The 143242-nt window shown below is 47.4% G+C and overlaps 1 long non-coding RNA gene across 3 annotated transcripts; it reads left to right on the forward strand.

Annotated features, from left to right (window-relative positions):
• Window positions 1-4526: 4526 nt before the first annotated feature.
• Window positions 4527-84608, forward strand: LOC136097890 (uncharacterized). Of its 3 annotated transcripts, none has more exons than XR_011737567.1 (3): window positions 4562-5400; window positions 67783-68001; window positions 79491-84608. It is a non-coding gene; the product is annotated as an uncharacterized lncRNA (long non-coding RNA). The 3 variants fall into 3 exon arrangements; XR_011737568.1 differs by lacking the exon at window positions 4562-5400 and adding an exon at window positions 66374-66469; XR_011737569.1 differs by lacking the exons at window positions 67783-68001; window positions 79491-84608 and adding an exon at window positions 16882-21999 and having other exon boundaries at window positions 4527-5400.
• The last annotated feature ends 58634 nt before the right edge of the window (window positions 84609-143242 follow it).

The raw sequence follows: 143242 nt of genomic DNA on the forward strand, positions 1-143242 counted from the left end.
CCCCTCTCTCCCCCCCTCCCTCCCTCTCTCCCCCCCCTCCCTCCCTCTCTCCCCCCCCCTCCCTCTCTCCCCCCCTCCCTCTCTCCCCCCCCTCCCTCTCACTCTCTCTCCCCCCCCCTCACTCTCTCCCCCCCTCCCTCCCTCTCACTCTCTCCCCCCCCCCCACTCTCTCCCCCCCCTCACTCTCTCTCACTCTCTCCCCCCCTCCCCCCCCCTCTCTCCCCCACCCTCCCTCTCACTCTCTCCCCCCCCCCTCCCTCTCACTCTCTCCCCCCCCCTCCCTCTCACTCTCTCCCCCCCCCTCACTCTCCCTCCCTCCCCCCCCCCTCACTCTCCCTCCCTCCCTCCCTCTCACTCTCTTCCTCCCCCCCTCCCTCTCACTCTCTCCCCCCCCCCTCACTCTCACTCTCTCCCCCCCCCTCACTCTCCCTCCCTCCCCCCCCCCCACTCTCCCTCCCTCCCTCTCACTCTCTCCCCCCCTCCCTCTCACTCTCTCCCCCCCCCCTCCCTCTCACTCTCTCCCCCCCCCTCACTCTCCCTCCCTCCCCCCCCCCTCACTCTCCCTCCCTCCCTCTCACTCTCTCCCTCCCTCCCTCTCACTCTCTCCCCCCCCCACTCTCTCTCCCCCCTCCCTCCCTCTCCTCCCTCCTTCCCTCTCTCTCCCCCCTCCCTCCCTCTCCCCCCTCCCACCCCTCCCTCCTTCCCCCCCACCTTCCCTCCCTCTCGCTCTCTCCCCCCCCCCCTCCCTCTCGCTCTCTCCCCCCCTCCCTCCCTCTCGCTCTCTCCCCCCCTCCCTCCCTCTCGCTCTCTCCCCCCCCTCCCTCCCTCTCGCTCTCTCCCCCCCCTCCCTCCCTCTCGCTCTCTCCCCCCCTCCCTCCCTCTCGCTCTCTCCCCCCCCCCCCCTCCCTCCCACTCCCCCCCCTCCCTCCCTCCCACTCCCCCCCCCCCCCCTCTCACTCCCCCCCCCCCCCTCTCACTCCCCCCCCCCTCCCTCTCACTCCCCCCCCCTCCCTCCCTCTCACTCCCCCCCCCCTCCCTCCCTCTCACTCCCCCCCCCCTCCCTCCCTCTCACTCCCCCCTCCCTCCCTCCCTCTCACTCCCCCCCCCCCTCCCTCCCTCTCACTCCCCCCCCCCTCCCTCCCTCTCACTCCCCCCTCCCTCCCTCCCTCTCACTCCCCCCTCCCTCCCTCCCTCTCACTCCCCCCTCCCTCCCTCCCTCTCACTCCCCCCTCCCTCCCTCCCTCTCACTCCCCCCTCCCTCCCTCCCTCCCTCTCACTCCCCCCTCCCTCCCTCCCTCCCTCTCACTCCCCCCTCCCTCCCTCCCTCCCTCCCTCCCACTCCCCCCTCCCTCCCTCCCTCCCTCTCCCCCCTCCCTCCCTCCCTCTCACTCCCCCCTCCCTCCCTCCCTCTCACTCCCCCCTCCCTCCCTCCCTCTCACTCCCCCCTCCCTCCTCTTTTCCCTAAAAAACACTTTCAAGGACACAAAACACAATGGATACAAAGTGTTTCTTTTTATTTTAATGTTAGGTTCTTGAAGGTCGGTTAGTTGCTTGCTGTTGTAGGTTGCTTTAGGTGAGTTGTTCTATGCTGGTTTGGGTGTGCTGTTCTAGCTAAGTTTAGGGCCAGCTCGTGGAGCAGCAGGCACCCAGCCCAAATGGCCCAAAGAAGCCGTGGCAAGGGGCCGTGCTCAGCGCTGCAGAGGAAGCCAAAAAACCCCCGGAGACGCTTGCTGTCCCACCTGGGGGAAAAAAAAAGCCTTCCTCCCCCCAGCTGCAGGGCACGAGAGGCCATCTTCCTGGTGCTTGAGCAGCAGGCAGGATCCGAGCCAAAAGGGCCCAGAGGAGCTCTGCAAAGTGGTCATGCTCAATGCTGCAGAGGAAGGCAAAAAACCCCCGGGGACCAGTGCCAATCTGCCCCGGGGGAAAAAATTCCTTCCTGACCCCAGTGCTGGCGATCGGCTGTTCCCTGAGCATGTGAGCCAGACCTGGCTCCTTGTCCCACAGGCTGCTCACGCCTCCCAGGACCTGCCCAAGCCCTAGCCTATCCTATCCTAGCCTAGCCTGTCCTACCTTGCGCTGGAGCCATCTCCTGGACTTGGGAGAGTGCCCAAAGGCCTCTCACCTGACGGACCTTGGGGGCAAGGACACTTTGGAAAATCCTGCTTCCAACTGTCCTGTCAAGAATTCCTGAGCAAACCTGGGCAGAGAAAACAAAATGCCAGAGATGAAACTTACTACACGTAACAAGAGGACACAACAGAGATGACGGAGGAAAACAGCAAGAGGGGAAGGAGAGGAGGAGCAGAGAACACAGAAGTAAACGAGACCCTTGAATCTCAGCCAATCAGAGGAGTAAGAGAAGGGTTCCAAAAGACCAGGCTCTGAATACAAAGCATACCTCGTAAGGTTTTGTCTCCAAACTTTTCCTCTTTTGAAGGCAAGGTGCAGATCCCACGCTGTCCTTTGGTCTCCGACGATGTCCTCCAGCGGCGTCCTTCGGTCCCCGACGGTCTCTGGCGGTCTCCAGTGGGCTTCTGTGCACACACACACGCACATGCACGCACGCACATATCTGGTTTTTATTTTCTATATCTACACATTTCTATTAACTCTAGAGTCTGTATACACGTCTACAGGGAGAAGGAGAAAAAGTCTGACTTATTTGTGCAATGTGCAAACCTTTTCCCTTGAAGGCAAGCTCCAGCTCCAGCGCTGCCCTTGGGTGTCCTGGCCGTCTGTGGTGGCTCCTGAGGACTCCTCCCGGTGCTCTGGGGCTGCCGACCGGAAGATGGCAGCGACTCTCCTCGCCTCTTCCCCAGGCCCCAGGGCAGAGGAGATGCCCCGGCATGAGGGCCGGGGATGCGGTCTGGGAAGCCGGGCTCACCTGCGGCTCCAGAGCGGCTGCTGCTCCGGCCCGGCCCATCCCATCCCGTCCCATGCCCCGGAGGCGGCTAGTGGCGGCTGCGGGGGCGGCGCCGCTTGTGCCCAGGCGCCTGCTTGGGGGCTCTGGGAGAGCCCCCGGCCGTCCTGCGGCGCTTCGGGCACCACGGCGCCGGGGGCTGCCCGCCCATGCTGCTCTTGTGCCCCAGCAGCCCTGCCTGAGGCGGGTCCACGTCCATCGGCTCCGCCTCCTCCCGAGGCGGGTCGATGTCCATGGGCTGCTCCTCCTCCTCCCGGGGTGGGTCAACCTCCATCGGCTCCTCCTCTCGCCTGTGGGCGGTGCTGGTGCTCGCGACAGGCTGCCGCCGTTTCTTGGGCGGCGGAGCCATGGGCCGGGGGGTCCGTGAGCCTCCTCTTCTCTCTTCTGCTCGCTGCGGCCTCTTCTCTCCGAGCGCTGGCGCGGCTGGCACGGCTGTGCTCCAACTGCCACAACAGAGGCTCGCGGCGTCCCCAGCGAACGCTGCGGTGGCCGGCATGGCGGCCCGCAGGGCCACGAGGGCCCCGTCGCGGGGCCATTTTGCTCTGCAGTGCTGTCAGTGCTTGCATTTGGTTTGCCTCGCCTCGCCTCGGATGGAACCAGCTCGTTTGCCTTTTGTCTTGAGGAAAGACCGACAGCCGCACATCTTTTGACAATATCTTTTACCAGCACGACAAACCTGGCACTTGTATTGCACAATTATCCTGTGCTAAGGGATTCTGCTATTTCTTTAGTGCTGGAGGATGAAGAATGCAAAAGGTGTTTGAAGAGACAGTGCTCGTTCCCGCGTTTACCGGCACACGGGGCGGGGCCGAGGAGCGACGGCTCTGCCATCCGCTCGTCGGGGCTGCTGGCTCGGTCTTTGCGGGAGGCGGTAGCGATTGCTCGGGTCTGTGTCCAGCATGGCGGCCAAGGCGAGCAGCAGCCCCTCTCAGCTGCTGCTGCCGCTCGGTAAGCGGCGCCGCGACGCTTCCGCGCTCTCCCGGTGCCCGGGCGGGGCTGCGCTGGGGCCCGGCCTGTGCCCGGCGGGCGGGCGGGCGGGGAGGACGAGGCCGCTTGCGGGCACGCGTGGGTGGCGCGCTCGGCGCCGCCGCTTGGCGGGCAGCTGGAGCGGGGGGAGCGGCTGTGCCCGCCGGGTCCGGCGGTGTCGGCCGGTGCGGGAAAATCCCGTCGAAGAGGTTACAGGCTTGTGAGTATTATTTCTGCTTGTTGTTGCTCTTTCATTTTGTGTTTCCTGAGGGAAAACTTGCTGTAAGGTGTGTAAGCAAAACGTGCTTGTTTTTTTGGAATGTTTGCCGGCTGAGTAGTTTCTGCCTTGGACTGAATCCTTGGGGGTGATCTGTTCGGGGCAGCCCTGTCATAGGGTAGCAGTTGCGTGACTGATCCTTGTCATCGGGTTCCTACCTGGTAGCCTTGATTTGGCGTGGGTTGTTGTGTTGAACTTCTCCGTAGTGAGTTTGGTTTTCCATTTCCTGAAGGTCTAGGCAAAGATTAAACAAATGAGTGGACTTAAAGAGAAGTATTTATTATTTGGTCATGCCATGTTGCTCTTTGAAACCTGTTTTGATTCTTGGTGATATTCAAGAAATTGCCGCGACTCAGAGGGCAAATCTTGATGTGCTGAGCAGAAGAGTGCAATGGATCTTTTTGCTTGCCAGGTAGCTTTCCTGACCCATGTGGCCAGTTGATCAAGATTCCACTGCACGCCTGAGAGAGTGAGAAAGATCCCCTCCCTCCTTAAATAATGACCGTGATGCTAATGGGATGAAATACTCTTCTTGATCAGCCTGGATGTCAGTCAAGCTCTGTCCCATCTCTGCCCCCCTTCCTCGGCAGGTCCCATCTGTGGGCAGAGCAGTCAGAATGTCCTTGGCTCTCAGACCAGAGCAATTACAAGCATTAGTTCTGTGCTGGGGTGTTAGCTCTTGTTCTCAAACTAATTCCAAATAATGAGCGTGCGAGCTGTGAAAAAGAAAGGTTTCTAACTGCATGAAGAAAATCAGTTCGCTTTCGGTGAAAACAGCACAATTTCTTTCAGGTATGGAGCGCTCAGGGCTCTGTCAGGGCTTTCTTTTCTCCTCCGCCTTCTTTTCCCTTCCCTTCCCCCTTCCCTCTCCCTTCCTTCACTCTTCCCTAAAAACCACTTCCCAGGACACAAAACGCAATGGATACAAGTGTTTCTATTTTATTTTGTTTTATTTTATTTTTTAATGTACTTCCTTTGATGTTATTTCATGTCATTTCTGTTTCTCACTCTGTTTCAGAGCCAGTGCTCACAATCCTTAACGCAAGCCCACGTGTAGCCAGGAGCAGGCTGCTGCGTTCTTCACTTTAGCTTGAACAAACAGCCCTTGCAGGCTGGCAAAGGCAAGTCCCAGAGCTGCAGAGAGCAGCAGCAGGAATAGAGGCCAAGCTTTCCCTGGTTCCTGAAGAGGGAGAACCTTGAGAATGAGGCGCGGGACTGACCGTGCACAAAAGAAGAGGTATGTGGTACTGTGGGATCTTTTCCAAAGCATCACATGTAGCGATGACAAGCAGGTGTTTTGCCTTCCACAGCTTGTTTTGCTGCTGTGCTTCTTGGGCAGGGATGCACGAGAAGCGCTCTGGTCCCGGCCAGGCGCTGGTGTTGCCCGCAGGGAGAGCTGCCGAGTGGCAGCTGCGAATCCTTCCTGTTCCTGACAGGACACCAGTGGCTGCTCCAAAGCACTGGGTCCCCATGCAACATCTCTGCATCCTGTTCCCTACATCTGCCTTCTTTGTCTGTAACTTGTTTGGGTTTTGCCTGTTTCTTTCTACCTTGTTTGTTTTTTTTGTTTTGGTGGTGGTGGTGTTGTTTCTCTTGTTGCTGTTGTTCTGGTTTTGTTGGGGTTTTTTAAGTTTGTTTCGTTTGGTTGGTGTAGGTCAGCTTCTATGAGTTGGTTTTGGTAGGCTTTTTGAGACTGGTTGTTCGAAGGTGGTTGTTTGACGCTGTATGACGTTGTTGGTAGGTTGTGTGTTCGTAGGTCACTGAAGGCTGGTTGTTTTAGGTTAAGGTTTGTTAAGTTTGGTTTAGGTTGGCGGTCTTAGCTGCTTGTTTCCGGTTTGATGGTTTAGCTTGGTTTGGGTTGGTTAGTTTAGGTGGGTGGGTTCAGGTTGTTTGATGTGATTTTCTTAGCGCTGCTCTGTGTGGTTTAGCTGAGGAGGTTTCTTTTTCTCGGTTTTGCTGGGTTCTTTGGTTGGTGCTGTTTTCTGAGGATTCTTTAGCACTGGTTGTGTTAGTTTGGTTTAGGTTTCTGGTTTTAGTAGCTTGGTTCAGTTTGTTGCGGTCGTTTGAGGTTGGTTTGAGGCAGGTTCTTTGAGGGTGGTTGTGAGAGGCTGGTTGTTGAAGGCTGGTGGGTTCAGGTTGCTTGATGCAGGTGATTTTTGGTTGAAGTTGTCTTCCGTCGGTTGTTGTAGGTGGCGTATCTGAAGCTGTTTTCATTGAGGCTGTTTTCTGTAGTTTGGTTGAGGTTTGTTTAGATGATTTTAAGTTGGGGGTGGGTGGGTTGGTTGGTTGGTTGGTTATTTGAGGTTGTTTCTTTTCAGTAAGCAGTTTAGGTGGGTTGGTGGGTGTCTGTGTTTTTAGGTATGTTGGTTTAGGCAGGTTTGGTTTACATTGTTTAGGTCGCTTGAAGGGTTTCTGTTAAGGTTGGTTCAGGTTGTTTGGTTTAGGTTGGTTTAGTTATTTCCTGGTAGGTTGTTTAGGGCAGTGTTATGCACGGTGCATGTTTTGCAGATGGGTTCCTTCAGACTGGGGTGGCTTAGATTGGTTGTTGAGGGTGCTTTAGGTGGTTTGGTTAGATGTACATTGTGTTTAGTTGGTTTTTGGTTGTGTCTGGATGCTTTGGATGTGAGTGCAATCTCGCTGGGACATGTGTCCCCCCACTAATCACCAGGCTCGATTGGGCTGTTTCTGCTGTCTCGGCAGACGTCCCCTTCCTCCTTCCCTGCTCCACGTGTTTCCCCGCCTTGCTCAAAGAGGACGACGTTCCCCGCTAGAGGCGAACCGTTGCTAGGTCAAGGGTATACGGTAGCTGCGCCGTGCTTGAGGACCTCCAAACAAGCTCAGGGTCCGTTAGGAGGAGAACCTGGGGTAGTCAGGCTTCCAAGACTGCAGGCACATCCAAGTGAGACACTGCCTGGGGCAGGGTGGCTGGTGGTTGGGTTTTTGTTGTTGAGGTTTTTTAGGGTGTTTTAGCTTTGTTGTTGAAGTTGAGTTGATCTAGATTGGTTTTTAGCTTGGTCGTCGTAGGCTGGTTTCAGTGGTTCTATTTAGCTTTGGGTTGTTTGCTTTAGGTCATTTTGGTGTGGTTATGTCATTTGGTTTCCTATTTTTGAGGTTGGTTTAGATCGGTCGCTTTAGGTGGTTTTATCCTTTATTAGATTGGTTTTAAGTTGTTTGAGATTGTTTAATGGTTATTTTAGGTTAAGATTGGTTGGTTTCAGTTTGTTTAGCTTGTTTGGTTCTAGGTTGCTTAAGGTTGGTTGAGAAATGCCGGTTTATGTAGTTTTAGATTGTTTTAGGTAGTATTTTTTTAGATCATTTGGTTTAGATAGGTTTGTTTTAGGGTGTTTAGGTTGGTTTATTTTGTTTGGTTTAGGTAATTTGTTGTAGATTGTTTAAGGTTCCGTTTAGGTTGTTGGTGGCTGATTGAAGTTTTTTAAGGCAGATTGGTTTAGCTTCTTTAAGGTTGGTTTAGGTGAGCTGTTCTATGCTGGTTTGGGCAGGCTGTTCTAGCTAAGTTTAGGGCCAGCTCGTGGAGCAGCAGGCACCCAGCCCAAATGGCCCAAAGAAGCCGTGGCAAGGGGCCGTGCTCAGCGCTGCAGAGGAAGGCAAAAAACCCCCGGAGACGCTTGCCGTCCCACCTGGGGGAAAAAAAAAGCCTTCCTCCCCCCAGCTGCAGGGCACGAGAGGCCATCTTCCTGGTGCTTGAGCAGCAGGCAGGATCCGAGCCAAAAGGGCCCAGAGGAGCTCTGCAAAGTGGTCATGCTCAATGCTGCAGAGGAAGGCAAAAAACCCCCGGGGACCAGTGCCAATCTGCCCCGGGGGAAAAAATTCCTTCCTGACCCCAGTGCTGGCGATCGGCTGTTCCCTGAGCATGTGAGCCAGACCTGGCTCCTTGTCCCACAGGCTGCTCACGCCTCCCAGGACCTGCCCCAGCCCTATCCTATCCTATCCTATCCTATCCTATCCTATCCTATCCTATCCTATCCTATCCTATCCTATCCTATCCTATCCTATCCTATCCTATCCTCCCTTGAGCTGGAGTCATCTCCTGGACTCCCGAGAGTGCTCAAATGCCCCTGACCTGATGGACCTTGGCGGGGACTAGAATGCAATATATCTGTGATCACCGTTTATTTTTTATGTATTTCATAACTATAGAATTTACATATTTGTGAACTGTTCAGAAAAAATCATTTTAGTAACAAGAGAGTAGTAAATAGGCCATAGGCAAATTTCTTTAAAAAAATGAAGAAAATTCTGTTTCTTCTTAGAAATATTATGTGGAATCACTATCTAGAAGCATATTTTGCTCAGTTTCTTTTGAGAAGGGTATTATTTTCTAAAATGCCCAAGAGATTTAACAACACACACACACACGCAATTTTAGTAAGTAACTCAATCCAACAGTTTAAGCACTCTTCTGTTTCTTCCTCTTGAATGTTTTACAAAAATCTTCCCATAGGACTCAGATCTCTTCTGACTTTAGATATGTAAAAGCTGACATTTTTTTTCAACTTCTTTAGGAAGATGCAGACACTCCTTGGACGCAATTTATCTCACTTGTTCTCATACTGATCTCAGGACATCCTGTAGCTGGGCAAAAATTCACATTTCTAAACCTGCTTATGTACACAGCAAATGTGAAATTTAACTGGACACACATATTACCTTCCTCATTTCGGGGAGGTCAAAAGGAGGTTCTTAGGGACACGGTTTAGTGCTAGAGTTAGGTTATGGTTGGACTCGATGATCCTGAGGTTTTCTTACAACTGAAATGATTCTATGATTCCATTTTAACAACCCTTCAAATAAAGATTAATTACATATAAGGTACAGCTCTTCTCCATTGCATTCAGTACATCACTTCTGCTGCTGTTTTCAGTCTTTTCCACAAGATGCTGGGGAGGACAACCAGATGTATTCATTTCCTCTGTAATCACTGTTGCTTTGACATTCACCCAAGACCTCTTGCACCAGGATACCACCCTCTGATTACAGGACACATTACTGTTATATCCCCACCTGGACCATAAATACTCTCCAAAAACACTGCATGTCACTCCATGCTGTTTAGTTCCTGTGCCAGGGTTTGCGATGCAAAACACCAACAACCATAACCAATATAAACATTTTGGCTTTGAAAGACTTTCAGTTTAAGAAAAACTCCACCCCACAACAGAGAGTGCCCTACAACCAAAGCTCCAATACAACCTGCCCCCTTAAGCCACTCTCTCATTCTTCTGCTGGTATATATTGAATTTTATTCCACAAGCTGATTCCTGTATAGCCCCTCCAACTAATCTGGGCAGGCAACTTCATTAATCTTTACACAGCAGCCTGCTCAGTAACTGTCAAGTTGGAATACTGTTGGTCTTTGGAAAAGTCAGCTACTACTCAAAGGTCCCTAACAACCTGGATCACCTCTCTGAAAAGGAAGAGGGAATTTCTGCAGCATCTCGATGTATTGCTGTTGAATGTTAATTTACTTTGTGGCCTGAAAGGCATCTGGAAGCAGAATATGATTACTGAGAGGAGAGACCCTAATGCATTATATCCATCACTATTTGTTGCTGTGGTTACAGTTATTAAAGACCATAATAAGACACATTATACCAGATTAGAGGAAAAAAGAAACTAATGATCGCCCTATCATTTTCCTATCTTCTTCCACAAAAGAGTTCAGACTGGTTTGAAAATTAGTGTTATTAGACCTGACGTCAAAGGCAAGAAGCATTTTATCACTCAGCATTGTTATCAGTGATAGAGCATAGAAATAGTACAGCAAAGCTCAATGGGGAATAAAAAATAATTTCTTAAGAAAAAGAGTAGGGGCACTTTCATTCAATTCAAAACTTAGTTATTCCTATGCATAGAGTACCAGGTACGCACTGGCCAAAACCAACCTCAAATCTCTTATAGCTGCTATTTGATGGGGAAGCAACATCAGGGACTCAGAAGTCCTATTGTCAAGCAACAAGAAGAAGAAAGTGGTTGACTGAAGAAAAACCTCTAGCATTTTGTATTCCCTAAAACATAATCCGTTTTTCCAGGTCATGACTGAGATGTGGCCTCTCCTCCCACACTCAGGCCCTCTGAAAACATGTCTCATGCAGCAAGGATCTTCTACAATTTCTCTTTATTTCTATGTGCCAGGATAGGACAGAATGAATTACAGGCTCATTCACTGTCAAGTTTGCATGTCTTCTTTCGCAACTAACATTTACTTCAATCTTCTATATACATAGCTGTTTGACATAATTGTTCAGAGGTTTATTTTTCAGCCTGCCTAATACTCTTTCTGATGTCTCAGTGATATACAGAATAGAATTCCGTATTTAAGATTTGAAGCACTCATAAAACTGTGTTACTGATTAAAGTCTGCCAAGAAAGGCAGTTAAGGTAACATTTTGAACAAGATTCATCTTAGACTTTTATAGAAGACAGTAGCAACAACAGAAAAGCATGCAAGATTGGAGTGAAAAAGTGAGCCTTGAATAAAGGATACTGCTAAGATTTAGCAATAACCTTAAAGATTCAGTACAGCAGGAGAAAATAACCAGAGCATATAATGACCTGCCACACCCTCACCACCTGCCAGACACTATAGGAAGGAAAAGCAATCTCAGAAGACCCTGCTAATGGCTCTCCAGCCCTTCATACAGTCAATGCAACACAAAAATACAGAAAACAGGAGGTCCCCTGTACAAATATTTGTTCATAGGCATCCTCCTTTTTTGTGCTTTGCTGTTAGCCTCCGTATCTGTGGCAGGATGCAACCCTTCCCCCCCACTCTCTCCCCCCCCCTCCTTCAATATGGAAGGAGTAGGCACATTTCCCTCTCTATTACTTGAGGGTAACAGCTTCTTTTGTTGGCGCCTAGCTATTGATTATCGAAAATTGAATAATAACACCGCACCACTAACAGCTGCCGTCCCAAACATAGCCTCGTGGTGACTGTAATACAAGCAGCAGCCCACCCATGGATGGCTGCTTTAGATGTTAAAGATATGTTCTTCATGATTCCCCTAAGGGAAGAAGACAAGGCACAATTTGCTTTTACCTGGGAAGGGAAGCAATACACTTTTAATCAGCTTACTCAGGGGTACAAACACTCTCCTACTATTGCCCACAATGCCCTTGCTGCAGTCATTGACACTGTACAGGTACCGTCAGGCATTTGCATATATCAATATTTAGACAACATCTTAGTGGGCGGAGACAATAAGGAACAGGTGGGGCAAGTAGCAGAAACTCTTTGGAATTTATTAACACAGAACGGATTAGATATTCCACCGTCCAAGTGCCAGGGTCCCAGCCACGAAGTTAAATTCCTAGGGGCTTGGTGGATAGGGGGAGCCATAGCAGTGCCTGATGATGTTCTGGCTACCATAGACAAGGGGCACACCCCAAACAGCAAAGCAGACTTGCAATGCCTGTTGGGTACATTAGGGTACTGGAGAAAACATATCCCAGGATTCTCAGTGATTGCCCGTCCCCTATATGACCTACTCCGAAAAAACAAGAAATGGAATTGGACTCTACAACATACAGAGGCCCTTAATGTTCTAAAAGATGAACTTAAAGCCTATCAGAAATTTGGCCCGCTACATCCACAAGACCCATTAAGAGTGGAATGGGGGTTTGCAGAACATGCCTCCTATTGTGCTATATTCCAGAGGGGGCCAATAGGGCCAGCTAGACCTTTGTTGTTCTCTTCCACCGCATTTAAGGGAGCTGAACAACGATATTCGGAGTGGGAAAAGGGGCTTCTCTCACTTACCTGAGCAGTTAAGGAGGCAGAGAAACTGTGTACATCACAGAAAGTTATTGTACAAGGCCCTTTCCCTCTGTTGAATTCAATCCTTAAAGGGTTACCCCCCCGAGGGGGTGGCACAGAACGCAACGGTACGAAAATGGTACGCCTATTTAGAGGGAGTTAGCCAATTGTTACTACTAAAGGAGGGTTCTGTAAAAGTTTCAAAACTTCAACAACCTGTGAACGCTGATCAGGTCCTGTTGAGCCTGCCTTCTAAACCCTCTCCAATAAAAGAAGCACCTAAGCTAACTCAGGACTCAGACACACAAGGAGTCTGGTTCACTGATGCATCAGCCCATCGGGTAGGGACAAACTGGCAGTACAAGGCAGCAACATTGGAGATTGCTACTGGAAAAAGAATAACAGAGGAGGGGGAAGGTAGTGCTCAAGTAGGAGAACTGCGTGCTCTCTTATTAGCAGCAGAAGGAGGAGCCTTCATGATTTACACTGATTCCTATGCAACCTATAAGGGTGCCACTGAATGGATATGCCAATGGGAATCCAACCAGTGGGAAGTAAATTGCACCAGAGTGTGGAGAGCTGAAGATTGGCAAAGACTATTAGAGATAGGCAGGTCACGACCTTTGAGTGTGGGCTGGGTAAAAGGACATGCAAAGGATGGAACCCCCGCTGCCAAATGGAATCAACAAGCTGACTTTCTAGCCCAGATCAGGCTAGCTGAAAGCATACCAGAGGAGTGGGCACGGTTAGCTGAATGGTTACACCTTAAGCAAGGCCATTCTGGAAAAGCAGATCTTTATTACGAATGCCGATCCCGGGGTTGGCCGGTGTCCGTGGGAACATGTGAAGCAATTCTCACAGCCTGTCCACAATGTCGGATCAGACTTAAAGCTGATCACACAAATCAGGCCCCGGTCCTACATATCAGGCAGGGCAAGACTCTCTGGAGCATGTGGCAAGTTGACTATGTCGGGCCATTGAGACCCTCTAATGGAAAGAAATACATCCTGGTGGGGGTAGAGCACAGTTGCCACTCAATGGAAATAAGAGATAGAAAAGGCCACAGCTTGGGTGCAAGGACAGGGAAAGTGGGGAGAGGTGCTTCTTCAGGAGCTCCTTCAGGAACTTCAAAGAATAAAGGAAGTATTTTTTTTTTGATTATGCCTTGTTTCTACTGGCAGATATTATTTATCTACAGGGCTCTAGGGAAGTGACATTAATAAATCCACCCCCTACTGAGAAGTTATCGCCATACAGAGAAAATGAAGGACTTTGGTGGGGGGGAGGGAAATAAATCTTACACTTTCTTTGTTTCTTTTTCCTATGACACCTCTGTAACAGAGGCTGGCAGCATACTGTGTGCTGTACCCATCCAGCAGCACTAACCTGTCCTTTCCTGGCAACCTCTGTACATATCCCAGCGGCTAACAGTCCCGAGGGCAACAAAAAGAGCAATGCAATTAAGCATCATTTGCTGCTTGGGCGTTCTTTTGAAGAGAGTGAGTGTTTTCTTTGAGTCATTGACACTAAACATTTGGTACATTTTATTTTTGAACATAGCTCAGTGAAACAAAAGAAACTGCTGAAGCAGAAAAAATAAAATCACATGCACATTACTTCCACAGTGCTACTAATTGTTTCCAAATGACAAGTCAAAACATCTCTGATTTTGTTGTTAGGAGATTAATTTGGACAGCTGAAAAAGTTACTCCAACCCTTTAGATACTACCCCTGCAATCTGAGTGCAAGATCATTTTATCCACAAAAATCTTATTTGCATACACAAACAATGTTAATGTTGCTTCAGTCAGTATTTGTTCTTCTTCAGATCACCACAAGATGGGGGTTTCTGTTTGTTGGTAATGCAGCACTCGTCACACTTGAGGAGAGATGTGTCAGGCTAAACACTTTAGACCCTTGTCCAAATCAGAACCCACGTAGCAAGGTGGGCAGGTTGGCGGACATTGCAGGAGTACAACATAATCCTGCTGGTAGTCCTGCCAGAATGATTGATTACTAATACTTTCAAAAAACCCACAAACAGGTGTTGTATTTCAAGTCCTTAAAGACTGTAACTCAGTGCTTCTGTTGTTTCTGTGGTAACAAAATAGTATTAATAATATAATTTAATGGCTAAACAACAGCAGCACTCCAGCTAGTGTGCTAGCCATGTGCTCATTAGCTAGAAATCATGATGTACCAAAAGCTCATTTGAATTGGGGCAATCATTTAAAAAATATTATTCTAGCTTCAAGTCACAACATATGATTAATGATCCAGTTGCAGGACTACATCTGATGGTGAAGATTTTCTTATTCCTCATTAGAAAAAAGGTGATCAATCCCATCGGTTTTATAACACTGTATCAGATCTGGCTGGGACAGAGTGAATTTTCTTCATAGCACTTTGTATGGTGCTGTGTTTTAGATTAGTGACCAAAACAAGGTTGATAACACATTTTAGCTGTGGCTGAAAGCGCTTGCACAGCATTGGGGGCCTCTGTTTCTCACTCTGCCCCCGCTCAGCGAATAGTTTGGGGGCGTTGCAAGAGGTTAGGAGGGGACATGACCAGACAGGTAACCCAAACTGATCGAAGAGATATTCTGTACCATATAACATCACACTCAGCAATAAAAAGGGAGGGGAGGGGATTTTAGGGGGATTAACTATCTTTTGGTCACGAACTGGCTGAGCAACAGTCTACTTGTGGGAGGTGGTGAGTGATTGCCTTTGCATGACTTTTGCTTGCTTTGTCTCTTCTTCCACTTACCTTTTGCTTATTAAACGATTTAAATCTTGATGTACAAGTTTCCTTGCTTTTACTCTTCCTTTCCTCTCCCCCCATCCCATTGGGGGTCAGAGAAAGCAAACAAGCAGCTGTGTGGTGCTTCACTGCCTTCCAGGGTTAAACCACAACAAAGATGAAAAGCTAACTGAGTCAGAAAAGGTTAAACAGTGTGACTCATAAAAATTTTTGCCAACATACTCATAACACACACCCACCTCACCCCAACACACACACAGCTGTGTTTTTGGGTTTGGCATTTAGGCAGAAACCCCAATTCACACAATACCCCATGAGAAAGATCCTTGTCTGGATTTTGAGAAGACCCCCAAAGGCCTCCTCTAGTCATGGCAGGGCTGACAGCAGCTCAGCTGGATCTAGATCCTCAATATTAGAGATACAAGAAACAGTACAATGCAGTACAAGTGCAGTCAGGCAAAACACTGGATGCAGAAAACGTTTCTGCCAGTGCCATTCTGAAGATGCAATACTCACGTAGGAGAGCCTGTATGTAGGTGCAAAGGACTCCAAAATGCCCATTCTCCTTGAGCACAGAATCTAGAGTCATCTGTTCATGCCCACAGTCAGTACTCAGGGCCCCACCAAGTTTTAGGACAGCCCAAACATTGCCAATTACTTCAGGTCCCTGCATGGGCTGTTTGCAGAGTTCCTGCTCTGTATGCATGTCTGCAATACCATAAATCATTTTTGATGAATAGGACCATTTCTCAGTCAGCAATAAGCTGCATGCAAAAAGGCATACGTGAACATTTAGAGGAGTCACTTAGGGTTTGTTCTGTTTTAAAGTGCCAAGCTTAACACCTAACAGGACATTTCACACTCTGCTCCAAGTAGACATGGAGAAGCCAAGTCCCATCTGCCAAGAGCAACTGCTGACTCAGCTCTACTGCAAACAGAGCCCAACTCTCACTTGCATTGATCACAGTTCCAAAAGTGCAAGAGCCAGAAACTCAAGTAAATAAAGTCAGGATTCTGCTTTGGGATCCACACTTGGTTTTAACGTGGACTTAGCCTTTCAGAACAAACTTGCCAAGTGCTGTTGACAGTCTTCCACTTCCTTTGGACCTCATTTGCCTAGAATTAGATGTTTTCTTTGTTAGGACACCACTTTGTAAATAATTGATAAAATTGCTAATTTCTGAATTGTTTTCTCTTAGCTCCTTACAGTCAAGGGAATCATAAACAATTAATACATCTGTTGGCTCAACGGCAAGTCTTCAGTCAGAATACTGCAAATTCACCTTTGCTCTGTCACCACTACCACATCCCCCCAAAAATCTATTTATGTGCTCACAAATGTGAAAGAAAACATTTTAAAAAACCCTACACAGGTCAAGGTGATGTGTACAAGCTTAGTATGCTACCAAATTCACTTGTTTGGTACACAAAAACTACCGAGCTTGCTGGATAGACTTAATGTTTTGAGAGGCAATTATCTTGCTTTAACTTCACCGGAACCTTAATAAGTGCCTGTTTTTTATGGTCTGAAGTGAAAGTTAGTCCTCAGTCCATGACTTTGGCAGCAGGTATCCATCTAACACTCCATAGGCATCAGGCTCAAAACACTGACCCCGCTGAATTTATGAGGTAAAGTCCTGACAGTTTCAGTTAAGCCTGAATCCCACCCCAACACAGCTCAGAGCCATCATGTGGGCTCCAGCAGACAAGCAACATTTATCACCTCCAGCTCTTCTGTTTTGCTGGAGATTAACACCAGGAGAAAAAGAGGCAACAAGAGCAGTAGTGCAACCATTTTTTCAGCTACCCCAGGTTCACAAGGCTGTTTTACTGGGCTGTGCTATGGAGCCTCAAAGCTGCAGGAGCTGAGGAGGAGGCACTTGTTTGCTGCTGTTGCTGTGATGAAAACCTCCAGCAGAAGGGAGACAAGAGCTACAGCCAGTGACACCTTCCACCATGGCTGCCTAATCCAACAGACTCCTGAGAGGCAGGTGCCTTTCAAGATGGAAGAGAAGGCAGCACCCACCAAGACACTAAAACTGAAAGAGAAATACTTAAAGGCTGTATATGCTTGGATCTATCAAAATCAAGATGGTCAGGATAGGGAAAAAAGAAAAAAAAAAAACAAAAGACAATGCCATAAGATCAATTCTACCTTTTTTTTTGTTTCTTTTCAGGAGCCCTGGTCTGCACAAAAACACTACTTCGAGGTTGTGTTCAGCCCGACCAAAATAAAAACCCTCTTGTTGACTTTAATCAAGCTCCAGTGCCCTTTTGCCTTCTGAAAAAGAAAAGGCAAGAAAAACAAACAAATAAGAAAAAAACCCCCGAAACCAACAACAACAACAAACACAGGAAAAAAACAACAACAAAAAACCAACCAAACAAACAACAAAAAACAAACCACAAACAAAAAGCTAAATCATGGTGGACACACTTTGGCTTTGTTTGAATGTTAAAGTCTACAGATAGCTGCACACAGACACCATAAACCTACCACAGAATCTGACACCACTGGCAGATGTTGTACCAAACGGCCCCAGAAAAGGAAGGGGCAGGGATTATCAGGGAAATCGGTTTTGCATGGAAATGGACATTTATAATTTACCTCCTGATACACACAAGCTTCCTCTAGAGAGACTGGAGTTCAGCCTGTGAGTGCTGGTTGATCTCTGTCAGTATTTCTTTTGGGAATACTGAGAAAATGGAAAAATTATTCTCTTCTTGAAAAGCTGCTCATGGACATGAGAAATTTTCAGTGCAAATCTAACTTTATTTTCCAGTTCCCTAAAGGCATTTTGTTCTGAAGGTTTTGCCATCAACTTTAAAACCATACTTCAAATAGAGTCAATAAAATTAGATTAAAACAGAAGATTTTAGTCTGTTGTGATACCAGACTGCACACCTGCAAATCAAGATCGAAGAACTCTCACTAGGACTAATATAGAAAACTGAAGCAGTGCCATACATCAGATTTACTTTTCATCTTGCACTAGCAATGCTTACATTTTCAGAATTCTGTCTTGAATTTAATTTCACTTCATCAAAGCAGGATGCTAACCTATAGACAGAGTTTTACCATGAACACTAATAAGGAAGCATTTGAGAAGGGCGAGTGTTTAAGCCCCTCATACAAGTGTACATATATATGTCTAAGGCACAAGAGACTGCTAGGCTCTGCAGGTGATAGTTTTGTACAGTCCACAATTTGTAAATGAGAGAAATATCTGTTAGTTTCAGGGGGGAAAAAAAAATCATTTCATTACTGTCATTAAGAATAAAATTCAGTTTCTCTTCTGGCCAGCTCAATGCTGATGCAATGATCTGGTCCTCAAGGAATCAAAAGAGTCTTATGGTGGCAAGCAAGAAAATTTCACCCTCCCACAGAGGCAACAGGAGCCAGATTCTCACCTCTGTTCCAGGAAAATATTACAAAATACTACTAATGAGGAATTCCTCTTTTATAGAGCCATAGCATGTCCAACAGCCCAACGGTGGTCAGCCTTCAAGGCTACATCTACAGGGTCAGATGGAACAGGGCCACAAACAGGTGTCTGATCCTGAGGCCAAACAGCACAGGCTGGCCTGTCTGATCTACTATAGGACCCAGTGGCCCCAAAGGACACCTGTGAAGAGATCCAAACCCGGGTCAGTCTGGTGAGAACAGTCCCTCGTGTGCCACCACCCCACCACATCCAGACACTCACACAAACCAGCAGCACACGAGGGAACGACTCAGAAGAATGAGAGAGCAGCGTTCAAGCTCATTCATTTAGCAGCAGAAGTATAGTCTGAGAGTACCTGTGGGCTTTACACAAGAAAGTACAGCACTGAGCAAGCCCTGAATGGTGAATTAGATACCGCACATTGATGTTGTTGTGGCTGTAGAGGTCACATGTCAAAAATAAAGCCTCCAAATGGGATGGATCCCATGGCCTTTGCAAAATGAGCATGCCCAGTAGTTTTGATTCTCCTCTAGTTAAACGGAACAGCCCCAAAGAGGTATCAGAAACCAAGATCTTATATGAAGGGTAAACAAGAACAACACATGATGAAACACGCCATTGTATCCAGGAATCAGGAAAAGCCTAGGAGGGAAGCAAATAGAGGAAGGACTCAGCTTTATGTTGTATTAGCAAGGGTAGAAAATCTGCAGTTGTTTGTCACACTGTATGTATTCACACTTACAGTTAATAATAACTATCAGGTTCCCTTCAAGACCTGCTGCAATAAAATGAGTGCTTAATTATAGCTCAGAACAATAATCTTTAGTCATGCTTCACTTTTTAAAAATCCCAGTGTCAGACTTTTGTGTAATTATGCCCTCGATAAGCAAATGTGCGTCACAAGAGTTGCCAGCCAGCTACAAAAAAAGCAGGTTTCTCTCCATGGCAGCAAGACCAGCATCCAACAGGCTTTTCTCACCTGCAAGAAACTAGTTTGAAAACAGATCACAAAACTGAAACAAAACAGGACAGGCCATATTTACTCTGGAAGCAGACCTAAATTTTCACTTAGAAAAATGCAGAGGTACAAACATTGTTTTTATGATTACACTAGACAGACACAGTCTATGGACCTGCCTGCTCTCAAAACCTTTGTCAGAATTAGGCTACATTTCCTGTTGCAGGAACTCAATGTACATTAGCTTGGAGCTGCTGCAGCTTGGATTGCTATACACTATGTATTAAACCAGCCAGGTCTTTTCATGATCTTTGGGCATGGAGAGGAAGCACTTGCGTATCAACAAACCATGAATGGAACTCTGTGCACAGGTAATGAACCAAATGCTATTTGCACATTTAACAGAGTGAAACACTCTTGTATTTGTTGTTTTGGCTCACTACCAGAAAAAATAATATACAACCATCACAATTACATTGGCATGGATTTTGTTATTAATTTCCTCTAGGTTCTTAAATTATAGAAATAAATTCAAACATGTAATTATACTTTGATGCCTGCAAACCTTGCCAATGGAGACCTGAGTCAGCGTTGTGGTATTGCACAGAACAACTAAAAAAAACTCAGGAAAAAGGTAAATAATACACAAAATATGCAATTAAAGCATCTGCCACCCTCACAGCTCAACCTTAATTCCACACCGCCATACGCTGAAAATAGTCACTAGGAGTGCCTGTGTAGCATCTGCAAGCTTGAATTCACCACCAAGAAAAAAAAAGTCTTTTATTTTATGAAATAAGGCGTTGGAATTATTGCCCATGAACATTCAATAGACATCCATCATTGCCTGTTTCTGCTCAGTGCTTAGCAAGAACCTCAAGAGCATTTCCACTGCAGGCCAGGGGCACCAAGCCACCCATGTGCAGATCTGCCATAATGTCCCAAATTCTGTGGCAGGCCCTATGCAGCATTTTAATAAGACAAGGGAGAACTCATTTCTGTACCTGTCTACCACAAATCTTGGCCAAGTTGCCTAAGTCCTGGGGCCGAGGACACGCACTTCTGCTACAGTCCAGCTGCAGATGGTAGCTCCTTGAGGCATAGTATCTCATCCCCTTTAAGCTAGGTGCTATACTTTGATCTCCTCATCCATCAAACAGGCATAATGACTTCTACTTTCCTTGGAAAGTCTTCCAAGATCTAGTTATTGCTTAAAACTAGCATATATGCTCTTATATAGACCACAGGAAAATGAATTTCGTTGCTTAAAACACTACTTGGGACCAAAGCAAGGTCACAACTGCAGCACAGGACCACATGGCAGGCAGGTAAACCTGCTGTGCCAGGTTGTGTCACCCAGCATAGACCACCTTCCCCTCCACCCCATCCTGCCCCCATGGCAAGCAGTTTCCAAGAACTGTGTCTAGAGAATAGGAGACAAAGAAAAAGATGCTATGAAACATGGAAATAGCATCCTGAACTACTGTTGGGACCTGGGAATAATCTCTTCTGGCAATATCTGGTCATCCCAACTGAAGACACATCTATGCCACGTGGCCTAAGCCAAGCAGCACACATGGTGTGAGACCACGTCCTGTTCTGATTGCCAGCCCGCACCCAATTGGATACAGCTGTATTTGGGTAGCATAGCACCCAGCGTAATCAGTCCAGCCTAAGATAATGAACCAAGCATGCTTGGTTCTGGAGTTGTTACTGCACACAGAGCCAGCTCAAGCCTCAAAAGGCAGACTTCCCTTAAACAATATTTATCCACATGCTCCAAACTATCCAAGCAAGGTGATGCCAAGACTTTTAATAGGATTCATAATGCAGCTATTTTCAGATCTTAGTGCTAAGCTAGAGATCTGCATTTTCCAAAACATTATTTAAAAAAAGAACAGATGACCTGGGACTGTGAAGCCTGGAGAAGAGAAGGCTCAGGAGGATCTCATTTTTGTATATAAATACCTGAATGGAGGGTGCAAAGATGACAGAGCCAGGCACTTTTCAGTGGTGCCCAGGGGCAGGGCAAGGGACACACACTGAAACACAGGATGTTCCCTTGGAACATCAGGAAACACTTTTTCACTGTGAGGGTGATCAAGTGCTGGCACAGGTTGCCCCAGGAAGCTGTGGAGTCTCCATCCTTGGAGACATTCAAAAGCCATCTGGACCATCTTGGTGACCCTGCCTGAGCAGGTGAACTGGACAGGATGACCACCAGAGGTGTCTTCTAACCTCAAACACTCTATTATTCTGAACAATACCTGGACAGGTACAATCCCCATACCTGGGGTACAAGAAACAACGGCACACAGGTTTGTCCAATTGCTGTTAAAGGCAGTACTTGGGCTGCCTGTGGTGTTCAGAGTTGTGCCCTAGAGTGGTTTGTGTATTGCAACTGCTAAATTATGAGGCCTGTCCAAAAGGTCTGCAAAGGATGAGGACCAACCCAGAGGTCTTTAGAAGACCTGAAAATCCCTGGACTATGATTTCCACCTCCTCTACTGGAAGGCATTCAGTGTTTCTTTTTTTATCCCCAGTCTTCACTACTAGGAAAATAAGTACATTGACAAAAATTTCAAGTATCAGGGGATTTTTAAATGAGACACTGGGAAGAACTGGAAGAATTTCATATTTAAACACAAAACTTATCTATTTAAATTCTGCCTTTTAGACTACGTGCTTTCTCAAACTCTGATTCTAACCACAACCTTTTCTACCATCAAGAAAAAATGCAAGCTTCCTGCTAAGCACTGTTATCTCATCTATAAGCTTGTCAAATATGTTGTTATACATAAATGATGAATCTAACAAACTACTGTCAGTGTGCACTTTCTATGCTCAAAAGGGTAATAAAGTCTTGTACTGCTGTGTTGATTATTCCATTAGCTGAAATATCAGGAGCCTGAGCTTTGGACCAGAAGGCTGTGGGCACACCAACCATTGACTAAATGGTATGTTTTCTGAAAATCCCTTATTAGCACTTTGGCAACATGCCCCTGCTATTCTGAGAGCCAGATATCACCACCTTGAAATAATGTCAGCCATTTAGCTTTTCACAGCAATACCTCAGCCGCAAGCAAAAACACCTTCAGATCAAATCAATATTATACTGGATTCACTCTTTTTCAGCTAGTTAAGATGCACTGGATTCTGATCTTTCATATTTCATAGCTGTAATGACATTACTAGCCAGTAATTAGCAAGTTTTATCAGCACTGCATGCTCTTACCCTGAAACAGTCCCCAAGAGCTCAATTTAGAGACATATATCTCATTTGTTTAACACAAATGTAGCCTCCTAAATTATTCCTTTTTTCCATAAAGAGCCAGCACTAGAGCCCTGAGGGACCATCTGTAATTAATATAGATGTATTTTTTTAACTATTTTTGTATGTATACATAGCCAGAAGTTAGACACTTTCTGTAGATTTGCATTCATTATATAATAAGATACAGTCCTGAATGTCTTAGAAACTGGTCATGAATGAAGATGGCAGAGAAGTAGACAAAAACAGAAAACTAGAAATAAAATCCATGGAAAGAACATAGCATGTAAAGAATGGCAAAGTGCTTTCCGTTAACAGAGGAAGGGCTTCAAAGTTCTCAACTCAAAGAATGCTCTTTCCCTACAAGTCAAATTAAAACCTCCAGGTATTTTTGATGATCTTAGGAAATTGTTTTGTATTCTTACACTTGCAGCTGAAATCCCCCAGAAGTCAAAGTACCCTGCCACCTCCAACACATCTCTCCTCTCCCCTCTCGTTTTCTCTGTGCTATTGGATGTAAATCACTCCTTGGGCCGGTGGAGATAATAATGCAGCTAACAAATAGGGTCACAGAGCCCAGTGGATTAAAAAATTATGTTTAAACTATTTCCTACCTACTTATAGTTGGCCTTTAGGCCCTTAAGGACTTTGAAGTGATGCCCGTTGTTCTAATGTACATATGCACAACTTTAGCTTAATAATGTGTCCCACAGATTAGATGAAATGTTTTATGGATTAAAAAACATATATTGGAAAAAGTATCCAAAACTAATATATCACATTTCAACCTGAGACTAACCACAGATAACAGACTCCCCAGAACACTAGCGTTTCTACATAGCCTGTTTCATTAATCTGGCAGAAAGCTCTGTCATTGATGCAGTCCCACACTGCAGAAACAACAGGAGACTAACCAGAACATCACAAGCAACTGTGCTCTCCAACTGGAAGGACTGGGGCTGTTTGGCACCTGGGCAGAGAAACAAAGCAGCTCACCAAGTCCTCTCACCCTTCATCCTCATCACAAATAACATGTTGGGTTCTCATCGTTTTAAGGAGAAGATGGGGGGTGTAACATTGGTGGTTGGACATGAAAGAGCAATTTAACATCTGAGGGCTCTACAAAGGATGGTTAGGTTGCCAGGAGACAACATGGGATGTTTGTTTGCATGCTGGTCATGGAAAAGAGCAGTCCTGCCTCAGGAGGTCTTTTCAGGTCCTTCAGTTGAGCACTGGGAAAGGGCTTGGAAGGTATCAGAGAACCCAGTGACTGGAGTTTGGGTTAACAGAAACAGCAGGGAAATCAGTGGGGAAAGGCTGGAGGTCAGGCAGTCACTGATGATGAGATTCGAGTCAGTTTCTGCAGTTAAAAAATTCCTGTGCTTGAAAAGAGAAAAAATAAAATAATTAATTCATAAGTTTTTAGCACTAATTAATAAACGAGGCCCTGACTCTTTTCCTGCACTTCTCTCATGTGATCAGAAGTGGCTGGTAACTCGTATGATACGGACAGACTGGTGCACTCTATAAACCTTTTTCCTCTACTGTCTGAGGCCTTTTGATCAGAACATCATTAGAGATAAATTAAGGTTTTATTAATTTATGCCTTCGGCCTCATTCCTATACCATACTCTAAACAGATACAGTCCCCCTGCAATCACAGCATCATAATGCAATCACATGATATGCAAATGTTGCATTATCCTACTGTGACTTAAAGACTAGGCCTTAAGATCAATAAAGCCATTGGAAGCCACTTTGCAAACTGCAATTGGAATGTTTTGCTCTTAGGTGGATGAAAATTCATCCTGAAATGCCATGGGTACCAGCATGTGGCTTTTCAATTTTATAAACATTTAATATTCTGTGATATAAAATGTTTGAAAGCAGAAAGGCCACGTGCTGGTACTTGTAGCATTTCTGGATGAATGGTGTCAGGCCCTTTCCTGGACATAAGTGATGGGCACTGAGCGAAACAGCAGATTGCATTTGCCACCGTCCCTGTATTCATGCCCACCAGAGCTCAGGAAACTGCCAGGTGAGTCCTTGAAGGAACGGTGTCTCCAAGAGCTCCCACAAGAGCACTGCACCTCTGCCCCACTGGTGATTCAAGCCCAGACTAAGTCTGAGCCTCTTAAGTTGGATGCAAGCAAAACCCAGTCAAGTCAAATAGTTCCTGACTGTCTTCTGGTCTCCTCCACTGAAACTGGATCACAGAATCACAGAATCACAGAATCACAGAATGTTAGGGATTGGAAGGGACCTCGAAAGATCATCCAGTCTAATCCCCCTGCCGGAACAGGAACACCTAGATGAGGTTACACAGGAAGGTGTCCAGGCAGGTCTTGAATGCCTTCTGAGTTGGAGACTCCACAGATCAATCTCAAAACCCATTATTGTGTTTAATTGTTTAATTTTGCTGTCAGTGCAAGGCATCAGTCCTAAATTTAATTACACAGGTTACAACGTAAGCAAGGAAATCTCTTGCCTACTAAATTTGACACTGCTCAGCTAATAAATATGTATGTTCCTGGCATAAACAATAATACCTTAAAATATACTACAAATGAGTGTAACAAAAGAAATGGCAATATCATTGCTCAGAATAACCATCTTGAGAAATATTTGGATCTTGAATGTGTGGCTAAGCAACACCAAACTCTCTGTGAACTTAAATATTCATTTGGAAGTATCAGCAGCAGACCACTGCCTCGAGGCTTAGCACTCAACTGAAATGACTGCAATACTTGTCATGCACTTTAGCAAGATTTTAAAGTATTTGAAGTCTACAAGCTATGAACCACTCAGAGGAGGGAAAAAAAAGTGCTGCATGCTCTAAAATCTATTTTAATGCCAAATTAATTCCTTCCACTCAAATTCCAGGTAAATGGCATCTCGACCCTGCTGTAAAGAAGAAAAATAGGTTGCATATTCTGCTGTATGTTCTCTTTTCTCCTGTACAGTGAAGTGTTAGAAGGCATAATCAGATAAATCCTAATGGCAAATCATTAGTGTCAACCACTATCATTCCATCTCTTTCAAGGGACGATGACACTTCAGAATCTGGCCATATTCTACTGATTTTTTGACAAATTTGGATGTTGGTATTAAAAGGTTGATCAGACATCAAGTGCCTTGCACTGAAGACATAACTGCAGGGTTTGAAGTGAAAACACCAATGAGTTAGTAATATGAAAAATTTATGGGACATAAAAACAGTTGCTCCAACTCATATAATGTCATAAATAGGAGATAATCAAACAGGAAGAAAGTTGGAACAGTATGAAAGGAAAAAGTCACCATGGTCATCAAACCTTCTCATGAGAGAGCCTACCCTTCTGTGAGGAGCCACACTTTGCATTTAGTTAGATCAGTACCTTTAAGCTTTGTTAGATCATTGATTCCAAATGTTATTGTGTGTGTGGTCTAAAGAGTAGATACAACAAAAGAGAGCTACAAAGCAAGTCTCATAAAACAAACACACCTACCACCTAATGTAACGTATATGTGTATGTATATGTACAGGAGAAAGCTGATGCTAAGCAGCACAATAAGCAGGTTATTCACTTCCCTGACCGTGTAACTTTCTTCTCATATGAGCTTGCTTTCCCTGCCTTCCTTTACAACATATTCAAGATTTTTTAACCAATGCAGCATCCAGACGTCTTTTTATTACTCCTGACTGAATAAAACACACCAATCACTTTGTGTCGAGGGTTAAGATTGTGGGGTGACAATCAAACCCTGGCAGATGTATTGTTAACCTCCTCTCCCCCCCACTTCCCCCTTTTGCCCCTCCCTCTCCCCCCTTCCCACTCAGGACAGGCGATCGGGAGGGAAAGAAGGACAGAGAGAAGAGAGTTGGAAAAGTTAAAGATGTTTTACTAATGCTACTAATAAGAATAGAGAAAATCATACAAAATATACAAAACCAATCTTGTAAGTCTCAGCAACTGCAGAGCCAGCACCCAAAGTCCTGGATTAGACTCTGTAGCCAACCGGAGCTGGATTCAGTCTCTCACTAGGCCTCAGTTCGCAGGGACGACCAGCAAGGTCCTCTCCTAATGTCAGCCATGAGGAAAAAAGGGAAAGAGACAAAAGGGAAAAGGGCCGAGATCCTCGTGATCTCCCACTTTTATATGAAGTATTCACGTGAATGGAAGGTTATACACCGTTGGTCAGTCTCTCAGTCATCAGTTTCTCGTTGCCCCTCTCGCGAGATGTCCATCCATGCTTATCAATAAGTTTGCATTCCATTGCTAGGTTTAACCAAAACATGTGTTGGGTTCTCCAGGAAAATGCAGCTAATATGAAGGCTTTAGCTGACAGGCAAAAATTCGCTAAAAGAGAAACTTGTTTTTAACAAAACCAGGACATTCCACCCCTTATAATATGACATTCACTGAATACTTAAACCTTATCAATACAATCTATCAATACAATCTAATTAATCACTACTACTATATCTATATATACATATGTACATATATACACAGGAGTAATTAATCAGTGGACCATCCTTTGAAAGTTCATTTAGTTCATTTTGTCACAACAGTCTCCCAGGGCAGGAAAAAAAAATGGTACAAGTACATCTCATGACCACTGTTTGTGGGTTAAGGACACCAACTTCGAAGAAGGTGTCGGGCGCCACTCGAAGAAGCTAGCTCTAGTTTCATCACCATTGTTTTGATCTGAAAGACACTTATTAAACACTGTTAGTACGGCAATTCACATCATACAGTTCAGCATTGCATATTTTCACCTGAAATCAAATCCCCTTGAGGTACACACCGAACTTCTCCATCCTTAAGCATCACCCACCAGGTGCTGCCAGGTCCCTGGGCAAAAACAATCCCACGAATAGGTTTGCCTTTGCCTGAGGCAGGAGTAACCCAGACTGCCTTTCCTAAGATATTTTTCATGTGTACTACAGGGACTTTATCTCCTTCTACAGTCCGTAGAATTTCTGATTGGGCAGGCCCGGCTCGATTGGTTGATCCCCTAGTGTTGACCAACCAAGTGGCTTTTGCTAAATGTGAATCCCAGTTTTTAAAGGTTCCACCACCAAGTGCCTTTAGTGTAGTTTTTAACAAACCATTGTACCTTTCAATTTTCCCAGAGGCTGGTGCATGATATGGAATATGATATACCCACTCAATACCATGTTCTTTGGCCCAATTGTCTATAATACTGTTTTTGAAATGAGTACCATTGTCTGATTCAATTCTTTCTGGCGTACCGTGCCGCCAAAGGACTTGCTTCTCAAGGCCCAAGATAGTATTTCGGGCTGTAGCATGAGGTACGGCATGTGTTTCCAACCATCCAGTGGTTGCTTCCACCATTGTAAGTACATAACGCTTACCTTGACGTGTTTGTGGAAGTGTAATATAATCAATCTGCCAAGCTTCTCCATACTTATACTTTAACCATCGCCCCCCATACCATACAGGTTTTAACCGTTTTGCTTGTTTGATTTCGGCGCAAGTTTCACATTCATGAATAACCTGTGAAATAGTGTCCATAGTTAAATCCACTCCTCGATCACGAGCCCATTTGTATGTTGCATCTCTGCCTTGATGCCCTGAAGCATCATGGGCCCACCGAGCTAGGAAAAGTTCACCTTTATGTTGCCAGTCCAAGTCCACCTCAGCTACTTTAATCTTAGCAGCTTGATCCACTTGTTGGTTGTTTAGATGTTCCTCGGTGGCTCGACTTTTAGGCACATGAGCATCTACATGACGAACTTTCACAGGCAGGCTCTCTAGCCGAGCAGCAACGTCTTGCCACAGTGTGGCAGCCCAAATGGGTTTACCTCTGCGCTGCCAGTTGCTTTTCTTCCATTGCTGTAGCCACCCCCACAAGGCATTTGCTACCATCCATGAGTCAGTATAGAGATAAAGTATTGGCCACTTCTCTCGTTCAGCAATGTCCAAAGCCAGCTGGATGGCTTTCACTTCTGCAAACTGACTGGATTCACCTTGTCCTTCAGTGGCTTCTGTAACTTGTCGTGTGGGACTCCACACAGCAGCTTTCCACCTTCGATGTTTTCCTACAAGACGACAGGATCCATCTGTGAACAGTGCATACTGCTTATCAGTCTCTGAAAGTGTATTATATGGTGGTGCTTCTTCAGCACGTTTTACTTCCTCCTCATCTGGAGACATCCCAAAGTCTTTGCTTTCTGGCCAGTCTGTAATAACTTCTAATATCCCTGGACGGTTGGGACTTCCAATTCGAGCTCGTTGCGTGATCAGTGCAATCCATTTACTCCATGTAACTTCGGTTGCATGATGTGGAGAGGGAACCGTCCCTTTGAACATCCAGCTCAGCACCGGCAGTCGAGGTGCCAGGAGGAGCTGTGCTTCAGTGCCGATCACTTCTGAAGCAGCTCGAACTCCTTCATATGCTGCTAGTATCTCCTTTTCAGTTGGAGTATAGTTGGCCTCAGATCCTTTGTATCCTCGACTCCAAAAACCTAAGGGTCGACCTCGGGTTTCTCCTGGTGCTTTCTGCCAGAGGCTCCAGGTAAGTCCATTATCTCCGGCTGCGGTGTAGAGCACATTTTTAACATCTAGTCCAGTTCGGACTGGTCCAAGGGCCACCGCATGAGTTATCTCACGCTTAATTTGTTCAAAGGCTTGTCGTTGTTCAGGGCCCCACTCAAATTGGTTCTTTTTACGAGTCACTCGATAGAGAGGGCTCACAATGTGGCTGTAGTCAGGAATATGCATTCTCCAAAAACCTACAACGCCCAAGAAAGTCTGTGTCTCCTTTTTATTAGTAGGTGGAGACATTGCTGCAATTTTGTTGATCACATCCATTGGGATCTGACGACGGCCATCTTGCCATTTTATTCCTAAAAACTGGATCTCTCGTGCAGGTCCCTTGACCTTGCTTCGTTTTATGGCAAAACCAGCATCCAAAAGAATATGAATTATTCTCTCACCTTTCTCGAAGACTTCTTTCGCTGTGTCGCCCCATACGATGATGTCATCAATATATTGCAAGTGTTCTGGAGCTTCACCTTGCTCCAGCGTGGTCTGGATCAGTCCATGGCAGATGGTAGGACTGTGTTTCCACCCCTGGGGCAAGCGATTCCATGTATACTGGATGCCCCTCCAGGTGAAAGCAAACTGCGGCCTGCACTCTGCTGCTACAGGAATAGAGAAAAATGCATTAGCAATGTCAGTTGTAGCATACCACTTGGCTGCCTTTGACTCCAGTTCAAATTGCAGTTCTAGCATGTCAGGCACAGCAGCACTCAGTGGTGGTGTAACTTCATTCAGGCCACGATAGTCTACAGTTAGTCTCCACTCGTCACTAGACTTACGCACTGGCCAGATTGGGCTGTTAAAAGGTGGGCGAGTCTTACTGATCACACCCTGGCTTTCCAATTGACGGATCGGCTTCTGGATAGGAATCAAAGAGTCTCGATTGGTGCGATATTGCCGGCGATGCACTGTCATGGTAGCAATTGGCACCTGCTGATCGTCAACCCTCAGCAGTCCCACAACAGAAGGGTCATCTGAAAGACCAGGCAAATCAGACAGCTGTTCAATTCTCTCAGTGCCCACAGCTGCTATACCAAATGCCCACCTATACCCTTTTGGGTCCTTAAAATACCCTCTCCTGAGGTAGTCTATACCAAGGATGCACGGAGCATCTGGACCAGTCACAATGGGATGCTTTTGCCATTTTTTTCCAGTTAGGCTCATTTCACCCTCTACAACAGTCAGTTCCTGGGATCCCCCAGTCACTCCAACAATATTGATGGATTGTGTTCCTTTATAATTAGAAGGAATTATTGTGCACTGAGCACCAGTGTCCACTAAAGCTTTGTACTCCTGGGGTTGTGTTGTACCAGGCCATAGTATTTGTACAGTCCAATAGACTCTGTTATCCCTTTCCTCCACCTGGTTGGAGGCAGGGCACCTCTAATTCCTGTTTTGCACAGTCTCTGGGTGTGAATTAGAGGTTCCTTCAAGAGCATCAGAATCTCTTCTGCTCCTTTTGTAAACTGGAGCAGCCACCTTCCTAGGAGTTTTTCCTTTTATCTCACGTACTCGTTCTTGAAGTTCTGAGGTAGGCCTTCCATGCCACTTATTCATATTTTCTCCCTGCTCATGTAGGAAGAACCACAGTGAACCTCTTTTTGTGGGCTGTCTCTGCCCTCTCTCTCGAGATTGGAAACGCCTTCTCCTAACAGCTGAAACATAGGTTTGTGCAGGTCGTGAACGGTACGTGTCTTCTCTGAGCTCTTTGATTTCTTGCAACAGCTTTTCAAACCGGTCATCAGATTTTTCACACAGTTTCTCCACAGCGGAGACACAAGCCCGTAGAGAACCAGCAAGGCTGTCCTCAAAGTACCGGAGCTGCTCAATCACTTCATTAATTTCTTGTATACCTCTAGCTGACCAGACCATTCCTGCCAATGACTTAGCATATGCAGGTGGTGCACTTTGTGCAAATCTGCGCCACATAGATTTTGTACAATTGATTCTATCTGGGTCTGTCCCCTCTTGGCTGTTTGGTCCTAGATAGATGATCTCTCGCACAGCTAATTCTCTCAGGAACTGGATACCTCTCTCCATAGTATTCCATTTCCCTAACTTGGATATACAATCTTCCTTGTAGGGAAATCTGACTTTCATAGCTGCCAGGAGTCGGGTCCAGAGAGTAGCGGCATTAGACTCTCTTGAAATTGCCCTATCAATGGTGGAATCTTTTGACAGAGATCCCAGCTGCCTGGCTTCACCACCTTCCAATTCAATTGTTTCTGCCCCATTGTCCCAGCATCGCAGCAGCCAGGTTAAAATATTCTCGCCTCACGACGACTAAAGTCTTTTCGCAGATCTCTCAGCTCACCTGGAGAAAAGGACCGAGTGGTGGTCACTTCATCTCCACCCTGTCCTGATGATGCATCTTGGGTTGATGTTGGCCCTGTGCCATCACCTGCTGCACGGGTAGTCTTTCTAGTGACTTTCTTACAACCAGCAACAGATGCTGATATGGGTTCACCATCATTTGATTCATTTTCAGAGTCTGAATGACTGTCACAGTGATTGCTGTGGTTACAGCAGCAACAGTGCCCAGTGTGTGAAGACGGGGGGGCTGCCTTGTTAGCCTTTGAGGCTGGAGAGGTAACGTTATCTGCAGCGACCTTGGCAGAGGAGCTCTGCGGAGGAGCTGTAGCTTCAGCCTGTGAAGCCGCGGTTGGGGGGGCAGTGGCTGCAGCAGCAGCTTTGGCTGTTTTGCCTTTTCTCGAGCGGCTCGGAGTGCTTTTTGCTAAAGCTTCCGAAGACGCACTGCAAATCTCAGGACTAAGAAGAGACGCAAACCTCCTATTGAACCTCATTTCTCTTAACAGTAACACAAACTGACACACATTCAGCAAACCAAATAACACCATCACAGTTCTATCAAAGCTCCAAGGGTATTCAAAGTTCTCTAAAACATTTGCAAACTGTCCTAGCAAAAACACAAAAGTATTGTTAGTCAGCCTTTCTAAATATTCGCTTGACCAATTAGCAAATATAGAGCCATTCTGCTCTTTAATCTCTCCTGGAGGTTTTTCAAGGTAAAGCAGAAGCGAGTAGAAATTCATTAGCGGCTGCAGTATAATGAAATAAACCAGTGCCATACCACACAGAATCATCATGACCGCTGTCCAGTTTCTTGTTGTTATATAATGAATACTTCGATTCAGAAAGAAACACCAACACAGATATGGGATCAGCGAGCACAATGTAGCAAATAACTGATACAACTTATGCCACAACATCTTTAAGTCAATGTAATTCACTTTGCCTTAATACCACTAAATAATATCCGAAGCAAACAGACGCGCAAGTATCACAACTCTATGAGTTGGCACCATGCCAAGAAAATTGAAAGGTACGTCAGAGCAGTAGAAAAGCCAAAAATCTCCAAATTTACCCCTTTCTCTTGCCCCACGTTGGGCGCCAATTATCTGTCGAGGGTTAGGATTGCGGGGTGACAATCAAACCCTGGCAGATGTATTGTTAACCTCCTCTCCCCCCAACTTCCCCCTTTTGCCCCTCCCTCTCCCCCCTTCCCACTCAGGACAGGCGATCGGGAGGGAAAGAAGGACAGAGAGAAGAGAGTTGGAAAAGTTAAAGATGTTTTACTAATGCTACTAATAAGAATAGAGAAAATCATACAAAATATACAAAACCAATCTTGTAAGTCTCAGCAACTGCAGAGCCAGCACCCAAAGCCCTGGATTAGACTCTGTAGCCAACCGGAGCTGGATTCAGTCTCTCACTAGGCCTCAGTTCGCAGGGACGACCAGCAAGGTCCTCTCCTAATGTCAGCCATGAGGAAAAAAGGGAAAGAGACAAAAGGGAAAAGGGCCGAGATCCTCGTGATCTCCCACTTTTATATGAAGTATTCACGTGAATGGAAGGTTATACACCGTTGGTCAGTCTCTCAGTCATCAGTTTCTCGTTGCCCCTCTCGCGAGATGTCCATCCATGCTTATCAATAAGTTTGCATTCCATTGCTAGGTTTAACCAAAACATGTGTTGGGTTCTCCAGGAAAATGCAGCTAATATGAAGGCTTTAGCTGACAGGCAAAAATTCGCTAAAAGAGAAACTTGTTTTTAACAAAACCAGGACACTTTGTATTACCCAAAATGTGATGCACTGTTTTGAAACTGAAGTACAGCTATGGGAAAAGTTTTCCACAGACACACACAGCAAGTTTTCCACACACACACACACAAATCTTTGGCTGAGGAAGTTTTCCACACACACACACAAAAACAAAAAAACAAAAAAAAAAAACAAAAAAAAAACAAACAAACAAAAAAAAAAAAAACGAAAAAAACACAAACAAACAAAAAAAACAAAAAAACAAAATAAAAAAACAACAACAAAAAAAGTTTTCCGCACACACACACAAATCTTTGGCTGAGGAAGTTTCGACACAGTGGGAACAATTTCAAACTGCCAGCATCCCGGGAACAAACTCCTAACACTTACCAAGCTCTTTCCCCCTCTAAACTCTACCCAGGTTACTGCATAAGAAACCTGGAAGGGTGTTTCAAAAGGTGGACCCAGTTTGAAGTCACTGCATCTCTGCAACCACAAACTATCAACTATCCTCTCTATGTCGTCCATACAGCAGGTGGAGGGTATACTGTGCATTTATAAAAAGCTTACTAAAACCTGATAAATCATTAAACCACTTGTAATTTTTTGTGTAGTTGTAACATACTTGGCCCATCTTTTTGAAATGCTCTCTAACTTCCACCGACCTCCTTCCCCCCAAAAAAAACAGCCCCCTCCCCACATCGCACCGCTGGAGCAAACAGCGCTCTGCCTCTGAACAAGCCCCCTCCGCTTCCTCGCTGGGCGGGGGGAAAGATGGCCGAGGCTGGGCTCTTCCCCTCCACACCCCGGGGCACCCCCTGCCCCTTCCACTCGGGGCTGCGCCGCCCGCCGCCGCTTGGGCGAGCCCCGCGCCGAGGAAGCGGCGGGGGCGACCGGGTGCCGGCGGCGGCTGCGGGGGGCCCCGGCGGTCCCGCCTCCCCCCGCTGACACTCACGGGCGCCGGGGCTGCGGGTGGGTGCCGGGGGCTCCGCGAGGCGGTCCGTTTCATTCTCCTCCTCTTCCTCCGCCTCCTCCTCCTCCTCCCCGCGGGGCCTCAGCACCGCGGACAGCGGCGGCGGGGGGCGGCTCGGTGCCCACCCGCACCAGGGCGCGCCGCGGCCGGCCCAGCGCCGAGCTCACGGAGCCCACGGCCGCCCCGCGCCGCCCGCTGCCCCCCGCCGGTCCCGCCTCTGCGCGGGCAGCAGCCCCCGGCACGGCCCGAGCGCCGCTCCCCTGGCCCCACCTCCCCGCACGGAAGAAAAGCTCCCGCTCCGGGCGCGGCCGAGCCCCGCCCCGCCTCACCGGGACGTTGTGTTTCTTCCCCCGCCCCACGCAAAGAGTGTGGGGAGACAGGAGGGGAAGGACCCACCCCGAGCACCCCCAGACCGGCGCGCCCTCCTCCAGCCTCCCCGGAGAGCCCCGTCCAACCCACAGGTGTCGGCTGCGGTGCGTGAGCGCCATTGGCACCAGGGAGTTCACGGCACCGTTTCAAAAGACACATTCATGCTGCTCTTCATCCTCTTCATAATGGAGCGGGAGTAAATCCAACACTTTTTGCCCTTTCTTAATGTCCTTATTTGTCGTTCAGCATTGTCTCCTGGGACCAGTCAGAGGGTTCTCTGCTCGCAGACGGAGAGGCAGCACGGTGGTATCCAGTGGACTCAGCACTGTGCGCTCTGCTCTAGCCGACCCTGCCTTGCGCAGGGGGCTTGGGCTGAATGATCTCCAGAGACACCTTCCAACCTCAACTGCTCTGTGCTATTAGACATTACAATATCATGTACCATGCTATATTGATAGCTTGTAACTGCAGAGTTTAGTACTATAGGTAGAGTCACCAACTATAACAGCATCACTTGCAGAGGTCTTGTACAATCCAGATGCAGCTCTGAGCTGCTGGAGACTTCTATAGTGGAGTTTAATCTCGTATCCGTAAAACAGATATCGTAAAACTTTACCAGGGCACTTCAGTACCATCCTGACTGTGATAGATATTTCCTTAGATGTTTAAAACAACAGTAGAACATAGATACGCTTCCCTGAGCATATTGTCCCTGTTTCTGCACCTAACGGCTCAGCAGTACTGACTAGCAACACAAAAGTAACCGGCTGCATCCCTACCAAGAACAGAAGTCAGGTAATTGCAGCCTGTAGTCCCAGGCTTGTCTGGAAAGAATGTGCCCCTTTCCCAAGCAGTTCTGTGCCTCAGAGCTGACTGCCGCCAGCTGCTCTGCTCTCCTGTTACAGCGAGATCCCAAAGCAACTCGACACTGACGCAATAAACTGCGAATGGGAATTTCTTTGCTAGGGCGGTCTGCCTCTTCTGGATGAAAACAGTGCCACTACTGCATCGGAAAGCAAGAAAACAACGGCACACGCAGCCTGTTCTTTTTAACCCTCTGCAACCGTTCCACTAACTTTTTTTTTTTTTTTGTCTCAGTGTCTCTACCTGTATTTTCTTCTTGATTCTACTTGCAGAGAAGACAGTTTCAGCACCAAGCAGCATTTCAGGGAGAGAACATGTCTTGCTCTCTGGGGATGTTGCTTGATCAGGAAGAACTTTCGATAACCACAAGAAGGAAATGGAAATCAAATGTATCAGCTTTTCCTTTAGAACAGCCCTACCTCCCATTTTCCTAAGTTTTGGTGTGTGGTAAAGGACAATTTGTTTCATGTAAACAATAATTTTTAAAAATATAATACTTTAAATTGAATGAGTAAAAGTATTAATGACATGCAGCATTGTAGAGTTATGCAATACAGGCACAAAATCTTAAGAAATACAAGAATCTAACTTGCAGCCCAACACGAAACTAAATTGCACACATGCATTGTCATTCCATCTTTAATGGTATGATCCTATGCATGCTTTTTTTTTTTTCCTCATAGCATTACCAGCCAGATCTAAATACAGCATTTCCACACAGTCTCTTCAGACAGCTACAGACACCTACTACACAGGCCCTGCACACCCAGCCTAAAGAAAAACGTACCATTTGTTCCTGAGCTGGGCTATCTCTAGGTTTTCAGGGAGTACATGACAAATAGTCAGTTTTGGTGAATCGCCAGCTAAAAGCTGCCTTACAGTCACAATGGCAATGTAATAGCAGGAGCAGTTCTCACAGAGTTAAGGACTTAGGGTCAATTATTTTTCCAAAATGCAAAACAGATGAAACAGAAGTCTGCCACAAGACGAGAGCTGAGTTCTGTTTCTAGCTCTGCCTGAAATGATCTTCTGTCACTGTAGTTCAGCCTAAATGAAAATGAGGCGATCGGATCACTGACTTCCTCATAATTTTTTAACTCCCAGTCAGATTTGTCTGAATGTAAAATGATAAAGTGCTCAAAGATGCAAAGCTAATGCAAGTTTCGTGAAAAGATTTGTGAGAATAAGTGAGCAGAACTCCTCATCACTGTGGGAAAGACTGCAGGGTTAACTTATTTCTTACCAGGCATTGGCTTGTCAATTCAAGTCCCAAATTGTCAGGAAATGAGGTTCCATGAGTTCACGGCACAGTTAACATGAGGGATATCTGCCTTCCTTCACAGAATCACAGAATCACAGAATGTCAGGGATTGGAAGGGACCTCGAAAGATCATCCAGTCCAATCCCCCTGCCAAAGCAGAACACCTAGATAGGGCTACACAGGAAGGTGTCCAGACAGGTTTTGAATGACTCCAGAGAAGGAGACTCCACAACTTCCCTGGGCAGCCTGTTCCAGTGCTCTGTCACCCTCACTGAGAAGAAGTTTCTTCTCATATTCAAGTGGAACCTCGTGTGTCCCAGGTTGTACCCGTTGCCCTTGTCTTATCATTGGTTGTCACTGAGAAGAGCCTGGCTCCATCCTCGTGACACTCACCCTTTATATATCTGTAAACATTTATGAGGTCGCCCCTCAGTCTCCTCTTCTCCAAACTAAAGAGACCCAGCTCCCTCAGCCTTTCCTCATAAGGGAGATGCTCCACTCCCTTAACCGTCTTTGTTGCCCTGCGCTGGACTCTCTCCAGCAGTTCCCTGTTGTATGGGGATATAGCGGAAGATTTGGCGAGGAGGTTAGTTAAATGTAAATGTGCTCAAGTGACTTGCACCTGTCTGTAGAAAAAGCACATACATCACACTAATTCCTTTACTGACCTTGTGTGCTGGATGAGTAGAACCTCTGTGTTAGATAACACAGGCCTGTGAGAAGCTCTAGGCACCTTATCACTGTGTCTGAGATTCCTGCTTTGTTGTGAGAAAGAGCGGGAGGCTGCGCCTGCCTGAAGCCTTGGAATACAGGCGAGCTCAGCAGGCCCAGCGATCTTCCAGCAGGGCTGAACTGACCAGCGCCTGTGTCCCCGCTGGTGTCACCTCTGCCTGGGAGCTCAGGTGTGGCTTCGGAGATCCCTCAGTAGAGAGATTACTAAAATAAAACTTGCTCTTTACAATGCATCAGTGGCCTCTGGTTCATCTTGCAACGTGCCTGCGTATGTGTACACACCTGTCCTTCTTGAACTGAGGAGCCCAGAACTGGACACAGTATTCCAGGTGCGGTCTCACCAGGGCAGAGTAGAGGGGAAGGAGAACCTCTATCGACCTGCTAACCACCCCCCTTCTAATGCACCCCAGGATGCCATTGGCTTTCCTGGTGACAAGGTTCAGCCGCCAGGGCTGTTCCCTGCCTGAGAGCACAAACATTTGCCTGCCGAGGAGAAGTGCCAACTGCAACGGGATGCCCTTTCCCTCCACCAGATGGCAAGAGTGCAGCAAAACCCAGTAACTTTTCAGTTCTTGTGAAGGAGGACAGGGAGAGATCAGCCAATAGGGCAAAGCACTGACTATGCAAATGCTATTTGATTTTTGGAAGATAAGCAGGGCTGCTGCGGGCGGGGCTTCACACGTGGGGCTCTGTCACCCGAGTGTCACAATGCCAGCACGCAGCAACACAGAGCTCACAATGCCCTGGGCAGGATCAAAAGGAGCAGCCGGGTCCCGCGTCCACTGCCAGAGCTGGCCCGGGGGCAGCCCCAACACATCCCGGAGGAAGCACTTGAGGAGCTGGTGGCATCACAGGGCAGGGGCTGAAGGAGGAAGACCTTGCATGAGGCTGCTGGAGGTTCTCCACTGCAAGGCAATCTGCTGCCAGGGCCACCTTCCAAACTCATCTGATGGCTGGAAATCCTTTTCAGCTGGATAGCAGTGGAGAGACCAAGAAAATTTCTTCTGGAGGAGCACTGCAGAGCTCACCATCTTCATCCCCTGTGGAGCCAGGCTCAGGAGCTGTAAGAAATAGGATGTAGAGGGGTTGCAAGGGGTTGCAGTGCTTTGGGACAACCACTGGTGTCCCACCAGGCACAGGAAGCATTCTTGCCCCCAAGGTCCATAAGATCAGAGGCATTTGGGCACTCTCCCAAGTCCAGGAGATGGCTCCAGCTCAAGGGAGGATAGCATAGGACAGGACAGGACAGGACAGGGCTTGGGCAGGTCCTGGGAGGCGTGAGCAGCCTGTGGGACAAGGAGCCAGGTCTGGCTCACATGCTCAGGGAACAGCCGATCGCCAGCACTGGGGTCAGGAAGGAATTTTTTCCCCCGGGGCAGATTGGCACTGGTCCCCGGGGGTTTTTTGCCTTCCTCTGCAGCATTGAGCATGACCACTTTGCAGAGCTCCTCTGGGCCCTTTTGGCTCGGATCCTGCCTGCTGCTCAAGCACCAGGAAGATGGCCTCTCGTGCCCTGCAGCTGGGGGGAGGAAGGCTTTTTTTTTCCCCCAGGTGGGACAGCAAGCGTCTCCGGGGGTTTTTTGCCTTCCTCTGCAGCGCTGAGCACGGCCCCTTGCCACGGCTTCTTTGGGCCGTTTGGGCTGGGTGCCTGCTGCTCCACGAGCTGGCCCTAAACTTAGCTAGAACAGCCTGCCCAAACCAGCATAGAACAACTCACCTAAACCAACCTTGAACGTCTGCAAACAATCAACCAACCTTCAAGAGCCTAAACCAATCTAGCTTCAAAATCTTCACACAACCAGCCATCAACAACCTAAAAAGAACCTTCAACGATCTACAACATACTACCTGAACCAACCTTGATCAACCTCAAGCAACCAACCGAAACCAAAAAACAAACAACTTTCAATGACCTCCAAGAACCCAGCTTCAACAATATGAAGCCTCTGAGAAACAGACAACCTACAAACACACGAACAGCCTCAGACAGCACAAAACAACTGAAAACAACAAACCCCAAACAACCCAAACAACCTAAGTCAAATGCCCAAAAGAACCTCAACCACCAAACGATCATTACCAAATCTACCAAGAAATCCAAACTAGACCACCTATTCAACCTAAACCACCAGAAAACACCTCAACAACCTCCAACAGCCTGATGTCATCAAATCACCTAACCCAACCTACCTAAAAAAAACTAAACCAACCTCAACCAAACAACCTGAACCAACCTCAACACAAACCCTTCAAGCAACCTCAATGATGGAAACCAAACCTACCTAGACCAACCTACCTAAAAACACAGACATCCACCAACCTGCCTAAACTGCCTACTGAAAACAAACAGAAACAAATCAAACCAGCCTCAAATAACCTGCCTAAACCACCCAATCTCATATCATCAAAATGACCTCAATCAAACCACCTACACCAACCTCAAACAAACCACTGAAAACGACCTCAACAAAATCAACTTCACATACCACACCTAAAATAGCCAAAGGAAGACAACTTCAACCAAAAATCACCTACATCAAGCTACCTAAACCCACCAACCTTAAACAACCAGCCTCCCACAACCACCCTCAAAGAAGAACCTGCCTCAAACCACCTCAACAACCTCAACCAAGCTACCAAAACCAAAAACCTCCCTCCACCAAAACAGCCCCTGCTTGGAAGGGCTCCAGCCCGGCTGCAACATCCGCAGCTGCCACTCGGCACCTCTCCCTGCGGGCAACACAAGCGCCTGGCAGGGACCAAAGCGCTCCTCGTGCATCCCTGCCCAAGAAGCACGGCAGCAAAACAAGCTGTGGAAGGCAAAGAGTCTGCTCGTCATCGCTACGTGTCACGTAGCTCTGGAAGACATCCCATGGTGCCACACCTGTCATCATCATCTTCTTCTTCTTCTTCTTTTGTGCATGGTCAGTCCCGCGCCTCATTCTCAAGGTTCTCCCTCTTCAGGAAGCAGGGAAAGTTTGGCCTCTATTCCTGCTGCTGCTCTCTGCAGCTCTGGGACTTGCCTTTGCCAGCCTGCAAGGGCTGTTTGTTCAAGCTGAACTGAAGAATGCATCAACCTGCTCCTGGCTACACATGGGCTTGTGTTAAGGATTGTGAGCACTGCCTCTGAAACAGAATCAGAAATGGAAATAATATGACATGAAATAACATGACATGAAATAACAGAAAATAAAGTAAATTAATAAATTAACAAGAAAACAAAATATAAAATAAAAATAACTAATAATAAAAAATAAAAATAATAAAAATAAAATAATAAAATAAAATAAAATAAAATAAAATAAAATAAAATAAAATAAAATAAAATAAAATAAAATAAAATAAAATAAAATAAATAGAAATAGAAACACTTGTATCCATTGTGTTTTGTGTCCTTGAATGCAGTTTTTAGGGAAGAGAGATGGAAGGGAAGGGAAGGGAAGGGAAGGGAAGGGAAGGGAAGGGAAGGGAAGGGAAGGGAAGGGAAGGGAAGGGAAGGGAAGGGAAGGGAAGGGAAGGGAAGGGAAGGGAAGGGAAGGGAAGGGAAGGGAAGGGAAGGGAAGGGAAGGGAGAGAGAGAGGGAGAAGGAGAGAAGATGTATCCTACTAAGGACATGAATCCTACTTATTCCTGGTTTTCTAATCCTAACATTTAACATATGTATCGAGGAAGAGCGGCAGAGATGGAACGGAGCTTGGCTGACATTCAGGCTGAACAATACAAGAATTTAATCCCATTAGCATCACGCTAATTATTTAAGAAGGGAGGGGATCTCTCACTCTCTCGGGCTCTTTCTCTTGTGTGCATAGTTTTTTTTCTTCGCTCTATTTTGTCAGAGCCGGGGGAGTTTTGGTGCGGGATGTTTTGTTGGGCCCTTTGCCGTTTTGCAGAGGCCTCTGGGCTTTTCTGCCTTTTTCCTTTTTATCTCTTTGGGATCAACTGTGGGGACCAGGTGCCCCTTCCTGGGACCGGCTACTCGGTGTGGACAGAGTTTCTGAGAATTGGCTTGAGTACCTTTTATTTCTATTTATATATGTATTTACTAGTAGTATATTAGTATTTTGTTATTTTATTACACTGTGTTTATCTATCCAAGTTTCTTCCTTCTCTTTTCATTCTCTATTGGGGAGTGGGCGGGAGGATGGAGTGAATGAGTGGCTCTTGTGTTTGTATTGCTAGCTCGAGTTAAACCACGACAAAATGGTAAAACCATTTTAACTCAATATTGTTTTAGATCTGGGTAGTTTAAGGAGTCCTTTTCCCTGCATGCAGGCCACACTTCAAGGCACTCTTCCCCTCTCTAGACAACCATTTCTCACTTCCCTCATGTCCAGACACCTTCACTGTGATGGCAGCAGCACTCACTTATTACTTTCTCAGCAGAAGTAACTTTCAAACATGTAAAATAACCTGAGGCAGTTCTGGGGTGTTTAAAAAAATATAAGTCTTTAACCACTTTTGCAAACAAACAGGATAAGATAACTAACAGGATTTTTCAAAAGGCATCTTCTGATACTTCAGTCTGATTCCTAGATTCTACAACAGGACGTTGCAAACTTTTATTTTTCTATTCTGCCTATTTGTTGTCTGGCAACATCTCATCCATATGTGTGCTATTACTGTATTTCACAGAGTTGTATTGATTTCAGGAGCAATGGTGATCTCAAATGTTAAGAATAAACTGTCATTTCCTCTAACACAAATAGCTGTGAGCTATTGTCTAGATGCATATTATACTAACGAGATCAGAGACTCGTAATCCCTAAGAACACAGTGGCATAGGCTGAATAAGAAATCTTGGCTAATGAAGTGAACTATGTTGCAGCTCTTAGACCCGAGATATTACTTTACACATTTAGCAACATGAGCCTCAAATGACACAAAACAACTCTGTGTTATGCACATGTAATTTAAGATGATGAATGCACAAATCAATACACACAGAGTAGACAATTTAAATGCTTGGAAGGTTTTGCAGAACTAAGAGAAGAGAGATAAATAACCAAAGAGGAGTAAAGATATATTGCAAAGATATGTTTGCCACTGGATGTTTTCCAACTGCTTTCTTATAGATGTTCATGTACAAAATAAAGCTTTTGTGCTTTTGTCTTCCTGAGCTTTCCATTCTTTGTGAGCTGCGAAATATCTGTGAAAAAAATGAAACACCATCCTAATGTTACGCTATGATATCAAAAGAAACTGCCACAATGTAACATTCAGATTAAACGGCACTTGAAGTATTAGTGGATGTCTTCCGTTTGAAGAAATACTTCAAGATGGTATCTCTCTTCCGCAAGTTCAGAATTTCAGCACTAATTTCTCAGAATATTCACCACATTCAGCACTGAGTCATTGACAGTCTGTAGACACAAGCTAGAACAATTCACTACTTAAGTATGTGAATATTAGCTATACACGTGCATTAAACAATGTGTATCCAGAACAAATAGACCACAGAAATTCAGCTACTTCTTTACACTTGCACAGCCACCATGTAATTTTGGTTCATCCCTAATCATTACCATAATAAACAGCCATCACACAAAGTTTGATTTAGCAATTGCTTGACACAAACCTCCTTCATGGCCTGCTGGAGTGCAGATTAAATGACGGTTCCTCTTGCCTTAAAACTCACATTTCCATTTCTAGACTGCCTTGTTACTTGATTTTTTTATATAAGCTTGATGGGGGATAAGGTGGGGAAATCAGGAGCGCAAGAGAGGTTTAATTAAACCAACAAACCCATCCACTTTGTCACTAGGGACTATTGCCATAGTTAAGTGCTTTTTATAGGCAGCAACCTAGGAAACACATACCAATTATTTGAACTAAAGTGGATATACTCTGCCTGAGCGCTCATGACACCATCCCATCCTCTGGGAGACTCCAGCATGTCAGAAATATAAAGAGAAAGATGGGGAAAAGAAACATCACAAAAATCAGTTGCAAGTAAAGTGCTGTTTCTCGTTTGTTAAGGAGGATCATGGATTAAGCTAAAACAGCTCTTCCCCAAGAGCTTCACATCCACAGCTCTGACCAAGGTTCCTGACCAGACAGTTCTTGCCCCTGATCCCACTCTTGGTGCAGAGGACCACCAGAGTTTGGCAGAGAACAGCAGCTTACTTTCAGCTAAATGTTTAACATGAGACAACAAACATTGTTACGGGTAACTGAGAAATGTCATTTTTGTAAAATTAGTAAAATTTCACATCATTTTGGTCTGCAGAGAAAACTCACTGAATTTGTTTGCTTTTCTATAGATTAGCACAGGTCCTGCAGCCAGCATACATGGCTGAGAAGTTTACATTTAATGCAGCTGTTGCCCATAGAAGTATTTCCCTTTTAATCTCAAAGGGAAGCAACTTTTCCCCAAGGTACAATTAAACCTTCGCAAGAGGAAACTATTAGCTTTAAATTTGGTGTAAATTTCAACAATTTAGAAGACTTAGCAGCATCGATGACTTGGAGCATGAAACTGAAGGATTTCACTTTTAAAGCTGCCTCTGTTGTCTGCATGAGATGCTAATTTAACCTTGGAGCAAGAAATATATGGTCTTTCAGTACACACCTTAGAAAAAGCCTGTTGACTTAACGGGACACATGCCTTTCCTTCTTATGTAATCCAAAACCTCAAGAACAAGCACAGTGAATTTTTATGTGAAAACTTGACTTCAGTTTAATATTAATTCCTCTGTGTTCAATAAAAGATGCTTTCTTGCCTACGTGTTTCATTCAGCCACATCTTACTGAAAACTGACATCTTCACTTGTGACGAAAACAGGTGATTCGGCAGTATCGTGGATTTCTGTTACAAATACTCCCTGGCAAAATTCTCATGTCACGATTTTGGGGTTCAATTATAATGCTATGCTAGACGTCATTTTCTTCTTGTGCTGCTAGAAAACATTCACTTCAACTTACTAAACATCCTGCATTATGGTATACACACAGCTTACTATTCATAATAACTTTGAAACTCAACATAAGATAAAAATAATTACTTACAATATGGCAAAACCAGTTGGTTACAGCTAAGCTGGATGTGGAAGTACTGTACATTCTGGCTTCACTCCAATGGAGTGTGGAAACTGTAGTTCAATTTTTATTATTATCAGGTCTGTGCACTACTTGGATCACCTAAAAGTTGAAATTTCCTGTTGACAAGGTTTAAGCAAATTTCTTTTGATTGAGCCAGAATTTACAATCTGATATTTATGACAGTTCTTACGCTTTGTGGGGGAGGAAACAGTACATGATCCATCAGAGAGTTTGCCAGGAGAAATTGCTCACTCAAAATTTATTCACAAAAAATGTTAGAAGAGCAACTTCACAAGATTTCACTGCTTTGCACCATGTAGTTACAGCATTTCTAAATGAGTGTTGAGTGTACTGAAACCAGATTTGCTGCTTCACAAAAACATGGTCCCACTTGAGAACAGTAGGGTTTCTTCTGCTCTTAAACCTGAATCAGGCACTTAAAAGCTTCAGTACACTTGTAAATTCAAACCTCTGACAATTTACTTATGCCTATCATTTCTGATACCCAGGATACGTGAAAATAAAACTTTCACCTCGACAGTTGTTGTTGAGAATGATACGAGTTAATCTAGACCACACAAATGGAAAAATACCATGTTAGCCAAGAAGCCTTTCTTAAGAGGTTGAAATAAACTTCTCAGGATCTTTTAAGCTTCCAAGTGTGAAATAATTAGTATAGCTTACAGATGTGGAAGAGAAATATTTTGTTATCATAACCAAAGTATCCTTTTCTCTGCGAACTTGAAGACAATCTATAATATCGCATAGGCACTTAAAAATGGTTCTGTCGCTATTCTATTCTCATCCAACATTTCATTTTAGATATTTCAAGAAACTTGGTCATTGTCTATCCCATGAAACAAGAAATAGATTATTATAGAAAATCTCCCAACATAAAAAGTTAATGCATTAGACTAGCTGTGATACAAAAATTATTTGAGATACATATATGTTTGGCTTCTGATGAATTATCTAGTTGTTTGCAGTTGCTAGGATTTCTCTCAGTAGTAAAACACTGGCAATATGCTTGAACACAAGAAACTATTCATGCAGCACATTCATCCTTTATGTAGTTAAATGAAGTTTTTAAATCACAAAAAGATTCCTTCCTAATTCCTATTTCTGACTTAGAGATGAGCAGCATATCATTTCTTCAGTGTCTACTTATCACTCGAGGAAGTCATCAAATCTCTTTTCCGTAGCTACAAGGAGTTTTCAAAGATGTGACAGTTCCCTCCAGGCATCAACTGACCTTAAAGAAGGAGCAAAATACAAAAGGATCAATAGATGTGAAAAAGACCTTTGGCATTAGGGAACTGAGATGAACTGGTACAACTTTCTTCCTTAGTGATTTGAAAAGAATGCTGTTTGACTGCTGCTCAGACTGATAATCCACAAAATATTTGCTACACTTTGTAGCCAAAGGCATTGCCATCAGCAGCTTCAGAACACACCCTGAAACAAAAATCAGATACTACAGCTCGAACTCTGAGGAAACAGCATCAATGCCTAAGGACAGCTGTAACATGGAAGGTACGGTAAGCAACAGTTGTATAAGTTCATTAATAATTTATCATGGCTCTGTTTTGAATACTGACATTTTCCATTACTTTCATTATAGCTGTTATTACGAGATCATGACATCACCTATCAGACAACTGTAACTTTCTTAACATTGAAATGAAAGCTTCTGGACAATACACAAAGTTACACAAGCAAGGGAAGTACACAGTGATTTCACAGGCAAGTTGGAACTGGGCTCCTGACTTGCATTTCTGACTTTGAAAACCTCTCTCCAAATCATTTGCCATCTTTCATTAAGATCCAGCAGCAGCTCTCTCCTGTGCCTGCTGCTTTCCTTTAGTCATCCAAAGCCCACAGAGCTGCACCGCAAGCTTGAAGAACAGTAGGCCAGCCTCATGTCCTGTTTCTGTCACCTAGTTTTTATGTACCATTTCTCACTAATTAAAACACCCAGTGACTCCTCATCACACATGACACTTCAGTAGGTACAGCCACGCATTATTTTTGCAGCATTGTATTTGCACAGATTAGCTGTTGAACCCTCCAGATGATGTCTTGACTTTTGAGAAGGGTGTAGTACAACCTCTGGGATTCTACAGAAAGTCCAAAGGGGAACAAAAGTCCGACTTCAAAGTGCAAATCGAAAACCAGCTGCTTAACCTGTAAAGGGCAATAGTGAAGAGAAACAAGTGTGTTTAAACATGTAAAAGGTAGCTATGAAGAAAAACTTTTGTGTACATCCACTGCACACAGGACACAGAATTATGAGGCTTAAGTTAAACACCTGAAAAACTTAGGGTATGCAGCAACCTTTGCAACAGGAGTAACATTAAAGGAATTTTTAAAGAATAAATTAGACAAGCATTTGTAAGGAATGACACGGAAAACTGATCATCCTCCTTTGGGATGTGAGCAACACCAGACTATCTTTAAAGGTTCTTCTTTCCTCATTGCTGCCCCTCTGTGTGTTTCCGTAGCCATCACACAACCATCATATTATCAAGGATTAACAGCATTTGGATGCACAGAAACTCTCTTTAGAGTGATGTCCGCAGACCTTGGAGTCAAGATCTGCTCTTTTTCTCTCCCAAGCTTGAAAGCTCTCTTCAGTTTAAGGCTGTTTTCAAAATACTGAGTGAAGTAGAAGTTAAATGCACACACTGGAACATGCATTGAATCGTGTTAAAAACAACATAATGCAATAGTTCTACACTGGCTAGAAATCTCTGCAGTGATCTGATGAAGACTCAACTTATTTCTAGCAAACAAAGTCTTTGGGACCAAAATCAACATGATGTCCCAATCCAATCTAATTTTTTTCTAAAAATATTTTTTTTTCTTTATATAGTGAAAAATGCTGGAGAAGGAAATAGGGTCAGAAATGAAAACCCATTCAGGGAGTCAGTGGTATAGATTGTCACCACACAATCTGAACATGGTACCTGCAGCTCATAGATTCAGAACAAGCGAGTCAAAAGTCGCACGCTCCCTGAGATAGGGAAGGGTTTTTCTCCTTTAGCAGGCTCAAGCAAGAAGCTCTCACTGTATTTTGAGCTAAGACACAGTGAGCAGAACGCAGCTTTTCTGACAGATAAATGAAGAAAAAAGGATCTAATGCAGCAACTTCTTTGCAGTCTCTCGCTCCTGAGGCCCCTTCTTCAACTCTTCTTTCTTCTGGAGACGGGAAGGCAAAGCGTGTCCTGTCCCTGGGAGCCCACACAGCACCCTACTTGTCCATGGGAAGAGCCAGCACCTGCCATTCCTCTCCAAAGACATTTATGCACAGTGATGAGTGGAGCAGTGGATCATGGAAGCATAAGCTGCAGTGGACATGAGTTAGAATCAGTTCTTTTCTTGTCCATGCTGACAAAATAAAACCAGCAATTCCTTACTTCATAGAAATTCTCTTAAAGTAGTAGCTGCTCCCAATATCTCTCAAGTTTTTAATATCACAGGAGAACAGACGCAGCCAGAAGAACATTTCCTCTAATGACTGCTCTGAACTACACAGGCAGGCACAGGCAGCTCCCAGTGCAATTAAATACACACAGCGCCACCTGGTGGTGAAAGCAGAATCACCACTGACATGAAGAAGAAGATTTAACACCAGCCCTCTTTTAGGTTTGCTCCAGTTTTCATTTTTAACCCCTTGAACATGAACTGGGTCTGGTCTGTCTGTCCTCACTTGCCAAATACCATTCCGGTGCCTTCACTACAAGAAAGTGGAGCTACCAAGCAAAAGAAGTCCAAGAGAGCTGAACCTCAAAGCCAGCAGAACCAAAGGCTGCTGAGCACCACACAGATGCATCCACTTGGAGGAGCTGCCAGAATTTTACAGCATTTTATCACATGGTTTCTGGTGATACAGCCTGAAGATATGTTTAAACACATGATCCAGCTTAGTATCTGCCTGTACCCCAAAGAAGAGCAACACCAGCTCACAACTGGTGATTTCTACAGACCTGGGCCATAAGCAAACGCACCAGACACTGAAAAACAAAAGGCTTAGAGCAGCTGAAAAACAACTATTATTTGTCCATTCCATCAACCAGTCAGGAAACTACCTATGGCTTGTGCACTTACAGAACAGAACACAATAACTAACAAAAAGAAAGTCTTTGATTCAGAAGAGATCAGTGCGTCTTTACAAGAAGCCATGAGTTCAACATACAAAGTCAGTATTCTCATTAGCAACGCACATTCCCTGAATAGGAACTGCTCACCTTTTATCAAATGTCAGCTGCAAGAGCTTGTAAACAAAACAAAACAACCCACACCAAAACCCACCCACACCCCAAAAGCTCTGTTTAGATTATACACCTACATAAAACATGTCTTTGTAGATGATAACTGTTGAATTCATACTTCAGGTCCTTCTTCTCCAAGAACCAGCTATGAAAGATAAACACGATTTTCTGTTTGAGTTCTACAAACCCATACGCGACAGTTCTTGTTTTACAACATTTTAGCAGATGGAGACTTCAGGGTTGACCACAAAAGCGGTTTTTATATTCAATATGATCTTACTCTCCCAGCAGATGAAGTCAGTTACTGCCAGACAAGCAGACAGACAGCGCTTTACAAAACAGAAATGAGTTCCCAGAGAACACACATTTTGGCTTTTGTCTCTGTTATTCACTTCAAGGAAACAACTCTGTCTAGAAACGCTACAGTTCATTTCTAAAAGGACAAAGAACATGCTTCCTTTCATGAAGCATTTCTCCAGTCACTCATTCTTCCCCAGACTGGCGCTGGACTGGGAAGGTGGTTTCCTCCTGTCAACTTCTAGTGCTATGCACAGTCCAACAAGTGATAGAGCCTGAACCCTTCTACAGGCAGCAGGGAGCCAGGCAGCATTGCACTTTCCTGTGAAGAAAGCAAAGAACTGACTGTGTACACATACACAAGCACATCGCAAGAAGAGCCAGAGGCCACGGATGCATTGTAAAGAGCAAGTTTTATTTTAGTAATGTCTCTACTGAGGGATCTCCGAAGCCACACCTGAGCTCCCAGGCAGAGGTGACACCAGCGGGGACGCAGGCCCTGGTCAGTTCAGCCCTGCTGGAAGATCGCTGGGCCTGCTGAGCTCCCCTGTATTCCAAGGCTTCAGGCAGGCGCAGCCTCCCGCTCTTTCTCACAACGAAGCAGGAATCTCAGACATAGTGATAAGGTGCCTAGAGTTCCTCACAGGCCTGTGTTATCTAACACAGAGGTTCTACCCATCCAGCACACAAAGTCAGTAAAACAATGAGTGTGATGTACGTGCTTTTTCTACAGACAGATGCAAGTCACTTCAGCGTATTTACATTTAACTAATCTCCTCGTCATATCTCCCGCTATATCCCCATACACCTATAAACCTACTAAATTGTAACATGAATTCAGACCAATGTGCAGCTGCTATGGAAGTCAGCTATGTTGTAGTTATGGTGTTTGCCCACAGTGTGGCTTCCCAGTCCAATTTTGGACTCAGGAAGTTTCAAAAATTATTCTGAGAGAGATTAAGACACAAACGACGTCAGACACTGCTAAACAATCTTATTTTATTGTTATGCCTAAAGACAGAGTAAAGACAATCTATTTAATTTTAACATGTAAGCTTCAAGTATTCTTTTAGTTTTAACAATTCACAATGATCATGCATTTTGCCCCTCAACTCGCTGTGTTTAGACCTTTACAGCAGGCCCAATTAAGCAAGCAGCATGAGCGAGCATTTCTCTGTAACAAGCGGGCCTTAAGGATATTATTTTAGAAAGCAAGCTTTGAGACAAATAATTCACACTATCACAGTCTTCCACACTTATGTGACGTCCTGACAGAGAGTTGTTTTGTGTCATTTGAGGCCCATGTAGCTAAATGTGTAAAGTAATATCTCAGGTCTAAGAGCTGCAACAGAGACAGTTCACTTCATCAGCAAAGATTTCTTATTCAACCTGTGCTGCTGTGTTCTTAGGGATTACAAGTCTCTGATCTCGTTAGTATAATATGCATCTAGATAACAGCTCACAGCTACATGTGTTAATGACAGTTAATTCTTAACGTTTGAGATAACCGTTGCTTCTGAAATCAATACCGCTCTGTGAAATACAGTAATACCGCACATATGGATGAGATGATGCCGGACAACAAATAGGAGAATATATAAATAACAGTTTGCAATGTCCTGTTTTAGAATCTAGGAGTCAGACTGAAGTACCAGAAGATGCCCTTTGAAAAATCCTGTTAGTTATCTTATCCTGTTTGTTTGCATAAGTGGTTGAAGACTTATATTTTTTTAAACACCCCAGAACTGCCTCAGGTTATTTTACATGTTTGAAAGTTACTTCTGCTGAGAAAGTAATAAGTGAGTGCTGCTGCCATCATAGTGAAGGTGTCTGGACATGAGGGAAGTGAGAAATGGTTGTCTAGAGAGGGGAAGAGTGCCTTGAAGTGTGGCCTGCATGCATGGAAAAGGACTCCTTAAACTACCCAGATCTAAAAAAAAATATTGAGTTAAACTGATTTTACCATTTTGTTGTGGTTTAACTCGAGCTAGCAATACAACCACGATAGCTGCTCACACCCACCCCCACCCCGCTTTACCCTCCCCAATAGGGGAGAGAATCAAAAGGGAAAGGAGAAACTTGGAGTGAGATAAACACACTGGAATAATATAACAAAATAATAATACACCACTAATAAATATATATATATATATATATATGTATGTATAAAAAATAGAAATAGAAGGTACTCAACCCAGTTCTCACAAACTCTGTCCACACCGAGTAGCCGGTCCCAGGAAGGGCCACCTGGTCCCCACAGTTGATCCCAAAGAGATAAAAAAGGAAAAAGGCAGAAAAGCCCAGAGGCCTCTGCAAAACGGCAAAGGGCCGAACAAAACATTCCGCACCAAAACTCCCCTGGCTCTGACAGAAAAAGAGGAAAGAAACAAAACTATGTGCGCAAGAGAAAGAGCCCGAGAGAGTGAGAGAGATCCCCTCCCTCCTTAAATAATTAGCATGATGTTAATGGGATGAAATTCTTGTACTGATCAGCCTGGATGTCAGCCAAGCTCTGTCCCATCTCTGCCCCCCTTCCTCGGCAGGTCCCATCCCTGGGCAGAGCAGTCAGAATGTCCTTGGCTCTCAGACCAGAGCAATTACAAGCATTAGTTCTGTGCTGGGGTGTTAGCTCTTGTTCTCAAACTAATTCCAAATAATGAGCGTGCGAGCTGTGAAAAAGAAAGGTTTCTAGCTGCATGAGGAAAATCAGTTCACTTTCAGTCAAAACGGCACAATTTCAGTTATGGAGCCCTCAGGGCTCTGTCAGGGATTTCTTTTCTCTTCTGCCTTCTTTTGCCTTCCCTTCCCCCTTCCCACTCCCTTCCTTCACTCTTCCCTAAAAACCACTTCCCAGGACACAAAACACAATGGATACAAGTGTTTTTATTTTATTTTATTTTATTTTATTTTATTTTATTTTATTTTATTTTATTTTATTTTATTTTATTTTATTTTATTTTATTTTATTTTATTTTATTTTTTTAATTTACTTAATTTTATGTTATTTCATATCATCTCCATTTCTCACTCTGTTTCAGAGCCAATGCTCACAATCCTGAACACAAGCCCACGTGTAGCCAGGAGCAGGCTGATGCGTTCTTCACTTTAGCTTGAACAAACAGCCCTTGCAGGCTGGCAAAGGCAAGTCCCAGAGCTGCAGAGAGCAGCAGCAGGAATAGAGGCCAAGCTTTCCCTGGTTCCTGGAGAGGGAGAACCTTGAGAATGAGGCGCGGGACTGACCATGCACAAAAGAAGAGGAGGTCTGTGGTACTGTGGGATCTTTTCCAAAGCATCACATGTAGCGATGACAAGCAGGTGTTTTGCCTTCCACAGCTTGTTTTGCTGCTGTGCTTCTTGGGCAGGGATGCACGAGAAGCGCTCTGGTCCCTGCCAGGCGCTGGTGTTGCCCGCAGGGAGAGCTGCCGAGTGGCAGCTGCGAATCCTTCCTGTTCCTGACAGGACACCAGTGGCTGCTCCAAAGCACTGGGTCCCCATGCAACATCTCTGCATCCTGTTCCCTACATCTGCCTTCTTTGTCTGTAACTTGTTTGGGTTTTGCCTGTTTCTTTCTACCTTGTTTGGGTTTTTTTGTTTTGGTGGTGGTGGTGTTGTTTCTCTTGTTGCTGTTGTTCTGGTTTTGTTGGGGTTTTTTAAGTTTGTTTTGTTTGGTTGGTGTAGGTCAGTTTCTATGAGTTGGTTTTGGTAGGCTTTTTGAGACTGGTTGTTCGAAGGTGGTTGTTTGACGCTGTATGACGTTGTTGGTAGGTTGTGTGTTCGTAGGTCACTGAAGGCTGGTTGTTTTAGGTTAAGGTTTGTTAAGTTTGGTTTAGGTTGGCGGTCTTAGCTGCTTGTTTCAGGTTTGATGGTTTAGCTTGGTTTGGGTTGGTTAGTTTAGGTGGGTGGGTTCAGGTTGTTTGATGTGATTTTCTTAGCGCTGCTCTGTGTGGTTTAGCTGAGGAGGTTTCTTTTTCTCGGTTTTGCTGGGTTCTTTGGTTGGTGCTGTTTTCTGAGGATTCTTTAGCACTGGTTGTGTTAGTTTGGTTTAGGTTTCTGGGTTTAGTAGCTTGGTTCAGTTTGTTGCGGTCGTTTGAGGTTGGTTTGAGGCAGGTTCTTTGAGGGTGGTTGTGAGAGGCTGGTTGTTGAAGGCTGGTGGGTTCAGGTTGCTTGATGCAGGTGATTTTTGGTTGAAGTTGTCTTCCGTCGATTGTTTTAGGTGGCGTATCTGAAGCTGTTTTCATTGAGGCTGTTTTCTGTAGTTTGGTTGAGGTTTGTTTAGATGATTTTAAGTTGGGGGTGGGTGGGTGGGTTGGTTGGTTGGTTGGTTGGTTGGTTATTTGAGGTTGTTTCTTTTCAGTAAGCAGTTTAGGTGGGTTGGTGGGTGTCTGTGTTTTTAGGTAGGTTGGTTTAGGCAGGTTTGGTTTACATTGTTTAGGTCGCTTGAAGGGTTTCTGTTAAGGTTGGTTCAGGTTGTTTGGTTTAGGTTGGTTTAGTTATTTCCTGGTAGGTTGTTTAGGGCAGTGTTATGCACGGTGCATGTTTTGCTGATGGGTTCCTTCAGGCTGGGGTGGCTTAGATTGGTTGTTGAGGGTGCTTTAGGTGGTTTGGTTAGATGTACATTGTGTTTAGTTGGTTTTCGGTTGTGTCTGGATGCTTTGGATGTGAGTGCAATCTTGCTGGGACATGTGTCCCCCCACTAATCACCAGGCTCGATTGGGCTGTTTCTGCTGTCTCGGCAGACGTCCCCTTCCTCCTTCCCTGCTCCACGTGTTTCCCCGCCTTGCTCAAAGAGGACGACGTTCCCCGCTAGAGGCGAACCATTGCTAGGTCAAGGGTATACGGTAGCTGCGCTGTGCTTGAGGACCTCCAAACAAGCTCAGGGTCTGTTAGGAGGATAACCTGGGGTAGTCAGGCTTCCAAGACTGCAGGCACATCCAAGTGAGACACTGCCTGGGGCAGGGTGGCTGGTGGTTGGGTTTTCGTTGTTGAGGTTTATTAGGGTGTTTTAGTTTTGTTGTTGAAGTTGAGTTGATTTAGATTGGTTTTTAGCTTCGTCACTGTAGGTTGGTTTTGGTGTTCTATTTAGCTTTGGGTTGTTTACTTTAGGTCATTTTGGTCAGGTTATGTCCTTCGGTTTAGATCGGTTGTTTTAGGTAGTTTTATCGTTTATTAGATTGTTTAGAAGTTGTTTGAGATTGTTTAATGGTTATCTAGGGTTAAGATTGGTTGATTTCAGTTTGTTTAGCTTGTTTGGTTCTAGGTTGCTTAAGATGCTGAGAAATGCCGGTTTATGTAGTTTTAGTTTGTTTTAGGTAGGATTACTTAGATCATTTGGTTTAGGTAGGTTTGTTTTAGGGTGTTTAGGCTGGTTTATTTAGTTTGGTTTAGATTGTTTTAGGTAATTTGTTGTAGATTGTTTAAGGTTCTGTTTAGGTTGTTGGTGGCTGATGGAAGTTTTTTAAGGCAGATTGGTTTAGCTTCTTTAAGGTTGGTTTAGGTGAGCTGTTCTATGCTGGTTTGGGCAGACTGTTCTAGCTAAGTTTAGGGCCAGCTCGTGGAGCAGCAGGCACCCAGCCCAAATGGCCCAAAGAAGCCGTGGCAAGGGGCCGTGCTCAGCGCTGCAGAGGAAGGCAAAAAACCCCCGGAGACGCTCGCTGTCCCACCTGGGGGAAAAAAAAAGCCTTCCTCCCCCCAGGTGCAGGGCACGAGAGGCCATCTTCCTGGTGCTTGAGCAGCAGGCAGGATCCGAGCCAAAAGGGCCCAGAGGAGCTCTGCAAAGTGGTCATGCTCAATGCTGCAGAGGAAGGCAAAAAACCCCCGGGGACCAGTGCCAATCTGCTCCGGGGGAAAAAATTCCTTCCTGACCCCAGTGCTGGCGATCGGCTGTTCCCTGAGCATGTGAGCCAGACCTGGCTCCTTGTCCCACAGGCTGCTCACGCCTCCCAGGACCTGCCCAAGCCCTATCCTATCCTATCCTATCCTATCCTATCCTATCCTATCCTATCCTATCCTATCCTATCCTATCCTATCCTATCCTGTCCTCCCTTGAGCTGGAGCCATCTCCCGGACTTCCGAGAGTGCCCAAACGCCGCTGATCTTATGGACCTTGGGGGCAAGAATCCTTCCTGTGCCTGGTGGGACATCAGTGGGCATTCCAAGCAGAGAAGAAATTCCCTTGGTCTCTCCACTGCTACCCAGCTGAAAAGGATTTCCCTCCATGAGCTGAGGTTTGAAGGTGGCCCTGGCAGCAGATTGTCTTACAGTGGAGAACCTCCAGCAGCCTCACGCAAGCTCTTCCTCCCTCAGCCCCTGCCCTGTGATGCCACCAGCTCCTCAAGTGCTTCCTCCGGGATGTGTAGGGGCTGCCCCCGGGCCAGCTCTGGCAGTGGACGCGGGACCCGGCTGCTCCTTTTGATCCTGCCCAGGACATTGTGAGCTCTGCATTGCCGGGTTCTGGCATTGTGACGTGGGGGTGACAGAGCCCCACGTGTGCAGCCCCGCCCGCCCCCAATCCGCCCAGCACCCTATGGAGGAAGCCTTTGGGGTGCTGGCCCCAAATCAGTCCCTGAGCTGAAGAGGCCCAGGAGGCTGTCCCTGCCCTTGGTGTGCATTCACTGGGCAGAGCTGCTGGGTGTCCCTGAGGCCTCCTCTGCCGCTCGGCTCCCCAGAACAAACCTCCTGCTGTTTCTCTTCTCTCAGGCAGAAACCAGCCCTGCAGCCTCGAGGCCACCCTAGTAGCCATCCCCTCTCTGCCCCACATAAAAAGCCCGCTGGGTCCCACAGCAAGGAAGACCAGGGACTCAATCCAGCTGGACACAAACCCTTTCCTGAGGCATAAAGAGAGTGATTTTGAGAGCTGCAGAGAGCAGCAGCAGGAATAGAGGCCAAGCTTTCCCTGGTTCGTAAGAGGGAGAACCTTGAGAATGAGGCGCGGGACTGACCATGCCCAAAAGAAGAAGAAGAAGGAGAAGAAGATGATGACGGGTGTGGTACCGTGGGATGTTTTCCAGAGCTACGTGACACGTAGCGATGACGAGCAGACTTTTTGCCTTCCGCAGCTTGTTTTGCTGCCGTGCTTCTTGGGCAGGGATGCACGAGGAGCGCTTTGGTCCCTGCCAGGCGCTTGTGTTGCCCGCAGGGAGAGGTGCCGAGTGGCAGCTGCGGATGTTGCAGCCGGGCTGGAGCCCTTCCAAGCAGGGGCTGTTTTGGTGGAGGGAGGTTTTTGGTTTTGGTAGCTTGGTTGAGGTTGTTGAGGTGGTTGGAGGTGGTTTGTTTGAGGCAGGTTCTTCTTTGAGGGTGGTTGTGGGAGGCTGGTTGCTGAAGGCTGGTGGGTTCAGGTAGCTTGATGTAGGTGATTTTTGGTTGAAGTTGTCCTCCGTCGGTTGTTTTGTGTGGGGTATGTGAAGTTGTTTTCATTGAGGTTGTTTTCAGTAGTTTGCTGGAGGTTGGTGTAGGTGGTTTGGTTGAGGTTGTTTAGATGATTTGAGGTTGGGTGTTTTAGGTGGGTTATTGGAGGTTGGTTTGATTTGTTTCTGTTTGTTTTCAGCAGGCAGTTTAGGTAGGTTGGTGGATGTCTGTGTTTTTAGGTAGGTTGGTCTAGGTAGGTTTGGTTTCCATTGTTGAGTGTAGTGGCCGAGTCCCCCCCCGCCCCAGGGGGATGGGGTTGTCACCAGCCTGGCTGAGAGGTGAAGCCAGAGACAGAAGAAACTAAAGGAGCACCATTAGAAGGTAATAATGAGTGAGCAATCGCCGGACACATGCGTGCAGAGCGCGTGGACAGTACATGCAGCCTATCATGTTATTGTATAACACGAGTTACAACCAATCACATAGTAGTAGGGCGCGAGGAAAGGGCAGCTTTGCTATAAAGCTAGCCCGGTCCGACAATAAAGTGAACTCTGTGAACATCATATTGGTGTGGCAGGTTCCGTGGCTCGCATGGAAAAAGCAACAGTTGAGGTTGCTTGAAGGGTTTGTGTGGAGGTTGGTTCGGGTGGTTTGGTTGAGGTTGGTTTAGTTGTTTTTGCGTAGTTTGGCTTAGGGGATTTGATTTGGGTAGGCTGTTGGAGGTGGTTGAGGTGTTTTCTGGTGATTTAGGTTGAATAGGTGGTCTAGTTTGGGTTTCTTGGTAGGTTTGGTTTTGGTTGTTTGGTGGTTTAGGTTTTTTTGGTCATTTGGCTTAGCTTGGTTGAGGTTGTTTGGGGTTTGTTGTTTTCAGTTGCTTTGTGCTGTCTGAGGCTGGTTGTGTGTTTGTAGGTTGTCTGTTTCTCAGAGGAAGGCAAAAAACCTCCGGGGACCAGTGCCAGTCTGCTCCAGGGGAAAAATTTCCTTCCTGACCCCTGTGCTGGCGATCTGCCACAGCAGCCCCGCTTGTCTTCCAAAAGATCAAACAGCATTTGCATAGTCAGTGCTTTGCCCTGTCTGCTGGTCTCTCTCTGGCCTCTTTCACAAGAATTGAAAAGTTATTGGGTTTTGCTGCAGTCTTGTCATCTGGTGGAGGGAAAGGGCATCCCGTTGCAGTTGGCCCTTCCCCTCGGCAGGGAAATATTTGTGCTCTCAGGCAGGGAACAGCCCTGGCGGCTGAACCTTGTCACCATAAAAGCCAATGGTGTCCTGGGGTGTATTAGAAGGGGGGTGGTTAGCAGGTCGAGAGAGGTTCTCCTTCCCCTCTACTCTGCCCTGGTGAGACCACATCTGGAATATTGTGTCCAGTTCTGGGTCCCTCCATTCAAGAAGGACAGGGAACTGCTGGAGAGAGTCCAGCACAGAGCCACGAAGTTGATTAAGGGGGTGGAGCATCTCCCTTACAAGGAAAGGCTGAGGGAGCTGGGTCTCTTTAGTTTGGAGAAGAGGAGACTGAGGGGTGACCTCATTAATGTTTATAAATATGTGTCCTGGTTTTGTTAAAAACAAGTTTCTTTTTTAGTGAATTTGCCTGTCAGCTAAAGCCTTCATGTTAGCTGCATTTTCCTGGAGAACCCAACACATGTTTTGGTTAAACCTAGCAATGGAATGCAAACTTATTGGTAAGCACGGATGGACATCTCGCGAGAGGGGCAACGAGAAACTGATGTCCGAGAGACTGACCAACGGTGTATAACATTCCATTCACGTGAATACTTCATATAAAAGTGGGAGATCACGAGGATCTCGTCCCTTTTGCCTTTTTTTTCCCTTTTCTCCTCATGGCTGACATTAGGAGAGGACCTTGCTGGTCGTCCCTGTGAACTGAGGCCTAGTGAGAGACTGAATCCAGCTCCGGTTGGCTACAGAGTCCAATCCAGGAATTCGGGTGCTGGCTCTGCAGTTGCTGAGACTTACAAGATTGGTTTTGTATATTTTGTATTATTTTCTCTGTTCTTATCAGTAGCGTTAGTAAAACATCTTTAACTTTTCCAACTCTCTTCTCTCTGTCCTTCTTTCCCTCCCGATCGCCTGTCCTGAGTGGGAAGGGGGGAGAGGGAGGGGCAAAAGGGGGAAGTGGGGGAGAGAGGAGGTTAACAATACATCTGCCAGGGTTTGATTGTCACCCCGCAATCTTAACCCTCGACAATATGTAAAGGGTGAGTGTCAGGAGGATGGAGCCAGGCTCTTCTCAGTGACAACCAATGGTAAGACAAGGGTCAGTGTGTACAAACTGGAACACAGGAGGTTCCATTTACATTTGAGAACAAACTTCTTCACAGTGAGGGTGACCGAGCACCGGAACAGGCTGCCCAGGGAGGTTGTGGAGTCTCCTACGCTGGAGACATTCAAGACGTGCCTGGACACCTTCCTGTGTAACCTCATCTAGGTGTTCCTGCTCCGGCAGGGGGATTGGACTGGATGATCTTTCGATGTCCCTTCCAATCCCTAACATTCTGTGATCCTGTGATTCTGTGAAATGCTACTTGGTGCTGAAACTGTCTTCTCTGCAAGTAGAATCAAGAAGAAAATACAGGTAGAGACACTGAGACAAAAAAAAAAAAAGTTAGTGGAATGGTTGCAGAGGGTTAAAAAGAACAGGCTGCGTGTGCCATTGTTTTCTTGCTTTCCGATGCAGTAGTGGCACTGTTTTCATCCAGAAGAGGCAGACCGCCCTAGCAAAGAAATTCCCATTTGCAGTTTATTGCGTCAGTGTCGAGTTGCTTTGGGATCTCGCTGTAACAGGAGAGCAGAGCAGCTGGCGGCAGTCAGCTCTGAGGCACAGAACTGCTTGGGAAAGGGGCACATTCTTTCCAGACAAGCCTGGGACTACAGGCTGCAATTACCTGACTTCTGTTCTTGGTAGGGATGCAGCCGGTTACTTTTGTGTTGCTAGTCAGTACTGCTGAGCCGTTAGGTGCAGAAACAGGGACAATATGCTCACGGAAGCGTATCTATGTTCTACTGTTGTTTTAAACATCTAAGGAAATATCTATCACAGTTAGGATGGTACTGAAGTGCCTTAACAACTTGCAGTGCCCTGGTGAAGTTTTACGACATCTGTTTTACGGCTGCGAGATTAACGTCGGCTTTGGAAACCTCCAGCAGCTCAGAGCTGCATCTGGATTGTACAAGACCTCTGCAAGTGATGCTGTTATAGTTGGGGACTGTATCTATAGTACTGTGCTCTGCAGTTACAAGCTATCAATATAGCATGGTACATGGTATTGTAATGTCTAATAGCACAGAGCAGTTGAGGTTGGAAGGTGTCTCTGGAGATCATTCAGCCCAAGCCCCCTGCGAAAGGCAGGGTCGGCTAGAGCAGAGCGCACAGTGCTGAGTCCACTGGATACCACCGTGCTGCCTCTCTGTCTGCGAGCAGAGAACCCTCTGACTGGTCCCAGGAGACAATGCTGGACGACAAATAAGGACATTAAGAAAGGGCAAAAAGTGTTGGATTTACTCCCGCTCCATTATGAAGAGGATGAAGGGCAGCATGAATGTGTCTTTTGAAACGGTGCCGTGAACTCCCTGGTGCCAATGGCGCTCACGCACCGCAGCCGACACCTGTGGGTTGGGACGGGGCTCTCTGGGGAGGGTGGAGGAGGGCGCGCCGGTCTGGGGGTGCTCGGGGTGGGTCCTTCCGCTCCTGTCTCCCCACACTCTTTGCGTGGGGCGGGGGAAGAAACAGAACGTCCCGGTGAGGCGGGGCGGGGCTCGGCCGCGCCCGGAGCGGGAGCTTTTCTTCCGTGCGGGGAGGTGGGGCCAGGGGAGCGGCGCTCGGGCCGTGCCGGGGGCTGCTGCCCGCGCAGAGGCGGGACCGGCGGGGGGCAGCGGGCGGCGCGGGGCGGCCGTGGGCTCCGTGAGCTCGGCGCTGGGCCGGCCGCGGCGCGCCCTGGTGCGGGTGGGCACCGAGCCGCCCCCCGCCGCCGCTGTCCGGGCCCCGCCGCCGCTGTCCGCGGTGCTGAGGCCCCGCGGGGAGGAGGAGGAGGAGGCGGAGGAAGAAGAGGAAGAGGAGGCGGAGGAAGCGGGCGGCCCCGCGGAGCCCCCGGCACCCACCCGCAGCCCCGGCGCCCGTGAGTGTCAGCGGGGGGAGGCGGGACCGCCGGGGCTCCCCGCAGCCGCCGCCGGCACCCGGTCGCCCCCGCCGCTTCCTCGGCGCGGGGCTCGCCCAAGCGGCGGCGGGCGACGCAGCCCCAAGGGGAAGGGCAGGGGGTGCCCCGGGGTGTGGAGGGGAAGAGCCCAGCCTCGGCCATCTTTCCCCCCGCCCAGCGAGGAAGTGGAGGGGGCTTGTTCAGAGGCAGAGCGCTGTTTGCTCCAGCGGTGCGATGTGGGGAGGGGGCTGTTTTTTGCGGGGGAAGGAGGTCGCTGGAAGTTAGAGAGCGTTTAAAAAAGATGGGCCAAATATGTTACAATTACACAAAAAATTACGAGCCGTTTAATGGTTCATCAGGTTTTAGTAAGCTTTTTATAAATGCGCAGTATTCCCATCACCTGCCGTATGGACAACATCGAGAGGATAGTTGATAGTTTGTGGTTGCAGAGATGCAGTGACTTCAAACTGGGTCCGCCTTTTGAAAACACCCTGTATATTAACCTTCCAGGTTTCTTATGCAGTCACCCGGGTAGAGCTTTAGGTCTCTTTCCAAAGGAGCTTTCACGGAGTTAGGCGTATACAGAAGTTTGTGAATGCCTACTTGTTTACCCAATCTGTATTTCAAAGGTTCACAAAACTACGCTCTTTCACTTTGGTCAGTGGCTCCCTTTACTACTATGTAGTCATTACTTATTGGCATTGAGAATTGAGAATGTTGCTCCTGTATCTACCAAACTTTCACTTGTTTTTGTTCTTTCCCTGGCTTCATTATAACCAGTGGATTCGCTAGGGTGGATTCCCCAGGTCTCCGTCCGTCTCTTTCAACATTTGCTACCATCCGATTCTCCCTTTGCCTACTTCCTCTGCGCCTTTCTCGACATTCATTGTGCCAATGACCTTTTTTCCCCGCACCGTGCACACCGATCTCCTTCTAAAGGCTTTGGAAACCTTCCAGCCCTTCCAGTTCTCAGTTCCCTACTCTCTTGTAGTACTGCTATTAGCAGATACCTATCCTTCCCACGGTCTTCTTCCCTGTTACTAAATACTCTCCAGGCTTCATGTAACAGTGTTTCCAAATTCCGACTTTCTGTTGCTTTCAGAATATCGTTTGCTGACTGACTTGTAAATAACAACACTAACTGCTGCATCCCTACTTCTGAGCCCGGGTCAGAAGGTGTACATCTAAGGGGAAATAAATCCGAATGCTCTGTGCGCGTTACGCACAACCAAGCAGCCCAGCAGGGGACGGAGGGGCCAAGCGGCGGCGACTGCCCCCCCGCTTCATCCCCCGCGGGCGGCGAGCCAGGAGGAGAGGAGCTGCACCTCCAGCTCCAGCAGCCGCCGCTCTCCCCCCCTTTTTCGCCGCTTTACTGCGCAGTCAGCTCCCTACTTTTCTTTTTTCTTCTTCTATTATTTCTTTTTTCTTCTTCTATTATTTCTTTTTTCTTCCCGCCACAGCTTATCGACGGGGAGCTGCCAGGCCTTGAAATTTCTATTCGAACTTCACAGCGTAGGCTTGGGCTCCTTTTGCCCTTTTTCTCTCTTCATTTAATTCCTGCAACTATAAACCCTCAGCTCCTACCTTTTGTAATTTCTCACAGATGTCAATAAACAGCATATTAAGCATCAATCCCTTACATTAGTTTAGGTCCAATTCGGTCTATCCCTAGAACAACACTAACTGCAATACAGCTAAGCCAGAATTTCACATTCACTTCCCCCCACTCATTTACTGTGATGTGTAAAGACGCACGCTAAGGGGGAGCAAGGCGGTACTTTAGTATCGGAACCGGTTCTCATTTTGTAATTGTCTCCCCAAACAAAATTATTTTGGTACCAGATATAAATATGCAAACTAAAATACTCATCTCAGACATGCAGACCAAATACCAAGCTCAAATATGCAAACAGATCACAGTTGCACTCATTCAAGACAATATCTGGATTTTAGCATTGCACCTTTAAGCCACTCACTGCTCAGCTGGGTAGAGGCACCGCTGGGTTTCCCTGACAGAACAGATCAGTGCCCGCTGGAGCCCCATCGGCACCCATCCCCCCCCACTGCCTTCAGCAAGCTGGACTGGGCAAGGCTTTTATTAGTGCCTCATCTGGGGTATTACAACTGTTATCCCAAAACAGCATTTCTTACCTCGTGTGAAAGCTAAATTGCTCATCGTACAGATGGTTGTACACTAAAGATTATTACAACAGACATGGAATGCCGGGGCACTTATAAAGATAACACACGATTACCAAGCTAGCTATTAGTTCAACAAACACCTATCGTTTGCTTTGTCCACCTCTGCCCGATCTCCTCGCGGAGACCATGGAACCGTGGATCAGGGCTCCGCACTCGCTTCGCACTCAGACGGCATCTCAAGCACTCATTCACACAAAGCACAGTACCGGGCACAAAAACTTCTTAATCAATCCTGAGGGGTTAAGATGTTATAAAGCTTCAATTGCCATGGGGACTCGAACCCCTGACAATTGTAGTGGGACTCGAACCATGACTGGAGAGTCTGTTTACCCTTCTCCCACTTCCATGCAGTCATTAGCAAGTCCATCCTGGCTCTCATAACCGGGACGCAACAGAAGGCTCACTCAGGGTTACTCGATCTACCCCCAAAATCGGTAGCAGCTGACCCCCTTCTGGTGGAGTCAAGTCAGTAGCCCCCTTAGGTAGGTGCCCATTTACAGCAATATGGGGAATCTGGCCATGCGGAGGCTTCCCTCGCCAGTTGCTGGCCCCCCATGTTACAGGCCCACGTTACAGTAAAACAGAAGCATACCTTATCCGCTTAATTCAAAAAGTCGTCGTCTGCCCCCGCGGTGACCAGCCGGAGTGGAACGGAGCCCCTCTGAAATAAAAGGTTCGGGACACGTCTGGGAGGTCCGTTTCTCTCAGGCGGTCCGCACAGCCGGGCAGAGCTTGTGCCTTCGTGGTGGCCAAAATTGATACGTGGAAACAACTTTACAACCTAGAAAGTCATAAAACTTTACAACGTGCAAGGTTATAAAGCGGGTGTGTTTATCTGATATCGGGCGCAAGGGGGATCGTTCCACCATTCATGCGCACCTTCTAACACTACGAGGTGTGTTTAAATACAGCAAGGTGTTAGGTATTCATAGTGACCCCAGGAACGCCTATACTTATTCATAACCTTTCCCCGCTTCTTATTAAAATGAGTCCCAGGTCATAATTTGCAAAGTCTCCTCCTAGACAGCTCCCTGTTGCGCCTGCGCAGTGCCATCTGGTGGTCTTGAGGAGGGGTCTTTGGATGAGGGCTCCTTCAGCTTCCTCACAGTAAACTTTTTACCTTTGGCTCATTATGTTGAATTGACTGGGACCCAAGCTGCCAAGTCGATTGAAACCAGGCTGGCGCCCCCTTTTGCTCTAAATCTTTGTTATCTCGTCTCCTCAAGTTTACAGCTGGGTGCAGTAAAACTTCTTATCTTGGCATTCGAGGGGGTTCTGTTTTTCTTAGCATAAGTCTACATAAAGCTCTAAACTAAGCACTTATTGTGTGCCTAAGCCTTAAAGTGGTAGTTCGTTAGTAGGCACCCATGATATGTTTAGTTAACCCTTAAAATGGTAGCTCCCTCTATCATCTCCCCTCCCCCCCATCCCCTGTCTCTCACCCCATCTCCCCCCCCTTTCCCCCACCCTCCCGCGCTCCCCGCTCTGTCCCACCCTCCCCATCCTATCCCTCTCTCCTCACTCCCCCTCCCTCCCTCTCTCTCTCTCCCCCCTCCCTCCTCTTTTTCCTAAAAAACACTTTCAAGGACACAAAACACAATGGATACAAAGTGTTTCTTTTTATTTTATTTTAGGTTCTTGAAGGTCGGTTAGTTGCTTGCTGTTGTAGGTTGCTTTAGGTGAGTTGTTCTATGCTGGTTTGGGAGTGCTGTTCTAGCTAAGTTTAGGGCCAGCTTGTGGAGCAGCAGGCACCCAGCCCAAATGGCCCAAAGAAGCCATGGCAAGGGGCCGTGCTCAGCGCTGCAGAGGAAGGCAAGAAACCCCCGGAGACACTCGCTGTCCCACCTGGGGGAAAAAAAAAGCCTTCCTCCCCCCAGCTGCAGGGCACGAGAGGCCATCTTCCTGGTGCTTGAGCAGCAGGCAGGATCCGAGCCAAAAGGGCCCAGAGGAGCTCTGCAAAGTGGTCATGCTCAATGCTGCAGAGGAAGGCAAAAAACCCCCGGGGACCAGTGCCAATCTGCCCCGGGGGAAAAAATTCCTTCCTGACCCCAGTGCTGGCGATCGGCTGTTCCCTGAGCATGTGAGCCAGACCTGGCTCCTTGTCCCACAGGCTGCTCACGCCTCCCAGGACCTGCCCAAGCCCTAGCCTATCCTATCCTAGCCTAGCCTGTCCTACCTTGCGCTGGAGCCATCTCCTGGACTTGGGAGAGCGCCCAAAGGCCTCTCACCTGACGGACCTTGGGGGCAAGGACACTTTGGAAAATCCTGCTTCCAACTGTCCTGTCAAGAATTCCTGAGCAAACCTGGGCAGAGAAAACAAAATGCCAGAGATGAAACTTACTGCACGTAACAAGAGGACACAACAGAGATGACGGAGGAAAACAGCAAGAGGGGAAGGAGAGGAGGAGCAGAGAACACAGAAGTAAACGAGACCCTTGAATCTCAGCCAATCAGAGGAGTAAGAGAAGGGTTCCAAAAGACCAGGCTCTGAATACAAAGCATACCTCGTAAGGTTTTGTCTCCAAACTTTTCCTCTTTTGAAGGCAAGGTGCAGATCCCACGCTGTCCTTTGGTCTCCGACGATGTCCTCCAGCGGCGTCCTTCGGTCCCCGACGGTCTCTGGCGGTCTCCAGTGGGCTTCTGTGCACACACACGCACGCACGCACGCACGCACATATCTGGTTTTTATTTTCTATATCTACACATTTCTATTAACTCTAGAGTCTGTATACACGTCTACATGGAGAAGGAGAAAAAGTCTGACTTATTTGTGCAATGTGCAAACCTTTTCCCTTGAAGGCAAGCTCCAGCTCCAGCGCTGCCCTTGGGTGTCCTGGCCGTCTGTGGTGGCTCCTGAGGACTCCTCCCGGTGCTCTGGGGCTGCCGACCAGAAGATGGCAGCGACTCTCCTCGCCTCTTCCCCAGGCCCCAGGGCAGAGGAGATGCCCCGGCATGAGGGCCGGGGATGCGGGCTGGGAAGCCGGGCTCACCTGCGGCTCCAGAGCGGCTGCTGCTCCAGCCCGGCCCATCCCATCCCGTCCCATGCCCCGGAGGCGGCTAGTGGCGGCTGCGGGGGCGGCGCCGCTTGTGCCCAGGCGCCTGCTTGGGGGCTCTGGGAGAGCCCCCGGCCGTCCTGCGGCGCTTCGGGCACCACGGCGCCGGGGGCTGCCCGCCCATGCTGCTCTTGTGCCCCAGCAGCCCTGCCTGAGGCGGGTCCACGTCCATCGGCTCCGCCTCCTCCCGAGGCGGGTCGATGTCCATGGGCTGCTCCTCCTCCTCCCGGGGTGGGTCAACCTCCATCGGCTCCTCCTGTCGCCTGTGGGCGGTGCTGGTGCTCGCGACAGGCTGCCGCCGTTTCTTGGGCGGCGGAGCCATGGGCCGGGGGGTCCGTGAGCCTCCTCTTCTCTCTTCTGCTCGCTGCGGCCTCTTCTCTCCGAGCGCTGGCGCGGCTGGCACGGCTGTGCTCCAACTGCCACAACAGAGGCTCGCGGCGTCCCCAGCGAACGCTGCGGTGGCCGGCATGGCGGCCCGCAGGGCCACGAGGGCCCCGTCGCGGGGCCATTTTGCTCTGCAGTGCTGTCAGTGCTTGCATTTGGTTTGCCTCGCCTCGCCTCGGATGGAACCAGCTCGTTTGCCTTTTGTCTTGAGGAAAGACCGACAGCCGCACATCTTTTGACAATATCTTTTACCAGCACGACAAACCTGGCACTTGTATTGCAGAATTATCCTGTGCTAAGGGATTCTGCTGTTTCTTTAGTGCTGTAGGATGAAGAATGCAAAAGGTGTTTGAAGAGACAGTGCTCGTTCCCGCGTTTACCGGCACACGGGGCGGGGCCGAGGAGCGACGGCTCTGCCATCCGCTCGTCGGGGCTGCTGGCTCGGTCTTTGCGGGAGGCGGTAGCGATTGCTCGGGTCTGTGTCCAGCATGGCGGCCAAGGCGAGCAGCAGCCCCTCTCAGCTGCTGCTGCCGCTCGGTAAGCGGCGCCGCGACGCTTCCGCGCTCTCCCGGTGCCCGGGCGGGGCTGCGCTGGGGCCCGGCCAGTGCCCGGCGGGCGGGCGGGCGGGGAGGACGAGGCCGCTTGCGGGCACGCGTGGGTGGCGCGCTCGGCGCCGCCGCTTGGCGGGCAGCTGGAGCGGGGGGAGCGGCTGTGCCCGCCGGGTCCGGCGGTGTCGGCCGGTGCGGGAAAATCCCGTCGAAGATGTTACAGGCTTGTGAGTATTATTTCTGCTTGTTGTTGCTGTTTCATTTTGTGTTTCCTGAGGGAAAACTTGCTGTAAGGTGTGTAAGCAAAACGTGCTTGTTTTTTTGGAATGTTTGCCGGCTGAGTAGTTTCTGCCTTGGACTGAATCCTTGGGGGTGATCTGTTCGGGGCAGCCCTGTCATAGGGTAGCAGTTGCGTGACTGATCCTTGTCATCGGGTTCCTACCTGGTAGCCTTGATTTGGCGTGGGTTGTTGTGTTGAACTTCTCCGTAGTGAGTTTGGTTTTCCATTTCCTGAAGGTCTAGGCAAAGATTAAACAAATGAGTGGACTTAAAGAGAAGTATTTATTATTTGGTCATGCCATGTTGCTCTTTGAAACCTGTTTTGATTCTTGGTGATATTCAAGAAATTGCCGCGACTCAGAGGGCAAATCTTGATGTGCTGAGCAGAAGAGTGCAATGGATCTTTTTGCTTGCCAGGTAGCTTTCCTGACCCATGTGGCCAGTTGATCAAGATTCCACTGCACGCCTGAGAGAGTGAGAAAGATCCCCTCCCTCCTTAAATAATGACCGTGATGCTAATGGGATGAAATACTCTTCTTGATCAGCCTGGATGTCAGTCAAGCTCTGTCCCATCTCTGCCCCCCTTCCTCGGCAGGTCCCATCTGTGGGCAGAGCAGTCAGAATGTCCTTGGCTCTCAGACCAGAGCAATTACAAGCATTAGTTCTGTGCTGGGGTGTTAGCTCTTGTTCTCAAACTAATTCCAAATAATGAGCGTGCGAGCTGTGAAAAAGAAAGGTTTCTAGCTGCATGAAGAAAATCAGTTCGCTTTCGGTGAAAACAGCACAATTTCTTTCAGGTATGGAGCCCTCAGGGCTCTGTCAGGGCTTTCTTTTCTCCTCCGCCTTCTTTTCCCTTCCCTTCCCCCTTCCCTCTCCCTTCCTTCACTCTTCCCTAAAAACCACTTCCCAGGACACAAAACGCAATGGATACAAGTGTTTCTATTTTATTTTGTTTTATTTTATTTTTTAATGTACTTCCTTTGATGTTATTTCATGTCATTTCTGTTTCTCACTCTGTTTCAGAGCCAGTGCTCACAATCCTTAACGCAAGCCCACGTGTAGCCAGGAGCAGGCTGATGCGTTCTTCACTTTAGCTTGAACAAACAGCCCTTGCAGGCTGGCAAAGGCAAGTCCCAGAGCTGCAGAGAGCAGCAGCAGGAATAGAGGCCAAGCTTTCCCTGCTTCCTGAAGAGGGAGAACCTTGAGAATGAGGCGCGGGACTGACCATGCACAAAAGAAGAGGTATGTGGTACTGTGGGATCTTTTCCAAAGCATCACATGTAGCGATGACAAGCAGGTGTTTTGCCTTCCACAGCTTGTTTTGCTGCTGTGCTTCTTGGGCAGGGATGCACGAGAAGCGCTCTGGTCCCTGCCAGGCGCTGGTGTTGCCCGCAGGGAGAGCTGCCGAGTGGCAGCTGCGAATCCTTCCTGTTCCTGACAGGACACCAGTGGCTGCTCCAAAGCACTGGGTCCCCATGCAACATCTCTGCATCCTGTTCCCTACATCTGCCTTCTTTGTCTGTAACTTGTTTGGGTTTTGCCTGTTTCTTTCTACCTTGTTTGTTTTTTTTTGTTTTGGTGGTGGTGGTGTTGTTTCTCTTGTTGCTGTTGTTCTGGTTTTGTTGGGGTTTTTTAAGTTTGTTTCGTTTGGTTGGTGTAGGTCAGTTTCTATGAGTTGGTTTTGGTAGGCTTTTTGAGACTGGTTGTTCGAAGGTGGTTGTTTGACGCTGTATGACGTTGTTGGTAGGTTGTGTGTTCGTAGGTCACTGAAGGCTGGTTGTTTTAGGTTAAGGTTTGTTAAGTTTGGTTTAGGTTGGCGGTCTTAGCTGCTTGTTTCCGGTTTGATGGTTTAGCTTGGTTTGGGTTGGTTAGTTTAGGTGGGTGGGTTCAGGTTGTTTGATGTGATTTTCTTAGCGCTGCTCTGTGTGGTTTAGCTGAGGAGGTTTCTTTTTCTCGGTTTTGCTGGGTTCTTTGGTTGGTGCTGTTTTCTGAGGATTCTTTAGCACTGGTTGTGTTAGTTTGGTTTAGGTTTCTGGTTTTAGTAGCTTGGTTCAGTTTGTTGCGGTCGTTTGAGGTTGGTTTGAGGCAGGTTCTTTGAGGGTGGCTGTGAGAGGCTGGTTGTTGAAGGCTGGTGGGTTCAGGTTGCTTGATGCAGGTGATTTTTGGTTGAAGTTGTCTTCCGTCGGTTGTTGTAGGTGGCCTATCTGAAGCTGTTTTCATTGAGGCTGTTTTCTGTAGTTTGGTTGAGGTTTGTTTAGATGATTTTAAGTTGGGGGTGGGTTGGTTGGTTGGTTGGTTATTTGAGGTTGTTTCTTTTCAGTAAGCAGTTTAGGTGGGTTGGTGAGTGTCTGTGTTTTTAGGTAGGTTGGTTTAGGCAGGTTTGGTTTCCATTGTTTAGGTCGCTTGAAGGGTTTCTGTTAAGGTTGGTTCAGGTTGTTTGGTTTAGGTTGGTTTAGTTATTTCCTGGTAGGTTGTTTAGGGCAGTGTTATGCACGGCGCATGTTTTGAAGATGGGTTCCTTCAGGCTGGGGTGGCTTAGATTGGTTGTTGAGGGTGCTTTAGGTGGTTTGGTTAGATGTACATTGTGTTTAGTTGGTTTTCGGTTGTGTCTGGATGCTTTGGATGTGAGTGCAGTCTCGCTGGGACATGTGTCCCCCCACTAATCACCAGGCTCGATTGGGCTGTTTCTGCTGTCTCGGCAGACGTCCCCTTCCTCCTTCCCTGCTCCACGTGTTTCCCCGCCTTGCTCAAAGAGGACGACGTTCCCCGCTAGAGGCGAACCGTTGCTAGGTCAAGGGTATACGGTAGCTGCGCCGTGCTTGAGGACCTCCAAACAAGCTCAGGGTCCGTTAGGAGGAGAACCTGGGGTAGTCAGGCTTCCAAGACTGCAGGCACATCCAAGTGAGACACTGCCTGGGGCAGGGTGGCTGGTGGTTGGGTTTTTGTTGTTGAGGTTTTTTAGGGTGTTTTAGCTTTGTTGTTGAAGTTGAGTTGATCTAGATTGGTTTTTAGCTTGGTCGTCGTAGGCTGGTTTCAGTGGTTCTGTTTAGCTTTGGGTTGTTTGCTTTAGGTCATTTTGGTGTGGTTATGTCATTTGGTTTCCTATTTTTGAGGTTGGTTTAGATCGGTCGCTTTAGGTGGTTTTATCCTTTATTAGATTGGTTTTAAGTTGTTTGAGATTGTTTAATGGTTATTTTAGGTTAAGATTGGTTGGTTTCAGTTTGTTTAGCTTGTTTGGTTCTAGGTTGCTTAAGGTTGGTTGAGAAATGCCGGTTTATGTAGTTTTAGATTGTTTTAGGTAGGATTTTTTTAGATCATTTGGTTTAGATAGGTTTGTTTTAGGGTGTTTAGGTTGGTTTATTTTGTTTGGTTTAGGTAATTTGTTGTAGATTGTTTAAGGTTCCGTTTAGGTTGTTGGTGGCTGATTGAAGTTTTTTAAGGCAGATTGGTTTAGCTTCTTTAAGGTTGGTTTAGGTGAGCTGTTCTATGCTGGTTTGGGCAGGCTGTTCTAGCTAAGTTTAGGGCCAGCTCGTGGAGCAGCAGGCACCCAGCCCAAATGGCCCAAAGAAGCCGTGGCAAGGGGCCGTGCTCAGCGCTGCAGAGGAAGGCAAAAAACCCCCGGAGACGCTTGCCGTCCCACCTGGGGGAAAAAAAAAGCCTTCCTCCCCCCAGCTGCAGGGCACGAGAGGCCATCTTCCTGGTGCTTGAGCAGCAGGCAGGATCCGAGCCAAAAGGGCCCAGAGGAGCTCTGCAAAGTGGTCATGCTCAATGCTGCAGAGGAAGGCAAAAAACCCCCGGGGACCAGTGCCAATCTGCCCCGGGGGAAAAAATTCCTTCCTGACCCCAGTGCTGGCGATCGGCTGTTCCCTGAGCATGTGAGCCAGACCTGGCTCCTTGTCCCACAGGCTGCTCACGCCTCCCAGGACCTGCCCAAGCCCTATCCTATCCTATCCTATCCTATCCTATCCTATCCTATCCTATCCTATCCTATCCTATCCTATCCTATCCTATCCTATCCTATCCTATCCTATCCTATCCTCCCTTGAGCTGGAGTCATCTCCTGGACTCCCGAGAGTGCTCAAATGCCCCTGACCTGATGGACCTTGGCGGGGACTAGAATGCAATATATCTGTGATCACCGTTTATTTTTTATGTATTTCATAACTATAGAATTTACATATTTGTGAACTGTTCAGAAAAAATCATTTTAGTAACAAGAGAGTAGTAAATAGGCCATAGGCAAATTTCTTTAAAAAAATGAAGAAAATTCTGTTTCTTCTTAGAAATATTATGTGGAATCACTATCTGGAAGCATATTTTGCTCAGTTTCTTTTGAGAAGGGTATTATTTTCTAAAATGCCCAAGAGATTTAACAACACACACACACACGCAATTTTAGTAAGTAACTCAATCGAACAGTTTAAGCACTCTTCTGTTTCTTCCTCTTGAATGTTTTACAAAAATCTTCCCATAGGACTCAGATCTCTTCTGACTTTAGACATGTAAAAGCTGACATTTTTTTTCAACTTCTTTAGGAAGATGCAGACACTCCTTGGACGCAATTTATCTCACTTGTTCTCATACTGATCTCAGGACATCCTGTAGCTGGGCAAAAATTCACATTTCTAAACCTGCTTATGTACACAGCAAATGTGAAATTTAACTGGACACACATATTACCTTCCTCATTTCGGGGAGGTCAAAAGGAGGTTCTTAGGGACACGGTTTAGTGCTAGAGTTAGGTTATGGTTGGACTCGATGATCCTGAGGTTTTCTTACAACTGAAATGATTCTATGATTCCATTTTAACAACCCTTCAAATAAAGATTAATTACATGTAAGGTACAGCTCTTCTCCATTGCATTCAGTACATCACTTCTGCTGCTGTTTTCAGTCTTTTCCACAAGATGCTGGGGAGGACAACCAGATGTATTCATTTCCTCTGTAATCACTGTTGCTTTGACATTCACCCAAGACCTCTTGCACCAGGATACCACCCTCTGATTACAGGACACATTACTGTTATATCCCCACCTGGACCATAAATACTCTCCAAAAACACTGCATGTCACTCCATGCTGTTTAGTTCCTGTGCCAGGGTTTGCGATGCAAAACACCAACAACCATAACCAATATAAACATTTTGGCTTTGAAAGACTTTCAGTTTAAGAAAAACTCCACCCCACAACAGAGAGTGCCCTACAACCAAAGCTCCAATACAACCTGCCCCCTTAAGCCACTCTCTCATTCTTCTGCTGGTATATATTGAATTTTATTCCACAAGCTGATTCCTGTATAGCCCCTCCAACTAATCTGGGCAGGCAACTTCATTAATCTTTACACAGCAGCCTGCTCAGTAGCTGTCAAGTTGGAATACTGTTGGTCTTTGGAAAAGTCAGCTACTACTCAAAGGTCCCTAACAACCTGGATCACCTCTCTGAAAAGGAAGAGGGAATTTCTGCAGCATCTCGATGTATTGCTGTTGAATGTTAATTTACTTTGTGGCCTGAAAGGCATCTGGAAGCAGAATATGATTACTGAAGAGGAGAGACCCTAATGCATTATATCCATCCCTATTTGTTGCTGTGGTTACAGTTATTAAAGACCATAATAAGACACATTATACCAGATTAGAGGAAAAAAGAAACTAATGATCGCCCTATCATTTTCCTATCTTCTTCCACAAAAGAGTTCAGACTGGTTTGAAAATTAGTGTTATTAGACCTGACGTCAAAGGCAAGAAGCATTTTATCACTCAGCATTGTTATCAGTGATAGAACATAGAAATAGTACAGCAAAGCTCAATGGGGAATAAAAAATAATTTCTTAAGAAAAAGAGTAGGGGCACTTTCATTCAATTCAAAACTTAGTTATTCCTATGCATAGAGTACCAGGTACGCACTGGCCAAAACCAACCTCAAATCTCTTATAGCTGCTATTTGATGGGGAAGCAACATCAGGGACTCAGAAGTCCTATTGTCAAGCAACAAGAAGAAGAAAGTGGTTGACTGAAGAGAAACCTCTAGCATTTTGTATTCCCTAAAACATAATCCGTTTTTCCAGGTCATGACTGAGATGTGGCCTCTCCTCCCACACTCAGGCCCTCTGAAAAAATGTCTCATGCAGCAAGGGTCTTCTACAATTTCTCTTTATTTCTATGTGCCAGGATAGGACAGAATGAATTACAGGCTCATTCACTGTCAAGTTTGCATGTCTTCTTTCGCAACTAACATTTACTTCAATCTTCTATATACATAGCTGTTTGACATAATTGTTCAGAGGTTTATTTTTCAGCCTGCCTAATACTCTTTCTGATGTCTCAGTGATATACAGAATAGAATTCCGTATTTAAGATTTGAAGTACTCATAAAACTGTGTTACTGATTAAAGTCTGCCAAGAAAGGCAGTTAAGGTAACATTTTGAACAAGATTCATCTTAGACTTTTATAGAAGACAGTAGCAACAACAGAAAAGCATGCAAGATTGGAGTGAAAAAGTGAGCCTTGAGTAAAGGATACTGCTAAGATTTAGCAATAACCTTAAAGATTCAGTACAGCAGGAGAAAATAACCAGAGCATATAATGACCTGCCACACCCTCACCACCTGCCAGACACTATAGGAAGGAAAAGCAATCTCAGAAGACCCTGCTAATGGCTCTCCAGCCCTTCATACAGTCAATGCAACACAAAAATACAGAAAACAGGAGGTCCCCTGTACAAATATTTGTTCATAGGCATCCTCCTTTTTTGTGCTTTGCTGCTAGCCTCAGTATCTGTGGCAGGATGCAACCCTTCCCCCCCACTCTCTCCCCCCCCCTCCTTCAATATGGAAGGAGTAGGCACATCTCCCTCTCTATTACTTGAGGGTAACAGCTTCTTTTGTTGGCGCCTAGCTATTGATTATCGAAAATTGAATAATAACACCGCACCACTAATAGCTGCCGTCCCAAACATAGCCTCGTGGTGACTGTAATACAAGCAGCAGCCCACCCATGGATGGCTGCTTTAGATGTTAAAGATATGTTCTTCATGATTCCCCTAAGGGAAGAAGACAAGGCACAATTTGCTTTTACCTGGGAAGGGAAGCAATACACTTTTAATCAGCTTACTCAGGGGTACAAACACTCTCCTACTATTGCCCACAATGCCCTTGCTGCAGTCATTGACACTGTACAGGTACCGTCAGGCATTTGCATATATCAATATTTAGACGACATCTTAGTGGGCGGAGACAATAAGGAACAGGTGGGGCAAGTAGCAGAAACTCTTTGGAATTTATTAACACAGAACGGATTAGATATTCCACCGTCCAAGTGCCAGGGTCCCAGCCACGAAGTTAAATTCCTAGGGGCTTGGTGGATAGGGGGAGCCATAGCAGTGCCTGATGATGTTCTGGCTACCATAGACAAGGGGCACACCCCAAACAGCAAAGCAGACTTGCAGTGCCTGTTGGGTACATTAGGGTACTGGAGAAAACATATTGCAGGATTCTCAGTGATTGCCCGTCCCCTATATGACCTACTCCGAAAAAACAAGAAATGGAATTGGACTCTACAACATACAGAGGCCCTTAATGTTCTAAAAGATGAACTTAAAGCCTATCAGAAATTTGGCCCGCTACATCCACAAGACCCATTAAGAGTGGAATGGGGGTTTGCAGAACATGCCTCCTATTGTGCTATATTCCAGAGGGGGCCAATAGGGCCAGCTAGACCTTTGTTGTTCTCTTCCACCGCATTTAAGGGAGCTGAACAACGATATTCGGAGTGGGAAAAGGGGCTTCTCTCACTTACCTGAGCAGTTAAGGAGGCAGAGAAACTGTGTACATCACAGAAAGTTATTGTACAAGGCCCCTTCCCTCTGTTGAATTCAATCCTTAAAGGGTTACCCCCCCGAGGGGGTGGCACAGAACGCAACGGTACGAAAATGGTACGCCTATTTAGAGGGAGTTAGCCAATTGTTACTACTAAAGGAGGGTTCTGTAAAAGTTTCAAAACTTCAACAACCTGTGAACGCTGATCAGGTCCTGTTGAGCCTGCCTTCTAAACCCTCTCCAATAAAAGAAGCACCTAAGCTAACTCAGGACTCAGACACACAAGGAGTCTGGTTCACTGATGCATCAGCCCATTGGGTAGGGACAAACTGGCAGTACAAGGCAGCAGCATTGGAGATTGCTACTGGAAAAAGAATAACAGAGGAGGGGGAAGGTAGTGCTCAAGTAGGAGAACTGCGTGCTCTCTTATTAGCAGCAGAAGGAGGAGCCTTCACGATTTACACTGATTCCTATGCAACCTATAAGGGTGCCACTGAATGGATATGCCAATGGGAATCCAACCAGTGGGAAGTAAATTGCACCAGAGTGTGGAGAGCTGAAGATTGGCAAAGACTATTAGAGATAGGCACGTCACGACCTTTGAGTGTGGGCTGGGTAAAAGGACATGCAAAGGATGGAACCCCCGCTGCCAAATGGAATCAACAAGCTGACTTTCTAGCCCAGATCAGGCTAGCTGAAAGCATACCAGAGGAGTGGGCACAGTTAGCTGAATGGTTACACCTTAAGCAAGGCCATTCTGGAAAAGCAGATCTTTATTACGAATGCCGATCCCGGGGTTGGCCAGTGTCCGTGGGAACATGTGAAGCAATTCTCACAGCCTGTCCACAATGTTGGATCAGACTTAAAGCTGATCACCCAAATCAGGCCCCGGTCCTACATATCAGGCAGGGCAAGACTCTCTGGAGCATGTGGCAAGTTGACTATGTCGGGCCATTGAGACCCTCTAATGGAAAGAAATACATCCTGGTGGGGGTAGAGCACAGTTGCCACTCAATGGAAATAAGAGATAGAAAAGGCCACAGCTTGGGTGCAAGGACAGGGAAAGTGGGGAGAGGTGCTTCTTCAGGAGCTCCTTCAGGAACTTCAAAGAATAAAGGAAGTTTTTTTTTTTTGATTATGCCTTGTTTCTACTGGCAGATATTATTTATCTACAGGGCTCTAGGGAAGTGACATTAATAAATCCACCCCCTACTGAGAAGTTATCGCCATACAGAGAAAATGAAGGACTTTGGTGGGGGGGAGGGAAATAAATCTTACACTTTCTTTGTTTCTTTTTCCTATGACACCTCTGTAACAGAGGCTGGCAGCATACTGTGTGCTGTACCCATCCAGCAGCACTAACCTGTCCTTTCCTGGCAACCTCTGTACATATCCCAGCGGCTAACAGTCCCGAGGGCAACAAAAAGAGCAATGCAATTAAGCATCATTTGCTGCTTGGGCGTTCTTTTGAAGAGAGTGAGTGTTTTCTTTGAGTCATTGACACTAAACATTTGGTACATTTTATTTTTGAACATAGCTCAGTGAAACAAAAGAAACTGCTGAAGCAGAAAAATAAAATCACATGCACATTACTTCCACAGTGCTACTAATTGTTTCCAAATGACAAGTCAAAACATCTCTGATTTTGTTGTTAGGAGATTAATTTGGACAGCTGAAAAAGTTACTCCAACCCTTCAGATACTACCCCTGCAATCTGAGTGCAAGATCATTTTATCCACAAAAATCTTATTTGCATACACAAACAATGTTAATGTTGCTTCAGTCAGTATTTGTTCTTCTTCAGATCACCACAAGATGGGGGTTTCTGTTTGTTGGTAATGCAGCACTCATCACACTTGAGGAGAGATGTGTCAGGCTAAACACTTTAGACCCTTGTCCAAATCAGAACCCACGTAGCAAGGTGGGCAGGTTGGCGGACATTGCAGGAGTACAACATAATCCTGCTGGTAGTCCTGCCAGAATGATTGATTACTAATACTTTCAAAAAACCCACAAACAGGTGTTGTATTTCAAGTCCTTAAAGACTGTAACTCAGTGCTTCTGTTGTTTCTGTGGTAACAAAATAGTATTAATAATATAATTTAATGGCTAAACAACAGCAGCACTCCAGCTAGTGTGCTAGCCATGTGCTCATTAGCTAGAAATCATGATGTACCAAAAGCTCATTTGAATTGGGGCAATCATTTAAAAAATATTATTCTAGCTTCAAGTCACAACATATGATTAATGATCCAGTTGCAGGACTACATCTGATGGTGAAGATTTTCTTATTCCTCATTAGAAAAAAGGTGATCAATCCCATCGGTTTTATAACACTGTATCAGATCTGGCTGGGACAGAGTGAATTTTCTTCATAGCACTTTGTATGGTGCTGTGTTTTAGATTAGTGACCAAAACAAGGTTGATAACACATTTTAGCTGTGGCTGAAAGCGCTTGCACAGCATTGGGGGCCTCTGTTTCTCACTCTGCCCCCGCTCAGCGAATAGTTTGGGGGCGTTGCAAGAGGTTAGGAGGGGACATGACCAGACAGGTAACCCAAACTGATCGAAGAGATATTCTGTACCATATAACATCACACTCAGCAATAAAAAGGGAGAGGAGGGGATTTTAGGGGGATTAACTATCTTTTGGTCACGAACTGGCTGAGCAACAGTCTACTTGTGGGAGGTGGTGAGTGATTGCCTTTGCATGACTTTTGCTTGCTTTGTCTCTTCTTCCACTTACCTTTTGCTTATTAAACGATTTAAATCTTGATGTACAAGTTTCCTTGCTTTTACTCTTCCTTTCCTCTCCCCCCATCCCATTGGGGGTCAGAGAAAGCAAACAAGCAGCTGTGTGGTGCTTCACTGCCTTCCAGGGTTAAACCACAACAAAGATGAAAAGCTAACTGAGTCAGAAAAGGTTAAACAGTGTGACTCATAAAAATTTTTGCCAACATACTCATAACACACACCCACCTCACCCCAACACACACACAGCTGTGTTTTCGGGTTTGGCATTTAGGCAGAAACCCCAATTCACACAATACCCCACGAGAAAGATCCTTGTCTGGATTTTGAGAAGACCCCAAAGGCCTCCTCTAGTCATGGCAGGGCTGACAGCAGCTCAGCTGGATCTAGATCCTCAATATTAGAGATACAAGAAACAGTACAATGCAGTACAAGTGCAGTCAGGCAAAACACTGGATGCAGAAAACGTTTCTGCCAGTGCCATTCTGAAGATGCAATACTCACGTAGGAGAGCCTGTATGTAGGTGCAAAGGACTCCAAAATGCCCATTCTCCTTGAGCACAGAATCTAGAGTCATCTGTTCATGCCCACAGTCAGTACTCAGGGCCCCACCAAGTTTTAGGACAGCCCAAACATTGCCAATTACTTCAGGTCCCTGCATGGGCTGTTTGCAGAGTTCCTGCTCTGTATGCATGTCTGCAATACCATAAATCATTTTTGATGAATAGGACCATTTCTCAGTCAGCAATAAGCTGCATGCAAAAAGGCATACGTGAACATTTAGAGGAGTCACTTAGGGTTTGTTCTGTTTTAAAGTGCCAAGCTTAACACCTAACAGGACATTTCACACTCTGCTCCAAGTAGACATGGAGAAGCCAAGTCCCATCTGCCAAGAGCAACTGCTGACTCAGCTCTACTGCAAACAGAGCCCAACTCTCACTTGCATTGATCACAGTTCCAAAAGTGCAAGAGCCAGAAACTCAAGTAAATAAAGTCAGGATTCTGCTTTGGGATCCACACTTGGTTTTAACGTGGACTTAGCCTTTCAGAACAAACTTGCCAAGTGCTGTTGACAGTCTTCCACTTCCTTTGGACCTCATTTGCCTAGAATTAGATGTTTTCTTTGTTAGGACACCACTTTGTAAATAATTGATAAAATTGCTAATTTCTGAATTGTTTTCTCTTAGCTCCTTACAGTCAAGAGAATCATAAACAATTAATACATCTGTTGGCTCAACGGCAAGTCTTCAGTCAGAATGCTGCAAATTCACCTCTGTCACCACTACCACATCCCCCCAAAAATCTATTTATGTGCTCACAAATGTGAAAGAAAACATTTTAAAAAACCCTACACAGGTCAAGGTGATGTGTACAAGCTTAGTATGCTACCAAATTCACTTGTTTGGTACACAAAAACTACCAAGCTTGCTGGATAGACTTAATGTTTTGAGAGGCAATTATCTTGCTTTAACTTCACCGGAACCTTAATAAGTGCCTGTTTTTTATGGTCTGAAGTGAAAGTTAGTCCTCAGTCCATGACTTTGGCAGCAGGTATCCATCTAACACTCCATAGGCATCAGGCTCAAAACACTGACCCCGCTGAATTTATGAGGTAAAGTCCTGACAGTTTCAATTAAGCCTGAATCCCACCCCAACACAGCTCAGAGCCATCATGTGGGCTCCAGCAGACAAGCAACATTTATCACCTCCAGCTCTTCTGTTTTGCTGGAGATTAACACCAGGAGAAAAAGAGGCAACAAGAGCAATAGTGCAACAATTTTTTCAGCTACCCCAGGTTCACAAGGCTATTTTACTGGGCTGTGCTATGGAGCCTCAAAGCTGCAGGAGCTGAGGAGGAGGCACTTGGTTGCTGCTGTTGCTGTGACGAAAACCTCCAGCAGAAGGGAGACAAGAGCTACAGCCAGTGACACCTTCCACCATGGCTGCCTAATCCAACAGACTCCTGAGAGCAACATAGCAGGTGCCTTTCAAGATGGAAGAGAAGGCAGCACCCACCAAGACACTAAAACTGAAAGAGAAATACTTAAAGGCTGTATATGCTTGGATCTATCAAAATCAAGATGGTCAGGATAGGGAAAAAAGAAAAAAAAAAACCAAAAGACAATGCCATAAGATCAATTCTACCTTTTTTTTTGTTTCTTTTCAGGAGCCCTGGTCTGCACAAAAACACTACTTCGAGGTTGTGTTCAGCCCGACCAAAATAAAAACCCTCTTGTTGACTTTAATCAAGCTCCAGTGCCCTTTTGCCTTCTGAAAAAGAAAAGGCAAGAAAAACAAACAAATAAGAAAAAAACCCCCGAAACCAACAACAACAACAAACACAGGAAAAAAACAACAACAAAAAACCAAACAAACAAACAACAAAAAACAAACCACAAACAAAAAGCTAAATCATGGTGGACACACTTTGGCTTTGTTTGAATGTTAAAGTCTACAGATAGCTGCACACAGACACCATAAACCTACCACAGAATCTGACACCACTGGCAGATGTTGTACAAAACGGCCCCAGAAAAGGAAGGGGCAGGGATTATCAGGGAAATCGGTTTTGCATGGAAATGGACATTTATAATTTACCTCCTGATACACACAAGCTTCCTCTAGAGAGACTGGAGTTCAGCCTGTGAGTGCTGGTTGATCTCTGTCAGTATTTATTTTGGGAATACTGAGAAAATGGAAAAATTATTCTCTTCTTGAAAAGCTGCTCATGGACATGAGAAATTTTCAGTGCAAATCTAACTTTATTTTCCAGTTCCCTAAAGGCATTTTGTTCTGAAGGTTTTGCCATCAACTTTAAAACCATACTTCAAATAGAGTCAATAAAATTAGATTAAAACAGAAGATTTTAGTCTGTTGTGATACCAGACTGCACACCTGCAAATCAAGATCGAAGAACTCTCACTAGGACTAATATAGAAAACTGAAGCAGTGCCATACATCAGATTTACTTTTCATCTTGCACTAGCAATGCTTACATTTTCAGAATTCTGTCTTGAATTTAATTTCACTTCATCAAAGCAGGATGCTAACCTATAGACGGAGTTTTACCATGAACACTAATAAGGAAGCATTTGAGAAGGGCGAGTGTTTAAGCCCCTCATACAAGTGTACATATATATGTCTAAGGCACAAGAGACTGCTAGGCTCTGCAGGTGATAGTTTTGTACAGTCCACAATTTGTAAATGAGAGAAATATCTGTTAGTTTCAGGGGGGAAAAAAAAATCATTTCATTACTGTCATTAAGAATAAAATTCAGTTTCTCTTCTGGCCAGCTCAATGCTGATGCAATGATCTGGTCCTCAAGGAATCAAAAGAGTCTTATGGTGGCAAGCAAGAAAATTTCACCCTCCCACAGAGGCAACAGGAGCCAGATTCTCACCTCTGTTCCAGGAAAATATTACAAAATACTACTAATGAGGAATTCCTCTTTTATAGAGCCATAGCATGTCCAACAGCCCAACGGTGGTCAGCCTTCAAGGCTACATCTACAGGGTCAGATGGAACAGGGCCACAAACAGGTGTCTGATCCTGAGGCCAAACAGCACAGGCTGGCCTGTCTGATCTACTATAGGACCCAGTGGCCCCAAAGGACACCTGTGAAGAGATCCAAACCCGGGTCAGTCTGGTGAGAACAGTCCCTCGTGTGCCACCACCCCACCACATCCAGACACTCACACAAACCAGCAGCACACGAGGGAACGACTCAGAAGAATGAGAGAGCAGCGTTCAAGCTCATTCATTTAGCAGCAGAAGTATAGTCTGAGAGTACCTGTGGGCTTTACACAAGAAAGTACAGCACTGAGCAAGCCCTGAATGGTGAATTAGATACCGCACATTGATGTTGTTGTGGCTGTAGAGGTCACATGTCAAAAATAAAGCCTCCAAATGGGATGGATCCCATGGCCTTTGCAAAATGAGCATGCCCAGTAGTTTTGATTCTCCTCTAGTTAAACGGAACAGCCCAAAAGAGGTATCAGAAACCAAGATCTTATATGAAGGGTAAACAAGAACAACACATGATGAAACACGCCATTGTATCCAGGAATCAGGAAAAGCCTAGGAGGGAAGCAAATAGAGGAAGGACTCAGCTTTATGTTGCATTAGCAAGGATAGAAAATCTGCAGTTGTTTGTCACACTGTATGTATTCACACTTACAGTTAATAATAACTATCAGGTTCCCTTCAAGACCTGCTGCAATAAAATGAGTGCTTAATTATAGCTCAGAACAATAATCTTTAGTCATGCTTCACTTTTTAAAAATCCCAGTGTCAGACTTTTGTGTAATTATGCCCTCGATAAGCAAATGTGCGTCACAAGAGTTGCCAGCCAGCTACAAAAAAAGCAGGTTTCTCTCCATGGCAGCAAGACCAGCATCCAACAGGCTTTTCTCACCTGCAAGAAACTAGTTTGAAAACAGATCGCAAAACTGAAACAAAACAGGACAGGCCATATTTACTCTGGAAGCAGACCTAAATTTTCACTTAGAAAAATGCAGAGGTACAAACATTGTTTTTATGATTACACTAGACAGACACAGTCTATGGACCTGCCTGCTCTCAAAACCTTTGTCAGAATTAGGCTACATTTCCTGTTGCAGGAACTCAATGTACATTAGCTTGGAGCTGCTGCAGCTTGGATTGCTATACACTGTGTATTAAACCAGCCAGGTCTTTTCATGATCTTTGGGCATGGAGAGGAAGCACTTGCGTATCAACAAACCATGAATGGAACTCTGTGCACAGGTAATGAACCAAATGCTATTTGCACATTTAACAGAGTGAAACACTCTTGTATTTGTTGTTTTGGCTCACTACCAGAAAAAATAATATACAACCATCACAATTACATTGGCATGGATTTTGTTATTAATTTCCTCTAGGTTCTTAAATTATAGAAATAAATTCAAACATGTAATTATACTTTGATGCCTGCAAACCTTGCCAATGGAGACCTGAGTCAGCGTTGTGGTATTGCACAGAACAACTAAAAAAAACTCAGGGAAAAGGTAAATAATACACAAAATATGCAATTAAAGCATCTGCCACCCTCACAGCTCAACCTTAATTCCACACCGCCATACGCTGAAAATAGTCACTAGGAGTGCCTGTGTAGCATCTGCAAGCTTGAATTCACCACCAAGAAAAAAAAAGTCTTTTATTTTATGAAATAAGGCGTTGGAATTATTGCCCATGAACATTCAATAGACATCCATCATTGCCTGTTTCTGCTCAGTGCTTAGCAAGAACCTCAAGAGCATTTCCACTGCAGGCCAGGGGCACCAAGCCACCCATGTGCAGATCTGCCATAATGTCCCAAATTCTGTGGCAGGCCCTATGCAGCATTTTAATAAGACAAGGGAGAACTCATTTCTGTACCTGTCTACCACAAATCTTGGCCAAGTTGCCTAAGTCCTGGGGCCGAGGACACGCACTTCTGCTACAGTCCAGCTGCAGATGGTAGCTCCTTGAGGCATAGTATCTCATCCCCTTTAAGCTAGGTGCTATACTTTGATCTCCTCATCCATCAAACAGGCATAATGACTTCTACTTTCCTTGGAAAGTCTTCCAAGATCTAGTTATTGCTTAAAACTAGCATATATGATCTTATATAGACCACAGGAAAATGAATTTCATTGCTTAAAACACTACTTGGGACCAAAGCAAGGTCACAACTGCAGCACAGGACCACATGGCAGGCAGGTAAACCTGCTGTGCCAGGTTGTGTCACCCAGCATAGACCACCTTCCCCTCCACCCCATCCTGCCCCCATGGCAAGCAGTTTCCAAGAACTGTGTCTAGAGAATAGGAGACAAAGAAAAAGATGCTATGAAACATGGAAATAGCATCCTGAACTACTGTTGGGACCTGGGAATAATCTCTTCTGGCAATATCTGGTCATCCCAACTGAAGACACATCTATGCCACGTGGCCTAAGCCAAGCAGCACACATGGTGTGAGACCACGTCCTGTTCTGATTGCCAGCCCGCACCCAATTGGATACAGCTGTATTTGGGTAGCATAGCACCCAGCGTAATCAGTCCAGCCTAAGATAATGAACCAAGCATGCTTGGTTCTGGAGTTGTTACTGCACACAGAGCCAGCTCAAGCCTCAAAAGGCAGACTTCCCTTAAACAATATTTATCCACATGCTCCAAACTATCCAAGCAAGGTGATGCCAAGACTTTTAATAGGATTCATAATGCAGCTATTTTCAGATCTTAGTGCTAAGCTAGAGATCTGCATTTTCCAAAACATTATTTAAAAAAAGAACAGATGACCTGGGACTGTGAAGCCTGGAGAAGAGAAGGCTCAGGAGGATCTCATTTTTGTATATAAATACCTGAATGGAGGGTGCAAAGATGACAGAGCCAGGCACTTTTCAGTGGTGCCCAGGGGCAGGGCAAGGGACACACACTGAAACACAGGATGTTCCCTTGGAACATCAGGAAACACTTTTTCACTGTGAGGGTGATCAAGTGCTGGCACAGGTTGCCCCAGGAAGCTGTGGAGTCTCCATCCTTGGAGACATTCAAAAGCCATCTGGACCATCTTGGTGACCCTGCCTGAGCAGGTGAACTGGACAGGATGACCACCAGAGGTGTCTTCTAACCTCAAACACTCTATTATTCTGAACAATACCTGGACAGGTACAATCCCCATACCTGGGGTACAAGAAACAACGGCACACAGGTTTGTCCAATTGCTGTTAAAGGCAGTACTTGGGCTGCCTGTGGTGTTCAGAGTTGTGCCCTAGAGTGGTTTGTGTATTGCGACTGCTAAATTATGAGGCCTGTCCAAAAGGTCTGCAAAGGATGAGGACCAACCCAGAGGTCTTTAGAAGACCTGAAAATCCCTGGACTATGATTTCCACCTCCTCTACTGGAAGGCATTCAGTGTTTCTTTTTTTATCCCCAGTCTTCACTACTAGGAAAATAAGTACATTGACAAAAATTTCAAGTATCAGGGGATTTTTAAATGAGACACTGGGAAGAACTGGAAGAATTTCATATTTAAACACAAAACTTATCTATTTAAATTCTGCCTTTTAGACTACGTGCTTTCTCAAACTCTGATTCTAACCACAACCTTTTCTACCATCAAGAAAAAATGCAAGCTTCCTGCTAAGCACTGTTATCTCATCTATAAGCTTGTCAAATATGTTGTTATACATAAATGATGAATCTAACAAACTACTGTCAGTGTGCACTTTCTATGCTCAAAAGGGTAATAAAGTCTTGTACTGCTGTGTTGATTATTCCATTAGCTGAAATATCAGGAGTCTGAGCTTTGGACCAGAAGGCTGTGGGCACACCAACCATTGACTAAATGGTATGTTTTCTGAAAATCCCTTATTAGCACTTTGGCAACATGCCCCTGCTATTCTGAGAGCCAGATATCACCACCTTGAAATAATGTCAGCCATTTAGCTTTTCACAGCAATACCTCAGCCACAAGCAAAAACACCTTCAGATCAAATCAATATTATACTGGATTCACTCTTTTTCAGCTAGTTAAGATGCACTGGATTCTGATCTTTCATATTTCATAGCTGTAATGACATTACTAGCCAGTAATTAGCAAGTTTTATCAGCACTGCATGCTCTTACCCTGAAACAGTCCCCAAGAGCTCAATTTAGAGACATATATCTCATTTGTTTAACACAAATTTAGCCTCCTAAATTATTCCTTTTTTCCATAAAGAGCCAGCACTAGAGCCCTGAGGGACCATCTGTAATTACTATAGATGTATTTTTTTAACTATTTTTGTATGTATACATAGCCAAAAGTTAGACACTTTCTGTAGATTTGCATTCATTATATAATAAGATACAGTCCTGAATGTCTTAGAAACTGGTCATGAATGAAGATGGCAGAGAAGTAGACAAAAACAGAAAACTAGAAATAAAATCCATGGAAAGAACATAGCATGTAAAGAATGGCAAAGTGCTTTCCGTTAACAGAGGAAGGGCTTCAAAGTTCTCAACTCAAAGAATGCTCTTTCCCTACAAGTCAAATTAAAACCTCCAGGTATTTTTGATGATCTTAGGAAATTGTTTTGTATTCTTACACTTGCAGCTGAAATCCCCCAGAAGTCAAAGTACCCTGCCACCTCCAACACATCTCTCCTCTCCCCTCTCGTTTTCTCTGTGCTATTGGATGTAAATCACTCCTTGGGCCGGTGGAGATAATAATGCAGCTAACAAATAGGGTCACAGAGCCCAGTGGATTAAAAAATTATGTTTAAACTATTTCCTACCTACTTATAGTTGGCCTTTAGGCCCTTAAGGACTTTGAAGTGATGCCCGTTGTTCTAATGTACATATGCACAACTTTAGCTTAATAATGTGTCCCACAGATTAGATGAAATGTTTTATGGATTAAAAAACATATATTGGAAAAAGTATCCAAAACTAATATATCACATTTCAACCTGAGACTAACCACAGATAACAGACTCCCCAGAACACTAGCGTTTCTACATAGCCTGTTTCATTAATCTGGCAGAAAGCTCTGTCATTGATGCAGTCCCACACTGCAGAAACAACAGGAGACTAACCAGAACATCACAAGCAACTGTGCTCTCCAACTGGAAGGACTGGGGCTGTTTGGCACCTGGGCAGAGAAACAAAGCAGCTCACCAAGTCCTCTCACCCTTCATCCTCATCACAAATAACATGTTGGGTTCTCATCGTTTTAAGGAGAAGATGGGGGGTGTAACATTGGTGGTTGGACATGAAAGAGCAATTTAACATCTGAGGGCTCTACAAAGGATGGTTAGGTTGCCAGGAGACAACATGGGATGTTTGTTTGCATGCTGGTCATGGAAAAGAGCAGTCCTGCCTCAGGAGGTCTTTTCAGGTCCTTCAGTTGAGCACTGGGAAAGGGCTTGGAAGGTATCAGAGAACCCAGTGACTGGAGTTTGGGTTAACAGAAACAGCAGGGAAATCAGTGGGGAAAGGCTGGAGGTCAGGCAGTCACTGATGATGAGATTCGAGTCAGTTTCTGCAGTTAAAAAATTCCTGTGCTTGAAAAGAGAAAAAATAAAATAATTAATTCATAAGTTTTTAGCACTAATTAATAAACGAGGCCCTGACTCTTTTCCTGCAGTTCTCTCATGTGATCAGAAGTGGCTGGTAACTCGTATGATATGGACAGACTGGTGCACTCTATAAACCTTTTTCCTCTACTGTCTGAGGCCTTTTGATCAGAACATCATTAGAGATAAATTAAGGTTTTATTAATTTATGCCTTCGGTCTCATTCCCATACCATACTCTAAACAGATACAGTCCCCCTGCAATCACAGCATCATAATGCAATCACGTGATATGCAAATGTTGCATTATCCTACTGTGACTTAAAGACTAGGCCTTAAGATCAATAAAGCCATTGGAAGCCACTTTGCAAACTGCAATTGGAATGTTTTGCTCTTAGGTGGATGAAAATTCATCCTGAAATGCCATGGGTACCAGCATGTGGCTTTTCAATTTTATAAACATTTAATATTCTGTGATATAAAATGTTTGAAAGCAGAAAGGCCACGTGCTGGTACTTGTAGCATTTCTGGATGAATGGTGTCAGGCCCTTTCCTGGACGTAAGTGATGGGCACTGAGCGAAACGGCAGATTGCATTTGCCACCGTCCCTGTATTCATGCCCACCAGAGCTCAGGAAACTGCCAGGTGAGTCCTTGAAGGAACGGTGTCTCCAAGAGCTCCCACAAGAGCACTGCACCTCTGCCCCACTGGTGATTCAAGCCCAGACTAAGTCTGAGCCTCTTAAGTTGGATGCAAGCAAAACCCAGTCAAGTCAAATAGCTCCTGACTGTCTTCTGGTCTCCTCCACTGAAACTGGATCACAGAATCACAGAATCACAGAATGTTAGGGATTGGAAGGGACCTCGAAAGATCATCCAGTCTAATCCCACTGCCGGAGCAGGAACACCTAGATGAGGTTACACAGGAAGGTGTCCAGGCAGGTCTTGAATGCCTTCAGAGTTGGAGACTCCACAGATCAATCTCAAAACCCATTATTGTGTTTAATTGTTTAATTTTGCTGTCAGTGCAAGGCATCAGTCCTGAATTTAATTACACAGGTTACAACGTAAGCAAGGAAATCTCTTGCCTACTAAATTTGACACTGCTCAGCTAATAAATATGTATGTTCCTGGCATAAACAATAATACCTTAAAATATACTACAAATGAGTGTAACAAAAGAAATGGCAATATCATTGCTCAGAATAACCATCTTGAGAAATATTTAGATCTTGAATGTGTGGCTAAGCAACACCAAACTCTCTGTGAACTTAAATATTCATTTGGAAGTATCAGCAGCAGACCACTGCCTCGAGGCTTAGCACTCAGCTGAAATGACTGCAATACTTGTCATGCACTTTAGCAAGATTTTAAAGTATTTGAAGTCTACAAGCTATGAACCACTCAGAGGAGGGAAAAAAAAGTGCTGCATGCTCTAAAATCTATTTTAATGCCAAATTAATTCCTTCAACTCAAATTCCAGGTAAATGGCATCTCGACCCTGCTGTAAAGAAGAAAAATAGGTTGCATATTCTGCTGTATGTTCTCTTTTCTCCTGTACAGTGAAGTGTTAGAAGGCATAATCAGATAAATCCTAATGGCAAATCATTAGTGTCAACCACTATCATTCCATCTCTTTCAAGGGACGATGACACTTCAGAATCTGGCCATATTCTACTGATTTTTTGACAAATTTGGATGTTGGTATTAAAAGGTTGATCAGACATCAAGTGCCTTGCACTGAAGACATAACTGCAGGGTTTGAAGTGAAAACACCAATGAGTTAGTAATATGAAAAATTTATGGGACATAAAAACAGTTGCTCCAACTCATATAATGTCATAAATAGGAGATAATCAAACAGGAAGAAAGTTGGAACAGTATGAAAGGAAAAGGTCACCATGGTCATCAAACCTTCTCATGAGAGAGCCTACCCTTCTGTGAGGAGCCACACTTTGCATTTAGTTAGATCAGTACCTTTAAGCTTTGTTAGATCATTGATTCCAAATGTTATTGTGTGTGTGGTCTAAAGAGTAGATACAACAAAAGAGAGCTACAAAGCAAGTCTCATAAAACAAACACACCTACCACCTAATGTAACGTATATGTGTATGTATATGTACAGGAGAAAGCTGATGCTAAGCAGCACAATAAGCAGGTTATTCACTTCCCTGACCGTGTAACTTTCTTCTCATCTGAGCTTGCTTTCCCTGCCTTCCTTTACAACATATTCAAGATTTTTTAACCAATGCAGCATCCAGACGTCTTTTTATTACTCCTGACTGAATAAAACACACCAATCACTTTGTATTACCCAAAATGTGATGCACTGTTTTGAAACTGAAGTACAGCTATGGGAAAAGTTTTCCACAGACACACACAGCAAGTTTTCCACACACACACACACAAATCTTTGGCTGAGGAAGTTTTCCACACACACACACACACAAAAACAAAAAAACAAAAAAACAAAAACAAAAAAAAACCAAAAAAAAACCCGAAAAAACACAAACAAACAAACAAACAAACAAAAAAAGAAAAAAACAACAAAAAAAAAAGTTTTCCACACACACACACAAATCTTTGGCTGAGGAAGTTTCGACACAGTGGGAACAATTTCAAACTGCCAGCATCCCGGGAAGAAACTCCTAACACTTACCAAGCTCTTTCCCCCGCTAAACTCTACCCAGGTTACTGCATAAGAAACCTGGAAGGGTGTTTCCAAAAGGCGGACCCAGTTTGAAGTCACTGCATCTCTGCAACCACGAACTATCAACTATCCTCTCTATGTCGTCCATACAGCAGGTGAAGGGTATACTGTGCATTTATAAAAAGCTTACTAAAACCTGATAAATCATTAAACCACTTGTAATTTTTTGTGTAGTTGTAACATATTTGGCCCATCTTTTTGAAACGCTCTCTAACTTCCAGCGACCTCCTTCCCCCCAAAAAAACAGCCCCCTCCCCACATCGCACCGCTGGAGCAAACAGCGCTCTGCCTCTGAACAAGCCCCCTCCGCTTCCTCGCTGGGCGGGGGGAAAGATGGCCGAGGCTGGGCTCTTCCCCTCCACACCCCGGGGCACCCCCTGTCCTTCCCCTTCCCCTCGGGGCTGTGCCGCCCGCCGCCGCTTGGGCGAGCCCCGCGCCGGGGAAGCGGCGGGGGCGGCCGGGTGCCGGCGGCGGCTGCGGGGGGCCCCGGCGGTCCCGCCTCCCCTCGCTGACACTCACGGGCGCCGGGGCTGCGGGTGGGTGCCGGGGGCTCCGCGGGGCCGCCCGTTTCATTCTCCTCCTCTTCCTCCGCCTCCTCCTCCTCCTCCCCACGGGGCCTCAGCACCGCGGACAGCGGCGGCGGGGCCCGGACAGCGGCGGCGGGGGGCGGCTCGGTGCCCACCCGCACCAGGGCGCGCCGCGGCCGGCCCAGGGCCGAGCTCACGGAGCCCATGGCCGCCCCGCGCCGCCCGCTGCGCCCCGCCGGTCCCGCCTCTGCGCGGGCAGCGGCCCCCGGCACGGCCCGAGCGCCGCTCCCCTGGCCCCACCTCCCCGCACGGAAGAAAAGCTCCCGCTCCGGGCGTGGCCGAGCCCCGCCCCGCCTCACCGGGACGTTGTGTTTCTTCCCCCGCCCCACGCAAAGAGTGTGGGGAGACAGGAGGGGAAGGACCCACCCCGAGCACCCCCAGACCGGCGCGCCCTCCTCCAGCCTCCCCGGAGAGCCCCGTTCCAACCCACAGGTGTCGGCTGCGGTGTGTGAGCGCCATTGGCACCAGCGAGTTCACGGCACCGTTTCAAAAGACACATTCATGCTGCTCTTCATCCTCTTCATAATGGAGCGGGAGTAAATCCAACACTTTTTGCCCTTTTTTAATGTCCTTATTTGTCGTTCAGCATTGTCTCCTGGGACCAGTCAGAGGGTTCTCTGCTCGCAGACGGAGAGGCAGCACGGTGGTATCCAGTGGACTCAGCACTGTGCGCTCTGCTCTAGCCGACCCTGCCTTTCGCAGGGGGCTTGGGCTGAATGATCTCCAGAGACACCTTCCAACCTCAACTGCTCTGTGCTATTAGACATTACAATATCATGTACCATGCTATATTGATAGCTTGTAACTGCAGAGTTTAGTACTATAGGTAGAGTCCCCAACTATAACAGCATCACTTGCAGAGGTCTTGTACAATCCAGATGCAGCTCTGAGCTGCTGGAGACTTCTATAGTGGAGTTTAATCTCGTATCCGTAAAACAGATATCGTAAAACTTTACCAGGGCACTTCAGTACCATCCTAACTGTGATAGATATTTCCTTAGATGTTTAAAACAACAGTAGAACATAGATACGCTTCCCTGAGCATATTGTCCCTGTTTCTGCACCTAACGGCTCAGCAGTACTGACTAGCAACACAAAAGTAACCGGCTGCATCCCTACCAAGAACAGAAGTCAGGTAATTGCAGCCTGTAGTCCCAGGCTTGTCTGGAAAGAATGTGCCCCTTTCCCAAGCAGTTCTGTGCCTCAGAGCTGACTGCCGCCAGCTGCTCTGCTCTCCTGTTACAGCGAGATCCCAAAGCAACTCGACACTGACGCAATAAACTGCAAATGGGAATTTCTTTGCTAGGGCGGTCTGCCTCTTCTGGATGAAAACAGTGCCACTACTGCATCGGAAAGCAAGAAAACAACGGCACACGCAGCCTGTTCTTTTTAACCCTCTGCAACCGTTCCACTAACTTTTTTTTTTTTGTCTCAGTGTCTCTACCTGTATTTTCTTCTTGATTCTACTTGCAGAGAAGACAGTTTCAGCACAAAGCAGCATTTCAGGGAGAGAACATGTCTTGCTCTCTGGGGATGTTGCTTGATCAGGAAGAACTTTCGATAACCACAAGAAGGAAATGGAAATAAAATGTATCAGCTTTTCCTTTAGAACAGCCCTACCTCCCATTTTCCTAAGTTTTGGTGTGTGGTAAAGGACAATTTGTTTCATGTAAACAATAGTTTTTAAAAATATAATACTTTCAAATTGAATGAGTAAAAGTATTAATGACATGCGGCATTGTAGAGTTACGCAATACAGGCACAAAATCTTAAGAAATACAAGAATCTAACTTGCAGCCCAACACGAAACTAAATTGCACACATGCATTGTCATTCCATCTTTAATGGTATGATCCTATGCATGCTTTTTTTTTTTTCCTCATAGCATTACCAGCCAGATCTAAATACAGCATTTCCACACAGTCTCTTCAGACAACTACAGACACCTACTACACAGGCCCTGCACACCCAGCCTAAAGAAAAACGTACCTGGGCAGCCTGTTCCAGTGCTCTGTCACCCTCACTGAGAAGAAGTTTCTTCTCATATTCAAGTGGAACCTCGTGTGTCCCAGGTTGTACCCGTTGCCCTTGTCTTATCATTGGTTGTCACTGAGAAGAGCCTGGCTCCATCCTCGTGACACTCACCCTTTATATATCTGTAAACATTTATGAGGTCGCCCCTCAGTCTCCTCTTCTCCAAACTAAAGAGACCCAGCTCCCTCAGCCTTTCCTCATAAGGGAGATGCTCCACTCCCTTAACCATCTTTGTTGCCCTGCGCTGGACTCTCTCCAGCAGTTCCCTGTTGTATGGGGATATAGCGGAAGATTTGGCGAGGAGGTTAGTTAAATGTAAATGTGCTCAAGTGATTTGCACCTGTCTGTAGAAAAAGCACATACATCACACTAATTCTTTTACTGACCTTGCGTGCTGGATGGGTAGAACCTCTGTGTTAGATAACATAGGCCTGTGAGAAGCTCTAGGCACCTTATCACTATGTCTGAGATTCCTGCTTTGTTGTGAGAAAGAGCGGGAGGCTGCGCCTGCCTGAAGCCTTGGAATACAGGGGAGCTCAGCAGGCCCAGCGATCTTCCAGCAGGGCTGAACTGACCAGCGCCTGTGTCCCCGCCTGTGTCACCTCTGCCTGGGAGCTCAGGTGTGGCTTCGGAGATCCCTCAGTAGAGAGGTTACTAAAATAAAACTTGCTCTTTACAATGCATTCATGGCCTCTGGTTCATCTTGCAACGTGCCTGCGTATGTGTACACACCTGTACTTCTTGAACTGAGGAGCCCAGAACTGGACACAGTATTCCAGGTGCGGTCTCAACAGGGCAGAGTAGAGGGGAAGGAGAACCTCTATCGACCTGCTAACCACCCCCCTTCTAATGCACCCCAGGATGCCATTGGCTTTCCTGGTGACAAGGTTCAGCCGCCAGGGCTGTTCCCTGCCTGAGAGCACAAACATTTGCCTGCCGAGGAGAAGTGCCAACTGCAACGGGATGCCCTTTCCCTCCACCAGATGGCAAGACTGCAGCAAAACCCAGTAACTTTTCAGTTCTTGTGAAGGAGGACAGGGAGAGATCAGCCAATAGGGCAAAGCACTGACTATGCAAATGCTATTTGATTTTTGGAAGATAAGCAGGGCTGCTGCGGGCGGGGCTTCACACGTGGGGCTCTGTCACCCGAGTGTCACAATGCCAGCACGCAGCAACACAGAGCTCACAATGCCTTGGGCAGGATCAAAAGGAGCAGCCGGGTCCCGTGTCCACTGGCAGAGCTGGCCCGGGGGCAGCCCCAACACATCCCGGAGGAAGCATTTGAGGAGCTGGTGGCATCACAGGGCAGGGGCTGAGGGAGGAAGAGCTTGCGTGAGGCTGCTGGAGGTTCTCCACTGCAAGGCAATCTGCTGCCAGGGCCACCTTCCAAACTCATCTGATGCATGGAAATCCTTTTCAGCTGGATAGCAGTGGAGAGACCAAGAAAATTTCTTCTGGAGGAGCACTGCAGAGCTCACCATCTTCATCCCCTGTGGAGCCAGGCTCAGGAGCTGTAAGAAATAGGATGTAGAGGGGTTGCAAGGGGTTGCAGTGCTTTGGAACACCCACTGGTGTCCCACCAGGCACAGGAAGCATTCTTGCCCCCAAGGTCCATAAGATCAGAGGCATTTGGGCACTCTCCCAAGTCCAGGAGATGGCTCCAGCTCAAGGGAGGATAGCATAGGACAGGACAGGACAGGGCTTGGGCAGGTCCTGGGAGGCATGAGCAGCCTGTGGGCCAAGGAGCCAGGTCTGGCTCACATGCTCAGGGAACAGCCGATCGCCAGCATAGGGGTCAGGAAGGAATTTTTTCCCCCGGGGCAGATTGGCACTGGTCCCCGGGGGTTTTTTGCCTTCCTCTGCAGCATTGAGCATGACCACTTTGCAGAGCTCCTCTGGGCCCTTTTGGCTCGGATCCTGCCTGCTGCTCAAGCACCAGGAAGATGGCCTCTCGTGCCCTGCAGCTGGGGGGAGGAAGGCTTTTTTTTTCCCCCAGGTGGGACGGCAAGCGTCTCCGGGGGTTTTTTGCCTTCCTCTGCAGCGCTGAGCACGGCCCCTTGCCACGGCTTCTTTGGGCCATTTGGGCTGGGTGCCTGCTGCTCCACGAGCTGGCCCTAAACTTAGCTAGAACAGCCTGCCCAAACCAGCATAGAACAGCTCACCTAAACCAACCTTAAACGTCTGCAAACAATCAACCAACCTTCAAGAGCCTAAACCAATCTAGCTTCAAAATCTTCACACAACCAGCCATCAACAACCTAAAAAGAACCTTCAATGATCTACAACATACTACCTGAACCAACCTTGATCAACCTCAAGCAACCAACCGAAACCAAAAAACAAACAACTTTCAATGACCTCCAAGAACCCAGCTTCAACAATATGAAGCCTCTGAGAAACAGACAACCTACAAACACACAAACAGCCTCAGACAGCACAAAACAACTGAAAACAACAAACCCCAAACAACCCAAACAACCTAAGTCAAATGACCAAAAGAACCTCAACCACCAAGTGATCATTACCAAATCTACCAAGAAATCCAAACTAGACCACCTATTCAACCTAAACCACCAGAAAACACCTCAACAACCTCCAACAGCCTGACGTCATCAAATCACCTAACCCAACCTACCTAAAAAAAACTAAACCAACCTCAACCAAACAACCTGAACCAACCTCAACACAAACCCTTCAAGCAACCTCAACGATGGAAACCAAACCTACCTAGACCAACCTACCTAAAAACACAGACATCCACCAACCCACCTAAACTGCCTACTGAAAACAAACAGAAATAAATCAAACCAACCTCAAATAACCTGCCTAAACCACCCAACCTCATATCATCAAAATGACCTCAATCAAACCACCTACACCAACCTCAAACAAACCACTGAAAACGACCTCAACAAAATCAACTTCACATACCACACCTAAAATAGCCAAAGGAAGACAACTTCAACGAAAAATCACCTACATCAAGCTACCTAAACCCACCAACCTTAAACAACCAGCCTCCCACAACCACCCTCAAAGAAGAACCTGCCTCAAACCACCTCAACAACCTCAACCAAGCTACCAAAACCAAAACCCTCCCTCCACCAAAACAGCCCCTGCTTGGAAGGGCTCCAGCGCGGCTGCAACATCCGCAGCTGCCACTCGGCACCTCTCCCTGCGGGCAACACAAGCGCCTGGCAGGGACCAAAGCGCTCCTCGTGCATCCCTGCCCAAGAAGCACGGCAGCAAAACAAGCTGCGGAAGGCAAAAAGTCTGCTCGTCATCGCTACGTGTCACGTAGCTCTGGAAGACATCCCATGGTGCCACACCTGTCATCATCATCTTCTTCTTCTTTGTCTTTTGGGCATGGTCAGTCCCGCGCCTCATTCTCAAGGTTCTCCCTCTTAGGAAGCAGGGAAAGTTTGGCCTCTATTCCTGCTGCTGCTCTCTGCAGCTCTGGGACTTGCCTTTGCCAGCCTGCAAGGGCTGTTTGTTCAAGCTAAACTGAAGAATGCATCAACCTGCTCCTGGCTACACATGGGCTTGTGTTAAGGATTGTGAGCACTGCCTCTGAAACAGAATCAGAAATGGAAATAATATGACATGAAATAACATGACATGAAATAACAGAAAATAAAGTAAATTAATAAATTAACAACAAAACAAAATATAAAATAAAAATAAAATAACTAATAATAAAAAATAAAAATAAAATAATAAAAATAAAATAATAAAATAAAATAAAATAAAATAAAATAAAATAAAATAAAATAAAATAAATAAAATAAATAAAATAAATAGAAATAGAAACACTTGTATCCATTGTGTTTTGTGTCCTTGAATGCAGTTTTTAGGGAAGAGAGTGGGAAGGGAAGGGAAGGGAAGGGAAGGGAAGGGAAGGGAAGGGAAGGGAAGGGAAGGGAAGGGAAGGGAAGGGAAGGGAAGGGAAGGGAAGGGAAGGGAAGGGAAGGGAAGGGAAGGGAAGGGAAGGGAGAGAGAGAGGGAGAAGGAGAGAAGATATATCCTACTAAGGACATGAATCCTACTTATTCCTGGTTTTCTAATCCTAACTTTTAACATATGTATCGAGGAAGAGGGGCAGAGATGGAACAGAGCTTGGCTGACATTCAGGCTGAGCAATACAAGAATTTCATCCCATTAGCGTCACGCTAATTATTTAAGAAGGGAGGGGATCTCTCACTCTCTCGGGCGCTTTCTCTTGTGTGCATAGTTTTTTTTCTTCGCTCTATTTTGTCAGAGCCGGGGGAGTTTTGGTGTGGGATGTTTTGTTGGGCCCTTTGCCGTTTTGCAGAGGCCTCTGGGCTTTTCTGCCTTTTTCCTTTTTTATCTCTTTGGGATCAACTGTGGGGACCAGGTGCCCCTTCCTGGGACCGGCTACTCGGTGTGGACAGAGTTTCTGAGAATTGGCTTGAGTACCTTTTAGTTCTATTTATATATGTATTTACTAGTAGTATATTAGTATTTTGTTATTTTATTACACTGTGTTTATCTATCCAAGTTTCTTCCTTCTCTTTTCATTCTCTATTGGGGAGTGGGCGGGAGGATGGAGTGAATGAGTGGCTCTTGTGTTTGTATTGCTAGCTCGAGTTAAACCACGACAAAATGGTAAAACCATTTTAACTCAATATTGTTTTAGATCTGGGTAGTTTAAGGAGTCCTTTTCCATGCACGCAGGCCACACTTCAAGGCACTCTTCCCCTCTCTAGACAACCATTTCTCACTTCCCTCATGTCCAGACACCTTCACTGTGATGGCAGCAGCACTCACTTATTACTTTCTCAGCAGAAGTAACTTTCAAACATGTAAAATAACCTGAGGCAGTTCTGGGGTGTTTAAAAAAATATAAGTCTTTAACCACTTTTGCAAACAAACAGGATAAGATAACTAACAGGATTTTTCAAAAGGCATCTTCTGATACTTCAGTCTGATTCCTAGATTCTACAACAGGACATTGCAAACTGTTATTTTTATATTCTGCTTATTTGTTGTCTGGCAACATCTCATCCATATGTGTGCTATTACTGTATTTCACAGAGTTGTATTGATTTCAGGAGCAATGGTGATCTCAAATGTTAAGAATAAACTGTCATTTCCTCTAACACAAATAGCTGTGAGCTATTGTCTAGATGCATATTATACTAACGAGATCAGAGACTCGTAATCCCTAAGAACACAGTGGCATAGGCTGAATAAGAAATCTTGGCTAATGAAGTGAACTGTCTGTGTTGCAGCTCTTAGACCTGAGATATTACTTTACACATTTAGCAACATGGGCCTCAAATGACACAAAACAACTCTGTGTTATGCACATGTAATTTAAGATGATGAATGCACAAATCAATACACACAGAGTAGACAATTTAAATGCTTGGAAGGTTTTGCAGAACTAAGAGAAGAGAGATAAATAACCAAAGAGGAGTAAAGATATATTGCAAAGATATGTTTGCCACTGGATGTTTTCCAACTGCTTTCTTATAGATGTTCATGTACAAAATACAGCTTTTGTGCTTTTGTCTTCCTGAGCTTTCCATTCTTTGTGAGCTGCGAAATATCTGTGAAAAAAATGAAACACCATCCTAATGTTACGCTATGATATCAAAAGAAACTGCCACAATGTAACATTCAGATTAAACGGCACTTGAAGTATTAGTGGACGTCTTCCGTTTGAAGAAATACTTCAAGATGGTATCTCTCTTCCGCAAGTTCAGAATTTCAGCACTAATTTCTCAGAATATTCACCACATTCAGCACTGAGTCATTGACAGTCTGTAGACACAAGCTAGAACAATTCACTACTTAAGTATGTGAATATTAGCTATACACGTGCATTGAACAATGTGTATCCAGAACAAATAGACCACAGAAATTCAGCTACTTCTTTACACTTGCACAGCCATCATGTAATTTTGGTTCATCCCTAATCATTACCATAATAAACAGCCATCACACAAAGTTTGATTTAGCAATTGCTTGACACAAACCTCCTTCATGGCCTGCTGGAGTGCAGATTAAATGACGGTTCCTCTTGCCTTAAAACTCACATTTCCATTTCTAGACTGCCTTGTTACTTGATTTTTTTATATAAGCTTGATGGGGGATAAGGTGGGGAAATCAGGAGTGCAAGAGAGGTTTAATTAAACCAACAAACCCATCCACTTTGTCACTAGGGACTATTGCCATAGTTAAGTGCTTTTTATAGGCAGCAACCTAGGAAACACATACCAATTATTTGAACTAATGTGGATATACTCTGCCTGAGCGCTCATGACACCATCCCATCCTCTGGGAGACTCCAGCATGTCAGAAATATAAAGAGAAAGATGGGGAAAAGAAACATCACAAAAATCAGTTGCAAGTAAAGTGCTGTTTCTCGTTTGTTAAGGAGGATCATGGATTAAGCTAAAACAGCTCTTCCCCAAGAGCTTCACATCCACAGCTCTGACCAAGGTTCCTGACCAGACAGTTCTTGCCCCTGATCCCACTCTTGGTGCAGAGGACAACCAGAGTTTGGCAGAGAACAGCAGCTTACTTTCAGCTAAATGTTTAACGTGAGACAACAAACATTGTTACGGGTAACTGAGAAATGTCATTTTTGTAAAATTAGTAAAATTTCACATCATTTTGGTCTGCAGAGAAAACTCACTGAATTTGTTTGCTTTTCTATAGATTAGCACAGGTCCTGCAGCCAGCATACATGGCTGAGAAGTTTACATTTAATGCAGCTGTTGTCCATAGAAGTATTTCCCTTTTAATCTCAAAGGGAAGCAACTTTTCCCCAAGGTACAATTAAACCTTCGCAAGAGGAAACTATTAGCTTTAAATTTGGTGTAAATTTCAACAATTTAGAAGACTTAGCAGCATCGATGACTTGGAGCATGAAACTGAAGGATTTCACTTTTAAAGCTGCCTCTGTTGTCTGCATGAGATGCTAATTTAACCTTGGAGCAAGAAATATATGGTCTTTCAGTACACACCTTAGAAAAAGCCTGTTGACTTAACGGGACACATGCCTTTCCTTCTTATGTAATCCAAAACCTCAAGAACAAGCACAGTGAATTTTTATGTGAAAACTTGACTTCAGTTTAATATTAATTCCTCTGTGTTCAATAAAAGATGCTTTCTTGCCTACGTGTTTCATTTAGCCACATCTTACTGAAAACTGACATCTTCACTTGTGACGAAAACAGGTGATTCGGCAGTATCGTGGATTTCTGTTACAAATACTCCCTGGCAAAATTCTCATGTCACGATTTTGGGGTTCAATTATAATGCTATGCTAGACGTCATTTTCTTCTTGTGCTGCTAGAAAACATTCACTTCAACTTACTAAACATGCTGCATTATGGTATACACACAGCTTACTATTCATAATAACTTTGAAACTCAACATAAGATAAAAATAATTACTTACAATATGGCAAAACCAGTTGGTTACAGCTAAGCTGGATGTGGAAGTACTGTACATTCTGGCTTCACTCCAATGGAGTGTGGAAACTGTAGTTCAATTTTTATTATTATCAGGTCTGTGCACTACTTGGATCACCTAAAAGTTGAAATTTCCTGTTGACAAGGTTTAAGCAAAGTTCTTTTGATTGAGCCAGAATTTACAATCTGATATTTATGACAGTTCTTACGCTTTGTGGGGGAGGAAACAGTACATGATCCATCACAGAGTTTCCCAGGAGAAATTGCTCACTCAAAATTTATTCACAAAAAATGTTAGAAGAGCAACTTCACAAGATTTCACTGCTTTGCACCATGTAGTTACAGCATTTCTAAATGAGTGTTGAGTGTACTGAAACCAGATTTGCTGCTTCACAAAAACATGGTCCCGCTTGAGTTCAGTAGGGTTTCTTCTGCTCTTAAACCTGAATCAGGCACTTAAAAGCTTCAGTACACTTGTAAATTCAAACCTCTGACAATTTACTTATGCCTATCATTTCTGATACCCAGGATACGTGAAAATAAAACTTTCACCTCGACAGTTGTCGTTGAGAATGATACGAGTTAATCTAGACCACACAAATGGAAAAATACCATGTTAGCCAAGAAGCCTTTCTTAAGAGGTTGAAATAAACTTCTCAGGATCTTTTAAGCTTCCAAGTGTGAAATAATTAGTATAGCTTACAGATGTGGAAGAGAAATATTTTGTTATCATAACCAAAGTATCCTTTTCTCTGCGAACTTGAAGACAATCTATAATATCGCATAGGCACTTAAAAATGGTTCTGTCGCTATTCTATTCTCATCCAACATTTCATTTTAGATATTTCAAGAAACTTGGTCATTGTCTATCCCATGAAACAAGAAATAGATTATTATAGAAAATCTCCCAACATAAAAAGTTAATGCATTAGACTAGCTGTGATACAAAAATTATTTGAGATACATATATGTTTGGCTTCTGATGAATTATCTAGTTGTTTGCAGTTGCTAGGATTTCTCTCAGTAGTAAAACACTGGCAATATGCTTGAACACAAGAAACTATTCATGCAGCACATTCATCCTTTATGTAGTTAAATGAAGTTTTTAAATCGCAAAAAGATTTGGCTGTTACATAGTATGCTTAAACTATACAATAATGAGAAGACCATGTCTCTCATGCTTTGTTCTGCCTCAGAATCATCTCAGCTTGCAAAGCAGATCAGTTTTCTAGAACACAGATAACAAGAGTTCACACAGACTTTTCATTTAGAAGGCCGCAAAAAGAATAACAGAGATGACATAGCTTTTGTTTCAAAATTGTGCTTACAGACAGCTATTTTACCTCACTTCAAAGTGCTATGAAAATAAAAAATTACTTTCTATAAAACTATGATGTTCTTTTTGTTTAAAACAATCTTACAGTTTAATCCTTAAAGTATTGTTTTTTTCATGTTTTAATTTTTTCTGATGAGAATCAACACAGGAAAATTCTAAATTGTTTAAGCAAATCAAGTATTTGCTACAGTTGCACTTGATCAACATCCCGTTCTTAGCAACAAGTGAACAAGTGAACAAGTGCAACCAAGTTTCTTCCAAGAGCCATACAGAAGGAGAAAGTACAGATTCTGCTCTGTATGATAGCAAGTAGGTGAAGGCGCTGCTACTGATTTGAAAACTACATGGGCTCTGCTGTGTCAGTTTTGATCCGGGTGAAGAAAAACAGCCCTTATTGTTTCAATATTTAGGTCCATCTTTTCTCACTTGCAAAGTAGATCCATTGCTTGGAGAGACTGACGTGAATTACCTGGAACAAACACTATTTTAGCATAGGATCTGTTTGTTTCCTGGCCAAAGAGTCACTATGTCTTGGTTAATAACACTACACGATTTCATCAACATATTTCTGTCTCAAGGGGCCCGGTCCTATTTTATTTTCCAGTAAGACATTCTTTCCTAATTCCTATTTCTGACTTAGAGATGAGCAGCATATCATTTCTTCAGTGTCTACTTATCACTCGAGGAAGTCATCAAATCTCTTTTCCGTAGCTACAAGGAGTTTTCAAAGATGTGACAGTTCCCTCCAGACATCAACTGACCTTAAAGAAGGAACAAAATACAAAAGGATCAATAGATGTGAAAAAGACCTTTGGCATTAGGGAACTGAGATGAACTGGTACAACTTTCTTCCTTAGTGATTTGAAAAGAATGCTGTTTGACTGCTGCTCAGACTGATAATCCACAAAATATTTGCTACACTTTGTAGCCAAAGGCATTGCCATCAGCAGCTTCAGAACACACCCTGAAACAAAAATCAGATACTACAGCTCGAACTCTGAGGAAACAGCATCAATGCCTAATGACAGCTGTAACATGGAAGGTACGGTAAGCAACAGTTGTATAAGTTCATTAATAATTTATCATGGCTCTGTTTTGAATACTGACATTTTCCATTACTTTCATTATACCTGTTATTACGAGATCATGACATCACCTATCAGACAACTGTAACTTTCTTAACATTGAAATGAAAGCTTCTGGACAATACACAAAGTTACACAAGCGAGGGAAGTACACAGTGATTTCACAGGCAATTTGGAACTGGGCTCCTGACTTGCATTTCTGACTTTGAAAACCTCTCTCCAAATCATTTGCCATCTTTCATTAAGATCCAGCAGCAGCTCTCTCCTGTGCCTGCTGCTTTCCTTTAGTCATCCAAAGCCCACAGAGCTGCACCGCAAGCTTGAAGAACAGTAGGCCAGCCTCATGTCCTGTTTCTGTCACCTAGTTTTTATGTACCATTTCTCACTAATTAAAACACCCAGTGACTCCTCATCACACATGACACTTCAGTAGGTACAGCCACGCATTATTTTTGCAGCATTGTATTTGCACAGATTAGCTGTTGAACCCTGCAGATGATGTCTTGACTTTTGAGAAGGGTGTAGTACAACCTCTGGGATTCTACAGAAAGTCCAAAGGGGAACAAAAGTTCGACTTCAAAGTGCAAATCGAAAACCAGCTGCTTAACCTGTAAAGGGCAATAGTGAAGAGAAACAAGTGTGTTTAAACATGTAAAAGGTAGCTATGAAGAAAAACTTTTGTGTACATCCACTGCACACAGGACACAGAATTATGAGGCTTAAGTTAAACACCTGAAAAACTTAGGGTATGCAGCAACCTTTGCAACAGGAGTAACATTAAAGGAATTTTTAAAGAATAAATTAGACAAGCATTTGTAAGGAATGACACAGAAAACTGATCATCCTCCTTTGGGATGTGAGCAACACCAGACTATCTTTAAAGGTTCTTCTTTCCTCATTGCTGCCCCTCTGTGTGTTTCCGTAGCCATCACACAACCATCATATTATCAAGGATTAACAGCATTTGGATGCACAGAAACTGTCTTTAGAGTGATGTCCGCAGACCTTGGAGTCAAGATCTGCTCTTTTTCTCTCCCAAGCTTGAAAGCTCTCTTCAGTTTAAGGCTGTTTTCAAAATACTGAGTGAAGTAGAAGTTAAATGCACACACTGGAACATGCATTGAATCGTGTTAAAAACAACATAATGCAATAGTTCTACACTGGCTAGAAATCTCTGCAGTGATCTGATGAAGACTCAACTTATTTCTAGCAAACAAAGTCTTTGGGACCAAAATCAACATGATGTCCCAATCCAATCTAATTTTTTTCTAAAAATATTTTTTTTTCTTTATATAGTGAAAAATGCTGGAGAAGGAAATAGGGTCAGAAATGAAAACCCATTCAGGGAGTCAGTGGTATAGATTGTCACCACACAATCTGAACATGGTACCTGCAGCTCATAGATTCAGAACAAGCGAGTCAAAAGTCGCACGCTCCCTGAGATAGGGAAGGGTTTTTCTCCTTTAGCAGGCTCAAGCAAGAAGCTCTCACTGTATTTTGAGCTAAGACACAGTGAGCAGAACGCAGCTTTTCTGACAGATAAATGAAGAAAAATGGATCTAGTGCAGCAACTTCTTTGCAGTCTCTCGCTCCTGAGGCCCCTTCTTCAACTCTTCTTTCTTCTGGAGACGGGAAGGCAAAGCGTGTCCTGTCCCTGGGAGCCCACACAGCACCCTACTTGTCCATGGGAAGAGCCAGCACCTGCCATTCCTCTCCAAAGACATTTATGCACAGTGATGAGTGGTGCAGTGGATCATGGAAGCATAAGCTGCAGTGGACATGAGTTAGAATCAGTTCTTTTCTTGTCCATGCTGACAAAATAAAACCAGCAATTCCTTACTTCATAGAAATTCTCCTAAAGTAGTAGCTGCTCCCAATATCTCTCCAGTTTTTAATATCACAGGAGAACAGACGCAGCCAGAACATTTCCTCTAATGACTGCTCTGAACTACACAGGCAGGCACAGGCAGCTCCCAGTGCAATTAAATACACACAGCGCCACCTGGTGGTGAAAGCAGAATCACCACTGACATGAAGAAGATTTAACACCAGCCCTCTTTTAGGTTTGCTCCAGTTTTCATTTTTAACCCCTTGAACATGAACTGGGTCTGGTCTGTCTGTCCTCACTTGCCAAATACCATTCCGGTGCCTTCACTACAAGAAAGTGGAGCTACCAAGCAAAAGAAGTCCAAGAGAGCTGAACCTCAAAGCCAGCAGAACCAAAGGCTGCTGAGCACCACACAGATGCATCCACTTGGAGGAGCTGCCAGAATTTTACAGCATTTTATCACATGGTTTCTGGTGATACAGCCTGAACATATGTTTAAACACATGATCCAGCTTAGTATCTGCCTGTACCCCAAAGAAGAGCAACACCAGCTCACAACTGGTGATTTCTACAGACCTGGGCCATAAGCAAACGCACCAGACACTGAAAAACAAAAGGCTTAGAGCAGCTGAAAAACAACTATTATTTTTCCATTCCATCAACCAGTCAGGAAACTACCTATGGCTTGTGCACTTACAGAACAGAACACAATAACTAACAAAAAGAAAGTCTTTGATTCAGAAGAGATCAGTGCGTCTTTACAAGAAGCCATGAGTTCAACATACAAAGTCAGTATTCTCATTAGCAACGCACATTCCCTGAATAGGAACTGCTCACCTTTTATCAAATGTCAGCTGCAAGAGCTTGTAAACAAAACAAAACAACCCACACCAAAACCCACCCACACCCCAAAAGCTCTGTTTAGATTATACACCTACATAAAACATGTCTTTGTAGATGATAACTGTTGAATTCATACTTCAGGTCCTTCTTCTCCAGGAACCAGCTATGAAAGATAAACACGATTTTCTGTTTGAGTTCTACAAACCCATATGCGACAGTTCTTGTTTTACAACATTTTAGCAGATGGAGACTTCAGGGTTGACCACAAAAGCGGTTTTTATATTCAATATGATCTTACTCTCCCAGCAGATGAAGTCAGTTACTGCCAGACAAGCAGACAGACAACGCTTTACAAAACAGAAATGAGTTCCCAGAGAACACACATTTTGGCTTTTGTCTCTGTTATTCACTTCAAGGAAACAACTCTGTCTAGAAACGCTACAGTTCATTTCTAAAAGGACAAAGAACATGCTTCCTTTCATGAAGCATTTCTCCAGTCACTCATTCTTCCCCAGACTGGCGCTGGACTGGGAAGGTGGTTTCCTCCTGTCAACTTCTAGTGCTATGCACAGTCCAACAAGTGATAGAGCCTGAACCCTTCTACAGGCAGCAGGGAGCCAGGCAGCATTGCACTTTCCTGTGAAGAAAGCAAAGAACTGACTGTGTACACATACACAAGCACATCACAAGAAGAGCCAGAGGCCACGGATGCATTGTAAAGAGCAAGTTTTATTTTAGTAATGTCTCTACTGAGGGGTCTCCGAAGCCACACCTGAGCTCCCAGGCAGAGGTGACACCAGCGGGGACGCAGGCCCTGGTCAGTTCAGCCCTGCTGGAAGATCGCTGGGCCTGCTGAGCTCCCCTGTATTCCAAGGCTTCAGGCAGGCGCAGCCTCCCGCTCTTTCTCACAACAAAGCAGGAATCTCAGACATAGTGATAAGGTGCCTAGAGTTCCTCACAGGCCTGTGTTATCTAACACAGAGGTTCTACCCATCCAGCACACAAGGTCAGTAAAACAATGAGTGTGATGTACGTGCTTTTTCTACAGACAGATGCAAGTCACTTCAGCGTATTTACATTTAACTAATCTCCTCGCCATATCTTCCGCTATATCCCCATACACCTATAAACCTACTAAATTGTAACATGAATTCAGACCAATGTGCAGCTGCTATGGAAGTCAGCTATGTTGTAGTTATGGTGTTTGCCCACAGTGTGGCTTCCCAGTCCAATTTTGGACTCAGGAAGTTTCAAAAATTATTCTGAGAGAGATTAAGACACAAACGACGTCAGACGCTGCTAAACAATCTTATTTTATTGTTATGCCTAAAGACAGAGTAAAGACAATCTATTTAATTTTAACATGTAAGCTTCAAGCATTCTTTTAGTTTTAACAATTCACAATGATCATGCGTTTTGCCCCTCAACTCGCTGTGTTTAGACCTTTACAGCAGGCCCAATTAAGCAAGCAGCATGAGCGAGCATTTCTCTGTAACAAGCGGGCCTTAAGGATATTATTTTAGAAAGCAAGCTTTGAGACAAATAATTCACACTATCACAGTCTTCCACACTTATGTGACGTCCTGACACAGAGTTGTTTTGTGTCATTTGAGGCCCATGTAGCTAAATGTGTAAAGTAATATCTCAGGTCTAAGAGCTGCAACAGAGACAGTTCACTTCATTAGCAAAGATTTCTTATTCAACCTGTGCTGCTGTGTTCTTAGGGATCACAAGTCTCTGATCTCGTTAGTATAATATGCATCTAGATAACAGCTCACAGCTACATGTGTTAATGACAGTTAATTCTTAACGTTTGAGATAACCGTTGCTTCTGAAATCAATACCGCTCTGTGAAATACAGTAATACCGCACATATGGATGAGATGATGCCGGACAACAAATAGGAGAATATATAAATAACAGTTTGCAATGTCCTGTTTTAGAATCTAGGAGTCAGACTGAAGTACCAGAAGATGCCTTTTGAAAAATCCTGTTAGTTATCTTATCCTGTTTGTTTGCATAAGTGGTTGAAGACTTACATTTTTTTAAACACCCCAGAACTGCCTCAGGTTATTTTACATGTTTGAAAGTTACTTCTGCTGAGAAAGTAATAAGTGAGTGCTGCTGCCATCACAGTGAAGGTGTCTGGACATGAGGGAAGTGAGAAATGTTGTCTAGAGAGGGGAAGAGTGCCTTGAAGTGTGGACTGCATGCATGGAAAAGGACTCCTTAAACTACCCAGATCTAAAAAAAAATATTGAGTTAAACTGATTTTACCATTTTGTTGTGGTTTAACTCGAGCTAGCAATACAACCACGATAGCTGCTCACACCCACCCCCCACCCCGCTTTACCCTCCCCAATAGGGGAGAGAATCAAAAGGGAAAGGAGAAACTTGGAGTGAGATAAACACACTGTAATAATATAACAAAATAATAATACACCACTAGTAAATATATATATATATATATATATATATATATATATATGTATGTATAAAAAATAGAAATAGAAGGTACTCAACCCAGTTCTCACAAACTCTGTCCACACCGAGTAGCCGGTCCCAGGAAGGGGCACCTGGTCCCCACAGTTGATCCCAAAGAGATAAAAAAGGAAAAAGGCAGAAAAGCCCAGAGGCCTCTGCAAAACGGCAAAGGGCCGAACAAAACATCCCGCACCAAAACTCCCCTGGCTCTGACAGAAAAAGAGGAAAGAAACAAAACTATGTGCGCAAGAGAAAGAGCCCGAGAGAGTGAGAGAGATCCCCTCCCTCCTTAAATAATTAGCATGATGTTAATGGGATGAAATTCTTGTACTGATCAGCCTGGATGTCAGTCAAGCTCTGTCCCATCTCTGCCCCCCTTCCTCGGCAGGTCCCATCCCTGGGCAGAGCAGTCAGAATGTCCTTGGCTCTCAGACCAGAGCAATTACAAGCATTAGTTCTGTGCTGGGGTGTTAGCTCTTGTTCTCAAACTAATTCCAAATAATGAGCGTGCGAGCTGTGAAAAAGAAAGGTTTCTAACTGCATGAGGAAAATCAGTTCACTTTCAGTCAAAACGGCACAATTTCAGTTATGGAGCCCTCAGGGCTCTGTCAGGGATTTCTTTTCTCTTCTGCCTTCTTTTGCCTTCCCTTCCCCCTTCCCTCTCCCTTCCTTCACTCTTCCCTAAAAACCACTTCCCAGGACACAAAACACAATGGATACAAGTGTTTTTATTTTATTTTATTTTATTTTATTTTATTTTATTTTATTTTATTTTATTTTATTTTATTTTATTTTATTTTATTTTTTTAATTTACTTAATTTTATGTTATTTCATATCATCTCCATTTCTCACTCTGTTTCAGAGCCAATGCTCACAATCCTGAACACAAGCCCACGTGTAGCCAGGAGCAGGCTGATGCATTCTTCACTTTAGCTTGAACAAACAGCCCTTGCAGGCTGGCAAAGGCAAGTCCCAGAGCTGCAGAGAGCAGCAGCAGGAATAGAGGCCAAGCTTTCCCTGGTTCCTGAAGAGGGAGAACCTTGAGAATGAGGCGCGGGACTGACCACGCACAAAAGAAGAGGTATGTGGTACTGTGGGATCTTTTCCAAAGCATCACATGTAGCGATGACAAGCAGGTGTTTTGCCTTCCACAGCTTGTTTTGCTGCTGTGCTTCTTGGGCAGGGATGCACGAGAAGCGCTCTGGTCCCTGCCAGGCGCTGCTGTTGCCCGCAGGGAGAGCTGCCGAGTGGCAGCTGCGAATCCTTCCTGTTCCTGACAGGACACCAGTGGCTGCTCCAAAGCACTGGGTCCCCATGCAACATCTCTGCATCCTGTTCCCTACATCTGCCTTCTTTGTCTGTAACTTGTTTGGGTTTTGCCTGTTTCTTTCTACCTTGTTTGGTTTTTTTTGTTTTGGTGGTGGTGGTGTTGTTTCTGTTGTTGCTGTTGTTCTGGTTTTGTTGGGGTTTTTTAAATTTGTTTCGTTTGGTTGGTGTAGGTCAGCTTCTATGAGTTGGTTTTGGTAGGCTTTTTGAGACTGGTTGTTCGAAGGTGGTTGTTTGACGCTGTATGACGTTGTTGGTAGGTTGTCTGTTCGTAGGTCACTGAAGGCTGGTTGTTTTAGGTTAAGGTTTGTTAAGTTTGGTTTAGGTTGGCGGTCTTAGCTGCTTGTTTCAGGTTTGATGGTTTAGCTTGGTTTGGGTTGGTTAGTTTAGGTGGGTGGGTTCAGGTTGTTTGATGTGATTTTCTTAGCGCTGCTCTGTGTGGTTTAGCTGAGGAGGTTTCTTTTTCTCGGTTTTGCTGGGTTCTTTGGTTGGTGCTGTTTTCTGAGGATTCTTTAGCACTGGTTGTGTTAGTTTGGTTTAGGTTTCTGGGTTTAGTAGCTTGGTTCAGTTTGTTGCGGTCGTTTGAGGTTGGTTTGAGGCAGGTTCTTTGAGGGTGGCTGTGAGAGGCTGGTTGTTGAAGGCTGGTGGGTTCAGGTTGCTTGATGCAGGTGATTTTTGGTTGAAGTTGTCTTCCGTCGGTTGTTGTAGGTGGCCTATCTGAAGCTGTTTTCATTGAGGCTGTTTTCTGTAGTTTGGTTGAGGTTTGTTTAGATGATTTTAAGTTGGGGGTGGGTGGGTTGGTTGGTTGGTTGGTTGGTTATTTGAGGTTGTTTCTTTTCAGTAAGCAGTTTAGGTGGGTTGGTGGGTGTCTGTGTTTTTAGGTAGGTTGGTTTAGGCAGGTTTGGTTTACATTGTTTAGGTCGCTTGAAGGGTTTCTGTTAAGGTTGGTTCAGGTTGTTTGGTTTAGGTTGGTTTAGTTATTTCCTGGTAGGTTGTTTAGGGCAGTGTTATGCACGGTGCATGTTTTGCAGATGGGTTCCTTCAGGCTGGGGTGGCTTAGATTGGTTGTTGAGGGTGCTTTAGGTGGTTTGGTTAGATGTACATTGTTTTTGTTGGTTTTCGGTTGTGTCTGGATGCTTTGGATGTGAGTGCAGTCTCGCTGGGACACGTGTCCCCCCACTAATCACCAGGCTCGATTGGGCTGTTTCTGCTGTCTCAGCAGACGTCCCCTTCCTCCTTCCCTGCTCCACGTGTTTCCCCGCCTTGCTCAAAGAGGACGACGTTCCCCGCTAGAGGCGAACCATAGCTAGGTCAAGGGTATACGGTAGCTGCGCCGTGCTTGAGGACCTCCAAACAAGCTCAGGGTCCGTTAGGAGGAGAACCTGGGGTAGTCAGGCTTCCAAGACTGCAGGCACATCCAAGTGAGACACTGCCTGGGGCAGGGTGGCTGGTGGTTGGGTTTTTGTTGTTGAGGTTTTTTAGGGTGTTTTAGCTTTGTTGTTGAAGTTGAGTTGATCTAGATTGGTTTTTAGCTTGGTCGTCGTAGGCTGGTTTCAGTGGTTCTATTTAGCTTTGGGTTGTTTGCTTTAGGTCATTTTGGTGTGGTTATGTCATTTGGTTTCGTATTTTTGAGGTTGGTTTAGATCGGTCGCTTTAGGTAGTTTTATCCTTTATTAGATTGGTTTTAAGTTGTTTGAGATTGTTTAATGGTTATTTTAGGTTAAGATTGGTTGGTTTCAGTTTGTTTAGCTTGTTTGGTTCTAGGTTGCTTCAGGTTGGTTGAGAAATGCCGGTTTATGTAGTTTTAGATTGTTTTAGGTAGGATTTTTTTAGATCATTTGGTTTAGATAGGTTTGTTTTAGGGTGTTTAGGTTGGTTTATTTTGTTTGGTTTAGGTAATTTGTTGTAGATTGTTTAAGGTTCCGTTTAGGTTGTTGGTGGCTGATGGAAGTTTTTTAAGGCAGATTGGTTTAGCTTCTTTAAGGTTGGTTTAGGTGAGCTGTTCTATGCTGGTTTGGGCAGGCTGTTCTAGCTAAGTTTAGGGCCAGCTCGTGGAGCAGCAGGCACCCAGCCCAAATGGCCCAAAGAAGCCGTGGCAAGGGGCCGTGCTCAGCGCTGCAGAGGAAGGCAAAAAACCCCCGGAGACGCTTGCCGTCCCACCTGGGGGAAAAAAAAAGCCTTCCTCCCCCCAGCTGCAGGGCACGAGAGGCCATCTTCCTGGTGCTTGAGCAGCAGGCAGGATCCGAGCCAAAAGGGCCCAGAGGAGCTCTGCAAAGTGGTCATGCTCAATGCTGCAGAGGAAGGCAAAAAACCCCCGGGGACCAGTGCCAATCTGCCCCGGGGGAAAAAATTCCTTCCTGACCCCAGTGCTGGCGATCGGCTGTTCCCTGAGCATGTGAGCCAGACCTGGCTCCTTGTCCCACAGGCTGCTCACGCCTCCCACGACCTGCCCCAGCCCTATCCTATCCTATCCTATCCTATCCTGTCCTGTCCTGTCCTGTCCTGTCCTGTCCTCCCTTGAGCTGGAGTCATCTCCGGGACTCCCGAGAGTGCTCAAATGCCCCTGACCTGATGGACCTTGGCGGGGACTAGAATGCTTCCTGTGCCTGGTGGGACACCAGTGGTTGTCCCAAAGCACTGCAACCCCTTGCAACCCCTTTACATCCTAGTTCTTACGGCTCCTGAGCCTGGCTCCACAGGGGATGAAGATGGTGAGCTCTGCAGTGCTCCTCCCGAAGGAATTCCCTTGGTCTTGCCACTGCTATCCAGCTGAAAAGGATTTCCAGCCATCAGATAAGCTTGGAAGGTGGCCCTGGCAGTCCGTGTGCCATTCTTTCCCAATGCAGCAAGTGACGTGCTGCTATGCTGTCATTTATGGTGACGCTGTCTGCTCGGGAAGAAGTCCTGAATGGTTTTGTGCTGTTTACCGTATCTTTCCTTGGACTTGATAGCTCTTTTCCTGCTTTGGCTTTCATCCTTGATATCGTCCTTGAAGAGCTCTGCAGTGCTCCTCAAGAAGAAATTCCCTTGGTCTTGCCACTGCTACCCAGCTGAAAAGGATTTCCATCCATGAGCTGAGGTTTGAAGGTGGCCCTGGCAGCAGATTGTCTTACAGTGGAGAACCTCCAGCAGCCTCACGCAAGCTCTTCCTCCCTCAGCCCCTGCCCTGTGATGCCACCAGCTCCTCAAGTGCTTCCTCCGGGATGTGTAGGGGCTGCCCCCGGGCCAGCTCTGGCAGTGGACGCGGGACCCGGCTGCTCCCTTTGATCCTGCCCAGGGCATTGTGAGCTCTGCGTTGCCGGGTGCTGGCATTGTGACGTGGGGGTGACAGAGCCCCACGTGTGCAGCCCCGCCCGCCCCCAATCCGCCCAGCACCCTATGGAGGAAGCCTTTGGGGTGCTGGCCCCGAATCAGTCCCTGAGCTGAAGAGGCCCAGGAGGCTGTCCCTGCCCTTGGTGTGCATTCACTGGGCACAGCTGCTGGGTGTCCCTGAGGCCTCCTCCGCCGCTCGGCTCCCCAGAACAAACCTCCTGCTGTTTCTCTTCTCTCAGGCAGAAACCAGCCCTGCAGCCTCGAGGCCACCCTAGTAGCCATCTCCTCTCTGCCCCACATAAAAAGCCCGCTGGGTCCCACAGCAAGGAAGACCAGGGACTCAATCCAGCTGGACACAAACCCTTTCCTGAGGCATAAAGAGAGTGATTTTGAGAGCTGCAGAGAGCAGCAGCAGGAATAGAGGCCAAGCTTTCCCTGGTTCGTAAGAGGGAGAACCTTGAGAATGAGGCGCGGGACTGACCATGCCCAAAAGAAGAAGAAGAAGGAGAAGAAGATGATGACGGGTGTGGTACCGTGGGATGTTTTCCAGAGCTACGTGACACGTAGCGATGACGAGCAGACTTTTTGCCTTCCGCAGCTTGTTTTGCTGCCGTGCTTCTTGGGCAGGGATGCACGAGGAGCGCTTTGGTCCCTGCCAGGCGCTTGTGTTGCCCGCAGGGAGAGGTGCCGAGTGGCAGCTGCGGATGTTGCAGCCGCGCTGGAGCCCTTCCAAGCAGGGGCTGTTTTGGTGGAGGGAGGTTTTTGGTTTTGGTAGCTTGGTTGAGGTTGTTGAGGTGGTTGGAGGTGGTTTGTTTGAGGCAGGTTCTTCTTTGAGGGTGGTTGTGGGAGGCTGGGTTGGTGAAGGCTGGTGGGTTTAGGTAGCTTGATGGAGGTGATATTTGGTTGAAGTTGTTTTCCCCTTGGTTGTTTTAGGTGGGGTATGTGAAGTTGTTTTCATTGAGGTTGTTTTCAGTATTTTGTTTGAGGTTGGTGTAGGTGGTTTGGTTGAGGTTGTTTAGATGATTTGAGGTTGGGTGGCTTAGGTTGGTTCTGTTATAAAGCTTCAGTTGCCATGGGGGGACTCGAACCCACGAGCGGAGAGTCTGTTTACCCTTCTCCCACTTCCATGCAGTCATTAGCGGGTCCATCCTGGCTCCCGTGACCGGGACGCAACAGAAGGCTCACTCAGGGTTACTCGATCTACCCCCAAGATGGCTAGCGGCTGACCCCCTTCTGGTGGAGTCAAGTCAGTAGCCCCCTTAGGTAGGTGCCCATTTACAGCAATATGGGGAATCTGGCCATGCGGAGGCTTCCCTTGCCAGTTGCTGGCCCCCCAAGTTACAGGCCCACGTTACAGTAAAACAGAAGCATACCTTATCCGCTTAATTCAAAAAGTCGTCGTCTGCCCCCGCGGTGACCAGCCGGAGTGGAACGGAGCCCCTCTGAAATAAAAGGTTCGGGACACGTCTGGGAGGTCCGTTTCTCTCAGGCGGTCCGCACAGCCGGGCAGAGCTTGTGCCTTCGTGGTGGCCAAAATTGATACGTGGAAACAACTTTACAACCTAGAAAGTCATAAAACTTTACAACGTGCAAGGTTATAAAGCGGGTGTGTTTATCTGATATCGGGCGCAAGGGGGATCGTTCCACCATTCATGCGCACCTTCTAACACTACGAGGTGTGTTTAAATACAGCAAGGTGTTAGGTATTCATAGTGACCCCAGGAACGCCTATACTTATTCATAACCTTTCCCCGCTTCTTATTAAAATGAGTCCCAGGTCATAATTTGCAAAGTCTCCTCCTAGACAGCTCCCTGTTGCGCCTGCGCAGTGCCATCTGGTGGTCTTGAGGAGGGGTCTTTGAATGAAGGCTCCTTCAGCTTGGTCACAGTGAACTTTTTACCTTTGGCTCATTATGTTGAATTGACTGGGACCCAAGCTGCCAAGTCGATTGAAACCAGGCTGGCGCCCCCTTTTGCTCTAAATCTTTGTTATCTCGTCTCCTCAAGTTTACAGCTGGGTGCAGTAAAACTTCTTATCTTGGCATTCGAGGGGGTTCTGTTTTTCTTAGCATGAGTCTACATAAAGCTCTAAACTAAGCACTTCTTGTGTGCCTAAGCCTTAAAGTGGTAGTTTCTTAGTAGGCACCCATGATATGTTTAGTTAACCCTTGAAATGGTAGCTCCCTCTATCATCTCCCCTCCCCCCCATCCCCTGTCTCTCACCCCTTCTGCCCCCCTCTTCCCCCCACCCCCTTCCCCTGTCTCTCCCGCGCTCCCCGCTCTGTCCCCCCCTCCCCATCCTATCCCTCCTCACTCCCCCTCCCTCCCTCCCTCTCTCCCCCCTCCCTCTCTTTCTCTCTCTCCCCCCTCCCTCCCTCCCTCCCTCTCCCCCCTCCCTCCCTCCCTCCCTCTCCCCCCTCCCTCCCTCCCTCTCCCCCCTCCCTCCCTCCCTCTCCCCCCTCCCTCTCTCCCCCCTCCCTCCCTCTCTCCCCCCTCCCTCCCCCCCTCCCTCCCCCCCGTCCCTCCCTCTCCCTCCTCCCCCCCCCTCCCTCTCCCTCCCTCCCCCTCCCTCTCCCTCTCACTCCCCCCTCCCTCTCCCTCTCACTCCCCCCTCCCTCCCCCTCTCACTCCCCCCTCCCTCCCCCTCTCACTCCCCCCTCCCTCCCCCTCTCACTCCCCCCTCCCTCCCCCTCTCACTCCCCCCTCCCTCCCCCTCTCACTCCCCCCTCCCTCCCCCTCTCACTCCCCCCTCCCTCCCCCTCTCACTCCCCCCTCCCTCCCCCTCTCACTCCCCCCTCCCTCCCCCTCTCACTCCCCCCTCCCTCCCCCTCTCACTCCCCCCTCCCTCCTCTTTTCCCTGAAAAACACTTTCAAGGACACAAAACACAATGGATACAAAGTGTTTCTTTTTATTTTAATGTTAGGTTCTTGAAGGTCGGTTAGTTGCTTGCTGTTGTAGGTTGCTTTAGGTGAGTTGTTCTATGCTGGTTTGGGTGTGCTGTTCTAGCTAAGTTTAGGGCCAGCTCGTGGAGCAGCAGGCACCCAGCCCAAATGGCCCAAAGAAGCCGTGGCAAGGGGCCGTGCTCAGCGCTGCAGAGGAAGGCAAAAAACCCCCGGAGACGCTTGCCGTCCCACCTGGGGGAAAAAAAAAGCCTTCCTCCCCCCAGCTGCAGGGCACGAGAGGCCATCTTCCTGGTGCTTGAGCAGCAGGCAGGATCCGAGCCAAAAGGGCCCAGAGGAGCTCTGCAAAGTGGTCATGCTCAATGCTGCAGAGGAAGGCAAAAAACCCCCGGGGACCAGTGCCAATCTGCCCCGGGGGAAAAAATTCCTTCCTGACCCCAGTGCTGGCGATCGGCTGTTCCCTGAGCATGTGAGCCAGACCTGGCTCCTTGTCCCACAGGCTGCTCACGCCTCCCAGGACCTGCCCAAGCCCTAGCCTATCCTAGCCTAGCCTAGCCTGTCCTACCTTGCGCTGGAGCCATCTCCTGGACTTGGGAGAGTGCCCAAAGGCCTCTCACCTGACGGACCTTGGGGGCAAGGACACTTTGGAAAATCCTGCTTCCAACTGTCCTGTCAAGAATTCCTGAGCAAACCTGGGCAGAGAAAACAAAATGCCAGAGATGAAACTTACTGCACGTAACAAGAGGACACAACAGAGATGACGGAGGAAAACAGCAAGAGGGGAAGGAGAGGAGGAGCAGAGAACACAGAAGTAAACGAGACCCTTGAATCTCAGCCAATCAGAGGAGTAAGAGAAGGGTTCCAAAAGACCAGGCTCTGAATACAAAGCATACCTCGTAAGGTTTTGTCTCCAAACTTTTCCTCTTTTGAAGGCAAGGTGCAGATCCCACGCTGTCCTTTGGTCTCCGACGATGTCCTCCAGCGGCGTCCTTCGGTCCCCGACGGTCTCTGGCGGTCTCCAGTGGGCTTCTGTGCACACACACACACGCACGCACGCACATATTTGGTTTTTATTTTCTATATCTACACATTTCTATTAACTCTAGAGTCTGTATACACGTCTACAGGGAGAAGGAGAAAAAGTCTGACTTATTTGTGCAATGTGCAAACCTTTTCCCTTGAAGGCAAGCTCCAGCTCCAGCGCTGCCCTTGGGTGTCCTGGCCGTCTGTGGTGGCTCCTGAGGACTCCTCCCGGTGCTCTGGGGCTGCCGACCAGAAGATGGCAGCGACTCTCCTCGCCTCTTCCCCAGGCCCCAGGGCAGAGGAGATGCCCCGGCATGAGGGCCGGGGATGCGGGCTGGGAAGCCGGGCTCACCTGCGGCTCCAGAGCGGCTGCTGCTCCGGCCCGGCCCATCCCATCCCGTCCCATGCCCCGGAGGCGGCTAGTGGCGGCTGCGGGGGCGGCGCCGCTTGTGCCCAGGCGCCTGCTTGGGGGCTCTGGGAGAGCCCCCGGTCGTCCTGCGGCGCTTCGGGCACCACGGCGCTGGGGGCTGCCCGCCCATGCTGTTCTTGTGCCCCAGCAGCCCTGCCTGAGGCGGGTCCACGTCCATCGGCTCCGCCTCCTCCCGAGGCGGGTCGATGTCCATGGGCTGCTCCTCCTCCTCCCGGGGTGGGTCAACCTCCATCGGCTCCTCCTCTCGCCTGTGGGCGGTGCTGGTGCTCGCGACAGGCTGCCGCCGTTTCTTGGGCGGCGGAGCCATGGGCCGGGGGGTCCGTGAGCCTCCTCTTCTCTCTTCTGCTCGCTGCGGCCTCTTCTCTCCGAGCGCTGGCGCGGCTGGCACGGCTGTGCTCCAACTGCCACAACAGAGGCTCGCGGCGTCCCCAGCGAACGCTGCGGTGGCCGGCATGGCGGCCCGCAGGGCCACGAGGGCCCCGTCGCGGGGCCATTTTGCTCTGCAGTGCTGTCAGTGCTTGCATTTGGTTTGCCTCGCCTCGGATGGAACCAGCTCGTTTGCCTTTTGTCTTGAGGAAAGACCGACAGCCGCACATCTTTTGACAATATCTTTTACCAGCACGACAAACCTGGCACTTGTATTGCACAATTATCCTGTGCTAAGGGATTCTGCTATTTCTTTAGTGCTGTAGGATGAAGAATGCAAAAGGTGTTTGAAGAGACAGTGCTCGTTCCCGCGTTTACCGGCACACGGGGCGGGGCCGAGGAGCGACGGCTCTGCCATCCGCTCGTCGGGGCTGCTGGCTCGGTCTTTGCGGGAGGCGGTAGCGATTGCTCGGGTCTGTGTCCAGCATGGCGGCCAAGGCGAGCAGCAGCCCCTCTCAGCTGCTGCTGCCGCTCGGTAAGCGGCGCCGCGACGCTTCCGCGCTCTCCCGGTGCCCGGGCGGGGCTGCGCTGGGGCCCGGCCTGTGCCCGGCGGGCGGGCGGGCGGGGAGGACGAGGCCGCTTGCGGGCACGCGTGGGTGGCGCGCTCGGCGCCGCCGCTTGGCGGGCAGCTGGAGCGGGGGGAGCGGCTGTGCCCGCCGGGTCCGGCGGTGTCGGCCGGTGCGGGAAAATCCCGTCGAAGATGTTACAGGCTTGTGAGTATTATTTCTGCTTGTTGTTGCTCTTTCATTTTGTGTTTCCTGAGGGAAAACTTGCTGTAAGGTGTGGAAGCAAAACGTGCTTGTTTTTTTGGAATGTTTGCCGGCTGAGTAGTTTCTGCCTTGGACTGAATCCTTGGGGGTGATCTGTTCGGGGCAGCCCTGTCATAGGGTAGCAGTTGCGTGACTGATCCTTGTCATCGGGTTCCTACCTGGTAGCCTTGATTTGGCGTGGGTTGTTGTGTTGAACTTCTCCGTAGTGAGTTTGGTTTTCCATTTCCTGAAGGTCTAGGCAAAGATTAAACAAATGAGTGGACTTAAAGAGAAGTATTTATTATTTGGTCATGCCATGTTGCTCTTTGAAACCTGTTTTGATTCTTGGTGATATTCAAGAAATTGCCGCGACTCAGAGGGCAAATCTTGATGTGCTGAGCAGAAGAGTGCAATGGATCTTTTTGCTTGCCAGGTAGCTTTCCTGACCCATGTGGCCAGTTGATCAAGATTCCACTGCACGCCTGAGAGAGTGAGAAAGATCCCCTCCCTCCTTAAATAATGACCGTGATGCTAATGGGATGAAATACTCTTCTTGATCAGCCTGGATGTCAGTCAAGCTCTGTCCCATCTCTGCCCCCCTTCCTCGACAGGTCCCATCCCTGGGCAGAGCAGTCAGAATGTCCTTGGCTCTCAGACCAGAGCAATTACAAGCATTAGTTCTGTGCTGGGGTGTTAGCTCTTGTTCTCAAACTAATTCCAAATAATGAGCGTGCGAGCTGTGAAAAAGAAAGGTTTCTAACTGCATGAAGAAAATCAGTTCGCTTTCGGTGAAAACAGCACAATTTCTTTCAGGTATGGAGCCCTCAGGGCTCTGTCAGGGCTTTCTTTTCTCCTCCACCTTCTTTTCCCTTCCCTTCCCCCTTCCCTCTCCCTTCCTTCACTCTTCCCTAAAAACCACTTCCCAGGACACAAAACGCAATGGATACAAGTGTTTCTATTTTATTTGGTTTTATTTTACTTTTTAATGTACTTCCTTTGATGTTATTTGATGTCATTTCTGTTTCTCACTCTGTTTCAGAGCCAGTGCTCACAATCCTTAACGCAAGCCCACGTGTAGCCAGGAGCAGGCTGCTGCGTTCTTCACTTTAGCTTGAACAAACAGCCCTTGCAGGCTGGCAAAGGCAAGTCCCAGAGCTGCAGAGAGCAGCAGCAGGAATAGAGGCCAAGCTTTCCCTGGTTCCTGAAGAGGGAGGACCTTGAGAATGAGGCGCGGGACTGACCACGCACAAAAGAAGAGGTATGTGGTACTGTGGGATCTTTTCCAAAGCATCACATGTAGCGATGACAAGCAGGTGTTTTGCCTTCCACAGCTTGTTTTGCTGCTGTGCTTCTTGGGCAGGGATGCACGAGAAGCGCTCTGGTCCCTGCCAGGCGCTGGTGTTGCCCGCAGGGAGAGCTGCCGAGTGGCAGCTGCGAATCCTTCCTGTTCCTGACAGGACACCAGTGGCTGCTCCAAAGCACTGGGTCCCCATGCAACATCTCTGCATCCTGTTCCCTACATCTGCCTTCTTTGTCTGTAACTTGTTTGGGTTTTGCCTGTTTCTTTCTACCTTGTTTGTTTTTTTTTGTTTTGGTGGTGGTGGTGTTGTTTCTCTTGTTGCTGTTGTTCTGGTTTTGTTGGGGTTTTTTAAGTTTGTTTCGTTTGGTTGGTGTAGGTCAGTTTCTATGAGTTGGTTTTGGTAGGCTTTTTGAGACTGGTTGTTCGAAGGTGGTTGTTTGACGCTGTATGACGTTGTTGGTAGGTTGTGTGTTCGTAGGTCACTGAAGGCTGGTTGTTTTAGGTTAAGGTTTGTTAAGTTTGGTTTAGGTTGGCGGTCTTAGCTGCTTGTTTCCGGTTTGATGGTTTAGCTTGGTTTGGGTTGGTTAGTTTAGGTGGGTGGGTTCAGGTTGTTTGATGTGATTTTCTTAGCGCTGCTCTGTGTGGTTTAGCTGAGGAGGTTTCTTTTTCTCGGTTTTGCTGGGTTCTTTGGTTGGTGCTGTTTTCTGAGGATTCTTTAGCACTGGCTGTGTTAGTTTGGTTTAGGTTTCTGGTTTTAGTAGCTTGGTTCAGTTTGTTGCGGTCGTTTGAGGTTGGTTTGAGGCAGGTTCTTTGAGGGTGGCTGTGAGAGGCTGGTTGTTGAAGGCTGATGGGTTCAGGTTGCTTGATGCAGGTGATTTTTTGGTTGAAGTTGTCTTCCGTCGGTTGTTGTAGGTGGCCTATCTGAAGCTGTTTTCATTGAGGCTGTTTTCTGTAGTTTGGTTGAGATTTGTTTAGATGATTTTAAGTTGGGGGTGGGTTGGTTGGTTGGTTGGTTATTTGAGGTTGTTTCTTTTCAGTAAGCAGTTTAGGTGGGTTGGTGAGTGTCTGTGTTTTTAGGTAGGTTGGTTTAGGCAGGTTTGGTTTACATTGTTTAGGTCGCTTGAAGGGTTTCTGTTAAGGTTGGTTTAGGTTGGTTTAGTTATTTCCTGGTAGGTTGTTTAGGGCAGTGTTATGCACGGCGCATGTTTTGAAGATGGGTTCCTTCAGGCTGGGGTGGCTTAGATTGGTTGTTGAGGGTGCTTTAGGTGGTTTGGTTAGATGTACATTGTGTTTAGTTGGTTTTCGGTTGTGTCTGGATGCTTTGGATGTGAGTGCAGTCACGCTGGGACATGTGTCCCCCCACTAATCACCAGGCTCGATTGGGCTGTTTCTGCTGTCTCGGCAGACGTCCCCTTCCTCCTTCCCTGCTCCACGTGTTTCCCCGCCTTGCTCAAAGAGGACGACGTTCCCGGCTAGAGGCGAACCATAGCTAGGTCAAGGGTATACGGTAGCTGCGCTGTGCTTGAGGACCTCCAAACAAGCTCAGGGTCCGTTAGGAGGAGAACCTGGGGTAGTCAGGCTTCCAAGACTGCAGGCACATCCAAGTGAGACACTGCCTGGGGTAGGGTGGCTGGTGGTTGGGTTTTTGTTGTTGAGGTTTTTTAGGGTGTTTTAGCTTTGTTGTTGAAGTTGAGTTGATCTAGATTGGTTTTTAGCTTGGTCGTTGTAGGCTGGTTTCAGTGGTTCTGTTTAGCTTTGGGTTGTTTGCTTTAGGTCATTTTGGTCAGGTTATGTCATTTGGTTTCGTATTTTTGAGGTTGGTTTAGATCGGTCGCTTTAGGTAGTTTTATCCTTTATTAGATTGGTTTTAAGTTGTTTGAGATTGTTTAATGGTTATTTTAGGTTAAGATTGGTTGGTTTCAGTTTGTTTAGCTTGTTTGGTTCTAGGTTGCTTAAGGTTGGTTGAGAAATGCCGGTTTATGTAGTTTTAGATTGTTTTAGGTAGGATTTTTTTAGATCATTTGGTTTAGATAGGTTTGTTTTAGGATTGTTTAGGTTGGTTTATTTTGTTTGGTTTAGGTAATTTGTTGTAGATTGTTTAAGGTTCCGTTTAGGTTGTTGGTGGCTGATTGAAGTTTTTTAAGGCAGATTGGTTTAGCTTCTTTAAGGTTGGTTTAGGTGAGCTGTTCTATGCTGGTTTGGGCAGGCTGTTCTAGCTAAGTTTAGGGCCAGCTCGTGGAGCAGCAGGCACCCAGCCCAAATGGCCCAAAGAAGCCGTGGCAAGGGGCCGTGCTCAGCGCTGCAGAGGAAGGCAAAAAACCCCCGGAGACACTTGCCGTCCCACCTGGGGGAAAAAAAAAGCCTTCCTCCCCCCAGCTGCAGGGCACGAGAGGCCATCTTCCTGGTGCTTGAGCAGCAGGCAGGATCCGAGCCAAAAGGGCCCAGAGGAGCTCTGCAAAGTGGTCATGCTCAATGCTGCAGAGGAAGGCAAAAAACCCCCGGGGACCAGTGCCAATCTGCCCCGGGGGAAAAAATTCCTTCCTGACCCCAGTGCTGGCGATCGGCTGTTCCCTGAGCATGTGAGCCAGACCTGGCTCCTTGTCCCACAGGCTGCTCACGCCTCCCAGGACCTGCCCAAGTCCTGTCCTGTCCTGTCCTGTCCTGTCCTGTCCTGTCCTGTCCTGTCCTGTCCTGTCCTGTCCTGTCCTGTCCTCCCTTGAGCTGGAGTCATCTCCTGGACTCCCGAGAGTGCTCAAATGCCCCTGACCTGATGGACCTTGGCGGGGACTAGAATGCTTCCTGTGCCTGGTGGGACACCAGTGGTTGTCCCAAAGCACTGCAACCCCTTGCAACCCCTTTACATCCTGGTTCTTACGGCTCCTGAGCCTGGCTCCACAGGGGATGAAGATGGTGAGCTCTGCAGTGCTCCTCCCGAAGGAATTCCCTTGGTCTTGCCACTGCTATCAGCTGAAAAGGATTTCCAGCCATCAGATAAGCTTGGAAGGTGGCCCTGTCAGTCCGTGTGGCATTCCTTCCCAATGCAGCAAGTGACGTGCTGCTACGCTGTCATTTATGGTGACGCTGTCTGCTCGGGAAGAAGTCCTGAATGGTTTTGTGCTGTTTACCGTATCTTTCCTTGGACTTGATAGCTCTTTTCCTGCTTTGGCTTTCATCCTTGATATCGTCCTTGAAGAGCTCTGCAGTGCTCCTCAAGAAGAAATTCCCTTGGTCTTGCCACTGCTACCCAGCTGAAAAGGATTTCCATCCATGAGCTGAGGTTTGAAGGTGGCCCTGGCAGCAGATTGTCTTACAGTGGAGAACCTCCAGCAGCCTCACGCAAGCTCTTCCTCCCTCAGCCCCTGCCCTGTGATGCCACCAGCTCCTCAAGTGCTTCCTCCGGGATGTGTTGGGGCTGCCCCCGGGCCAGCTCTGGCAGTGGACGCGGGACCCGGCTGCTCCTTTTGATCCTGCCCAGGGCATTGTGAGCTCTGCGTTGCCGGGTGCTGGCATTGTGACGTGGGGGTGACAGAGCCCCACGTGTGCAGCCCCGCCCGCCCCCAATCCACCCAGCACCCTATGGAGGAAGCCTTTGGGGTGCTGGCCCCAAATCAGTCCCTGAGCTGAAGAGGCCCAGGAGGCTGTCCCTGCCCTTGGTGTGCATTCACTGGGCACAGCTGCTGGGTGTCCCTGAGGCCTCCTCTGCCGCTCGGCTCCCCAGAACAAACCTCCTGCTGTTTCTCTTCTCTCAGGCAGAAACCAGCCCTGCAGCCTCGAGGCCACCCTAGTAGCCATCTCCTCTCTGCCCCACATAAAATGCCCACTGGGTCCCACAGCAAGGAAGACCAGGGACTCAATCCAGCTGGACACAAACCCTTTCCTGAGGCATAAAGAGAGTAATTTTGAGAGCTGCAGAGAGCAGCAGCAGGAATAGAGGCCAAGCTTTCCCTGGTTCCTGAAGAGGGAGAACCTTGAGAATGAGGCGCGGGACTGACCATGCCCAGAAGAAGAAGAAGGAGGAGAAGATGGTGATGACGGGTGTGGTACCGTGGGATGTTTTCCAGAGCTACGTGACACGTAGCGATGACGAGCAGACTGTTTGCCTTCCACAGCTTGTTTTGCTGCCGTGCTTCTTGGGCAGGGATGCACGAGGAGCGCTTTGGTCCCTGCCAGGCGCTTGTGTTGCCCGCAGGGAGAGGTGCCGAGTGGCAGCTGCGGATGTTGCAGCCGGGCTGGAGCCCTTCCAAGCAGGGGCTGTTTTGGTGGAGGGAGGTTTTTGGTTTTGGTAGCTTGGTTGAGGTTGTTGAGGTGGTTGGAGGTGGTTTGTTTGAGGCAGGTTCTTCTTTGAGGGTGGTTGTGGGAGGCTGGGTTGGTGAAGGCTGGTGGGTTTAGGTAGCTTGATGGAGGTGATATTTGGTTGAAGTTGTTTTCCCCTTGGTTGTTTTAGGTGGGGTATGTGAAGTTGTTTTCATTGAGGTTGTTTTCAGTATTTTGTTGGAGGTTGGTGTAGGTGGTTTGGTTGAGGTTGTTTAGATGATTTGAGGTTGGGTGGCTTAGGTTGGTTCTGTTATAAAGCTTCAGTTGCCATGGGGGGACTCGAACCCACGAGCGGAGAGTCTGTTCACCCTTCTCCCACTTCCATGCAGTCATTAGCGGGTCCATCCTGGCTCCCGTGACCGGGACGCAACAGAAGGCTCACTCAGGGTTACTCGATCTACCCCCAAGATGGCTAGCGGCTGACCCCCTTCTGGTGGAGTCAAGTCAGTAGCCCCCTTAGGTAGGTGCCCATTTACAGCAATATGGGGAATCTGGCCATGCGGAGGCTTCCCTCGCCAGTTGCTGGCCCCCCATGTTACAGGCCCACGTTACAGTAAAACAGCAGCATACCTTATCCGCTTAATTCAAAAAGTCATCGTCTGCCCCCGCGGTGACCAGCCGGAGTGGAACGGAGCCCCTCTGAAATAAAAGGTTCGGGACACGTCTGGGAGGTCCGTTTCTCTCAGGCGGTCCGCACAGCCGGGCAGAGCTTGTGCCTTCGTGGTCGCCAAAGTTGATACGTGGAAACAACTTTACAACCTATAAAGTCATAAAACTTTACAACGTGCAAGGTTTATAAAGCGGGTGTGTTTATCTGATATCGGGCGCAAGGGGGATCGTTCCACCATTCATGCGCACCTTCTAACACTACGAGGTGTGTTTAAATACAGCAAGGTGTTAGGTATTCATAATGACCCCAGGAACACCTATACTTATTCATAACCTTTCCCCGCTTCTTATTAAAATGAGTCCCAGGTCATAATTTGCAAGGTCTCCTCCTAGGCAGCTCCCTGTTGCGCCTGCGCAGTGCCATCTGGTGGTCTTGAGGAGGGGTCTTTGGATGAGGGCTCCTTCAGCTTCCTCACAGTGAACTTTTTACCTTTGGCTCATTATGTTGAATTGACTGGGACCCAAGCTGCCAAGTCGATTGAAACCAGGCTGGCACCCCCTTTTGCTCTAAATCTTTGTTATCTTGTCTCCTCAAGTTTACAGCTGGGTGCAGTAAAACTTCTTATCTTGGCATTCGAGGGGGTTCTGTTTTTCTTAGCATAAGTCTACATAAAGCTCTAAACTAAGCACTTATTGTGTGCCTAAGCCTTAAAGTGGTAGTTTGTTAGTAGGCACCCATGATATGTTTAGTTAACCCTTAAAATGGTAGTTCCCTCTATCATCTCCCCTCCCCCCCATCCCCTGTCTCTCACCCCTTCTCCCCCCCTCTTCCCCCCACCCCCTTCCCCTCTCTCTCCCGCGCTCCCCGCTCTGTCCCCCCTCCCCGTCCTATCCCTCTCTCCTCACTCCCCCTCCCTCCCTCCCTCTCTCTCCCCCCTCCCTCCTCTTTTCCCTAAAAAACACTTTCAAGGACACAAAACACAATGGATACAAAGTGTTTATTTTTATTTTATTTTAGGTTCTTGAAGGTTGGTTAGTTGCTTGCTGTTGGTGTAGGTTGGGTTAGGTGAGTTGTTCTATGCTGGTTTGGGTGTGCTGTTCTAGCTAAGTTTAGGGCCAGCTCGTGGAGCAGCAGGCACCCAGCCCAAATGGCCCAAAGAAGCCGTGGCAAGGGGCTGTGCTCAGCGCTGCAGAGGAAGGCAAAAAACCCCCGGAGACGCTTGCTGTCCCACCTGGGGGAAAAAAAAAGCCTTCCTCCCCCCAGCTGCAGGGCACGAGAGGCCATCTTCCTGGTGCTTGAGCAGCAGGCAGGATCCGAGCCAAAAGGGCCCAGAGGAGCTCTGCAAAGTGGTCATGCTCAATGCTGCAGAGGAAGGCAAAAAACCCCCGGGGACCAGTGCCAATCTGCCCCGGGGGAAAAAATTCCTTCCTGACCCCAGTGCTGGCGATCGGCTGTTCCCTGAGCATGTGAGCCAGACCTGGCTCCTTGTCCCACAGGCTGCTCACGCCTCCCAGGACCTGCCCAAGCCCTAGCCTATCCTAGCCTAGCCTAGCCTGTCCTACCTTGCACTGGAGCCATCTCCTGGACTTGGGAGAGTGCCCAAAGGCCTCTCACCTGACGGACCTTGGGGGCAAGAACACTTTGGAAAATCCTGCTTCCAAGTGTCCTGTCAAGAATTCATGAGCAAACCTGGGCAGAGAAAACAAAATGCCAGAGATGAAACTTACTGCACGTAACAAGAGGACACAACAGAGATGACGGAGGAAAACAGCAAGAGGGGAAGGAGAGGAGGAGCAGAGAACACATGAGTAAACGAGACCCTTGAATCTCACCCAATCAGAGGAGTAAGAGAAGGGTTCCAAAAGACCAGGCTCTGAATACAAAGCATACCTCGTAAGGTTTTGTCTCCAAACTTTTCCTCTTTTGAAGGCAAGGTGCAGATCCCACGCTGTCCTTTGGTCTCCGACGTCCTCCAGCGGCGTCCTTTGGTCCCCGACGGTCTCTGGCGGTCTCCAGTGGGCTTCTGTGGGCACACACACACACACGCACGCACACATCTGCTTTTTATTTTCTATATCTACACATTACTATTAACTCTAGAGTCTGTATACACGTCTACAGGGAGAAGGAGAAAAAGTCTGACTTATTTGTGCAATGTGCAAACCTTTTCCCTTGAAGGCAAGCTCCAGCTCCAGCGCTGCCCTTGGGTGTCCTGGCCGTCTGTGGGGGCTCCTGAGGACTCCTCCCGGTGCTCTGGGGCTGCCGACCAGAAGATGGCAGCGACTCTCCTCGCCTCTTCCCCAGGCCCCAGGGCAGAGGAGATGCCCCGGCATGAGGGCCGGGGGTGCGGGTTGGGAAGCCGGGCTCACCTGCGGCTCCAGAGCGGCTGCTGCTCCGGCCCGGCCCATCCCATCCCGTCCCATGCCCCGGAGGCGGCTAGTGGCGGCTGCGGGGGCGGCGCCGCTTGTGCCCAGGCGCCTGCTTGGGGGCTCTGGGAGAGCCCCCGGCCGTCCTGCGGCGCTTCGGGCACCACGGCGCCGGGGGCTGCCCGCCCATGCTGCTCTTGTGCCCCAGCAGCCCTGCCTGAGGCGGGTCCACGTCCATCGGCTCCGCCTCCTCCCGAGGCGGGTCGATGTCCATGGGCTGCTCCTCCTCCTCCCGGGGTGGGTCAACCTCCATCGGCTCCTCCTCTTGCCTGTGGGCGGTGCTGGTGCTCGCGACAGGCTGCCGCCGTTTCTTGGGCGGCGGAGCCATGGGCCGGGGGGTCCGTGAGCCTCCTCTTCTCTCTTCTGCTCGCTGCGGCCTCTTCTCTCCGAGCGCTGGCGCGGCTGGCACGGCTGTGCTCCAACTGCCACAACAGAGGCTCGCGGCGTCCCCAGCGAACGCTGCGGTGGCCGGCATGGCGGCCCGCAGGGCCACGAGGGCCCCGTCGCGGGGCCATTTTGCTCTGCAGTGCTGTCAGTGCTTGCATTTGGTTTGCCTCGCCTCGGATGGAACCAGCTCGTTTGCCTTTTGTCTTGAGGAAAGACCGACAGCCGCACATCTTTTGACAATATCTTTTACCAGCACGACAAACCTGGCACTTGTGTTGCACAATTATCCTGTGCTAAGGGATTCTGCTGTTTCTTTAGTGCTGTAGGATGAAGAATGCAAAAGGTGTTTGAAGAGACAGTGCTCGTTCCCGCGTTTACCGGCACACGGGGCGGGGCCGAGGAGCGACGGCTCTGCCATCCGCTCGTCGGGGCTGCTGGCTCGGTCTTTGCGGGAGGCGGTAGCGATTGCTCGGGTCTGTGTCCAGCATGGCGGCCAAGGCGAGCGACAGCCCCTCTCAGCTGCTGCTGCCGCTCGGTAAGCGGCGCCGCGACGCTTCCGCGCTCTCCCGGTGCCCGGGCGGGGCTGCGCTGGGGCCCGGCCTGGGCCCGGCGGGCGGGCGGGCGGGCGGGCGGAGGGGGCGAGGCCGCTTGCGGCAGGCGTGGATGGCGCGCTCGGCGCCGCCGCTTGGCGGGCAGCTGGAGCGGGGGGAGCGGCTGTGCCCGCCGGGTCCGGCGGTGTCGGCCGGTGCGGGAAAATCCCGTCGAAGAGGTTACAGGCTTGTGAGTATTATTTCTGCTTGTTGTTGCTCTTTCATTTTGTGTTTCCTGAGGGAAAACTTGCTGTAAGGTCTGTAAGCCAAACGTGTTTGTTTTTTTGGAATGTTTGCCAGCTGAGTAGTTTCTGCCTTGGACTGAATCCTTGGGGGTGATCTGTTCGGGGCAGCCCTGTCATAGAGTAGCAGTTACGTGACCGATCCTTGTCATCGGGTTCCTACCTGGTAGCCTTGATTTGGCGTGGGTTGTTGTGTTGAACTTCTCCGTAGTGAGTTTGGTTTTCCATTTCCTGAAGGTCTAGGCAAAGATTAAACAAATGAGTGGACTTAAAGAGAAGTATTTATTATTTGGTCATGCCATGTTGCTCTTTGAAACCTGTTTTGATTCTTGGTGATATTCAAGAAATTGCCGCGACTCAGAGGGCAAATCTTGATGTGCTGAGCAGAAGAGTGCAATGGATCTTTTTGCTTGCCAGGTAGCTTTCCTGACCCATGTGGCCAGTTGATCAAGATTCCACTGCACGCCTGAGAGAGTGAGAAAGATCCTCTCCCTCCTATAATAATGACCGTGATGCTAATGGGATGAAATACTCTTCTTGATCAGCCTGGATGTCAGTCAAGCTCTGTCCCATCTCTGCCCCCCTTCCTCGGCAGGTCCCATCCCTGGGCAGAGCAGTCAGAATGTCCTTGGCTCTCAGACCAGAGCAATTACAAGCATTAGTTCTGTGCTGGGGTGTTAGCTCTTGTTCTCAAACTAATTCCAAATAATGAGCGTGCGAGCTGTGAAAAAGAAAGGTTTCTAACTGCCTGAAGAAAATCAGTTTGCTTTCGGTGAAAACAGCACAATTTCTTTCAGGTATGGAGCCCTCAGGGCTCTGTCAGGGCTTGCTTTTCTCCTCTGCCTTCTTTTCCCTTCCCTTCCCTTCCCCCTTCCCTCTCCCTTCCTTCACTCTTCCCTAAAAACCACTTCCCAGGACACAAAACGCAATGGATACAAGTGTTTCTATTTTATTCTGGTTGATTTTATTTTTTAATGTACTTCCTTTGATGTTATTTGATGTCATTTCTGTTTCTCACTCTGTTTCAGAGCCAGTGCTCACAATCCTTAACGCAAGCCCACGTGTAGCCAGGAGCAGGCTGCTGCGTTCTTCACTTTAGCTTGAACAAACAGCCCTTGCAGGCTGGCAAAGGCAAGTCCCAGAGCTGCAGAGAGCAGCAGCAGGAATAGAGGCCAAGCTTTCCCTGGTTCCTGAAGAGGGAGAACCTTGAGAATGAGGCGCGGGACTGACCACGCACAAAAGAAGAGGTATGTGGTACTGTGGGATCTTTTCCAAAGCATCACATGTAGCGATGACAAGCAGGTGTTTTGCCTTCCACAGCTTGTTTTGCTGCTGTGCTTCTTGGGCAGGGATGCACGAGAAGCGCTCTGGTCCCGGCCAGGCGCTGGTGTTGCCCGCAGGGAGAGGTGCCGAGTGGCAGCTGCGGATGTTGCTTCCTGTTCCTGACAGGACACCAGTGGCTGTTCCAAAGCACTGGGTCCCCATGCAACACCTCTGCATCCTGTTCCCTGCATCTGCCTTCTTTGTCTGTAACTTGTTTGGGTTTTGCCTGTTTCTTTCTACCTTGTTTGTTTTTTTGTTTTGGTGGTGGTGGTGTTGTTTCTCTTGTTGCTGTTGTTCTGGTTTTGTTGGGGTTTTTTAAGTTTGTTTCGTTTGGTTGGTGTAGGTCAGTTTCTATGAGTTGGTTTTGGTAGGCTTTTTGAGACTGGTTGTTCGAAGGTGGTTGTTTGACGCTGTATTACGTTGTTGGTAGGTTGTGTGTTCGTAGGTCACTGAAGGCTGGTTGTTTTAGGTTAAGGTTTGTTAAGTTTGGTTTAGGTTGGCGGTCTTAGCTGCTTGTTTCAGGTTTGATGGTTTAGCTTGGTTTGGGTTGGTTAGTTTAGGTGGGCGGGTTCAGGTTGTTTGATGTGATGTTCTTAGCGCTGCTCTGTGTGGTTTAGCTTAGGAGGTTTCTTTTTCTCGGTTTTGCTGGGTTCTTTGGTTGGTGCTGTTTTCTGAGGATTCTTTAGCACTGGCTGTGTTAGTTTGGTTTAGGTTTCTGGTTTTAGTAGCTCGGTTCAGTTTGTTGCGGTCGTTTGAGGTTGGTTTGAGGCAGGTTCTTTGAGGGTGGTTGTGAGAGGCTGGTTGTTGAAGGCTGGTGGGTTCAGGTTGCTTGATGCAGGTGATTTTTGGTTGAAGTTGTCTTCCGTCGGTTGCTGTAGGTGGCGTATCTGAAGCTGTTTTCATTGAGGCTGTTTTCTGTAGTTTGGTTGAGGTTTGTTTAGATGATTTTAAGTTGGGGGTGGGTGGGTGGGTTGGTTGGTTGGTTGGTTGGTTATTTGAGGTTGTTTCTTTTCAGTAAGCAGCTTAGGTGGGTTGGTGGGTGTCTGTGTTTTTAGGTAGGTTGGTTTAGGCAGGTTTGGTTTACATTGTTTAGGTCGCTTGAAGGGTTTCTGTTAAGGTTGGTTCAGGTTGTTTGGTTTAGGTTGGTTTAGTTATTTCCTGGTAGGTTGTTTAGGGCAGTGTTATGCACGGTGCATGTTTTGAAGATGGGTTCCTTCAGGCTGGGGTGGCTTAGATTGGTTGTTGAGGGTGCTTTAGGTGGTTTGGTTAGATGTACATTGTGTTTAGTTGGTTTTCGGTTGTGTCTGGATGCTTTGGATGTGAGTGCAATCTCGCTGGGACACGTGTCCCCCCACTAATCACCAGGCTCGATTGGGCTGTTTCTGCTGTCTCGGCAGACGTCCCCTTCCTCCTTCCCTGCTCCACGTGTTTCCCCGCCTTGCTCAAAGAGGACGACGTTCCCGGCTAGAGGCGAACCATAGCTAGGTCAAGGGTATACGGTAGCTGCGCTGTGCTTGAGGACCTCCAAACAAGCTCAGGGTCCGTTAGGAGGAGAACCTGGGGTAGTCAGGCTTCCAAGACTGCAGGCACATCCAAGTGAGACACTGCCTGGGGTAGGGTGGCTGGTGGTTGGGTTTTTGTTGTTGAGGTTTTTTAGGGTGTTTTAGCTTTGTTGTTGAAGTTGAGTTGATCTAGATTGGTTTTTAGCTTGGTCGTTGTAGGCTGGTTTCAGTGGTTCTATTTAGCTTTGGGTTGTTTGCTTTAGGTCATTTTGGTCAGGTTATGTCATTTGGTTTCGTATTTTTGAGGTTGGTTTAGATCGGTCGCTTTAGGTAGTTTTATCCTTTATTAGATTGGTTTTAAGTTGTTTGAGATTGTTTAATGGTTATTTTAGGTTAAGATTGGTTGGTTTCAGTTTGTTTAGCTTGTTTGGTTCTAGGTTGCTTCAGGTTGGTTGAGAAATGCCGGTTTATGTAGTTTTAGATTGTTTTAGGTAGGATTTTTTTAGATCATTTGGTTTAGATAGGTTTGTTTTAGGATTGTTTAGGTTGGTTTATTTTGTTTGGTTTAGGTAATTTGTTGTAGATTGTTTAAGGTTCTGTTTAGGTTGTTGGTGGCTGATGGAAGTTTTTTAAGGCAGATTGGTTTAGCTTCTTTAAGGTTGGTTTAGGTGAGCTGTTCTATGCTGGTTTGGGTGTGCTGTTCTAGCTAAGTTTAGGGCCAGCTCGTGGAGCAGCAGGCACCCAGCCCAAATGGCCCAAAGAAGCCGTGGCAAGGGGCCGTGCTCAGCGCTGCAGAGGAAGGCAAAAAACCCCCGGAGACGCTTGCTGTCCCACCTGGGGGAAAAAAAAAGCCTTCCTCCCCCCAGCTGCAGGGCACGAGAGGCCATCTTCCTGGTGCTTGAGCAGCAGGCAGGATCCGAGCCAAAAGGGCCCAGAGGAGCTCTGCAAAGTGGTCATGCTCAATGCTGCAGAGGAAGGCAAAAAACCCCCGGGGACCAGTGCCAATCTGCCCCGGGGGAAAAAATTCCTTCCTGACCCCAGTGCTGGCGATCGGCTGTTCCCTGAGCATGTGAGCCAGACCTGGCTCCTTGTCCCACAGGCTGCTCACGCCTCCCAGGACCTGCCCAAGTCCTATCCTATCCTATCCTATCCTATCCTGTCCTGTCCTGTCCTGTCCTGTCCTGTCCTGTCCTGTCCTGTCCTGTCCTGTCCTCCCTTGAGCTGGAGTCATCTCCTGGACTCCCGAGAGTGCTCAAATGCCCCTGACCTGATGGACCTTGGCGGGGACTAGAATGCTTCCTGTGCCTGGTGGGACACCAGTGGTTGTCCCAAAGCACTGCAACCCCTTGCAACCCCTTTACATCCTGGTTCTTACGGCTCCTGAGCCTGGCTCCACAGGGGATGAAGATGGTGAGCTCTGCAGTGCTCCTCCCGAAGGAATTCCCTTGGTCTTGCCACTGCTATCCAGCTGAAAAGGATTTCCAGCCATCAGATAAGCTTGGAAGGTGGCCCTGTCAGTCCGTGTGGCATTCCTTCCCAATGCAGCAAGTGACGTGCTGCTACGCTGTCATTTATGGTGACGCTGTCTGCTCGGGAAGAAGTCCTGAATGGTTTTGTGCTGTTTACCGTATCTTTCCTTGGACTTGATAGCTCTTTTCCTGCTTTGGCTTTCATCCTTGATATCGTCCTTGAAGAGCTCTGCAGTGCTCCTCAAGAAGAAATTCCCTTGGTCTTGCCACTGCTACCCAGCTGAAAAGGATTTCCATCCATGAGCTGAGGTTTGAAGGTGGCCCTGGCAGCAGATTGTCTTACAGTGGAGAACCTCCAGCAGCCTCACGCAAGCTCTTCCTCCCTCAGCCCCTGCCCTGTGATGCCACCAGCTCCTCAAGTGCTTCCTCCGGGATGTGTTGGGGCTGCCCCCGGGCCAGCTCTGGCAGTGGACGCGGGACCCGGCTGCTCCTTTTGATCCTGCCCAGGGCATTGTGAGCTCTGCGTTGCCGGGTGCTGGCATTGTGACGTGGGGGTGACAGAGCCCCACGTGTGCAGCCCCGCCCGCCCCCAATCCGCCCAGCACCCTATGGAGGAAGCCTTTTGGGGTGCTGGCCCCAAATCAGTCCCTGAGCTGAAGAGGCCCAGGAGGCTGTCCCTGCCCTTGGTGTGCATTCACTGGGCAGAGCTGCTGGGTGTCCCTGAGGCCTCCTCTGCCGCTCGGCTCCCCAGAACAAACCTCCTGCTGTTTCTCTTCTCTCAGGCAGAAACCAGCCCTGCAGCCTCGAGGCCACCCTAGTAGCCATCTCCTCTCTGCCCCACATAAAATGCCCACTGGGTCCCACAGCAAGGAAGACCAGGGACTCAATCCAGCTGGACACAAACCCTTTCCTGAGGCATAAAGAGAGTAATTTTGAGAGCTGCAGAGAGCAGCAGCAGGAATAGAGGCCAAGCTTTCCCTGGTTCCTGAAGAGGGAGAACCTTGAGAATGAGGCGCGGGACTGACCATGCCCAAAAGAAGAAGAAGGAGGAGAAGATGGTGATGACGGGTGTGGTACCGTGGGATGTTTTCCAGAGCTACGTGACACGTAGCGATGACGAGCAGACTGTTTGCCTTCCACAGCTTGTTTTGCTGCCGTGCTTCTTGGGCAGGGATGCACGAGGAGCGCTTTGGTCCCTGCCAGGCGCTTGTGTTGCCCGCAGGGAGAGGTGCCGAGTGGCAGCTGCGGATGTTGCAGCCGGGCTGGAGCCCTTCCAAGCAGGGGCTGTTTTGGTGGAGGGAGGTTTTTGGTTTTGGTAGCTTGGTTGAGGTTGTTGAGGTGGTTGGAGGTGGTTTGTTTGAGGCAGGTTCTTCTTTGAGGGTGGTTGTGGGAGGCTGGGTTGGTGAAGGCTGGTGGGTTTAGGTAGCTTGATGGAGGTGATATTTGGTTGAAGTTGTTTTCCCCTTGGTTGTTTTAGGTGGGGTATGTGAAGTTGTTTTCATTGAGGTTGTTTTCAGTATTTTGTTGGAGGTTGGTGTAGGTGGTTTGGTTGAGGTTGTTTAGATGATTGGAGGTTGGGTGGCTTAGGTTGGTTCTGTTATAAAGCTTCAGTTGCCATGGGGGGACTCGAACCCACGAGCGGAGAGTCTGTTTACCCTTCTCCCACTTCCATGCAGTCATTAGCGGGTCCATCCTGGCTCCCGTGACCGGGACGCAACAGAAGGCTCACTCAGGGTTACTCGATCTACCCCCAAGATGGCTAGCGGCTGACCCCCTTCTGGTGGAGTCAAGTCAGTAGCCCCCTTAGGTAGGTGCCCATTTACAGCAATATGGGGAATCTGGCCATGCGGAGGCTTCCCTCGCCAGTTGCTGGCCCCCCATGTTACAGGCCCACGTTACAGTAAAACAGCAGCATACCTTATCCGCTTAATTCAAAAAGTCGTCGTCTGCCCCCGCGGTGACCAGCCGGAGTGGAACGGAGCCCCTCTGAAATAAAAGGTTCGGGACACGTCTGGGAGGTCCGTTTCTCTCAGGCGGTCCGCACAGCCGGGCAGAGCTTGTGCCTTCGTGGTCGCCAAAGTTGATACGTGGAAACAACTTTACAACCTAGAAAGTCATAAAACTTTACAACGTGCAAGGTTTATAAAGCGGGTGTGTTTATCTGATATCGGGCGCAAGGGGGATCGTTCCACCATTCATGCGCACCTTCTAACACTACGAGGTGTGTTTAAATACAGCAAGGTGTTAGGTATTCATAATGACCCCAGGAACACCTATACTTATTCATAACCTTTCCCCGCTTCTTATTAAAATGAGTCCCAGGTCATAATTTGCAAAGTCTCCTCCTAGGCAGCTCCCTGTTGCGCCTGCGCAGTGCCATCTGGTGGTCTTGAGGAGGGGTCTTTGGATGAGGGCTCCTTCAGCTTCCTCACAGTGAACTTTTTACCTTTGGCTCATTATGTTGAATTGACTGGGACCCAAGCTGCCAAGTCGATTGAAACCAGGCTGGCACCCCCTTTTGCTCTAAATCTTTGTTATCTTGTCTCCTCAAGTTTACAGCTGGGTGCAGTAAAACTTCTTATCTTGGCATTCGAGGGGGTTCTGTTTTTCTTAGCATAAGTCTACATAAAGCTCTAAACTAAGCACTTATTGTGTGCCTAAGCCTTAAAGTGGTAGTTTGTTAGTAGGCACCCATGATATGTTTAGTTAACCCTTAAAATGGTAGTTCCCTCTATCATCTCCCCTCCCCCCCATCCCCTGTCTCTCACCCCTTCTCCCCCCCTCTTCCCCCCACCCCCTTCCCCTCTCTCTCCCGCGCTCCCCGCTCTGTCCCCCCTCCCCGTCCTATCCCTCTCTCCTCACTCCCCCTCCCTCCCTCCCTCTCTCTCCCCCCTCCCTCCTCTTTTCCCTAAAAAACACTTTCAAGGACACAAAACACAATGGATACAAAGTGTTTATTTTTATTTTATTTTAGGTTCTTGAAGGTTGGTTAGTTGCTTGCTGTTGGTGTAGGTTGGGTTAGGTGAGTTGTTCTATGCTGGTTTGGGTGTGCTGTTCTAGCTAAGTTTAGGGCCAGCTCGTGGAGCAGCAGGCACCCAGCCCAAATGGCCCAAAGAAGCCGTGGCAAGGGGCCGTGCTCAGCGCTGCAGAGGAAGGCAAAAAACCCCCGGAGATGCTTGCTGTCCCACCTGGGGGAAAAAAAAAGCCTTCCTCCCCCCAGCTGCAGGGCACGAGAGGCCATCTTCCTGGTGCTTGAGCAGCAGGCAGGATCCGAGCCAAAAGGGCCCAGAGGAGCTCTGCAAAGTGGTCATGCTCAATGCTGCAGAGGAAGGCAAAAAACCCCCGGGGACCAGTGCCAATCTGCCCCGGGGGAAAAAATTCCTTCCTGACCCCAGTGCTGGCGATCGGCTGTTCCCTGAGCATGTGAGCCAGACCTGGCTCCTTGTCCCACAGGCTGCTCACGCCTCCCAGGACCTGCCCAAGCCCTAGCCTATCCTATCCTAGCCTAGCCTGTCCTACCTTGCACTGGAGCCATCTCCTGGACTTGGGAGAGTGCCCAAAGGCCTCTCACCTGACGGACCTTGGGGGCAAGAACACTTTGGAAAATCCTGCTTCCAAGTGTCCTGTCAAGAATTCATGAGCAAACCTGGGCAGAGAAAACAAAATGCCAGAGATGAAACTTACTGCACGTAACAAGAGGACACAACAGAGATGACGGAGGAAAACAGCAAGAGGGGAAGGAGAGGAGGAGCAGAGAACACATGAGTAAACGAGACCCTTGAATCTCACCCAATCAGAGGAGTAAGAGAAGGGTTCCAAAAGACCAGGCTCTGAATACAAAGCATACCTCGTAAGGTTTTGTCTCCAAACTTTTCCTCTTTTGAAGGCAAGGTGCAGATCCCACGCTGTCCTTTGGTCTCCGACGTCCTCCAGCGGCGTCCTTTGGTCCCCGACGGTCTCTGGCGGTCTCCAGTGGGCTTCTGTGGGCACACACACACACACGCACGCACACATCTGCTTTTTATTTTCTATATCTACACATTACTATTAACTCTAGAGTCTGTATACACGTCTACAGGGAGAAGGAGAAAAAGTCTGACTTATTTGTGCAATGTGCAAACCTTTTCCCTTGAAGGCAAGCTCCAGCTCCAGCGCTGCCCTTGGGTGTCCTGGCCGTCTGTGGGGGCTCCTGAGGACTCCTCCCGGTGCTCTGGGGCTGCCGACCAGAAGATGGCAGCGACTCTCCTCGCCTCTTCCCCAGGCCCCAGGGCAGAGGAGATGCCCCGGCATGAGGGCCGGGGGTGCGGGTTGGGAAGCCGGGCTCACCTGCGGCTCCAGAGCGGCTGCTGCTCCGGCCCGGCCCATCCCATCCCGTCCCATGCCCCGGAGGCGGCTAGTGGCGGCTGCGGGGGCGGCGCCGCTTGTGCCCAGGCGCCTGCTTGGGGGCTCTGGGAGAGCCCCCGGCCGTCCTGCGGCGCTTCGGGCACCACGGCGCTGGGGGCTGCCCGCCCATGCTGCTCTTGTGCCCCAGCAGCCCTGCCTGAGGCGGGTCCACGTCCATCGGCTCCGCCTCCTCCCGAGGCGGGTCGATGTCCATGGGCTGCTCCTCCTCCTCCCGGGGTGGGTCAACCTCCATCGGCTCCTCCTCTTGCCTGTGGGCGGTGCTGGTGCTCGCGACAGGCTGCCGCCGTTTCTTGGGCGGCGGAGCCATGGGCCGGGGGGTCCGTGAGCCTCCTCTTCTCTCTTCTGCTCGCTGCGGCCTCTTCTCTCCGAGCGCTGGCGCGGCTGGCACGGCTGTGCTCCAACTGCCACAACAGAGGCTCGCGGCGTCCCCAGCGAACGCTGCGGTGGCCGGCATGGCGGCCCGCAGGGCCACGAGGGCCCCGTCGCGGGGCCGTTTTGCTCTGCAGTGCTGTCAGTGCTTGCATTTGGTTTGCCTCGCCTCGGATGGAACCAGCTCGTTTGCCTTTTGTCTTGAGGAAAGACCGACAGCCGCACATCTTTTGACAATATCTTTTACCAGCACGACAAACCTGGCACTTGTGTTGCACAATTATCCTGTGCTAAGGGATTCTGCTGTTTCTTTAGTGCTGTAGGATGAAGAATGCAAAAGGTGTTTGAAGAGACAGTGCTCGTTCCCGCGTTTACCGGCACACGGGGCGGGGCCGAGGAGCGACGGCTCTGCCATCCGCTCGTCGGGGCTGCTGGCTCGGTCTTTGCGGGAGGCGGTAGCGATTGCTCGGGTCTGTGTCCAGCATGGCGGCCAAGGCGAGCGACAGCCCCTCTCAGCTGCTGCTGCCGCTCGGTAAGCGGCGCCGCGACGCTTCCGCGCTCTCCCGGTGCCCGGGCGGGGCTGCGCTGGGGCCCGGCCTGGGCCCGGCGGGCGGGCGGGCGGGCGGAGAGGGCGAGGCCGCTTGCGGCAGGCGTGGATGGCGCGCTCGGCGCCGCCGCTTGGCGGGCAGCTGGAGCGGGGGGAGCGGCTGTGCCCGCCGGGTCCGGCGGTGTCGGCCGGTGCGGGAAAATCCCGTCGAAGAGGTTACAGGCTTGTGAGTATTATTTCTGCTTGTTGTTGCTCTTTCATTTTGTGTTTCCTGAGGGAAAACTTGCTGTAAGGTCTGTAAGCCAAACGTGTTTGTTTTTTTGGAATGTTTGCCGGCTGAGTAGTTTCTGCCTTGGACTGAATCCTTGGGGGTGATCTGTTCGGGGCAGCCCTGTCATAGAGTAGCAGTTGCGTGACCGATCCTTGTCATCGGGTTCCTACCTGGTAGCCTTGATTTGGCGTGGGTTGTTGTGTTGAACTTCTCCGTAGTGAGTTTGGTTTTCCATTTCCTGAAGGTCTAGGCAAAGATTAAACAAATGAGTGGACTTAAAGAGAAGTATTTATTATTTGGTCATGCCATGTTGCTCTTTGAAACCTGTTTTGATTCTTGGTGATATTCAAGAAATTGCCGCGACTCAGAGGGCAAATCTTGATGTGCTGAGCAGAAGAGTGCAATGGATCTTTTTGCTTGCCAGGTAGCTTTCCTGACCCATGTGGCCAGTTGATCAAGATTCCACTGCACGCCTGAGAGAGTGAGAAAGATCCTCTCCCTCCTATAATAATGACCGTGATGCTAATGGGATGAAATACTCTTCTTGATCAGCCTGGATGTCAGTCAAGCTCTGTCCCATCTCTGCCCCCCTTCCTCGACAGGTCCCATCCCTGGGCAGAGCAGTCAGAATGTCCTTGGCTCTCAGACCAGAGCAATTACAAGCATTAGTTCTGTGCTGGGGTGTTAGCTCTTGTTCTCAAACTAATTCCAAATAATGAGCGTGCGAGCTGTGAAAAAGAAAGGTTTCTAACTGCCTGAAGAAAATCAGTTTGCTTTCGGTGAAAACAGCACAATTTCTTTCAGGTATGGAGCCCTCAGGGCTCTGTCAGGGCTTGCTTTTCTCCTCTGCCTTCTTTTCCCTTCCCTTCCCTTCCCTTCCCCCTTCCCTCTCCCTTCCTTCACTCTTCCCTAAAAACCACTTCCCAGGACACAAAACGCAATGGATACAAGTGTTTCTATTTTATTCTGGTTGATTTTATTTTTTAATGTACTTCCTTTGATGTTATTTGATGTCATTTCTGTTTCTCACTCTGTTTCAGAGCCAGTGCTCACAATCCTTAACGCAAGCCCACGTGTAGCCAGGAGCAGGCTGCTGCGTTCTTCACTTTAGCTTGAACAAACAGCCCTTGCAGGCTGGCAAAGGCAAGTCCCAGAGCTGCAGAGAGCAGCAGCAGGAATAGAGGCCAAGCTTTCCCTGGTTCCTGAAGAGGGAGAACCTTGAGAATGAGGCGCGGGACTGACCACGCACAAAAGAAGAGGTATGTGGTACTGTGGGATCTTTTCCAAAGCATCACATGTAGCGATGACAAGCAGGTGTTTTGCCTTCCACAGCTTGTTTTGCTGCTGTGCGTCTTGGGCAGGGATGCACGAGAAGCGCTCTGGTCCCGGCCAGGCGCTGGTGTTGCCCGCAGGGAGAGGTGCCGAGTGGCAGCTGCGGATGTTGCTTCCTGTTCCTGACAGGACACCAGTGGCTGTTCCAAAGCACTGGGTCCCCATGCAACACCTCTGCATCCTGTTCCCTGCATCTGCCTTCTTTGTCTGTAACTTGTTTGGGTTTTGCCTGTTTCTTTCTACCTTGTTTGTTTTTTTGTTTTGGTGGTGGTGGTGTTGTTTCTCTTGTTGCTGTTGTTCTGGTTTTGTTGGGGTTTTTTAAGTTTGTTTAGTTTGGTTGGTGTAGGTCAGTTTCTATGAGTTGGTTTTGGTAGGCTTTTTGAGACTGGTTGTTCGAAGGTGGTTGTTTGACGCTGTATTACGTTGTTGGTAGGTTGTGTGTTCGTAGGTCACTGAAGGCTGGTTGTTTTAGGTTAAGATTTGTTAAGTTTGGTTTAGGTTGGCGGTCTTAGCTGCTTGTTTCAGGTTTGATGGTTTAGCTTGGTTTGGGTTGGTTAGTTTAGGTGGGCGGGTTCAGGTTGTTTGATGTGATGTTCTTAGCGCTGCTCTGTGTGGTTTAGCTTAGGAGGTTTCTTTTTCTCGGTTTTGCTGGGTTCTTTGGTTGGTGCTGTTTTCTGAGGATTCTTTAGCACTGGCTGTGTTAGTTTGGTTTAGGTTTCTGGTTTTAGTAGCTCGGTTCAGTTTGTTGCGGTCGTTTGAGGTTGGTTTGAGGCAGGTTCTTTGAGGGTGGTTGTGAGAGGCTGGTTGTTGAAGGCTGGTGGGTTCAGGTTGCTTGATGCAGGTGATTTTTGGTTGAAGTTGTCTTCCGTCGGTTGCTGTAGGTGGCGTATCTGAAGCTGTTTTCATTGAGGCTGTTTTCTGTAGTTTGGTTGAGGTTTGTTTAGATGATTTTAAGTTGGGGGTGGGTGGGTGGGTTGGTTGGTTGGTTGGTTGGTTATTTGAGGTTGTTTCTTTTCAGTAAGCAGCTTAGGTGGGTTGGTGGGTGTCTGTGTTTTTAGGTAGGTTGGTTTAGGCAGGTTTGGTTTACATTGTTTAGGTCGCTTGAAGGGTTTCTGTTAAGGTTGGTTCAGGTTGTTTGGTTTAGGTTGGTTTAGTTATTTCCTGGTAGGTTGTTTAGGGCAGTGTTATGCACGGCGCATGTTTTGAAGATGGGTTCCTTCAGGCTGGGGTGGCTTAGATTGGTTGTTGAGGGTGCTTTAGGTGGTTTGGTTAGATGTACATTGTGTTTAGTTGGTTTTCGGTTGTGTCTGGATGCTTTGGATGTGAGTGCAATCTCGCTGGGACACGTGTCCCCCCACTAATCACCAGGCTCGATTGGGCTGTTTCTGCTGTCTCGGCAGACGTCCCCTTCCTCCTTCCCTGCTCCACGTGTTTCCCCGCCTTGCTCAAAGAGGACGACGTTCCCGGCTAGAGGCGAACCATAGCTAGGTCAAGGGTATACGGTAGCTGCGCTGTGCTTGAGGACCTCCAAACAAGCTCAGGGTCCGTTAGGAGGAGAACCTGGGGTAGTCAGGCTTCCAAGACTGCAGGCACATCCAAGTGAGACACTGCCTGGGGTAGGGTGGCTGGTGGTTGGGTTTTTGTTGTTGAGGTTTTTTAGGGTGTTTTAGCTTTGTTGTTGAAGTTGAGTTGATCTAGATTGGTTTTTAGCTTGGTCGTTGTAGGCTGGTTTCAGTGGTTCTATTTAGCTTTGGGTTGTTTGCTTTAGGTCATTTTGGTCAGGTTATGTCATTTGGTTTCGTATTTTTGAGGTTGGTTTAGATCGGTCGCTTTAGGTAGTTTTATCCTTTATTAGATTGGTTTTAAGTTGTTTGAGATTGTTTAATGGTTATTTTAGGTTAAGATTGGTTGGTTTCAGTTTGTTTAGCTTGTTTGGTTCTAGGTTGCTTAAGGTTGGTTGAGAAATGCCGGTTTATGTAGTTTTAGATTGTTTTAGGTAGGATTTTTTTAGATCATTTGGTTTAGATAGGTTTGTTTTAGGATTGTTTAGGTTGGTTTATTTTGTTTGGTTTAGGTAATTTGTTGTAGATTGTTTAAGGTTCCGTTTAGGTTGTTGGTGGCTGATGGAAGTTTTTTAAGGCAGATTGGTTTAGCTTCTTTAAGGTTGGTTTAGGTGAGCTGTTCTATGCTGGTTTGGGCAGGCTGTTCTAGCTAAGTTTAGGGCCAGCTCGTGGAGCAGCAGGCACCCAGCCCAAATGGCCCAAAGAAGCCGTGGCAAGGGGCCGTGCTCAGCGCTGCAGAGGAAGGCAAAAAACCCCCGGAGACGCTTGCCGTCCCACCTGGGGGAAAAAAAAAGCCTTCCTCCCCCCAGCTGCAGGGCACGAGAGGCCATCTTCCTGGTGCTTGAGCAGCAGGCAGGATCCGAGCCAAAAGGGCCCAGAGGAGCTCTGCAAAGTGGTCATGCTCAATGCTGCAGAGGAAGGCAAAAAACCCCCGGGGACCAGTGCCAATCTGCCCCGGGGGAAAAAATTCCTTCCTGACCCCAGTGCTGGCGATCGGCTGTTCCCTGAGCATGTGAGCCAGACCTGGCTCCTTGTCCCACAGGCTGCTCACGCCTCCCAGGACCTGCCCAAGTCCTATCCTATCCTATCCTATCCTATCCTATCCTGTCCTGTCCTGTCCTGTCCTGTCCTGTCCTGTCCTGTCCTGTCCTGTCCTGTCCTGTCCTGTCCTCCCTTGAGCTGGAGTCATCTCCTGGACTCCCGAGAGTGCTCAAATGCCCCTGACCTGATGGACCTTGGCGGGGACTAGAATGCTTCCTGTGCCTGGTGGGACACCAGTGGTTGTCCCAAAGCACTGCAACCCCTTGCAACCCCTTTACATCCTGGTTCTTACGGCTCCTGAGCCTGGCTCCACAGGGGATGAAGATGGTGAGCTCTGCAGTGCTCCTCCCGAAGGAATTCCCTTGGTCTTGCCACTGCTATCCAGCTGAAAAGGATTTCCAGCCATCAGATAAGCTTGGAAGGTGGCCCTGTCAGTCCGTGTGGCATTCCTTCCCAATGCAGCAAGTGACGTGCTGCTACGCTGTCATTTATGGTGACGCTGTCTGCTCGGGAAGAAGTCCTGAATGGTTTTGTGCTGTTTACCGTATCTTTCCTTGGACTTGATAGCTCTTTTCCTGCTTTGGCTTTCATCCTTGATATCGTCCTTGAAGAGCTCTGCAGTGCTCCTCAAGAAGAAATTCCCTTGGTCTTGCCACTGCTACCCAGCTGAAAAGGATTTCCATCCATGAGCTGAGGTTTGAAGGTGGCCCTGGCAGCAGATTGTCTTACAGTGGAGAACCTCCAGCAGCCTCACGCAAGCTCTTCCTCCCTCAGCCCCTGCCCTGTGATGCCACCAGCTCCTCAAGTGCTTCCTCCGGGATGTGTTGGGGCTGCCCCCGGGCCAGCTCTGGCAGTGGACGCGGGACCCGGCTGCTCCTTTTGATCCTGCCCAGGGCATTGTGAGCTCTGCGTTGCCGGGTGCTGGCATTGTGACGTGGGGGTGACAGAGCCCCACGTGTGCAGCCCCGCCCGCCCCCAATCCGCCCAGCACCCTATGGAGGAAGCCTTTGGGGTGCTGGCCCCAAATCAGTCCCTGAGCTGAAGAGGCCCAGGAGGCTGTCCCTGCCCTTGGTGTGCATTCACTGGGCAGAGCTGCTGGGTGTCCCTGAGGCCTCCTCTGCCGCTCGGCTCCCCAGAACAAACCTCCTGCTGTTTCTCTTCTCTCAGGCAGAAACCAGCCCTGCAGCCTCGAGGCCACCCTAGTAGCCATCTCCTCTCTGCCCCACATAAAATGCCCACTGGGTCCCACAGCAAGGAAGACCAGGGACTCAATCCAGCTGGACACAAACCCTTTCCTGAGGCATAAAGAGAGTAATTTTGAGAGCTGCAGAGAGCAGCAGCAGGAATAGAGGCCAAGCTTTCCCTGGTTCCTGAAGAGGGAGAACCTTGAGAATGAGGCGCGGGACTGACCATGCCCAGAAGAAGAAGAAGGAGGAGAAGATGGTGATGACGGGTGTGGTACCGTGGGATGTTTTCCAGAGCTACGTGACACGTAGCGATGACGAGCAGACTGTTTGCCTTCCACAGCTTGTTTTGCTGCCGTGCTTCTTGGGCAGGGATGCACGAGGAGCGCTTTGGTCCCTGCCAGGCGCTTGTGTTGCCCGCAGGGAGAGGTGCCGAGTGGCAGCTGCGGATGTTGCAGCCGGGCTGGAGCCCTTCCAAGCAGGGGCTGTTTTGGTGGAGGGAGGTTTTTGGTTTTGGTAGCTTGGTTGAGGTTGTTGAGGTGGTTGGAGGTGGTTTGTTTGAGGCAGGTTCTTCTTTGAGGGTGGTTGTGGGAGGCTGGGTTGGTGAAGGCTGGTGGGTTTAGGTAGCTTGATGGAGGTGATATTTGGTTGAAGTTGTTTTCCCCTTGGTTGTTTTAGGTGGGGTATGTGAAGTTGTTTTCATTGAGGTTGTTTTCAGTATTTTGTTGGAGGTTGGTGTAGGTGGTTTGGTTGAGGTTGTTTAGATGATTTGAGGTTGGGTGGCTTAGGTTGGTTCTGTTATAAAGCTTCAGTTGCCATGGGGGGACTCGAACCCACGAGCGGAGAGTCTGTTCACCCTTCTCCCACTTCCATGCAGTCATTAGCGGGTCCATCCTGGCTCCCGTGACCGGGACGCAACAGAAGGCTCACTCAGGGTTACTCGATCTACCCCCAAGATGGCTAGCGGCTGACCCCCTTCTGGTGGAGTCAAGTCAGTAGCCCCCTTAGGTAGGTGCCCATTTACAGCAATATGGGGAATCTGGCCATGCGGAGGCTTCCCTCGCCAGTTGCTGGCCCCCCATGTTACAGGCCCACGTTACAGTAAAACAGCAGCATACCTTATCCGCTTAATTCAAAAAGTCATCGTCTGCCCCCGCGGTGACCAGCCGGAGTGGAACGGAGCCCCTCTGAAATAAAAGGTTCGGGACAGGTCTGGGAGGTCCGTTTCTCTCAGGCGGTCCGCACAGCCGGGCAGAGCTTGTGCCTTCGTGGTCGCCAAAGTTGATACGTGGAAACAACTTTACAACCTAGAAAGTCATAAAACTTTACAACGTGCAAGGTTTATAAAGCGGGTGTGTTTATCTGATATCGGGCGCAAGGGGGATCGTTCCACCATTCATGCGCACCTTCTAACACTACGAGGTGTGTTTAAATACAGCAAGGTGTTAGGTATTCATAATGACCCCAG

This window comes from Patagioenas fasciata, chromosome 2, assembly GCF_037038585.1.
Source record: "Patagioenas fasciata isolate bPatFas1 chromosome 2, bPatFas1.hap1, whole genome shotgun sequence".
In the NCBI taxonomy this organism is placed as follows: domain Eukaryota; kingdom Metazoa; phylum Chordata; class Aves; order Columbiformes; family Columbidae; genus Patagioenas; species Patagioenas fasciata.